We start from the raw sequence: 144179 nt of genomic DNA on the forward strand, positions 1-144179 counted from the left end.
TCAACAGAAGTTAGAAATAACACCATAAATATTCACTTACCTTTGATGATCTTCATTATAAGACACCAGGAATCCCAGGTCGACAATAAATGACTGATTCGTTCCATAAAGTCCATCATTTATGTCCAAATAGCCACTTGTTGTTAGTGTGTTCAGCCAAGTAATCCATCTTCATGAGGCGCAGGCACTTCGTCTAGACAAAAACTCGAAAAGTTCCGTTACAGTCCTTTAGAAACATGTCAAAAGATGTACGAAATCAATTTTTAGGATGTTTTTAACATAAAACATCCATAATGTTCCAACCGGAGAATTCCTATGTCTGAAGAAAAGCACTGGATCGAGAGCTAACTCTATCGGGAGCGCGCTTCATGAGACCAAGGCACTATGCCAGACCACTGACTTAGAGGTCTCATGAGCCCCTCCTTTATAGTAGAATCCTCATTCAAGTTTCTAAAGAAGGTTGACATCTAGTGGAAGCCGTAGGAAGTGCAACTTGACTCCATAGACACTCTGTATTCGGTAGGCCAAGCTTTGAAAAACTACAAACCTCAGATGTTCCACTTCCTGTTTGGATTTTTCTCAGGTTTTCGCCTGCCATATGAGTTCTGTTATACTCACAGACATCATTCAAACAGTTTTAGAAACTTCAGAGTGATTTCTATTCAATACTACTAATAATATGCATATATTAGCATCTGGGACAGAGTAGGAGGCAGTTTACTCTGGGCACGCTATTCATCCAAAAGTGAAAATGCTGCCCCCTATCACAAAATAGTTAATCCAGCCGCTTTGTCAGAAATAGCGCTAAAATTAATCACTTACCTTTGAAGATCTTCCTCTGTTTGCAATCCAAAGAGTCGCAGCTACATCACAAATGGTCGTTTTGTTCGATAAAGTGCTTCTTTATATCCCCAAAAAGTCTGTTTATTTGGCAGACTTCATTCAATATTCCACCGGTTTCCCATCGTTCAAAATGCGTACAAAATGAATCCCAAACGTTACCAATAAACTTTGTCCATAGAAGTTAAACATAATTTCTAATCAATCCTCAGGTATCCTAATATGTAAATAAACAATCAAATGTAAGACGGTGAATAGTATGTTCATTTCCGGACATAAATAACGACGTCCGCGCTCTCATCCACGAGCGTCAAAACACAATAGCCAAAATGGGTGCCACTTCGAAAAACTACAAATTCTAGCTAATTAAAAAAAAACAAGCCTGAAACTCTTTCTAAAGACTGTTGACATCTACTGGGAGCCCTAGGAACTGCAATCTGGGAGGTATCCCATTGATTTCCCAATAGACAGGCATTTTAAATAATGTCACCTCACCCCAAAAAATTCCAGGATGGATTCTTCTCGGGTTTTCACCGGCTATATCAGTTCTGTTATACTCACAGACATAATTCTAACAGTTTTGGAAACTTTAGAGTGTTTTCTATCCAATACTACCAGTTATATGCATATCTTAGATTCTGGGCCTGAGTAACAGGAAGATTATTTTGGGTACCTCATTCATCCAAACTTCCGAAAACTGCCCCCTTGCCCGGAGAAGATATCTCCGTGCATTCAAATCGCTAAATGCAATTGTGTTTGTTGTCCGTAGCTTGTGCCTGCCAATACTATATACCCACCACCACCATGTGGCACTCTGTTCACGACATTGACGTCAATGTGAGCATTTCTCCACTGAAGTTGGTTACGACACCGAACTGCAGTCAGGTCAAAACCCTGATGAGGACAACGAGAATACAGATGAGCTTCCCTAAAACGGCTTCTGACAGTTTAAGAATAAATTATTCAGTTGTGCAAACCCACAGATTCATCAGCTGTCTGGGTGACTGGTCTCTGATGAACCCGCAGGTAAAAAAAAACGGATGTGGAGGTCCTGGGCTTGTGTGGTTACATGTGGTCTGCTGTTGTGAGGCCGGTTGGACATACTGCCAAATTCTCTAAAACGGCATTGGAGGCAGCTTATGGTAGAGAAATTAACATTCAATTATCTGGCAAAAGCTCTCGTGGACATTCCTTCGGTCAGCATGCCAATTGTACGCTCTCTCAAACTTGAGACGTGTGGCATTGTGTTGTGTGACAAAACTGCACATTTTAGAATGGCCTTTTCTGGTCCCCAGCATAAGGTGCACCTGTTTAATGATCATGCTGTTTCATAAGCATCTTGATATGCCACACCTGTCACGTGGATGGATTATCTTGGCGAAGGAGATTACGCTCACTAACAGGGATGGAAACAAATTTGTGTACAAAATATGAGAAAAATAAGCTTAAGCAGCTCTAGCAGGGCAGAAACTTAACTAACTGACTTGTTAGAAAGGTGGCATCCTATGACAGTGCCATGTTGAAAGTCACTGAGCTCTTCAGTAAAGCCATTTTACTGCCAATGTTTGTCTATGGATATAGCATGGCTGTGTGCGTTATTTACACACTTGTCAGCAACGGGTGTGGCTGAAATAGCTGAATCCACTAATTTGAAGGGTTGTCCACCTACATTTCTATATATAGTGCATATTTTTTTGGTAGTGCATATTTAAACATGTTAACCCTCGCAAGGCTGCCGGCCCAGACGGCATCCCTAGCCGCGTCCCCAGAGCATGCGCAGAACAGCTGGCTGGTGTGTTTACGGACATATTCAATCAATCCCTATCCAAGTTTGCTGTTCCCATATAAATCTCTAGCCACTTTATAATAAAAAATGGATGAAATAAATGTATCACCTGTTAAGCAATGCCACTTTATATAATGTTTACATACCCTACATTACTCATCTCATATGTATATACTGTACTCTATACCATCTACTGCATCTTGCCTATGCTGTTCGGCCATCGCTCATCCATATATTTTTATGTACATATTCTTATTCATTCCTTTACACTTGTGTGTATAAGGTAATTGTTGTTACTTGTTAGATATCAGTGCATTTCGCTACACTCGCATTAACATCTGCTAACCATGTGTGAGACAAATAAAATTGTATTTGATTTTATCAACCACTGTATGTATGTAGGTTACAAATGTTTACTGAGGAACATGACAATATGGCAATGACCAATAGACTACCAAGCTAGATGCAAAATAATCTGGTAGCTATTTCTGCATTTGCATTTTATGAGCAATTCACAGAATAAAGATGATTTGATGGAAAAATGTCAAGCTAGCTGATTAGATAGATGATTAGGTTTAGAATACCCAAGCAAATGCTGGCCACGGAGCAAGCCAACTACATAGAGGCTAATATACATTGCCTGTTGCCTACTGTACATGATTAAGAAATATATTGCCTTTAGCCTACTGTACATGATTAAGGAATATATTGCCTGTTGCCTACTGTACATGGAGGAGGAACGTATTGCCTGTAGCCTACTGTACATGATTAAGGAATATATTGCCTGTTGCCTACTGTACATGGAGGAGGAACGTATTGCCAGTAGTCTACTGAACATGATTAAGGAATATATTGCCTGTTGCCTACTATACATGGAGGAGGAACGTATTGCCTGTAGTCTACTGTACATGGAGGAGGAACGTATTGCCTGTAGCCTACTGTACATGATTAAGGAATATATTGCCTGTAGTCTACTGTACATGATTAAGGAATATATTGCCTGTAGTCTACTGTACATGGAGGAGGAACGTATTGCCTGTAGTCTACTATACATGGAGGAGGAACGTATTACCTGTAGTCTACTGTACATGGAGGAGGAACATATTGCCTGTATTCTACTGTACATGGAGGAGGATCGTATTGCCTGTAGTCTACTATATATACATGGAGGAGGAACGTATTGCCTGTAGTCTACTGTACATGGAGGAGGAACGTATTGTCTGTAGCCTACTGTACATGGAGGAGGAACGTATTGTCTGTAGCCTACTGTACATGGAGGAGGAACGTATTACCTGTAGTCTACTATACATGGAGGAGGAACGTATTACCTGTAGCCTACTGTACATGGAGGAGGAACGTATTACCTGTAGTCTACTGTACATGGAGGAGGAACGTATTACCTGTAGTCTACTGTACATGGAGGAGGAATATATTACCTGTAGTCTACTGTACATGGAGGAGGAACGTATTGCCTGTAGTCTACTGTACATGGAGGAGGAACGTATTACCTGTAGTCTACTGTACATGCAGGAGGAACGTATTGCCTGTAGTCTACTGTACATGGAGGAGGAACGTATTACCTGTAGCCTACTGTACATGGAGGAGGAACGTATTGTCTGTAGTCTACTATACATCGAGGAGGAACGTATTACCTGTAGCGTACTGTACATGGAGGAGGAACGTATTACCTGTAGTCTACTGTACATGGAGGAGGAACGTATTGCCTGTAGTCTACTGTACATGGAGGAGGAACGTATTACCTGTAGCCTACTGTACATGGAGGAGGAACATATTGTCTGTAGTCTACTGTACCTGGAGGATGAACAGGCCTGCATCTGTTAAACCCAATGTCACCCTCAGAATAGGAGAGAATTTCCTCTTGGTCAAATGCAGGGTTTCTTAAACTTTAGGCCTGGACCCAAAGTGGGCCCTGGGCATGTCAGAGGTGGGTCACAAGTTATGAAAATATACTGTATTTATAATCACATTTCTTAACTTGGGTACTTGGAGGACGAATTGGGTCATGGGAGTAGGGTCAATTACTCATTTGAGTCTCGAGCTGAAAAGTTTAAGAAATGGTCTCGAGAGTGGTTTCCTGAGCAGTCCCCTGGTTACTACCTGTTTACCCTGGCACTTGAGATCTTTAAGAAAATCAACCGAGTCTACATAAATGATCCCAGACCCCTTTGATACATGACCTCACAGAACCCCTTAACAAAAATATCCTAAGGACGATGTCCATGCCCTCGCGGAAATCTAATTAACTCAATAAAAATGTTCCCATAAAAATGTGTCAATTTAAGCTAGAGATTTATGTTTTTTTGTACTGAATGCATCTCAATCCACCGCATCCACCTATGCAATACTTCAGCATCTACAGTGAAAGGTGACAGAGCTACAGCAGTGTTTGTCAGACCATGAGACATCCCGCAAATTCGTCTTCTCACATAATTGTCTGTAGCATCCAAACGGTTTGGCCTATATTAACTATTATGAAATGATGAGATTCTCACAAACACTATGGTGTTCTCCGTTTTGCTCTATGACCCCCACAAGCATCTTGGGACTTGTCTGAAGTCAGTACAGCCGATCTGACAACTTCTGTCTGTAGTTTGGGCTACATACTGGTTTGACCCCTCTGTTTAAAGATGAGACTCTCACGAACTCATACAATTCAGTTGTTTTGCTATAGGAGGCCTACAGGCCTCACAAGACTTGTCTGAAGCTCCCCCGGTACCATTTGAAAAAATGTATGGAACTATATATTGAGACCAGTGGAGGCTGCTGAGCGAGGACGGCTCATTTAAATAGCTGGAATGGAGCGACTGGAATGGCATCAGACACGTGTTTGATATATTTGATACCATTCCACTGCTTCCTCTCCACGAGTCCATCTTCCCCAGTTAAGGAGCCACCAACCTCCTGTGATGGAGACTGTTTATGGACAAGAACAAGGGGTAAAATCAATGTATAAAGCGTTCTTATATCTCTCAGATGTAGGATAGACACCTTTCAATGCATTTGTATGGGCTAATAGCAGAGGCCAAAAATACATTTTCATCAAATATATATATATATTTTTTGCATATTTTGGGATACTTCAAAGGGTCTTAAAAATATGCCATAAGGCTTGGTACTACTTAGCCCCACTCCACAGTTTAGGTAGAGCTTAGACTCGTAAGGTTAACAAAAACGTAATGTTAAAGTCTAAGTGCATTTTCAGTGAGATCTTTTCATGGCAAAAATAATTCAATGAAACAGGACAAGTAAACAGGACAGGCAAAATATAGCAATTGTACTGTGCAGACAGAAATGCATTGATATAGTTAGTTAAACAAATGTATTTGTGTCTATCCACAATAATACAATAATGCACAATTCAGATTTTGCAAATCACATTGAGACCACATTTGAGATACTAAAAACAATCATGGTCAAACATGGTACAAGCAACATCTATAGCACATTACGGCATCTATCCATACAACAACAAAAAGTACAGTGGATAAAAGGACAATTAAACAGTCAAAACATACAACATATGAGGCACTGTAGTACACAGTAACATGAAAGCTAAGGTTGTGACCTTATGACATAACAGGCATGTCAGGTTCACAGAAGAAATGGGTCACGGGTTGGAGCATTTTACAGGAAGTATTGAACACTATGTTCCAGCCAATGAGGTATGTTTTCAAGTTTGAATACTTGGTCTTGGGTTCTCATTTAAGCACAGACCAAATCAACACTACCAGTCTAGAGGCTACATACCATGATGGTCAGATTAGGGGTTGCTGTGATTATTCTCAGTGCAGTGTGTAAGTACAATTTCATCACTTCATCATAATACATTAAAAATATTGTTTTTCCTGTGCTGTGCAATTCAATATAGTTCAAGGTTCTTGAAGGGTAGGATAAATTGACATTTAGAACGTTCAACCAACCCACATACCATCTAAAAATAAATAATAAACAAAGTAAGCAGAAGAAAAGTAAAACATCTGGAATGATTTTCACAACTTGATTTTCAATTATTTGAAATGTTTTTACAGACTATTGTTTTCTCTTAACATTTGTCCTTGTCTGTGTGATAAATACAGTAGGCTTGTGTTTCTGTTTCCATTTGATTTAGATGTAGACCATGTTAACCTGCTAAGTCCAGTGACCACTGTTCAACTTGGTGATCCTGTAACCCTGCTATGTGTTTTCCCAGAAGAGGAATTCAACGATGAGCAAATGCACTGGTACAAGCAAACTGTGGGAGGAATTCCACAACTTGTCTCATCGATGCATAAATATTTAAAAGAGCCTGTGTTTCACTCTGGATTTAAAAATTCACACTTCAGCGTAACTTTGGCTCAAAGGATGTTTCGCCTTACTATCATGAAGTCGATCCCAGAAGATGAAGCCATGTACTATTGTGCAATTGGAAGAGTGATGACTGTGAACTTTAGAGATGGCACATTTCTGTCTTTAAAAGGTAAAATAATTGTACTTTCTATTTTGAAGTTATGTCAATCGGACAATAACTTTTTAATAAGTAATAAGACAAAAAAATTGCTGGGCACTTTTGTGATTTCTCAGCTAACAGAAAGATTGCAGAAAAATATGTTAATCTGAAATTATTTGAATGTCTGATAATTACTCTATGTTCTGATTAATTTAGGAAACGGTCAGAGGTCTGACAACCAGACAGTGGAACAGCAGCCAGAGTCTGACCCAGTCCATCCAGGAGACTCTGTGACTCTGCAGTGTACTGTACTCTCTGAGACCTGTACAGGAGAACACAATGTGTACTGGTTCAGAGCTGGATCAGGAGAATCCCATTCAGGAGTAATTTACACCCCTGGGAACAGGAGTGATGATTGCGAGAAGAGCCTTGAGACTCCCTCTACTACACAGAGCTGTGTCTACAGCCTCTCCAAGAACAACCTCAGTCTCTCTGATGCTGGAACTTACTACTGTGCTGTGGCCACATGCGGGGAGATCCTGTTTGGCGACAGAACAAAACTTAACATCATTAAAGGTACAACTTCTTGTTAAATTGATAAAGCACCTTACACTTCTTTATCTAAACATTTAAGCATATTTTAATGATACGATTATTTAGTAGTTAAAATGGGTCAAAGTGAGAAAAAAATTGTGTTGTCAGCTATGCATCCTTAACATAAAACATAAAAAGCATGTTAAATGTATTTTCGTACCAGGAAACACAGTGGATCCCATTGTCCTCAGCTTGGGAGCAGCAGTGGCTGTGTGTGTGATTGTCATTTTTATTCTCGCTTGTACCAAAAACAAGAGACAAACATGTGATCATTGTAAAGGTAAGTCATTTTAGACATGCAGAACATATCTATTGTTTTGTGTCAAATGTGTTTGCAATGAGAATTTAAAAGTAAAATCTCACCTCATGGGCTGACACCGTTGAATGGTATACTGTATATTCCGTCTCCATTTTCATGCTTGAATTTCTATCTGTTGATACAGCAAGTGTCTCTCAGCATACTCACCATGATGATAACCTCTCATCAGAGCAGTCAAGTGGTCAGGTATGTAACATCTATATTATCCAATGTGTGAAACAAGAGGTACATTGCCTGTTACACAGGAGTGTGTATATTAGTGTATATGTGTATATTTGTGAATAAATCACTAAGTACAGCAGTAACCCATGAGATGTTGCGTCAGAGTTGTTTGTCATAGAGAAAACCTGTTTTTAAATATAGTTCATTATAACCTGCAGCTATAATTTGGCAAGCTCTCAGTTGATCAAAAATGTTGTTGATAGTTTTATTAAAATGTTTAGTTACATTTTAGATGTGGGGCTTTAAGATGTTAAATTACCCTCATATCCGCTAGCTTATTTATTGTTCAGAAATCTGTAGCGTAAATCTGTAGTGTAAATATTATATTTAACAATGTCAACATGCTTTGAACATCAGTTTAGGTTTTGGTTATTACAAAGTAAATGATTTAGAAATGTTTTTGTTTCATTTGTCTTTAATGCCCGTAGCCTGTAATTAACTAGTATGAAAAAATATGACACTAAGACCAGGATTCAACGTGATCCAAGTTAGATCCGTGTTATAGCTTGAAATGAAAAAACAATACTTTCTGAGCTGACATCTGGAGTGTTTACCATGAATGCGATATCCTTAAATGTCAGAGAAAATGACTTTAAAAGCTGCATTGTTGGCAGTCCTGCGCCCTCTGCTAAGATTTGAATCCTAGCTTCCGCATGAACATTCCCCTTACCGTATTAATGTTCATGTTATTATTTGACTTTTCTGTTATTGTGCACAGTGGAGTTATTATTTACTGTACTCTATTCCTTAGGTGCCAAACACAGATATTTTGAATTATGCTGCATTGCATTTCTCTGAGAAGAAAACTAAAAGAGGAAGAAAGAAGAGAGACACACCACAGGAGAGTGTGTACTCTGATGTCAGGTACTCAGACTGGGACTGATCTTTGTTTCAGATACAGCACTGACAAAATTATGTCAGTCAAGTGTCTCTATTTAGACACAATTTAAGGGTTTTGGTAAACCAATCGCAGGACAATGCTTTCGGATTAACTTTCACAATAGTACAATACAATATCCAAATACAATACCATAGACAATGGAATTACAACCATGTTTCTGCTCAAAATATCTTCTGGAGTGGTCAACTTATTCTGAGCTAGCTGGGTTTTCATCTTTAAATGTCTATGTACACTTTTGGTAAAAAGTTTTAGAACACTTACTCATTCAAGGGTATTTCTTTATTTGTATTTTTCTTTACATTGTAGAATAATAGTGAAGACATCAAAACTGTGAAATAACGCATATGGAATGATGTAGTAAACAAAAAAGTGTTAAACAAATCAAAATATATTTGAGATTTGAGATTCTTCAAATAGCCACCCTTTGCTTTGATGAAACCTTTGCACATATGTTCGTAACATTGTGTAAAATGTTGTCATGGAACAATATCATATTGGGTTGATATGTGCAGAATAGTTTTTGTTCCATACATTATCACGTATCTAATTATAGCAATAAATGAATGTTGTAGGATTATCATTGTCATTTAATATCACTGAATATTTCTAGTATAGTGTCTTTGGTTTGTTATTCATTTCACAAGAGGTCAAATTCTTACTGTCTGTCATAGTTAAATTATGGACATAACCATTTCATTCATGATTATTCAAGTTTTTTATGTCATAAGAAGCATTTTTGTACCATCATGTACATTCATATTTTTGTATAATATCTCTTTAAGGTAATCATTTAACTTTATGAAGTCAATTTACATTATGCTAAGATTATGCTAAGATCTTACTGTGGAGAGGCAACTAGGATGAGTGGGCTACTCCTCATAGAGGTTGACCTAGTAAACCATGTAAAGGGCATTATGGTCAAATAGAGATATGTATCGGTCGAATAGAGTATGGTATCAATTAGTAGGCCTAAAGCATTCAACCAACAGACTGGGAAACATTATAGAACTGTTGGCCCAGATACACATCACTGGTCTTTTGATTGCGCTAACTGCTTATTAGTTGGAAATGGAATAGGACATGTTAAACTTTTTCCACAGAGATCCTGTTTGGCAAAGTAAAAAAAATGGATATTGGTTGTTTCTGAATATTATATTGTGAGTTGTTATATTCAAATAATGATGTCTCATGTAGGAGAGTGCTTATAGCATACATAAACACATTGTGTTAAAGGGGACAGTCTGGAATTCAATTAAAGTTAATGATATATATAAATGGATTATGAAATAACATTTTGTAGCTTATAGAAGTCACATGAGCTTGTTTTACTCCATTGTTTGTAAATCATGTTATTGTAAACACACACTGTTTAGACTCAAAATATGGTGTTGTGACTTTACTTTCATTATTCTTATGACTGTATTTATTTAATCCACTAACTATGTTCAATTGTTACCCGATAAAAGTGCCTTCCTCACCATCTTAAATAAGCATGCCCCATTCAAAAACTGTAGAACCAGGAACAGATATAGCTCTTGATTCTCTCCAGACCTGACTGCCCTTATCCAGCACAAAAACATCCTGTGGCGTTCTGCATTAGCATTGAACAGCCCCCGTGATATGCAACTTTTCAGGGAAGTTAGGAACAAATATTCACAGGCAGTTAGGAAAGCAAAAGCTAACTTTTTCAAGCAGAAATTTGCATCCAGTATCACAAACTCAAAAAAGTTCTGGGACACTGTAAAGTCCATGGAGAATAAGAGCACCTCCTCCCAGCTGCCCACTGCACTGAGGCTGGGCAACACAGTCACCACCAATAAATCCACTACAATTGAGAATTTCAATAATCATTTTTCTACGGCTGGCCATGCTTTCCACCTGGCTACCCCTACCCCGATCAAAAGCCCTTCACCCGCCACAGCAACTCGCCTAAGCCTCTCCCACTTCTCCTTCACCCAAATCCAGACAGCTGATGCTCTGAAAGAGCTGCAAAATATTGACCCCCACAAATCAGCCGGGCTAGACAATCTGGACCCACTCTTTCTTAAAAATATCTGCCGAAATTGTTGCAGCCCCTATTACTAAAATGTTCAACCTCTCTTTCGTATAATCTGTGGTTCCCACAGACTGTAAAGCTGCCGCGGTCATCCCCTTCTTTAAAGGGGCAGACACTCTATACCCAAACGGCTACAGACCTATATCTATTCTACCCTGCCTTTCAAAGATCTTTGAAAGCCAAGTTAACATACAGATTACCGACCATTTAGAATCCCACCATACCTTCTCCGCTATACAGCCACTCCTCAGTAAAAGGCACAAGACAGCCCTCTTGGAGTTTGCCAAAAGGCACCTAAAGACTCTCAGATCATGAGAAACAAGATTCTCTGGTCTGATGAAACCAAGACTGAACTCTTTGGCCTGAATGCCAATTGTCACGTCTGGAGGAAACCTGGCACCATCCCTACAATGAAGCACGGTGGTAGCACCATCGTGCTGTGGTGATGTTTTTCAGCAGCAGGGACTGATAGACTGGTCAGGTTTGAGGTAAAGATGAAAGGAGCAAAGTAAAGAGAGATCCTTGATGAAAACCTGCTCCAGAGCCCTCAGGATCTCAGACTGGGGTTAAGGTTTACCTTCCAACAGGACAACGACCCTAAGCACACAGCCAAGACAACGCAGGAGTGGCTTCGTGACAAGTCTCTGAATGTCCTTGAATGGCCCAGCCAGGACCAAGACTTGAACCTGATGGAACATCTCTGGAGAGACCTGAAAATAGCTATGCAGCAACGCTCGTCATCCAACCTGACAACGCTTGGGAGGATATGTAGAGAAGAGTGGGAGAAACTCCCCAAATACAGGTGTGACAAGGTTGTAGCGTCGTACCAAGAAGACTAAAGGCTGTAATCGCTGCAAAAGGTGCTTCTACAAAGTACTGAGTACAAGGTCTGAATACTTTTACATATTTTATACATCTGCAAAAATGTCGGAAAACCTGTTTTTGCTTTGTCATTATGGGGTATTGTGTGTAGATTGATGAGGGGAAAAAAAACAATTTAATCCATTTTAGAATGGAATAAAAGTCCAGGGGTCTGAATAGTTTCCGAATGTAGATTAAGCCTAGTCATGGACTAAGCTCTTTCTGTCACGTCTACTCCTGTGTTCGCCTTCACAGGTGTACATAAAACCGGTCCTGGGATCCATTATTACACACACCTGGCATCAATCATTAAGCGCACCTGTACGTCTATCATGAGGCACACAAGTACCTCTCCTATACCTTGCACTCCCTTAGGTTCCTTCCCCAGTCTGTATTGTTCCTGTGTTCATGCGTAGATGCTACTGTTATGTTGTTTCGTTCCATGTTTGTTGTTTTATTAAACGTTTCACCTGCACCTGTTTCTCAACTCACAGTGTCTTCATTACACATTCAATGTAAAAACTCTACTGAGAATGTTTTGAATTGTGATCTTGGCTTAATCTGAGTCTTGGATATATTGCATCACTGAGCAATATCTCATTGTAATGTAGGCCAACAAATTAGTGCACACCATAAATCTTTAGATTGCCTACAGTACATGGCTGAAAACGGATGGAAACGTTCAACAGGAAGTGATGCATGTCTTTCCCCTAACCAATCAAGTCATTCTTAGATTTTAAACATCCCACAATTATTTTCATTTTGTCAGTCAGTCATTCATAGTAACAAAGAAAAACAGTTGTTAAAGCGCTATAGTCAGTCCATATCAAGATGATCAGAATCTGCCTTCTTTGGGGACTTCTCTCTCAAGTGTGTAAGTGCATGTCCTAATCTCACATAGTACTTTACTGAACAGTAAAATTGAAAATCGAAAAGAATAAGACTATCATATTGGAAAGTCATATCTAAAGATAATGAAATATATTCAGTTTGGACAGCAATGTGACCGATATATCTTCAGACATTTTAAATTGCAGTAGTTTGATGACTTAATTAAGAAAAAAACCTGTTACTCAAAGGTTGAACAATGTCCATTTTCATTTCAAATTGACATCTAATTACATTCACATTTTGGCAGACCTGATTCAGACTGAAGATGCTCCTCAACCAATACCAGTGACTACTCGTCTATTTGGAGACAATATATCTTTGCCATGTCCTAAAGCAGAATCTCAACAATTGCTGTACTGGTACAGACAAACTGTTGGCCAACTGCCCCATCTTGTCGCATCTGTGTCCTATGCATCAGAACCTGTACTTAATGGAGAGTTTAAGAACCCACGTTTCAAAGTGAAGGAATCTGAATATGGGTATAATCTCATTATCAGAAATATCAGCACATTAGATGAGGCAACATACTTTTGTGGAATTGGGACAATGTATGGGATGGACTATGGACATGCAACATTTTTGGCTGTGAAGGGTAATTTAATTTAAATTGTGCATTTCAATGTTCACCAAGTGTTTTTGTGTATTGTTATACATACAGTAGATGTACACAGCCATGTACAGTAGATGTTCAGAAAGTATTAACAATCTTGCTGCAGTATGCTTAGAAAGTGGATATTCATGGATGCGTGTCATAATGGTCAAATGTAAAGACACTTGTAATTTTTGACAGGTTTTTGAAATGACATCGTTACGGTATAGCTAGCAAAAGAGTGTAGAAACGGTAGCTAACTAACTTTTACTGTAAAGAACTCTTAAGATGCCTAGCTAAGCATCTTGGCTGACTGTGGGGTGAATACATTTGAATAATTACTGACAAATAGAAACTGCACCTCTCTTTTATAGCAAGCAAAACGCTGTTTCCAAAACTGCCATGTGCCTAAAGGAATGTTTTCTATTTAAAACTCTATGACCTCTCCACTTTACAAGCTAATGAATAATTATGTTCTCAATACAATGACACAATATAGGACACAATCACCCTACATTGGTGCAGCAACCAGTTTCTGATCCAGTCCATCCAGGAGACTCTGTGACTCTACAGTGTACAGTACTCTCTCAGACCTGTACAGGAGAACACAGTGTGTACTGGTTCAGAGCCGTATCAGGAGAATCCCAGCCTGGAGTCATTTACACCCCTGGGAACTTGAGTGATGCGTGTAAGAAGAACCCTGAGACTACACAGAGCTGTGTCTACAGCCTCTCCAAGAACAACCTCAGTCTCTCTGATGCTGGGACTTACTACTGTGCTGTGGCCACATGTGGGGAGATCCTGTTTGGCAACGGAACAAACCTAAATATTGGTAAGTAATGAATATTATGTGTTATAATGTTGAAAATACAGAAGAAAGTTTAGTCATATTAAAAGTGGTGCATGTACATTGAGTGTGCAAAACATTAAGAACATCTTCCTAATATTGAGTTGCACACCCTTTTGCCCTCAATTTTTTGGGGCATGGACTCTACACGTTGTCGAAAGTGTTCCACAGGGATGCTGGCACATGTTGACTCCAATGCTTCCCACAGTTGTGTCATTTTGGCTGGATGTCCTTTGGGTGGTGGACCATTTTTGATCCACACGTGACCTATCTTCTCCCCTTCATATACACCGATTGAAGTGGATTTAACAAGTGACATCAATAAGGGATCATACCTTTCACCTGGATTCACCTGGTCAGTCTGTCAAGGAAAGAACATCTTCTCATAATGTTTTATACAGTCAGTGTACAGCACAGTGGTTGAGGTCAATGTGCCTTTTGCTATAACAATATTCTCACCATTGACCAGAAATGAATGTTCAGCTGAAAATTCTTAGATGCTGTAAACAAAATACAACCTGCTAATAACTTATTTAAAGAAATACAAAATTCATATTTTGACAAATCTCTCCTTCAAAATGTGGCTACAATCAATCCACATCTTTCATATGATAATAATACCAATTTTATGGAATGTGTATAGTGCTTTTCATTACAAAATTCATCTCAAAGCGTTAAAAAGCTAAATAAAATGACAAACACAACAAATATAAATTGAGACGATGGAGATAGAATGTCCTTAGGTAGATTAGGATGACGGAGATGGAGATTGAATTTCCGTTGTCACATTTGAATGATGGAGATGGAGATTGAATGTCCTTAGGCAGATTAGGATGTTGGAGATTGAATGTCCTTAGGCAGATTAGGATGATGCAGTTGGAGATTGAATGTCCTTAGGCAGATTAGGATGTTGGAGATTGAACATCCTTAGGCAGATTAGGATGATGCAGTTGGAGATTGAATGTCCTCAGTCATACTAGGAAAAGGGTGTTGAGGAAGTTTGGGCTGGAAAGGAAGGATAGAGACAAAAGACAGAGCCCCTCATCAGAACATCACACATACTTCTCCTGCATTCAGTTCCTCCATGGAAGCCGCTCCTTTCTGTAGGTACTGGTCGTCCATTACCAAAAATGTGCCACTGTTGCTGAAAGTGCAGGGAAAGTCACCAGAAATCAATAGTTGTTAGGAACATACACTGATCCTCCTCTGCCATCTTCAGAAACATTTTTATTTTAATATAAGGGTGGTATCTATATATATCTTATTATTTTTTTAGTCATATAAATGGTGTTATATATTTCTTACTATTTTATTTTAATGTAATGGTGGTATGTATTTCTATTGTTATTTTATCTTACTATATGGTTGGTATATATGCCTCTATCTATATTATTTGAATATATGGGTGAAATAGATCTCTCATACGGCATGGGGCGGCAGGGTAGCCTAGTGGTTAGAGCATTGGACTAGTAACCGGAAGGTTGCGAGTTCAAACCCCCGAGCTGACAAGGTACAAATCTGTCGTTCTGCCCCTGAACAGGCAGTTAACCCACTGTTCCCAGGCCGTCATTGAAAATAAGAATTTGTTCTTAACTGACTTGCCTGGCTAAATAAAGGTAAAAAAAAAAAAAAAAAAATACTATTTTATTTTAAAATAAGGGTGGTATATATTTATTTTACTATTTTGTTTTAACATAAGGGTGAAATGTATCTCTCCTACTATTTTATTTTAATTTAACGGTGGCATATATCTCTTTTATTATTATATTTTAATATAAGGGTGGTAAATATATATTTATATATATCTCTTACTGTTTTATTTTTATATAAGTTCGGTATTTTTCTCTTACTATTTTATTATAATTCAAGGGTAGTTATATCTCTCTTCCTATTTGATATTAATATAACGGTGGTGTACATGTATATCGACTCTCATTATTACGTTTTTTATTCCTTTTAGAAAGATCACTGGATCATGTAGTCATTGGACTGGGAGTGACATCAGTTTTCTGTGTGATTGTGATGATTATACTCGTCTTCAGCAGAAATAAAATGACAATTTGTGAACATTATAAAGGTGAGCTCTCTGGTATTACAAACTGTAGATGAACACCTAATACATTTTACACAATACTTGTTATCAAGTAAAATATCTCTGTCTATTACCTTTCTTGACTTTTGTCATGTTCATGCTTGTTTTTATTCATGTTAGCAGTGAGTGTTGCTCAGCATATTGGACATGACAACTCAACCACTGAATGTGATCAGGTAAATAAATACAATTGTTATAGTACTGGCCTGTTGGTAGGTGATATCCAATATGATACTAGATACTCTAATTATCTGGCTATTATTATGACTACATTTGTATCAAAAACCAACAACACAATGATTATTCACAGGAACAAGACCCAGAGACTCTGAATTATGCTGCATTGCATTTCTCTGAGAGGAAAACTAAAAGAGGAACAAAGAAGAGAGAGACACAACAGGAGAGTGTGTACTCTAATGTCAGGTACTCAGATTGAGACTGAACATTGTTTATGTGCAGAGGAATGGATGTAGTTTGGTAATAAACTGTTCTTAAAATACTGTACAATGTGTTTAAACAGTCATGACATTTTAGCCTTACTGATTAAGTGATATTTTCTATCAAGTAAGACAGTGTGAAAATTTTCCCTATACCCATCATGAGGTTGCCACAACCTAGCCTATGAATGAAAGTTTACAATATAGGTGCACACAGGTCGGGAGAAAGATTTGAGGTGACACATGGACAGACAGGGACACATTGCACACTTTTGCCTATCATCTAGCTGATCAGAGCAACACGGTTATGGGACGGCTTGTCCTGTCAGGTAGAGGGCCAAATACCATTGAGGTCTTTAAATCACTCCTGAAAAGTTTGACCTTTAATCTGTGTATTGTTATTTTAGACTTCCTTAGTGATTCTAAGTCCTCCTCTTGTATCGTATCTCTTGTATCTCAGCCCATTGTTTAGACATACTGTTTAACCGTGAGACAACTCATTGGCCTTGTGCTAGTGTCCTCCCTGAGATAAGATGGTTGAGGGTTTGATCCTTGGTTGAGTCACACCAATTACTCTAAATATGGGACTGGATGCCTCTCTGCCTTGCACTCAGTATAAAGGAGATGAATTGGGTTAAGTGTCCTATCCATCTCAGCCCATTGTTTAGACATACTGTTTAACTGTGAGACAACTCATTTTCGACGACACATTCCAGGCAAATAACCCACACAGAACGTGTCTTTTCCAGTCATGATTGGTTTCACTGCAATCAACTGGTTTGTTTGTAACACAATCCAGTTGATTGCAGTGAAACCACACATTTTTATGTTTGTAACACAATCAAACCTGATGGGCCATTTCGCGGGACGTATTGACTGAAAGAAATCGATTTGAAGACAACAAGTCATGACATCATTGTGCACCAATGATTTGCCCGCTGTTTCGTTGATTGACTGTCTTTTAACCCAATGACCACTGATCGTCTTAAAATCTAGCTGGGTAGATAGCCAATGAGCTGAGCTAAACGGCAATACGCCATGTTTATGTGTTGCAAGACCAACCCATGTAGTAAGCTCCAGCATAATGTGAGTCATTCGCTATTGAAGTTTCATACCGGAAGGAGAAGCACATATTACGCACTGCATTGTTTGGTAAACGCGCAGATTCAGCTGTTTATATATCAATCATTATGGCGACTAAGTCAGGGAAAGCTAAATCTATGTCTAGATATACAGATGTAGACACAATTTTAGAATAAAATGATTGGGAAGGTGAGACAGAGATTGTTGTAGGATGCTTGATTTAGCGATTGTGGAGGAATATTTTTTGAACGGGAGAGGACATCGTTTTGGACTGGTAAGTTCTTATCATGCTAATGCCCTTGTTTGAAATTAATAATATAAAATATTATTTGTGATTTTATTCTAATTTTAGAAGCAATATATAAACATGTAATGTCATGCAATGTGAGATGCGTGTGTCTGCAACCCCACCCCAACCCACATGAAATAGCCTATTTGAGGCTGTTGAGGAGAGGGCAGGACCACATCAATGGCCAAAGTGAAATGGAGACAGTAGATACAGCTGGTCTGTTGTAATATAATAAAGACAGTAGATCTAGCTGGTCTGTCATAATATAATAGAGACAGTAGATCTAGCAGCTAATAATAATATAATAATATATTCAACCTAATATACTCAACCTTCAACTCTCTATATACAGTGCCTTGCGAAAGTATTCGGCCCCCTTGAACTTTGTGACCTTTTGCCACATTTCAGGCCTCAAACATAAAGTTATAAAACTGTATTTTTTTGTGAAGAATCAACAACAAGTGGGACACAATCATGAAGTGGAACGACATCTATTGGATATTTCAAACTTTTTTAACAAATCAAAAACTGAAAAATTGCAAAATTATTCAGCCCCCTTAAGTTAATACTTTGTAGCGCCACCTTTTGCTGCGATTACAGCTGTAAGTTGCTTGGGGTATGTCTCTATCAGTTTTGCACATCGAGAGATGTGTTGATACAGGGCTCATATGTGAAACTAATCTCTCCTCTACAACCACTGTCATCTCCACCTGGCACAGCCAGAAGAGGACTGGCCACCCCTCATAGCCTGGTTCTTCTCTAGGTTTCTTCCTTGCCTTTCTAGGGAGTTTTTCCTAGCCACCGTGCTTCTACACCTGCATTGCTTGCTGCTTGGGGTTTTAGGCTGGGGCTATATAAATATATTTGATTTGATAGAGGACTGAGGGTCTTCCAAATATTGAAAGTGTGTAAATAGTTGCCCATGTTATTTTGTAAATGTATATATATATATTTTTTTCATATATTTTTTAATCAATAATATATTTTTTTCCATTATTGTTTTTCCATGTATTTTTCTAATTTTTTATTTTTATTTTTTTTTTTGGGGGGGGGGGGGGGTGTTAGAATACTATTTTGTTATTTTGTATATACTTATTTGTTTCAAAATGTATACCTTCACCAATTTGGCCACTTGGGTACATTTGGCTACTTGTGTGGGACACCTGGGTGACTTCATGATAAATGTCATGTAGCACACTCATTTTGGAAGTTATCATTCTGAAACTTTGCACAAGTACTGTTGCCCTCTTACATTTTTCACTGGAAATGTCCCCATCATCCTATCTGAATGTTTGTTTTATCTTGTTCATTTTAAAGATGATGATACAAAATACAAATAAAAAACGTATGTTTTTTTCCCATTGTTTTATCGATACCAGATCAATTGTGTTATATTCTCCTACATTCAATTCACATGTACACAAACTTCAGAATGTTGTCTTTCAAATGGTACCAAGAATATGCATATCCTTGGTTCTGTGCCTGAGCTACAGGCTGTTAGATTTGGGTATGTCTTCAGGCGGAAATAGGCGGAAGTAGGGGGGGAGCTGTAAGAGGTTTTTAATCCACCTGTCGTCTCAGATTTTTAAATGATACTTAACAGCAAAAGCAATCCAAGCGTTTGTGTAAGTTTATCGATAGCATGACAAAACATTATGTACACTAAGAATTAAGTAGCTAGGTCCCGAAAATCAGAAAAGCAATCAGATTAATTGTTTACCTTTGATGATCTTTTTGATGTTTTCACTCACGAGACTCCCAGTTACACAATAAATGTTCCTTTTGTTCCATAAATATTATTTTTATATCCAAAATACCTCTGTTTGTTTGTCGCGTTATGTTCAGAAATCCACAGGAAAGAGCGGTCACGACAACGCAGACAAAATTTCTAAATAATATCCATAATGTCCACAGAAACATGTCAAACGTTTTTTATAATCAATCCTCAGGTTGTTTTTAAAATATATATTTGATAATATATCAACCGGGAGCGTAGGTTTTTCAATAGGACATGGAGAAAAAATGGTTGCTTTACTCTGTTGTGCAAAATTCACTCTGAGAGCCCCCACCTATCCACTTAGGCAATGTGATCTTTCTCGCTAATTTCTTCAAAATAAAAGCCTGAAACTATGTCTAAAGACTGTTGACACCTTAGGGAAGCAATAGAAAAAGGAATCTGGTTGATATCCCTTTAAATGGAGGATAGGCATAGGAACAGAGAGGTTTCAAAATAAGTGGCACTTCCTGATTGGATTTTCCTCAGGTTTTCGCCTGCAATATCAGTTCTGTTATACTCACAGACAATATTTTGACAGTTTTTGAAACTTTAGACTGTTTTCTATCCTAATCTGATTATATGCATATTGTATTTTTTGGGGCTGAGAAATAGACCTTTGTGCTTTTTGCATCTCCAACAGAGATGTGACATTTCTGGGTGCATTACATTCATTCTGGCAGGAGTGTAGCAAGTCCTATGAATTGTCTTAAAATGCAGTAGTTTATGTCTTAGGTTGTAGGAGCAGGTATGAACTAATAAATAAAGTGTGCACATTTTCCCAACAGAGGTGTGTTTCCACCAAATGTACTTTTTGCTGATTAAAACCAGTTCTTGATGACGTAGTGCACACAACATGTACTTTTTCGCTTAAGTTCAATGTGTTTCCATCGCATTTTAAAATCAACCAATAATTTTGTCCCAAAAACTGTAAATAGCAAATATGCCTTCTCTGGTCATGGCACATAGGCTCTAGCCAACAGCTAGTAGATACAGTGCATGTAGGCCACATATGTCAAACTCATTACATGGAGGGCTCAGTGTCTGCGGGTTTTCGCTCCACACTTGTACTTGATTGATGAATTACAATTAAAAAATATATAAATACAACATCCAACAATTTCAAAGATTTGACTGAGTTACAGTTCATATAAGGAAATCAGTCAATTGACACCCATTCATTAGGCACTAATCTATGTATTTCAAATGACTGGGAATACAGATACGCATCTGTCGGTCACAGATACCTTAAAAAAAGGTAGGGGCATGGATCAGAAAACCAGTCAGTATCTGGTGTGACCACCATTTGCCTCACACAGCGTGACACATCTCCTTTGCATAGAGTTCATTAGGCTGTTGATTGTGGCCTGTGAAATGTTGTCCCACTCCTTTTCAATGGCTTTGCGAAGTTTCTGGATATTGGGGGGAACTGGAACACACTGTCGTACACGTTGACCTATAACATCCCAAATATGATCAATGGGTGACATGTCTGATGAGTATACAGGACATGGAAGAATTGGGACATTTTCAGTTTCCAGGAATTGTGTACAGATCCTTACGACATGGGGCCGTGCATTATCATGCTGAAACACGAGGTGATGGCGGCAGATGAATGGCAAGACAATGGGCCTCAGGATCTTGTCACAATATCCTCTTTGGGAAAAGCGTACCGCTAGCGCCCGGCCTCGACAACATCCGGTGAAATTGCGAAATTTAAAATACAAAATCAGTAATATTAAACATTCATGAAAATACAAGTGTTATACATTGGTTAAAAGCTTAACTTCTTGTTAACCTTTCTAGGGCAGGTGTTCTGCTGAAAAGGCAGTGGGCGAAATTCAAAAATATTTTTTTGAAATATGTTAACTTTCACACATTATCAAGTCCAATACAGAAAATGAAAGACAAACATCTTGTTACTCTACCCATCATGTCCGATTTCAAAAATGCTTTACAGCTAAAGCACAACATATGATTATGTTAGATCACCGCCAAGTCGAAAAAACACACAGCCACTTTTCCAGCTAAAGATAGGAGTCACAAAAAGCAGAAATATCGATCAAATGATTCACTAACCTTTGATGATCTTCATCAGATGACACTCACAGGTCATCATGTTACACAATACATGTATGTTTTGTTCAATAATGTGTATATCAGTTTACATTGGCGCGTTACGTGCAGTAATGTTTTGATTCTAAAACATCTGGGGATTTTGCAGAAATACTCATAATAAACATTGATAAAAGATACAAGTGTTATTCACAGAAGTAAAGAGACTTCTCCTTAATGCAACCGCTGTGTCAGATTTCTAAAAAACTTTATGGAAAAAGCATAATCTGAGAACGGCGCTCAGAGCCCAAAACAGACAGAGAAATATCCGCCATTTTGGAGTCAACAGAAGTTAGAAATAACACCATAAATATTCTCTTACCTTTGATGATCTTGATTATAAGACACCAGGAGTCCCAGGTCGACAATAAATGACTGATTTGTTCCATAAAGTCCATCATTTATGTCCAAATAGCCACTTGTTGTTAGTGTGTTCAGCCAAGTAATCCATCTTCATGAGGCGCAGGCACTTCATCTAGACAAAAAGTCGAAAAGTTCCGTTACAGTCCTTTAGAAACATGTCAAAAGATGTACGAAATCTAACTCTGTCGGGAGCGCGCTTCATGAGACCAAGGCACTATGCCAGACCACTGATTTAGAGGTCTCATGAGCCCCTCCTTTATAGTAGAATCCTCATTCAAGTTTCCAAAGAAGGTTGACATCTAGTGGAAGCCGTAGGAAGTGCAACTTGACTCCATAGACACTATGTATTCGTTAGGCCAAGCTTTGAAAAACTACAAACCTCAGATATCCCACTTCCTGTTTGGATTTTTCTCAGGTTTTCGCCTGCCATATGAGTTCTGTTATACTCACAGACATCATTCAAACAGTTTTAGAAACTTCAGAGTGATTTCTATTCAATACTACTAATAATATGCATATGTTAGCATGTGGGACAGAGTAGGAGGCAGTTTACTCTGGGCACGCTATTCATCCAAAAGTGAAAATGCTGCCCCCTATCCCAAAAGAGTAATCCAGGCGCTTTGTCAGAAATAGCGCAAAAATTAATCACTTACCTTTGAAGATCTTCCTCTGTTTGCAATCCAAAGAGTCGCAGCTACATCACAAATGGTCGTTTTGGTCGATAAAGTGCTTCTTTATATCCCCAAAAAGTCAGTTTATTTGGCGCACTTCATTCAATAATCCACCGGTTTCCCCTCGTTCAAAATGCGTACAAAATGAATCCCAAACGTTACCAATAAACTTTGTCCAAAGAAGTCAAACATAATTTCTAATCAATCCTCAGGTATCCTAATATATAAATATACAATCAAATTTAAGACGGAGAATAGTATGTTCATTTCCGGAGATAAATAACGACGTGCGCGCTCTCATCCACGCGCGTCAAAACACAACAGCCAAAATGGGTGCCACTTCGACAAACTACAAATTCTAGCTAATTTTAAAAAAACAAGCCTGAAACTCTTTCTAAAGACTGTTGACATCTACTGGGAGCCTTAGGAACTGCAATCTGGGAGGTATTCCATTGATTTCCCCATAGACAGGCATTTTAAATGATGTCACCTCACCCCCAAAAATTCCAGGATGGATTCTCCTCAGGTTTTCACCGGCTATATCAGTTCTGTTATACTCACATACATTTTAACCGTTTTGGAAACTTTAGAGTGTTTTCTACCCAATACTACCAATTATATGCATATCCTAGATTCTGGGCCTGAGTAACAGGAAGATTATTTTGGGTACCTCATTCATCCAAACTTCCGAAAACTGCCCCCTAGCCCGGAGAAGATATCTCTGTGTATTCAAATCGCTAAATGCAATTGTGTTCGTTGTCCGTAGCTTGTGCCTGCCAATACTATATACCCACCACCACCATGTGGCACTCTGTTCACGACATTGACGTCAATGTGAGCATTTCACCACTGAAGTTGGTTACGACACCGAACTGCAGTCAGGTCAAAACCCTGATGAGGACAACGAGAATACAGATGAGCTTCTCTAGAATCTAGAATCTAGAATGTCATTGTATGCAGTAATGTTAAGACTTCCTATCACTAGAACTAAGGGGCTCAGCCCAAGCCATGAAAAACAGCCCCAGACCATTATTCCTCTTCCACCAAACTTTACAGTTGGCACTACGCATTGGGGCAGGTAGCATTCTCCTGCTATCCCCCAAACCCAGATTTGTCAGTCGGACTGCAAGATGGCGAAGCGTGATTCATCACTTCATAGAACATGTTTCCACTGTGCTAGAGTCCAATTGTGGTGAGATTTACACCACTCCAGCCGACGCTTGGCTTTGCGCATGGTGATCTTAGGCTTGTGTGTGACTGCTCGGCCATAGAAACCCATTTCATGAAACTCCCGACTAACAGTACTGACATTGCTTCCAGATGCAGTTTGGAACTTGGTAGTCAGTGTTGCAACCGAGGACAGACGATTTTTACGCTATGCACTTCAGCACTGGGCGCCCCTGCGACCTTGTGTAGCCTACCATTTCGCAGGCTAAGCCGTTGTTCTTTGACGTTTCCACTTTAAAATGACAGCACTTACAGTTTCCCGGGGCAGCTCTAGCAGGACAGAAACTTAACTAACTGACTTGTTAGAAAGGTGGCATCCTATGACAGTGCCATGTTGAAAGTCACTGAGCTCTTCAGTAAAGCCATTTTACTGCCAATGTTTGTCTATGGAGATAGCATGGCTGTGTGCGTTATTTACACACTTGTCAGCAACGGATGTGGCTGAAATAGCTGAATCCACTAATTTGAAGGGTTGTCCACCTACATTTTTATATATAGTGCATATTTTGGTAGTGCATATTTAAACATGTTAACCCTCGCAAGGCTGCCGGCCCAGACGGCATCCCTAGCCGCGTCCCCAGAGCATGCGCAGAGCAGCTGGCTGGTGTGTTTACGGACATATTCAATCAATCCCTATCCAAGTTTGCTGTTCCCATATGCTTCAAGAGTGCCACCATTGTCCCTGTTCCCAAGAAAGCTAAGGACACTGAGCTAAATTACTATCGCCCCGTAGCACTCTCTTCCGTCATCATGAAGTGCTTTGAGAAACTAGTCAAGGACCATATCACCTCCACCCTACCTGACACCCTAAACCCACTCCCATTTGCTTACCGCTCTAATAGGTCCACAGACGACGCAATCGCAATCACACTGCACACTGCCCTAACCCATCTGGACAAGAGGAATACCTATGTAAGAATACTGTTCATCGACTACAGCTCAGCATTTAACACCATAGTACCCTCCAAACTCATCATTAAGCTTGAGACCCTGGGTCTCGACCTCACCCTGTGCAACTGGGTCCTGGACTTCCTGACGGGCTGCCCCCAGGTGGTGAGGGTAGGAAACAACATCTCCACCCCGCTGATCCTCAACACTGGGCCCCACAAGGGTGCATTCTCAGCCCTCTCCTGTACTCTCTGTTCACCCTTGACTGCGTGGCAATGCACGCCTCCAACTCAATCATCAAGTTTGCAGACGACACTACAGTGGGAGGCTTGATTACCAACAATGACGAGAAGGACTACAGGGAGGAGGTGAGGGCCCTCGGAGTGTGGTGTCAGGAAAATAACCTCACACCCAACGTCAACAAAACAAAGGAGATGATCTTGGACTTCAGGAAAGAGCAGAGGGAGCAGTCCCCTATCCACATCGACGGGACAGTAGTGGAGAAGGTGGAAAGTTTTAAGTTCCTCGGCGTACACTTCACGGTCAAACTGAAATGGTCCACCCACACAGACAGCGTGGCGAACAGCGCCTCTTCTACCTCAGGAGGCTGAAGAAATTCGGCTTGTCACCACAAACACTCACAAACTTTTACAGATGCACAATCGAGAGCATCCTTCCTGTTGGACTGTATCACCGCCTGGTACGGTAACTGCTCCGCACACAACCATAAGGCTCTCCAGAGGGTAGCATCACCGGGGGCAAACTACCTGCCCTCCAGGACACCTACTCCACCCGTTGTCACAGGAAGGCCAAAAAGATCATCAAGGACAACAACCACCCGAGCCACTGCCTGATCACCCCGCTATCATCCAGAAGGCGAGGTCAGTACAGGTGCAGACTGGGACCGAGAGACTGAAAAACAGCTTCTATCTCAAGGCCATCAGACTTAAACAGCCATCACTAACCATGAGTGGTTGCTGCCATCATACTGACTCAAATCTCTAGCCACTTTATAATAAAAAATGGATGTAATAAATGCATCACCTGTTAAGCAATGCCACTTTATATAATGTTTACATACCCTACATTACTCATCTCATATGTATATACTGTACTCTATACCATCTACTGCATCTTGCCTATGCTGTTCGGCCATCGCTCATCCATATATTTTTATGTACATATTCTTATTCATTCCTTTACACTTGTGTGTATAAGGTAATTGTTGTGAAATTGTTAGATTACTTGTTAGATATCACTGCATGGGCGGAACTAGAAGCACAAGCATTTCGCTACACTCGCTTTAACATCTGCTAACCATGTGTGAGACAAATACATTTTTATTTGATTTTATCAACTACTGTATGTAGGTTACAAATGTTTATTGAGGAACATGACAATATGGCAATGACCAATAGACTACCAAGCTAGATGCAAAATAATCTGGTAGCTATTTCTGCATTTGCATTTTATGAGCAATTCACAGAATAAAGATGATTTGATGGAAAAATTTCAAGCTAGCTGATTAGATAGATGATTAGGTTTAGAATACCCAAGCAAATGCTGGCCACGGAGCAAGCCAACTACATAGAGGCTAATATACATTGCCTGTTGCCTACTGTACATGATTAAGAAATATATTGCCTGTAGCCTACTGTACACGATTAAGGAATATATTGCCTGTTGCCTACTGTACATGGAGGAGGAATGTATTGCCTGAAGCCTACTGTACATGATTAAGGAATATATTGCCTGTATTCTACTGTAAATGGAGGAGGAACGTATTGCCTGTAGTCTACTATACATGGAGGAGGAACGTATTGCCTGTAGTCTACTGTACATGGAGGAGGAACGTATTGCCTGTAGCCTACTGTACATGGAGGAGGAACGTATTGTCTGTAGTCTACTATACATGGAGGAGGAACGTATTTCCTGTAGTCTACTGTACATGGAGGAGGAACGTATTGCCTGTAGCCTACTGTACATGGAGGAGGAACGTATTACCTGTAGCCTACTGTACATGGAGGAGGAACGTATTACCTGTAGCCTACTGTACATGGAGGAGGAACGTATTGTCTGTAGTCTACTGTACATGGAAGAGGAACGTATCACCTGTAGTCTACTGTACATGACTAAGGAATATATTAACTGTAGTCTACTGTACATGGAGGAGGAACGTATTACCTGTAGTCTACTGTACATGATTAAGGAATATTTTACCTGTAGTCTACTGTACATGGAGGAGGAACGTATTGCCTGTAGTCTACTCTACTTGATTAAGGAATATATTACCTGTAGTCTACTGTACATGGAGGAGGAACGTATTGCCTGTAGTCTACTATACATGATTAAGGAATATTTTACCTGTAGTCTACTATACATGATTAAGGAATATTTTACCTGTAGTCTACTATACATGATTAAGGAAAATTTTACCTGTAGTCTACTATACATGATTAAGGAATATTTTACCTGTAGTCTACTATACATGATTAAGGAATATTTTACCTGTAGTCTACTGTACATGGAGGAGGAACGTATTGCCTGTAGTCTACTCTACTTGATTAAGGAATATATTACCTGTAGTCTACTGTACATGGAGGAGGAACGTATTGCCTGTAGTCTACTCTACTTGATTAAGGAATATATTACCTGTAGTCTACTGTACATGGAGGAGGAACGTATTGCCTGTAGTCTACTGTACATGATTAAGGAATATTTTACCTGTAGTCTACTATACATGGAGGAGGAACGTATTGCCTGTAGTCTACTGTACATGATTAAGGAATACATGTACAGTAGGCTACAGGTAAGGAATATACTATTAACTTCCGGCGCTGACAGAGATGGCCGCCTCGCTTCGCGTTCCTAGGAAACTATGCAGTTTTTTGTTTTTTTACGTGTTATTTCTTACATTAGTACCCCAGGTCATCTTAGGTTTCATCACATACAGTCGAGAAGAACTACTGAATATAAGATCAGCGTCAACTCACCATCAGTACGACCAAGAATACGCTTTTCGCGACGCGGATCCTGTGCTCTGCCTTACAAACAGGACAACGGAGTGGATCCCATGCAGCGACCCAAAAAAACGACTCCGAAAAAGAGGGAAACGAGGCGGTCTTCTGGTCAGACTCCGGAGACGGGCACATCGTGCACCATTCCCTAGCATTCTTCTTGCCAATGTCCAGTCTCTTGACAACAAGGTTGATGAAATCCGAGCAAGGGTAGCATTCCAGAGGGACATCAGAGACTGTAACGTTCTTTGCTTCACGGAAACGTGGCTTACTGGAGAGACGCTATCCGAAGCGGTGCAGCCAACAGGTTTCTCCACGCATCGCGCAGACAGGAAAAAACATCTTTCTGGTAAAAAGAGGGGCGGGGGCGTATGCCTTATGACTAACGTGACATGGTGTGATGAAAGAAACATACAGGAACTCAAATCCTTCTGTTCACCTGATTTAGAATTCCTCACACTCAAATGTAGACCGCATTATCTACCAAGAGAATTCTCTTAGATTATAATCACAGCCGTATATATCCCCCCCCAAGCAGACACATCGTTGGCTCTGAATGAACTTTATTTGACTCTTTGCAAACTGGAAACCATTTATCCGGAGGCTGCATTCATTGTAGCTGGGGATTTTAACAAGGCTAATCTGAAAACAAGACTCCCCAAATTTTATCAGCATATCGATTGCGCAACCAGGGGTGGAAAGACCTTGGATCATTGTTACTCTAACTTCCGCGACGCATATAAGGCCCTGCCCCGCCCCCCTTTCGGAAAAGCTGACCACGACTCCATTTTGTTGATCCCTGCCTACAGACAGAAACTAAAACAAGAGGCTCCCACGCTGAGGTCTGTCCAACGCTGGTCCGACCAAGCTGACTCCACACTCCAAGACTGCTTCCATCACGTGGGCTGGGACATGTTTCGTATTGCGTCAGACAACAACATTGACGAATACGCTGATTCGGTGTGCGAGTTCATTAGAACGTGCGTTGAAGATGTCGTTCCCATAGCAACGATTAAAACATTCCCTAACCAGAAACCGTGGATTGATGGCAGCATTCGTGTGAAACTGAAAGCGCGAACCACTGCTTTTAATCAGGGCAAGGTGTCTGGTAACATGACCGAATACAAACAGTGCAGCTATTCCCTCCGCAAGGCTATCAAACAAGCTAAGCGTCAGTACAGAGACAAAGTAGAATCTCAATTCAACGGCTCAGACACAAGAGGCATGTGGCAGGGTCTACAGTCAATCACGGACTACAGGAAGAAATCCAGCCCAGTCACGGACCAGGATGTCCTGCTCCCAGGCAGACTAAATAACTTTTTTGCCCGCTTTGAGGACAATACAGTGCCACTGACACGGCCTGCAACGAAAACTTGCGGTCTCTCCTTCACTGCAGCCGAGGTGAGTAAGACATTTAAACGTGTTAACCCTCGCAAGGCTGCAGGCCCAGACGGCATCCCCAGCCGCGCCCTCAGAGCATGCGCAGACCAGCTGGCCGGTGTGTTTACGGACATATTCAATCAATCCCTATACCAGTCTGCTGTTCCCACATGCTTCAAGAGGGCCACCATTGTTCCTGTTCCCAAGAAAGCTAAGGTAACTGAGCTAAACGACTACCGCCCCGTAGCACTCACTTCCGTCATCATGAAGTGCTTTGAGAGACTAGTCAAGGACCATATCACCTCCACCCTACCTGACACCCTAGACCCACTCCAATTTGCTTACCGCCCAAATAGGTCCACAGACGATGCAATCTCAACCACACTGCACACTGCCCTAACCCATCTGGACAAGAGGAATACCTATGTGAGAATGCTGTTCATTGACTACAGCTCGGCATTCAACACCATAGTACCCTCCAAGCTCGTCATCAAGCTCGAGACCCTGGGTCTCGACCCCACCCTGTGCAACTGGGTACTGGACTTCCTGACGGGCCGCCCCCAGGTGGTGAGGGTAGGCAACAACATCTCCACCCCGCTGATCCTCAACACTGGGGCCCCACAAGGGTGCGTTCTGAGCCCTCTCCTGTACTCCCTGTTCACCCACGACTGCGTGGCCACGCACGCCTCCAACTCAATCATCAAGTTTGCGGACGACACAACAGTGGTAGGCTTGATTACCAACAACGACGAGACGGCCTACAGGGAGGAGGTGAGGGCCCTCGGAGTGTGGTGTCAGGAAAATAACCTCACACTCAACGTCAACAAAACTAAGGAGATGATTGTGGACTTCAGGAAACAGCAGAGGGAACACCCCCCTATCCACATCGATGGAACAGTAGTGGAGAGGGTAGCAAGTTTTAAGTTCCTCGGCATACACATCACAGACAAACTGAATTGGTCCACTCACACAGACAGCATTGTGAAGAAGGCGCAGCAGCGCCTCTTCAACCTCAGGAGGCTGAAGAAATTCGGCTTGTCACCAAAAGCACTCACAAACTTCTACAGATGCACAATCGAGAGCATCCTGGCGGGCTGTATCACCGCCTGGTACGGCAACTGCTCCGCCCTCAACCGTAAGGCTCTCCAGAGGGTAGTGAGGTCTGCACAACGCATCACCGGGGGCAAACTACCTGCCCTCCAGGACACCTACACCACCCGATGTCACAGGAAGGCCATAAAGATCATCAAGGACATCAACCACCCGAGCCACTGCCTGTTCACCCCGCTATCATCCAGAAGGCGAGGTCAGTACAGGTGCATCAAAGCTGGGACCGAGAGACTGAAAAACAGCTTCTATCTCAAGGCTATCAGACTGTTAAACAGCCACCACTAACATTGAGTGGCTGCTGCCAACACACTGACACTGACTCAACTCCAGCCACTTTAATAATGGGAATTGATGGGAAATTATGTAAATATATCACTAGCCACTTTAAACAATGCTACCTTATATAATGTTACTTACCCTACATTATTCATCTCATAGGCATACGTATATACTGTACTCTATATCATCGACTGTATCCTTATGTAATACATGTATCACTAGCCACTTTAACTATGCCACTTTGTTTACATACTCATCTCATATGTATATACTGTACTCGATACAATCTACTGTATCTGCCTATGCTGCTCTGTACCATCACTCATTCATATATCCTTATGTACATATTCTTTATCCCCTCACACTGTGTACAAGACAGTAGTTTTGGAATTGTTAGTTAGATTACTTGTTGGTTATTACAACATTGTCGGAACTAGAAGCACAAGCATTTCGCTACACTCGCATTAACATCTGCTAACCATGTGTATGTGACAAATAAAATTTGATTTGATTTGATTTGATTTATTACCTGTAGTCTACTGTACATGGAGGAGGAACGTATTGCCTGTAGTCTACTATACATGGAGGAGGAACATATTGCCTGTATTCTACTGTACATGGAGGAGGATCGTATTGCCTGTAGTCTACTATATATACATGGAGGAGGAACGTATTGCCTGTAGTCTACTGTACATGGAGGAGGAACGTATTGCCTGTAGCCTACTGTACATGGAGGAGGAACGTATTGTCTGTAGTCTACTGTACATGGAGGAGGAACGTATTACCTGTAGTCTACTATACATGGAGGAGGAACGTATTACCTGTAGCCTACTGTACATGGAGGAGGAACGTATTACCTGTAGTCTACTGTACATGGAGGAGGAACGTATTACCTGCAGGCTACTGTACATGGAGGAGGAATATATTACCTGTAGTCTACTGTACATGGAGGAGGAACGTATTGCCTGTAGTCTACTATACATGGAGGAGGAACGTATTACCTGTAGTCTACTGTACATGGAGGAGGAACATATTGCCTGTATTCTACTGTACATGGAGGAGGATCGTATTGCCTGTAGTCTACTATATATACATGGAGGAGGAACGTATTGCCTGTAGTCTACTGTACATGGAGGAGGAACGTATTGTCTGTAGCCTACTGTACATGGAGGAGGAACGTATTGTCTGTAGCCTACTGTACATGGAGGAGGAACGTATTACCTGTAGTCTACTATACATGGAGGAGGAACGTATTACCTGTAGTCTACTGTACATGGAGGAGGAACGTATTACCTGTAGTCTACTGTACATGGAGGAGGAATATATTACCTGTAGTCTACTGTACATGGAGGAGGAACGTATTGCCTGTAGTCTACTGTACATGGAGGAGGAACGTATTACCTGTAGTCTACTGTACATGCAGGAGGAACGTATTGCCTGTAGTCTACTGTACATGGAGGAGGAACGTATTACCTGTAGCCTACTGTACATGGAGGAGGAACGTATTGTCTGTAGTCTACTATACATCGAGGAGGAACGTATTACCTGTAGCGTACTGTACATGGAGGAGGAACGTATTACCTGTAGTCTACTGTACGTGGAGGAGGAACGTATTACCTGTAGTCTACTGTACATGGAGGAGGAACGTATTGCCTGTAGTCTACTGTACATGGAGGAGGAACATATTGTCTGTAGTCTACTGTACCTGGAGGATGAACAGGCCTGCATCTGTTAAACCCAATGTCACCCTCAGAATAGGAGAGAATTTCCTCTTGGTCAAATGCAGGGTTTCTTAAACTTTAGGCCTGGACCCAAAGTGGGCCCTGGGCATGTCAGAGGTGGGTCACAAGTTATGAAAATATACTGTATTTATAATCACATTTCTTAACCTGGGTACTTGGAGGACGAATTGGGTCATGGGAGTAGGGTCAATTACTCATTTGAGTCTCGAGCTGAAAAGTTTAAGAAATGGTCTCGAGAGTGGTTTCCTGAGCAGTCCCCTGGTTACTACCTGTTTACCCTGGCACTTGAGATCTTTAAGAAAATCAACCGAGTCTACATAAATGATCCCAGACCCCTTTGATACATGACCTCACTGTCACGACTTCTGCCGAAGTCGTTGCCTCTCCTTGTTCGGGCGGTGCTCGGCGTTCGACGTCACCGGTCTTCTAGCCATCATTGATCCTTTTTTTCATTTTCCATTGGTTTTGTCTTGTCTTCCCATACACCTGTTTTCAATCCCATTCATTACCTGTTGTGTATTTAACCCTCTGTTTCCCCTCATGTCTTTGTCAGAGATTGTTTTATTTGTCAGTGTAGTGTGATTGTTGAATAGGTGTGCGTCGGGTCCTCGTACCCATGTTTATGTACATTTAGTGTTATGGAGCATACTCCGTGGACTTTATTAAAAGACTCCATTTTACACTCCATTTGACTCTCCTGCGCCTGACTTCCCTGCCACCTATTACACCTACGCATGACACTCACAGAACCCCTTAACAAAAATATCCTAAGGACGATGTCCATGCCCTCGCGGAAATCTAATTAACTCAATAAAAATATTCCCATAAAAATGTGTCAATTTAAGCTAGAGATTTATGTTTATTTGTACTGAATGCATCTCAATCCACCGCATCCACCTATGCAATACTTCAGCATCTACAGTGAAAGGTGACAGAGCTACAGCAGTGTTTGTCAGACCATGAGACATCCCGCAAATTCGTCTTCTCGCATAATTGTCTGTAGCATCCAAACGGTTTGGCCTATATTAACTATTATGAAATGATGAGATTCTCACAAACACTATGGTGTTCTCCGTTTTGCTCTATGACCCCCACAAGCATCTTGGGACTTGTCTGAAGTCAGTACAGCCGATCTGACAACTTCTGTCTGTAGTTTGGGCTACATACTGGTTTGACCCCTCTGTTTAAAGATGAGACTCTCACGAACTCATACAATTCAGTTGTTTTGCTATAGGAGGCCTACAGGCCTCACAAGACTTGTCTGAAGCTCCCCCGGTACCATTTGAAAAAATGTATGGAACTATATATTGAGACCAGTGGAGGCTGCTGAGCGAGGACGGCTCATTTAAATGGCTGGAATGGAACGACTGGAATGGCATCAGACACGTGTTTGATATATTTGATACCTTTCCACTGCTTCCTCTCCACGAGTCCATCTTCCCCAGTTAAGGAGCCACCAACCTCCTGTGATGGAGACTGTTTATGGACAAGAACAAGGGGTAAAATCAATGTATAAAGCGTTCTTATATCTCTCAGATGTAGGATAGACACCTTTCAATGCATTTGTATGGGCTAATAGCAGAGGCCAAAAATACATTTTCATCAAATATATATATATATTTTTTGCATATTTTGGGATACTTCAAAGGGTCTTAAAAATATGCCATAAGGCTTGGTACTACTTAGCCCCCCTCCACAGTTTAGGTAGAGCTTAGACTCGTAAGGTTAACAAAAACGTAATGTTAAAGTCTAAGTGCATTTTCAGTGAGATCTTTTCATGCCAAAAAAAATTCAATGAAACAGGACAAGTAAACAGGACAGGCAAAATATAGCAATTGTACTGTGCAGACAGAAATGCATTGATATAGTTAGTTAAACAAATGTATTTGTGTCTATCCACAATAATACAATAATGCACAATTCAGATTTTGCAAATCACATTGAGACCACATTTGAGATACTAAAAACAATCATGGTCAAACATGGTACAAGCAACATCTATAGCACATTACGGCATCTATACACATGTATCCATATAACAACAAAAAGTACAGTGGATAAAAGGACAATTAAACAGTCAAAACATACAACATATGAGGCACTGTAGTACACAGTAACATGAAAGCTAAGGTTGTGACCTTATGACATAACAGGCATGTCAGGTTCACAGAAGAAATGGGTCACGGGTTGGAGCATTTTACAGGAAGTATTGAACACTATGTTCCAGCCAATGAGGTATGTTTTCAAGTTTGAATACTTGGTCTTGGGTTCTCATTTAAGCACAGACCAAATCAACACTACCAGTCTAGAGGCTACATACCATGATGGTCAGATTAGGGGTTGCTGTGATTATTCTCAGTGCAGTGTGTAAGTACAATTTCATCACTTCATCATAATACATTAAAAATATTGTTTTTCCTGTGCTGTGCAATTCAATATAGTTCAAGGTTCTTGAAGGGTAGGATAAATTGACATTTAGAACGTTCAACCAACCCACATACCATCTAAAAATAAATAATAAACAAAGTAAGCAGAAGAAAAGTAAAACATCTGGAATGATTTTCACAACTTGATTTTCAATTATTTGAAATGTTTTTACAGACTATTGTTTTCTCTTAACATTTGTCCTTGTCTGTGTGATAAATACAGTATGCTTGTGTTTCTGTTTCCATTTGATTTAGATGTAGACCATGTTAACCTGCTAAGTCCAGTGACCACTGTTCAACTTGGTGATCCTGTAACACTGCTATGTGTTTTCCCAGTAGAAGAATTCAGCGATGAGCAAATGCACTGGTACAAGCAAACTGTGGGAGGAATTCCACAACTTGTCTCATCGATGCATAAATATTTAACAGAGCCTGTGTTTCACTCTGGATTTAAAAATTCACACTTCAGCGTAACTTTGGCTCAAAGGATGTTTCGCCTTACTATCATGAAGTCGATCCCAGAAGATGAAGCCATGTACTATTGTGCAATTGGAAGAGTGATGACTGTGAACTTTAGAGATGGCACATTTCTGTCTTTAAAAGGTAAAATAATTGTACTTTCTATTTTGAAGTTATGTCAATCGGACAATAACTTTTTAATAAGTAATAAGACAAAAAAATTGCTGGGCACTTTTGTGATTTCTCAGCTAACAGAAAGATTGCAGAAAAATATGTTAATCTGAAATTATTTGAATGTCTGATAATTACTCTATGTTCTGATTAATTTAGGAAACGAGGTCTGACAACCAGACAGTGGAACAGCAGCCAGAGTCTGACCCAGTCCATCCAGGAGACTCTGTGACTCTGCAGTGTACAGTACTCTCTGAGACCTGTACAGGAGAACACAATGTGTACTGGTTCAGAGCTGGATCAGGAGAATCCCATTCAGGAGTAATTTACACCCCTGGGAACAGGAGTGATGATTGCGAGAAGAGCCCTGAGACTCCCTCTACTACACAGAGCTGTGTCTACAGCCTCTCCAAGAACAACCTCAGTCTCTCTGATGCTGGAACTTACTACTGTGCTGTGGCCACATGCGGGGAGATCCTGTTTGGCGACAGAACAAAACTTAACATCATTAAAGGTACAACTTCTTGTTAAATTGATAAAGCACCTTACACTTCTTTATCTAAACATTTAAGCATATTTTAATGATACGATTATTTAGTAGTTAAAATGGGTCAAAGTGAGAAAAAAATTGTGTTGTCAGCTATGCATCCTTAACATAAAACATAGCAAGCATGTTGAATGTATTTTAATACCAGGAAACACAGTGGATCCCATTGTCCTCAGCTTGGGAGCAGCAGTGGCTGTGTGTGTGATTGTCATTTTTATTCTCGCTTGTACCAAAAACAAGAGACAAACATGTGATCATTGTAAAGGTAAGTCATTTTAGACATGCAGAACATATCTATTGTTTTGTGTCAAATGTGTTTGCAATGAGAATTTAAAAGTAAAATCTCACCTCATGGGCTGACACCGTTGAATGGTATACTGTATATTCCGTCTCCATTTTCATGCTTGAATTTCTATCTGTTGATACAGCAAGTGTCTCTCAGCATATTCACCATGATGATAACCTCTCATCAGAGCAGTCAAGTGGTCAGGTATGTAACATCTATATTATCCAATGTGTGAAACAAGAGGTACATTGCCTGTTACACAGGAGTGTGTATATTAGTGTATATGTGTATATTTGTGAATAAATCACTAAGTACAGCAGTAACCCATGAGATGTTGCGTCAGAGTTGTTTGTCATAGAGAAAACCTGTTTTTAAAAATAGTTCATTATAACCTGCAGCTATAATTTGGCAAGCTCTCAGTTGATCAAAAATGTTGTTGATAGTTTTATTAAAATGTTTAGTTACATTTTAGATGTCGGGCTTTAAGATGTTAAATTACCCTCATATCCGCTAGCTTATTTATTGTTCAGAAATCTGTAGCGTAAATCTGTAGTATAAATATTATATTTAACAATGTCAACATGCTTTGAACATCAGTTTAGGTTTTGGTTATTACAAAGTAAATGATTTAGAAATGTTTTTGTTTCATTTGTCTTTAATGCCCGTAGCCTGTAATTAACTAGTATGAAAAAATATGACACTAAGACCAGGATTCAACGTGATCCAAGTTAGATCCGTGTTATAGCTTGAAATGAAAAAATAATACTTTCTGAGCTGACATCTGGAGTGTTTACCATGAATGCATATCCTTAAATGTCAGAGAAAATGACTTTAAAAGCTGCATTGTTGGCAGTCCTGCGCCCTCTGCTAAGATTTGAATCCTAGCTTCCGCATGAACATTCCCCTTACCGTATTAATGTTAATGTTATTATTTGACTTTTCTGTTATTGTGCACAGTGGAGTTATTATTTACTGTGCTCTATTCCTTAGGTGCCAAACACAGATATTTTGAATTATGCTGCATTGCATTTCTCTGAGAAGAAAACTAAAAGAGGAAGAAAGAAGAGAGACACACCACAGGAGAGTGTGTACTCTGATGTCAGGTACTCAGACTGGGACTGATCTTTGTTTCAGATACAGCACTGACAAAATTATGCCAGTCAAGTGTCTCTATTTAGACACAATTTAAGGGTTTTGGTAAACCAATCGCAGGACAATGCTTTCGAATTAACTTTCACAATAGTACAATACAATATCCAAATACAATACCATAGACAATGGAATTACAACCATGTTTCTGCTCAAAATATCTTCTGGAGTGGTCAACTTATTCTGAGCTAGCTGGGTTTTCATCTTTAAATGTCTATGTACACTTTTGGTAAAACATTTTTGAACACCTACTCATTCAAGGGTTTTTCTTTATTTGTATTTTTCTTTACATTGTAGAATAATAGTGAAGACATCAAAACTGTGAAATAACGCATATGGAATGATGTAGTAAACAAAAAAGTGTTAAACAAATCAAAATATATTTGAGATTTGAGATTATTCAAATAGCCACCCTTTGCTTTGATGAAACCTTTGCACATATGTTCGTAACATTGTGTAAAATGTTGTCATGGAACAATATCATATTGGGTTGATATGTGCAGAATAGTTTTTGTTCCATACATTATCACGTATCTAATTATAGCAATAAATTAATGTTGTAGGATTATCATTGTCATTTAATATCACTGAATATTTCTAGTATAGTGTCTTTGGTTTGTTATTCATTTCACAAGAGGTCAAATTCTTACTGTCTGTCATAGTTAAATTATGGACATTGTAATGACGTTCGTCTGTACGAGAGGCGGACCAAAGCGCAGCGTGGTTGTTTTGATTCATGTTTTAATAAATAACTTCACATGAACAAACTAACAAAAACAAGAAATGTGAAATTGCAAAACAGTCCTATCCTGTGACAACAAACACAGTGACAGGAACAATCACCCACCAACACAGTGAAACCCAGGCTACCTAAGTATGATTCTCAATCAGAGACAACTAATGACACCTGCCTCTGATTGAGAACCATACTAGGCCGAAACATAGAAATACCCAAATCATAGAAAAACAAACATAGACTGCCCACCCAACTCACGCCCTGACCATACTAACTACATACAAAACAAAGGAAATAGAGGTCAGAACGTGACAGTACCCCCCCCAAAGGTGCGGACTCCGGCCGCAAAACCTTGACCTATAGGGGAGGGTCTGGGTGGGCGTCTGTCCGCGGTGGCGGCTCTGGCGCGGGACGCGGACCCCACTTCACCATTGTCTTAGTCCGCCTTATTGTCCGCCTCCGTGGCTTTCTCACCATGGCCACCCTTCTCAATGACCCCACTGGACAGAGGGGCTGTCTGGGACAGAGGGGCAGCTCGGGACAGAGGTGGGGCAGCTGCTCGGGACAGAGGGGCAGCTGCTCGGGGCAGAGGGGCAGCTGCTCGGGGCAGAGGGGCAGCTGCTCGGGGCAGAGGGGCAGCTGCTCGGGGCAGAGGGGCAGCTGCTCGGAACAGAGGGGCAGCTGCTCGGAACAGAGGGGCAGCTGCTCGGGGCAGAGGGGCTCCGGCAGCGGCGCCGGACAGGCGGGAGGCTCCGGCAGCGGCGCCGGACAGGCGGGAGGCTCCGGCAGCGGCGCCGGACAGGCGGGAGGCTCCGGCAGCGGCACCGGACAGGCGGGAGGCTCCGGCAGCGGCGCCGGACAGGCGGGAGGCTCCGGCAGCGGCGCCGGACAGGCGGGAGGCTCCGGCAGCGGCGCCGGACAGGCGGGAGGCTCCGGCAGCGGCGCCGGACAGGCGGGAGGCTCCGGCAGCGGCGCCGGACAGGCGGGAGGCTCCGGCAGCGGCGCCGGACAGGCGGGAGGCTCCGGCAGAGGCGCCGGACAGGCGGGAGGCTCCGGCAGAGGCGCCGGACAGGCGCGAGGCTCCGGCAGAGGCGCCGGACAGGCGCGAGGCTCCGGCAGAGCTGGACAGGAGGAAGGCTCTGGTAGCGCCGGAGAGGCGGGAGACTCCGGCAGCGCTGGAGAGGAGGGAGCCCCTGTAAGGATGGGCCGGAGAGACAGCCTGGTACGGGGGGCTGCCACCGGAGGGCTGGTGCGTGGAGGTGGTGACGGATAGACCGGGCCGTGCAGGCGCACTGGAGCTCTTGAGCACCGAGCCTGCCCAACCTTACCCGGTTGAATGTTCCCGGTCGCCCTGCCAGTGCGGCGAGGTGGAATAGCCCGCACTGGGCTATGCAGGCGAACCGGGGACACCGTGCGCAAGGCTGGTGCCATGTAAGCCGGCCCAAGGAGACGCACTGGAGACCAGATGCGTAGAGCCGGCTTCATGGCACTTGGCTCGATGCCCACTCTAGCCCGGCAGATACACGGAGCTGGAATGTACCGCACCGGGCTGTGCACCCGCACTGGGGACACCGTGCGCTCCACAGCATAACACGGTGCCTGCCCGGTCTCTCTAGCCCCCCGGTAACCACAGAAAGTTGGCTCAGGTCTCCTACCTGGCGTAGCCATACTCCCTGTTATCCCCCCCCCAAGAAATTTTTGGGGTTGACTCTCAGGCTTCCATCCACGACGCCGCGCTGCCTCCTCATACCAGCGCCTCTCCGCTTTCGCCGCCTCCCGTTCTTCCTTGGGGCGGCAATATTCTCCTGGCTGAGCCCAAGGTCCTTTACCATCCAAATCCTCCTCCCATGTCCATTTCTCCAAATAGTGCCGCCTCTCCCACTGCTGCTGCTGCTCCTGTTGCTGCTGCCTCTGTTGCTTCTCCTGCTGCTCCTCTTGCCGTTGCCCGTTACCACGCCGCTTGGTCCTGTTGGGGTGGGTGATTCTGTAATGACGTTTGTCTGTACGAGAGGCGGACCAAAGCGCAGCGTGGTTGTTTTGATTCATGTTTTAATAAATAACTTCACATGAACAAACTAACAAAAACAAGAAATGTGAAAACGCAAAACAGTCCTATCCTGTGACAACAAACACAGTGACAGGAACAATCACCCACCAACACACAGTGAAACCCAGGCTACCTAAGTATGATTCTCAATCAGAGACAACTAATGACACCTGCCTCTGATTGAGAACCATACTAGGCCGAAACATAGAAATACCCAAATCATAGAAAAACAAACATAGACTGCCCACCCAACTCACGCCCTGACCATACTAACTACATACAAAACAAAGGAAATAGAGGTCAGAACGTGACAGACATAACCATTTCATTCATGATTATTCAAGTTTTTCATGTCATAAGAAGCATTTTTGTACCATCATGTACATTCATATTTTTGTGTAATATCTCTTTAAGGTAATAATTTAACTTTATGAAGTCAATTTACATTATGCTAAGATTATGCTAAGATCTTACTGTGGAGAGGCAACTAGGATGAGTGGGCTACTCCTCATAGAGATTGACCTAGTAAACCATGTAAAGGGCATTATGGTCAAATAGAGATATGTATCGGTCAAATAGAGTATGGTATCAATTAGTAGGCCTAAAGCATTCAACCAACAGACTGGGAAACATTATAGAACTGTTGGCCCAGATACACATCACTGGTCTTTTGATTGCGCTAACTGCTTATTAGTTGGAAATGGAATAGGACATGTTAAACTTTTTCCACAGAGATCCTGTTTGGCAAACTTAAAAAAATGGATATTGGTCGTTTCTGAATATGATATTGTGAGTTGTTATATTCAAATAATGATGTCTCATGTAGGAGAGTGCTTACAGAAACACATTGTGTTAAAGGGGACAGTCTGGAATTCAATTAAAGTTAATGATATATAGAAATGGATTATGAAATAACATTTTGTAGCTTATAGAAGTCACATGAGCTTGTTTTACTCCATTGTTTGTAAATAATGTTATTGTAAACACACACTGTTTAGACTCAAAATATGGTGTTGTGACTTTACTTTCATTATTCTTATGACTGTATTTATTTAATCCACTAACTATGTTCAATTGTTACCCGATAAAAGTGCCTTCCTCACCATCTTAAATAAGCATGCCCCATTCAAAAACTGTAGAACCAGGAACAGATATAGCTCTTGATTCTCTCCAGACCTGACTGCCCTTATCCAGCACAAAAACATCCTGTGGCGTTCTGCATTAGCATTGAACAGCCCCCGTGATATGCAACTTTTCAGGGAAGTTAGGAACAAATATTCACAGGCAGTTAGGAAAGCAAAAGCTAACTTTTTCAAGCAGAAATTTGCATCCAGTATCACAAACTCAAAAAAGTTCTGGGACACTGTAAAGTCCATGGAGAATAAGAGCACCTCCTCCCAGCTGCCCACTGCACTGAGGCTGGGCAACACAGTCACCACCAATAAATCCACTACAATTGAGAATTTCAATAATCATTTTTCTACGGCTGGCCATGCTTTCCACCTGGCTACCCCTACCCTGATCAAAAGCCCTTCACCCGCCACAGCAACTCAACTAAGCCTCTCCCACTTCTCCTTCACCCAAATCCAGACAGCTGATGCTCTGAAAGAGCTGCAAAATATTGACCCCTACAAATCAGCCGGGCTAGACAATCTGGACCCACTCTTTCTTAAAAATATCTGCCGAAATTGTTGCAGCCCCTATTACTAAAATGTTCAACCTCTCTTTCGTATAATCTGTGGTTCCCACAGACTGTAAAGCTGCCGCGGTCATCCCCTTCTTTAAAGGGGCAGACACTCTATACCCAAACGGCTACAGACCTATATCTATTCTACCCTGCCTTTCAAAGATCTTTGAAAGCCAAGTTAACATACAGATTACCGACCATTTAGAATCCCACCATACCTTCTCCGCTATGCAGCCACTCCTCAGTAAAAGGCACAAGACAGCCCTCTTGGAGTTTGCCAAAAGGCACCTAAAGACTCTCAGATCATGAGAAACAAGATTCTCTGGTCTGATGAAACCAAGACTGAACTCTTTGGCCTGAATGCCAATTGTCACGTCTGGAGGAAACCTGGCACCATCCCTACAATGAAGCACGGTGGTAGCACCATCGTGCTGTGGTGATGTTTTTCAGCAGCAGGGACTGATAGACTGGTCAGGTTTGAGGTAAAGATGAAAGGAGCAAAGTAAAGAGAGATCCTTGATGAAAACCTGCTCCAGAGCCCTCAGGATCTCAGACTGGGGTTAAGGTTTACCTTCCAACAGGACAACGACCCTAAGCACACAGCCAAGACAACGCAGGAGTGGCTTCGTGACAAGTCTCTGAATGGCCCAGCCAGGACCAAGACTTGAACCTGATGGAACATCTCTGGAGAGACCTGAAAATAGCTATGCAGCAACGCTCGTCATCCAACCTGACAACGCTTGGGAGGATATGTAGAGAAGAGTGGGAGAAACTCCCCAAATACAGGTGTGACAAGGTTGTAGCGTCGTACCAAGAAGACTCAAGGCTGTAATCGCTGCAAAAGGTGCTTCTACAAAGTACTGAGTACAAGGTCTGAATACTTTTACATTTTTTATACATCTGCAAAAATGTCGGAAAACCTGTTTTTGCTTTGTCATTATGGGGTATTGTGTGTAGATTGATGAGGGGGAAAAAACAATTTAATCCATTTTAGAATGGAATAAAAGTCCAGGGGTCTGAATAGTTTCCGAATGTAGATTAAGCCTAGTCATGGACTAAGCTCTTTCTGTCACGTCTACTCCTGTGTTCGCCTTCACAGGTGTACATAACACCGGTCCTGGGATCCATTATTACGCACACCTGGCATCAATCATTAAGCGCACCTGTACGTCTATCATGAGGCACACAAGTACCTCTCCTATACCTTGCACTCCCTTAGGTTCCTTCCCCAGTCTGTATTGTTCCTGTGTTCATGCGTAGATGCTACTGTTATGTTGTTTCGTTCCATGTTTGTTGTTTTATTAAACGTTTCACCTGCACCTGTTTCTCAACTCACAGTGTCTTCATTACACATTCAATGTAAAAACTCTACTGAGAATGTTTTGAATTGTGATCTTGGCTTAATCTGAGTCTTGGATATATTGCATCACTGAGCAATATCTCATTGTAATGTAGGCCAACAAATTAGTGCACACCATAAATCTTTAGATTGCCTACAGTACATGGCTGAAAACGGATGGAAACGTTCAACAGGAAGTGATGCATGTCTTTCCCCTAACCAATCAAGTCATTCTTAGATTTTAAACAGCCCACAATTCTTTTCATTTTGTCAGTCAGTCATTCATAGTAACAAAGAAAAACAGTTGTTAAAGCGCTATAGTCAGTCCATATCAAGATGATCAGAATCTGCCTTCTTTGGGGACTTCTCTCTCAAGTGTGTAAGTGCATGTCCTAATCTCACATAGTACTTTACTGAACAGTAAAATTGAAAATCGAAAAGAATAAGACTATCATATTGGAAAGTCATATCTAAAGATAATGAAATATATTCAGTTTGGACAGCAATGTGACCGATATATCTTCAGACATTTTAAATTGCAGTAGTTTGATGACTTAATTAAGAAAAAAACCTGTTACTCAAAGGTTGAACAATGTCCATTTTCATTTCAAATTGACATCTAATTACATTCACATTTTGGCAGACCTGATTCAGACTGAAGATGCTCCTCAACCAATACCAGTGACTACTCGTCTATTTGGAGACAATATATCTTTGCCATGTCCTAAAGCAGAATCTCAACAATTGCTGTACTGGTACAGACAAACTGTTGGCCAACTGCCCCATCTTGTCGCATCTGTGTCCTATGCATCAGAACCTGTACTTAAAGGAGAATTTAAGAACCCACGTTTCAAAGTGGAGACATCTGAATATGTGTATAATCTCATTATCAGAAATATCAGCACATTAGATGAGGCAACATACTTTTGTGGAATTGGGACAATGTATGGGATGGACTATGGACATGCAACATTTTTGGCTGTGAAGGGTAATTTAATTTAAATTGTGCATTTCAATGTTCACCAAGTGTTTTTGTGTATTGTTATACATACAGTAGATGTACACAGCCATGTACAGTAGATGTTCAGAAAGTATTAACAATCTTGCTGCAGTATGCTTAGAAAGTGGATATTCATGGATGCGTGTCATAATGGTCAAATGTAAAGACACTTGTCATTTTTGACAGGTTTTTGAAATGACATTGTTACGGTATAGCTAGCAAAAGAGTGTAGAAACGGTAGCTAACTAACTTTTACTGTAAAGAACTCTTAAGATGCCTAGCTAAGCATCTTGGCTGACTGTGGGGTGAATACATTTGAATAATTACTGACAAATAGAAACTGCACCTCTCTTTTATAGCAAGCAAAACGCTGTTTCCAAAACTGCCATGTGCCTAAAGGAATGTTTTCTATTTAAAACTCTATGACCTCTCCACTTTACAAGCTAATGAATAATTATGTTCTCAATACAATGACACAATATAGGACACAATCACCCTACATTGGTGCAGCAACCAGTTTCTGATCCAGTCCATCCAGGAGACTCTGTGACTCTACAGTGTACAGTACTCTCTGAGACCTGTACAGGAGAACACAGTGTGTACTGGTTCAGAGCCGGAACAGGAGAATCCCAGCCTGGAGTCATTTACACCCCTGGGAACTTGAGTGATGCGTGTAAGAAGAACCCTGAGACTCCGTCTCCTACACAGAGCTGTGTCTACAGCCTCTCCAAGAACAACCTCAGTCTCTCTGATGCTGGGACTTACTACTGTGCTGTGGCCACATGTGGGGAGATCCTGTTTGGCAACGGAACAAACCTAAATATTGGTAAGTAATGAATATTATGTGTTATAATGTTGAAAATACAGAAGAAAGTTTAGTCATATTAAAAGTGGTGCATGTACATTGAGTGTACAAAACATTAAGAACATCTTCCTAATATTGAGTTGCACCCCCTTTTGCCCTCAATTTTTTGGGGCATGGACTCTACACGTTGTCGAAAGTGTTCCACAGGGATGCTGGCACATGTTGACTCCAATGCTTCCCACAGTTGTGTCATTTTGTCTGGATGTCCTTTGGGTGGTGGACCATTTTTGATCCACACGTGAAACTGTTGAGCGTGAAAAACCCAGCAGCATTGCAGTTCTTGACACACTCAAACCAGTACGCCTGGCACCTACTACCATAACCCGTTCAAAGGCACTTAAATATTTTGCCTTGCCCATTCGCCCTCTGAATGGCACACGTACTGTACACAATCCAATTGTCTCAAGGCTTAAAAATCATTCGGTAACCTATCTCCTCCCCTTCATATACACCGATTGAAGTGGATTTAACAAGTGACATCAATAAGGGATCATACCTTTCACCTGGATTCACCTGGTCAGTCTGTCAAGGAAAGAACATCTTCTCATAATGTTTTATACAGTCAGTGTACAGCACAGTGGTTGAGGTCAATGTGCCTTTTGCTATAACAATATTCTCATCATTGACCAGAAATGAATGTTCAGCTGAAAATTCTTAGATGCTGTAAACAAAATACAACCTGCTAATAACTTATTTAAAGAAATACAAAATTAATATTTTGACAAATCTCTCCTTCAAAATGTGGCTACAATCAATCCACATCTTTCATATGATAATAATACCAATTTTATGGAATGTGTATAGTGCTTTTCATTACAAAATTAATCTCAAAGCGTTAAAAAGCTAAATAAAATGACAAACACAACAAATATAAATTGAGACGATGGAGATAGAATGTCCTTAGGTAGATTAGGATGACGGAGATGGAGATTGAATTTCCGTTGTCACATTTGAATGATGGAGATGGAGATTGAATGTCCTTAGGCAGATTAGGATGATGCAGTTGGAGATTGAATGTCCTTAGGCAGATTAGGATGTTGGAGATTGAACATCCTTAAACAGATTAGGATGATGCAGTTGGAGATTGAATGTCCTCAGTCATACTAGGAAAAGGGTGTTGAGGAAGTTTGGGCTGGAAAGGCAGGATAGAGACAAAAGACAGAGCCCCTCATCAGAACATCACACATACTTCTCCTGCATTCAGTTCCTCGATGGAAGCCGCTCCTTTCTGTAGGTACTGGTCGTCCATTACCAAAAATGTGCCACTGTTTCTGAAAGTGCAGGGAAAGTCACCAGAAATCAACAGTTGTTAGGAACAGACACTGATCCTCCTCTGCCATCTTCAGAAACATTTTTATTTTAATATAAGGGTGGTATCTATATATATATTCATATAAATGGTGTTATATATTTCTTACTATTTCATTTTAATGTAATGGTGGTATGTATTTCTATTATTATTTTATCTTACTATATGGTTGGTATATATGCCTCTATCTATATTATTTGAATATATGGGTGAAATAGATCTCTCATACTATTTTATTTTAAAATAAGGGTGGCATATATCTCTTTTATTATTATATTTTAATATAAGGGTGGTAAATATATATTTATATATATCTCTTACTGTTTTATTTTTATATAAGGGCGGTATTTTTCTCTTACTATTTTATTATAATTCAAGGGTAGTTAAATCTCTCTTCCTATTTGATATTAATATAACGGTGGTATACATGTATATCGACTCTCATTATTACGTTTTTTATTCCTTTTAGAAAGATCACTGGATCATGTAATCATTGGACTGGGAGTGACATCAGTTTTCTGTGTGATTGTGATCATTATACTCGTCTTCAGCAGAAATACAAAGCCAATTTGTGAACATTATAAAGGTGAGTCCTCTGGTATTACAAACTGTCGATGAACACCTAATACATTTTACGGTTAATGCACAATACTTGTCATCAAGTATAATACCTCTGTCTTTACCTTTTGTCATGTTGATGCTTGTTTTTATTCACGTTAACAGTGAGTGTTGCTCAGCATATTAGACATGACAACTCAACCACTGAATATGATCAGGTAATAAATGCAAGTGTTATAATATTGGCCTGTTGGTAGATAATTTGTGATATGATACTGGATACTCCAATTTTCTGACTATTATTATGACTACATTTTTTAAACCAACAACATTATTTACAGGATCAAGACCCAGATACCCTGAATTATGCTGCATTGCATTTCTCTGAGAGGAAAAGTAAAAGAGGAAGAAATAAGAGAGAGACACCACAGGAGAGTGTGTACTCTGATGTCAGAGTAGACTGGGACTGAACGTTGTTTTTATGTGCAGAGGAATGGATGTAGTTTGGTCAATAAACTTTTCTTAATATATAATGTATTTAAACAGTCATGATATTTTACCCTTAATGATACAGTGACATTTTCTGTCAAGCAAGACAGTGGCAGAATTTTCCCTATACCCATCATGAGGTTATTACAACCTAGCCTATGAATGAAAGTTTACAAAATAGGTGCACACAAGTCCAGATAAAGATTTGAGGTGACAGACACTGACACATGGACAGAAAGGGACACATTCAATACCGCCTTGCACACTTTTGCCTGCATCTAGCTGATCTAGTGTGTCATCATTAGTCCAACAGTTACAAACTGGAAAAATTCAGGTATATTATTACCTGAATTTATTATAGTTTCGTTCCATTTGCTTCCGTTGAAGATTTTTTTTAACAGAATCTGAGGAATGAATACACCACTGTTCACACTCAAACAGCTCACTTTCATAACCACATACAAACAGCTTGTTGGACTATGAACTTCAATGCACAACACATCAGCTGTCTGTGACCAGGTGAAAAAACCTTTCCAAACCGATCATTCATGTCATAACCGCTACATACAGCACACATCGTTGTCATCATATTAGTTAAAGTAACGTCATAGTCAGCATAGCTAATAGAACTAACAAGATATTTAACCCGCTACAATGATGCAGTACAATGTACAGTCAGTAAGCAGATTAGCACTTACTCCAAATTAGTAAAACCAAAAGCTTACCTTTACTTGAAAGAGTTCCAATTTTGCATAGTTAAAGCCAGCTAACTAACATAGCATCCCTCAGTTTGATCTGGGTGTTTGAGTAGGCAAAACTAGCTAGCTGCATTTGCTAGCTAAGTAAATGAAAGTGAAAGTGAAAAAAATACCAAATATATATCTCTCTCTCCCAATCCTCATTAATTTTTTTTTAGAAAGTAATTTGTTTAAAACTGTTAAACTATTGTCTTTCTCTCTCTTTGAGTCAGCTACTCACCACATGTTATGCAGTGCAGTGCTAGCTAGCTGTAGCTTACGCTTTCAGTAATAGATTAATTATCTTATCCGTTGGTTGGGTGGACAAAATTTAAGTTAATGCTACAAGACCTCTGATGAGTTGGAAGATGTCCTCCGGAAGTTGTCACAATTACTATGTAATTGAACATGAGACTCCTACGTTTGTATTGAAGTCAATGTACCCAGAGGAAGACGGAAGCTAGCTGTCCTCCAGCTACACAATCATGCATTCCCCAGAGAGTGCTGTTGAGGCTACTGTAGACCTTCATTAAAAAACAGTGTGTTTTAATCAATTACTTGGTGACGTGAATATATTTTGTATCGTTTAATCTAAAAAGCACAACTTTTTAAAAGTTTCACTATTACATTTTTTATGAAATTCACTGAGAACTGTCCTCCCCTTCCTCCTCTGAGGTGCCTCCACTGATGTAGGAAGCTAATTCTTCTAGGAGCGTTCTCTGTCAGAGTAACACTGTAATGGAACGGCTTGTCCTGTCAGGTAGAAGGCCAGAAACCATTGAGGACTTTAAATCACTCCTGAGAAACCCAGTTTTTTTAGTTTGGCCTTTAATCTGTGATTGTATTGTTATTTTAGACTTCCTTAGTGATTCTATGTCATCCTCTTGTATTGTATCTCTTGTATATCAGCCCTTTGCTTAGACATACTGTTTAACTGTGAGCTAACTCGGTGGCAGTGTGCTTAGTGTCCTCCCTGAGATAAGAAGGTTGAGGGTTTGATCCCCGATCGAGTCACACCAATTACTCAAAAAATAGGACCGGATGCCTCTGTTTGGCAATCAGCATAAAGGAGATGGATTGGGTTACGTGTCCTGTCCAGGAGGTGTACTTGTACATCAAGCTGCATTCCGCTATAGAATCGGGAGATAGGCTCCTGCCGCTATGAGGCATTCTGTCTCGAACAAGGATTAATTACTTACCTAATGTTATATTGTAAAGTTTGATGCAATTTAAATGTGTTTCAAATCAAATTAGAGTTGATCAGCCCCCATTTGAAGTCATTTTTCTCTATTTGCAATAATGTATCATTCATTGTATTATGGTTCTATTTTTATTGTTTTAATAATTTTTGCTAAATGTATGATTGTTTTGGTATTTACTGTAACCCACTAAAAACATTGAGGCATTATATTATTATATTATATTATTGTATATAATGTAGGTTAATTACGTTCTACAGTATTTATTGAGTTCACACAGCTTACTGTAATTATAGCTATAATGTACCAGCATGTACCAGTAGTGCTGTGTCGAATTGTTAAACCAATTTATCATTAAACATTGCCTGATGTATCATATTATTTAAAATTGAGCTTTAATAATGGTACAAAGAGTGACTGTCCTCAAAGGTGTAAACTTTGAAATTGACAACAAATAAAACATACTGCACATGTATTAATACTTGATTCTAAAATAATCAAAGAAACAAAACAGTACAAGCCAGATACTGTATACAAACAAATCAACCCTCAAAACATAAAGCAACATTATTTTAGCATTATTAACAGCTACATTTTAAATAATATGACAAATCAGACAGTATTTAATGATACATTGGTTTAATGATTCTACACAGTGCTAATGGTACATTGTTTAAAAAACATAATTGTCCAACTGTTAATAGCCTCCAAACATGATGCGTTGGATAAATAGAATTACATTAATTAATTGTTTAAAATTCAATTTGTCACTAACCCATCAGAGGGGCTGAGGATGTTCTTGGAGAGGGTGTAGACACAGCTCTGTGTAAGAGAGCGAGTCTCAGGGCTCTTCTCACACTTATCACTCCAGTTCCAAGAGGTGTAAATGACTCCTGGATGGGATTCTCCTGATCCGGCTCTGAACCAGTACACACTGTGTTCTCCTGTACAGGTCTCAGAGAGTACTGTACACTGCAGAGTCATAGAGTCTCCTGGATAGACTGGGTCAGACACTGGCTGCTGGTACAGAGTTATCTTGGTAAACCTCCTTCCACTGGAACCTAAATTGTTTATTTTGTTGGATGAAGGATATTCTCAAGTTTAAATGAAGTAGGATCTGGAGCACATCTTTGAGACAGTGTGCATTTAGAACAATGAACATAGTTGATATTTATCATATCCGCTGAGGACTATAATGTACACTGAAAATAATATACTGATGAACAATAACATGTACAATTCAAAATAAATTACAATTTGCAGCCAAAAAGGTTCAATTTCTACAATCCGTTTGATACTTAGGTTGCCTCATCTGATGTGTTGATTTTGCTGATAACAAGATGAGATACAGTTGAAGTCGGGAGTTTAAATACACTGAGGTTGGAGTCATTAAAAGTAGTTTATTAACCACTCCACAAATGTCTTGTTAACAAACTATAGTTTTGGCAAGTCGGTTAGGACATCTACCTTCTCCATGACACAAGTCATTTTTCCAACAATTGTTTACAGACAGATTATTTCACTTATAATTCACTGTATCACAATTCCAGAGGGTCAGAAGTTTACATACACTAAGTTGACTGTGCATTTAAACAGCTTGGAAAATTCCAGAAAATTATGTCATGGCTATAGAAGCTACTAATAGGCTAATTAACATCATTTGAGTCAATTGGAGGTGTACATGTAGATGTATTTCAAGACCTACCTTAAAACTCAATTCCTCTTTGCTTGACATCATGGGAAAATCAAAAGAAATCAGCCAAGACCTCAGAAAAAAAATTGTAGACATACACAAGTCTGGTTTCCTTCTTGGGAGAAGTATCTATATCCACAGTAAAACAAGTCCTATATCGACATAACCTGAAAGGCCGCTCATCAAGGAAGAAGCCGCTGCTCAAAAACCGCCATAAAAAAAGCCAGACTACGGTTTGCAACTGCACATGAGGAGATAGATCATACTTTTTGGAGAAATTTCCTCTGGTCTGATGAAACAAAGAAAGAACTGTTTGGCCATAATGACCATCGTTATGTTTAGAGGAAAAAGGGAGAGGTTTGCAAGCCGAAGAACACCATCCCAACCATGAAGCACGGGGGTGGCCGCAGCATGTTGTGAGGGTGCTGTGCTGCAGGAGGGACTGGTGCAAGTCAGAAAATAGATGGCATCATGAGGTTGGGAAATTATGTGGATATACTGAAGCAACATCTCAAGATATCTGTCAGGAGGTTAAAGCTTGGTCACAAATGGGTCTTCCAAATGGAATATGACCCTAAGCATACTACCAAAGTTGTGGCAAAATGGCTTAAGGACAACAAAGTCAAGGTATTGGAGTTGCCATCACAAAGCCCTGACCTCAATCCCTTAGAAAATGTGTGGGCAGAACTGAAAAGGCGTGTGCGAGCAAGGAGGCCTAGAAACCTGACTTAAATACACCAGGAATGGGCCAAAATTCACCCAACTTATTGTGGGAAGCTTGTGGAAGACTACATGAAGCGTTTGTCTCAAGTTAAACAATTTTAAAACAATGCTAGCAAATACTAATTGAGTGAATGTAAACTTCTGACCCACTGGGAATTTGATGAAAGAAATTAAAGCTGAAATAAATAATTCTCTCTATTATTATTTTGACATTTCACATTCTTAAAATATAGTGGTGATCCTATAATTTTTACTTGGATTAAATGTCAGGAATTGTGAAAAACGGAGTTTAAATATATTTGGCTAAGGTGTATGTAATCTTCCGACTTCAACTGTATAAAGATCCAGTCCATTAAAAAAATTACACTCTTACACTTCAGTGTTTTGATGCAAAAATTCCAACTAAAAACTTGGCGCATAGAATTAAAAAGGTATTTTCAAATATTATTAATCCTAATCAGACAGGTACTTTAGCTGGACGATACATAGGAGATCATATAAGACAAGTACTGGAAACAGTAGAATACTGTGAAATATCGGGGATACCAGGCCTGGTTTTCATATCTGATTTTGAAGGCTTTTGAAAAAGTGTGACTGGAGTTCATATAGAAATGCCTAGAATATTTCATTTATAAAATGAGTTAAAGTTATGTATAGTAACCCTAGGTTTAAAATATTAAATAATGGCTACATCTCAGAAAGCTTTGAACTGTCAAGAGGAGTAAAACAAGCTTGTCCTATATCGGCATAACTATTGCCATCGAAATGTTAGTTGTTAAAATTAGATCCAACAACTATATTAAGGGATTAGAAATCCGTGGCTTAAAAACAAAGGTTTCATTGTACGCTGATGATTCATGTTTTCTTTTAAAACCACAATCCCTCCTCCAATATTCTAGCTGATCCACCCCTTAAAAGAAAAATAAGAAAAAGTAAAAAATAAAAATAAAATAAAAAAATAAATATATATATATATATATATATATATATATATATATATATAAACATGCTAAATTGCTGACATGTCTAGTGAGTATGCAGGCCATGGAAGAAGTGGGACATTTTCAGTTTGCAGGAATTGTGTACAGATCCTTGCGACATGGGGCCATGATTTATTATGCTGAAACATGAGGTGATGGCAGCGGATGAATGGCACGACAATGGGCATCAGGATCTCCCCACGTTATCTCTGTGCATTCAAATTTCCATCGATGAAATTCAATTGTGTTCGATGTCTGTAGCTTATGCCTGCCCATACCATAACTTCATCACCACCATCAGCACTCTTTCCACACTCTTTCTGCCATTTGCCCAGTACTGTTGAAACCGGGATTCATCGTGAAGAGCACACTTCTCAAGCATGCCAGTGGCCATTGAAGTTGATGCCGAACTGCAGTCAGGTCAAGACCCTGGTGAGGAACATGAGCATGCAGATGAGCTTCCCTTAGAAGGTTTCTGACAGAGGAATTTGCGCACAGGATTTGAGAGAAATAAGCTTTTTGTGCATGTTGAACATTTCTGGGATATTTTATTTCAGCTCATGAAACATGGGACCAGCACTTGTTGTGTTAATATTGTTGTTCAGTATAATTAGTAAGGAACTCCCCTCACCTGGTTGTCTTAACCCATAGACACTCGGCCCTCCGAGGAATGAGTTTGACACCCATGGACTTACATGATAAGATCATTTTGGATATTTTTATTTGTCAAATGGCAGTCAAGCATTGATCCTCATGTCACCAGAATAAGGATGTCAATATTTATTGGAAAGTAGCATCGAGCTCATCACCTTAACTTATTTCATCTATAGCCTAATAAACTGCGTGAGTCGAAGTTTGGTCGTAGCGGAAGGAGGACCACACAACATATCATCACGTGTCTTCAAGTTTACTACAATATATATGATGGTTATTATATCAACATTTACGCATTAAGGCATATCCACCACCATTTCTCGCATAATACATTTTACCGACTCAAAAATATCCCACCATGTCGAACGAACAAATGATCAGTTGGCATTTATAAAATTGGACCGAAACTTCCTGTTTCCATCATACTGTAGCTGTCATGATGTTTTTTATACGGTATGACTTTACTCATTAAAACTGTCGATGGATACATGGTTACACTTTCTTTTCCACTTTTTTTCTACATTTCTCATTTTCTGTATCCCTCATCTCTCTCTCTCTTTTCCAGCCTCTCTCGCTTTTCACTCTGAAGGTGAGGGCGAGAAGGACAGTGGAATGGGTGGTGGAGGTGAGAGGTACAGTCATGAATGGCCCTACTCCCCTCCCCACATAAGCCCTCAACCCCCATCAAGCCACCCTCGGGTCTGAGACCAAACCGGATCGAAGTGGAACAAGGAACGGTTCAGCTCAGCAGTCAGCCTGCCAGCCATCTTCTCTCTGGCAGTTTTGTTTTGGTTATCAGTTATGGTCACTGTCATTCCAATGTGGAGATAGCCAATTACTGCAGCCTGAAGATCAGGGTCATGATCATTATGGCAAATGTTTTAAAGGTCGACTTTGGGATAAATTGAATATTTGGCTACAGAAGTACAATTTCTTATCAATTTCTACAGCTTTCATCCAAAAACTATCCTGTGAAATGACATCAACACACACTAGAGGAGTTACTGGCTAGCTAAAGTGGCTAGCTTAGCTAATGAACTAGCTACGTTGGTCAAGGTGCGCATGACCAGAATGACACATCAACGAACCACAAAAGGCACACCCCATTTCTGTTTGAAAAGGGGAGGAGTTTGTTCATTTTCGGGCCCAAATTTGACCTTTAAAACATTTTGAAATGGAGAACAAAAGCATTTGTTACTGGATACCTCCAGGTATTCGTATTGAACATGAACCAGCTGAGGTTGGTTGTGGGTTGAGCAAAGATGTAGTGTTCCTATTTGATCATCATCACAATGACAGTGGATGTGTTTGGTTATTCCAGAAGAGAAAGAGAGAAATGTAATCCTACATGTGGTTGAAATCAGAAATAAATACAAGCATAAGAGAAGTCACATTTTCTATGATTAGCTATCCCATATCAAAGTCCTTGCATATTGTCCAATCACAATCAACCCAGCAGGACCACCAACCCCTCAGATCCCAAAAGTCATGCCCACAAGTCCTGAACTTTTGTTTTATATAACATCATAAACATGATTTAATAAAAAATATATTTCATGTCAGTGCCATTACAGCGTCCCAACTGATGACTACATATTTTACATAATGTTCAATGTTAAAACGTATACACATATTTTAGTCAGATATGGATGGTATAACAGAACTTGTAGGGATTGAAAAGGTCAACAGTAAGGCCAGGGTCTTACTATGAATGTATTTGGAGCAGACCACCATTTTGTGGATGTGATTGTTCATTTATGGATGCCTTCAATGTATTTGTATTTTTTGGTATTATTTAATTGTATTTATTGATATAAGTGTTGTTTTATGTCGATGCGGGAATTGATTGGAAGTGTTAGGGGCAGTATTTCCCCCAAATCCTGGTCCTGGAGGTCTCCTATATCTGCTGGTTTCTATGGAATGTGCATCTCAGATGACAACCTCCTTGTAACATTGGGATTTTGTAAAGTTAATGTCCATTTCATTTTTCATCGGTCGACCAGTTCATTGTTGAATTATTTGCTTATCATCAGTTTAGGGCTCCTTCAAACCAGACAAACTGATGCGTAAAAAACACTGAAAGAGAGTGAATGTTTTTGCCAGAAAGCTTACATGTCCTTGAAACAATTGAAAAAGTAGAATAGCATTTTAACTGAATCATTTCTCTTTACCACACCACTATATTGGACATGCTTTTCATGTATCTTCGTTTGAAGGCGAGATATTATCCATTGGTATTAATCAGAGATATTAACCAGGGGTATTAACCAGAGATATTATCCAGGGATATTAACCAGAGATATTATCCAGGGATATTAACCAGAGATATTATCCAGGGATATTAACCAGAGATATTATCCAGGGGTATTAACCAGAGATATTATCCAGGGATATTAACCAGAGATATTATCCAGGGGTATTAATCAGAGATATTATCCATTGGTATTAATCAGAGATATTATCCAGGGGTATTAACCAGAGATATTATCCAGGGATATTAACCAGAGATATTATCCAGGGATATTAACCAGAGATATTATCCAGGGATATTAACCAGAGATATTATCCAGGGATATTAACCAGAGATATTATCCAGGGGTATTAATCAGAGATATTATCCAGGGATATTAACCAGAGATATTATCCAGGGATATTAACCAGAGATATTATCCAGGGATATTATCCAGAGATATTATCCAGGGATATTAACCAGAGATATTATCCAGGGATATTAACCAGAGATATTATCCAGGGATATTAACCAGAGAAATTATCCAGGGGTATTAACCAGAGATATTATCCAGGGATATTAACCAGAGATATTATCCAGGGATATTTGAGAACCACTGGACCAGTCTTTGACATCTCCTGTGGAAAGATTGTTCCTGGGACTCTTGATAGTTTGGGAGCAGCATGTGTGTGTAGTTTGTATCGTTTGAGTAAGGCTTAGTAAAAAAAGGAATGGAATGAGGTGTTGATAGGAGTGGTTTCAAAATTGTGCTTTTACAGTCCTTAAAGTTGTGTATTTACTTTTCTGAAAAGAAACAAAATCCCAATTCTAAATAAAATTTTAAAAAATTGACAGCTTGGTTAAATTAGCTCTGAATAGAGCGATACAAAGCACACTTTACTATTGTAAGACAGAGTGGTGTAACATGAACACGGTCACAGTTCTGTCAATGACATTACAATTGATACTTCATCAGGAAGGAACATTTTACATGACGGTACTCTGGTAGTCTTTCACCAGATGGCGTTGTTTCACTAGTTTAGGACATAATTATTTTACCAGTCTCACCGTCTGACCATAGGTCAATGTGGTGTTGCATACAATTATGAACCACGTCAATGTTTTCTCTCAGATGTAATCTCTTCATACTGCTAAAATGCACTTTGTGACATCAGCTGATGTAAGAAGGGCTTTATAAATACAATACATTGATTGATTGATTGATTGATTGATCGATTGATTGATTGACTGTACTTGCGTGTTTGTATGAGGCATAACACAACTTCATGTCATTCAGATATTCTGTAGAGTAGCAGCAATACTTTTGGAACCAATTGGGGAATTTATTGGTGCTCAACAAAGACATTCAAGTTCCCCCACTGGGTCAGTTCAACGAGTACTTTTGATTTACATTTGGTTGAGTTGTCAACTAACCGTGAATTCAACTTGAAATCAACAACAAATGTCACCATGTCATTGGATTTAGGTATATTAGCATAAACTATGAGAGTCTTGATTTCAGAAAATAACGTTCTGAATGTGATCATCATCATTATCATCACTATCATCATCGTCATTATTATCACCTTTATTATCATCATCATCATTATTATCATCATCAATATCATCATCATTATCATTATCATCATCATCATCATCATAATAAATATCATCATCATTGTCATCACCATTATTATCACCATCATCATTATCATCACCATTATTATGATCATCATCATCATCATCATCATTATTATTATCATCATCAAAATCATCAGTATCATCAATATCATCATGATCCTCATCATCATCATCATTATTATTATCATCATCAAAATCATCAGTATCATCAATATCATCATGATCCTCATCATCATCATCATTATTATTATCATCATCAAAATCATCAGTATCATCAATATCATCATGATCCTCATCATCATCAATATCATCATGATCATCTAAAAACCCTTTGCTCTGTGCTTCAATATTTTCAACATGAGGATGAACCATAATCCAGAAATAATTGAAGACATCAAATATAAAAAATACCATTTGTTATAAGACTATCCAATAATAATTGTAGAGATGATGTTAAAAATTGGGGCTATGCTCAAGTCACTCATTTTATATATAGACTGTGGGCTAATTTGAATGGGTCTAACTTCATCTGCCAGTGTGATTTTAGCCCATTTAAAAACAGATGTGTCAAATGTCACCCTTTTCCATATATAGTGCTCTATTTTTGACCTGAGCCCATGGCCCTTCTCAAATGTAGTGCACCGCATACAGTAGGGAATAGGGTGCAATTTTGGACACGGCTTGTCTGGCACTTTGGAAAGAGTTTTGTTGTACAGGGAGCCTGTCTCTACATCCGGTAAGTCATAGAAACAGCTCTGTCTGAAAATAGGTCACATCAATGTGGTGAGTCTCAGAGAGTTACTGATTAACCAAATCACACTCCCTTAGCAGACATGTCATCCTGGCCAAGCAGCTGAAGCTGAGGGGGGCTTTTCAGTGTTCAGTGTTTCTGTAACAGCCTCCCTGTGTAAATGTTCCATACTTAGGCCAAGCACACTGCAGATATCAGTTGAAAGCACATCTTGAGTGTAAGACATGTCATGACAATGTCATATACATCAACGAACATGTATGTATAGGAACCTCATGACCAGTTTTTCATATGTTGCATTGAACACTGCATTATTAACAACATGTTTTAGATGGACTCCTAGAGGACTTTTACTAACTGTCAGTAAAAGTATGCCTTCAAGTAAAAACATACTTACATCAGATCAGGACTTGTTGAGGGTAAAAGTTTGATATGTACTAAGTGAGAACAAGGCTCACTCCAAGCTTTATTCTATGTCTGTGAAGCTGGCCCTACAACTCTCAAGTTGACAGGTTTGCTAAAATTAGCTTGTTTGTCAAAGTCTCTCACAGCCATAACATAGCTGTGCATCTTGTGGCTACACACACAGGCAGCGAAGACAGGCCTGTAGTGAGTAAACAGCTCAGAGGTCTGTCCAAAGTGCAGAGATGTCCCACCACAACCTACGCCTACGAGCTAAACCACTGTGAACCGGCTCACCACTTGACAAGCGTGGGCGTGCAAAACATGCCAGCAACACTGCTGCAAAACAAAAGAGCAAAAGTATATTGAAATGGCCAGCAAGGTTTGACTCATATCGACTGGCCCTCATGACTGTTGATGCACATGCATGCATGCACAGACACACATATGCAGGTATACACACATTCGTACAAATGCAAACATTCTTTTATTTAGATAAATAACAAAGGAAATGTTACGAAGCCCTACAGATCATTACAGATGCTTGGTCATACAGTCCACATGAGTCATGTTCATGTACTCTTCTGTACAGGGTTGGGGAGTAACTGATTACATGTCAAAACGGGTAAATGTAACTGATTACATGTAATCTGGTTATAAAAACGGGTAACTATAATCAGTGACGTTACCTTAAAAAATAATGTAATCAGATTACAGATACTTTTATAGAGCAAGATGATTACTTGTTGGATTAATGAAAAATTCTGAAAGGATGTTTGCGAGAATTTTTTTTAGTTAAACCTTTCTGTTTTCTCAATGACGTTCAATTTAGCTTTGAAAAAAGTTTACATTTATTCCAGCTGAGCGAGTCTGAACGCAGGTGGTAAGAGACCAATATGATGACACACTAAATACCTTTGAAGGATCCTTTAGTTTTCTTCTAATGCCTCTTAATAAAGGGAAAGTGATCCAAAAGTAACGGAAAGTAATCAGATTAAATGACTGAGATTAGAAATTTAATTAATACAATATTTAAGCCGTTTTCTTCCGCAAATGAAGGGGCTGATGAAGCAATATTTGCAAGAGGGAGGGAATCTGATTTCATTGGTCCTCAACTCGCAGCTCAGTCATTTCATTTAGAGTAAGTGGAGTTCACCGTGAGTTAGACTGACCCCGAGCATGTTAGTTCTGAAGGATTCGTTGCGTTAGAAATTTACCTGGATAAAAGGTGAGCAATTTCATTTCACTGGCTATCCTGAGATGAACTCAGAGTTGACCAAAGTTACCTCGCTAACTCCTCAAACCTGCTTTGTAGGATACACCTCAGTGGTGGAGTGACCACTTTGTAATTCTTTGAACTGCATATTTACACTTTAAACAAAACTTACAACCTTGGAACATGCTTGACATGCACACACGCCTACACACCAACACACACTTCTACACACCAACAGCAAACATACAGGGACACACACATGCATGATCAGTCTCACTGATACCAATGTGGTACCTACTAACACAAATATGGGTACACACACAGAAAGCTACTTATTTCCATCCTGCAAACTCCATCACCTACTCACACACAGTCTCACAAACAGCCTGAGACATGATAGTGACATGATTGTGAGATCTACTGCTCTCTACTGGGGAGGTCTAACAGGCCTGGTTAATAGATCTGCTGCTTTTAAACTATATCAAATGTTTATTATGCAAAGTTGACTTATTTATATCAGGGTTATGTTGGCACATTACCAAAATAACCTAAAGAACTTTAATGAATGGATTGCTGTAAACGTTTGAATAACTTGCCACACTTGTCATCAGGTGACCAAGTGTTAGGGTTTTGGTTCAACAAAGCCTAAATCAGTTAAAGCTTAGTTAATTAAGGCTAATTTAGTTACTAAGGGGAGATGTTTGATGTAAAATCATTTTTGAGAATTGGCTCATTTTTAAACATGGTCCTTTTTTGAGCTGAACGCGTTACATTTTCACACCTTGACTGGCTTTTCTGTGGGGTTCACACCTTTGCTTTGAAGTGGTAAGTCCCTCTGCAGGCTCAGCATGGAGGGTGTGTCTGCATGTTCTTTTAAATGAGACCTCAACTTCAGGTCAGTCATCCTGTGTGGGTCTTGCTCGGTCGAACCCGAGTGGAAAATTACAGGGTGATTATCGTCACACACGAAACTGGTCACAAACAAACAACAGCCCCTCACCTCTACAAATTAACACTGTCCTTATATGGTAAACTGAAGCTAGTGGTGATACAGTGGAGTCACTGAAGGTACTGACATGAGATGCTAAATAGGATAATCAGCTTAACACACTAGTCAGTATTTACTACTTAAAGGGTGCTACATACAGCATCAATATCAAATCAAACCTTTGAATTGTTTTAGTGTAGTGGTGATGTTGCCATAATCCTCATAGAAACTGTGACCAGTCAGCATGTATTGAAACCCCTAGTTAAACAGGGCACACAGTACCACCTAGTTATGTACAGGGCATAAGGTACCACCGGAGGTTGGTGGCAACTTAATTGGGGAGGACTGGCTCGTGGTAGAATGAGTGGAATTGTATCAAATACAATTAATGTCATTCCATTTACTCTGCTCCAGACATTATTATTAGCCATCCTCCCCTCAGCAGCCTCATGTGGAAACAATGCATGTGATGTTGTCTTTGTTGCCTCAGATACGAACTCTTTAAACAACGTATTCACACTTGAATTTTATTTGACTCAATATTGTAGGCTACCTATGTGCATTACCAGATAAGTACAAAGCATATCTGAAGTACAGCAGAAGAGTTTAATACTAGATTGTAACAAACACCCACTCCATCATGTTGAGACTAATACTACTTGTTCTACTGAATACAACAAACCATTTTATGTTTTAGCTGTTCAAATGTTTAATGCTCATGCACATTAGGTAATTATGTTGAGATGAATCCTGAGAATAATCTCTCTGTACGGCAGATGACTGACAAGTCTATTTTTTGCTGCACTAGTTTGGAGCATAAGTGGTACCTCCCACTAATGGGCGGAGATAAAGGCTATGACAGCATTAACACTTTGCTATCTTCATGTAGGTGTGAGTCAAGACTCTCTCACTCTGTTTGTGACTGACTATCGTTATGCATTCTTTCTATACTGTAACCCTTTTCCATTCCCCTACGCTGAAGGGAGGGGCTTGAGTTGAGGCTAATTCGGGATTGAGACTCTGTGAAATAAAGTCGGGGCTTTAGTGTTTTGACCTACCTGAAATTGAGAAATAAATATATAAATACTTTGTTTTGATAAATATATCAATATATTCCCTTCTTTGGACCTCTTTTATACATATTGTGTTAATATACCAATTGTGTTTCATATTGGGTTAATACCAGTTGTGTTTCATATTGGGTTAATACAAGTTTTGTTTCATTGTGGAAGTGTTCAGAGTTAGTTAACTAACACTCTCACCATTTCTATACATGCTGAACCATACTGTGCTGGCTCAGATACATTATTTTCAAATTATCCTTTGCAGCACAGTTCTAGAAACATTGGTGGATGCATAAACAGGCCAGCCCAGTACAGCCTTGTTTGTCTTGGCTCTATAGTGTGAAAAGGGAATGTGTTTGATACAGCATCAGTCTAATCTATGTATCTGGGAAGGCTCTTTTGATGTTGTCAACAGGATGCCCTAATAATGAAAGGGCTGTGCTTTTACACTGGTTGCTTCTCCTCCACACGTTTCACTCAAACAGCCACCCACACAGCCCTAGAGCACCGCCCCTTAGCTGTACAACCATTTATTTTCTCATCCAAACAGCAAGAATGAAAAAAGAGCTTCAGCAGAACACAATATGTTTGTCTTGTACCACGTGGTCTGAATCCCAGGGTACCTGTATCTAGTCTTAAATCATGAGTTTAACAAGAGTAGAGCACTTTCAGTACAAAGCTAAACGTGTGATGATGATGATTCATCATGTGATTCAAAACAAACCATCAAAAAACTTTAACAAGTTTACTGAAACTGCACTGACTTACAAATGTAACTTTTCTTAATGTTACATTGTAGAATGTTTAAGCTAAGTTCAGTCCCAGTCTGAACACCTGACATCAGAGTACACACTCTCCTGTGGTGTCTCTCTCTTCTTTCTTCCTCTTTTAGTTTTCTTCTCAGAGAAATTCAATGCAGCATAATTCAACGTAACTCCATCTTGATCCTAAGGAGGAACAATAAATTACATAGAAATGCTTTTCAGTTACATGTTGATCATGTTACGTTTTAAAGGGTATGTTCACAGAAATACAAACAGTAGGCCACGTATTGTTTGGAAAATATATAATTACTGGATCATTATTCATCACAGAGTAGTTTTCAAGGGTTATCATGAGCCATTGAGGAATTTCACCCTCAAATTGGAATTGATCCATTTCACAATGTTAATATACCTGTTCTCCTTTTAATCTGTCATGTCTTCCTCCCCGACAGGCACCTACTGCTTCGAGTGAAAACTCAAAATAAAATATTGAAATTAATTAAGCGTTGCTGTCTGATGACAACATCTTATCTCCAAAACAGAAACTTTTCAGGAAACGGTTAACATGACCATATTTCAATAAATGTTTAAAAAAAATGTTTTTACAAATTGGGGGGCAGAAGTGAAGATACAAGGTTTATCAGACAGGAAATAAAGACAAGATAAATGTCCATAGCAATTCAAAAATACTGTAACTTCAGGGCAGCAAAGGTTATCTAGGAAATGTTCTAAATTGTATCGCTTACCTTGACAATTTTCACAGACTTTTTTTTACTTCTGTTGCAGGCAAGGACGATGATCCCAATCCCACACAACACAAACGCCATTGCCAAACCAACAACAACCACTACCAGAGACTTTTCTGAAACAAACATAAAAATGAATGTCATGAAGTATCTTTCACAAGTTTTACCCAAGAAAATGTATAAATAGGTTGGCAGATTTAGGTTGGCACTAGAGAAAAACCATGTACTATAAAACATTGGGCCTACAGATGTAAGATCTGAATTTGACCACTCTTATGATATCAACCCCTCCAAAAATGTCCATTAATTATAATCCACATAATGAATCACATTTTCCTGCTGTAGCAAACTGACTCAAATGTAGATCCTACATCTGTACACTTCAATTACACTGATTCTACCTGACTCATTGCATTTCGTGTCAGTGGCCAGGTCCAAATTTGTTCCATTGCCAAACAGGATCTCCCCACATGTGGCCACAGCACAGTAATAAGTCCCAGCAGCAGAGAGATTGAGGTTGTTCTTGGAGAGGCTGTAGACACAGCTCTGTGTAGGAGAGAGAGTCTCAGGGCTCTTCTCACCCTCATCAGTCCTGTTCCCATGCATGTAAATAACTCCTGGATGGGATTCTCCTGATCTCGCTCTGAACCAGTACACACTGTGCTCTTCTGTAGAGGTCTCAGAGAGTACTGTACACTGCAGTCACCTTTTCTCCTGGGTGGAATGGGTCAGACATTGGCCGTGCTAACACAGTCTTGTAATCAGACCTCTGGTGATTCTTACCTAAATGGTACATTTATTGTTTCATGTAAATCAATCTGAAACAACACTTTCTAAAATGCACGTGAATGTATAAAAACACACAGATGTCACGTATACTACCTTTCCGGCTTCTAGGTCATCAGGCTGCTGATTATCATACCTGTCACCATCATCTTGCGCACCTCCGCCACATGACACTCACCTCCATCACCTCCCTGATTATCTTCCCTACATCTGTCACTCCCCTTGGTTCTTTCCTCAGGTGTTATTGACTCTGTTTTCATGCCGGTGCAATGTTTGCATTTCATGTTTATTGGCAACTGCTTTGCATCCGACTGTAAGGCGCTATGGAAGCTAATGCGTATGGCCCAGTATATCACTGGGGCCTAGCTCCCTGCCATCCAGGACCTCTATACCAGGCGCTGTCAGAGGAAGGCCCTGAAAATTGTCAAAGACTCCAGCCACCCAAGTCATAGACTGTCCGCTCTGCGACAGCATGGCAAGCAGTACCAATGCACCAAGTCTTGAACCAACAGGACCCAAGCCGTAAGAGTGCTAAATAGTTCACCTAATAGCTACCCTGGCTATCTGTTTGATCCCATTTGCACTAACTCTTTTGACTCATCACATACGCTGCTGCTACTGTTAATTATCTAACTTGTTGCCTAGTCACTTCACCCATGCCTATATGTGCATACCTACCCCTGCACATCGACTCAGTACTCGGTACTGGTTCCCTGTGTATATAGCCAAGTTATCGTTACTCGTTGTGTATTTTTTCCTTGTGTTATTATCGTTCCATTATTTTTTACATTTTTCATATGTGGGAAGGGCCCATAAGTAAGCATTTCACTGTTAGTCAACATCTGTTATTTACAAAGCATGTGAATACTTTTTTTTTTTAAGTTTTAAATTACGATCCTACATCTTTATGCTTTCTCTGCAACCAGGCAGTGCAGTAAAGCTCAGTTCAGCAGTGTGAACATAGTATATATGAAACTGCAGTGTGGTTATCTTGCATGAATTGTAAGACGGGTACCATGTGGATATACAGTATGTACATGGGTGAAAAGGGTGCCCAGATTACTTTGTGGAAGCAGTATGGGCTATGGTGGTTTTCATGTGTCACACTCTGCTCTGTTTCACCTCCACCAGGTGTCTCCCATCTTCCCCCATTATCCCCTGTGTATTTACACCTGCAATATCTGTGTGTCTGTTGCCAGTTCGTCTTGTCTCGTCAAGCTTATCCGTGTGCTTTTCCTTACTTCTGTTTTCTCCAGTCCCTGTTTTCTGGTCCTCCCAGTTCTGACCATTTCTGCCTTCCTTGACCTTGAGCCCGCCTGTCATACTATCCTGCCTGCCCTGACACCGAGACTGCCTGTTGTCCTTTACCTACCTGACTCTGACCTGGTTTATGAACTTCTGCCTGCCCTGACCCTTAGTCTCCCTGCCGCCCTGTACCTGTCGACTCAGACCTGGTTATGAACCTCTGCCTGTCCTCGACCTGCCCTTTGCCCTCCTCCTGTGGTTTAATAAACTACTATGTGTATTGAACCTTCTTTCTCCCGTGTCAGCATCTGGGTCATATCCTGAGTGGTGTTAGTATGAACTGGCCATGACTGACCCAGCAGACTCGGACCAGCACCGCAACGCTGTCTCCTCCAAAGGAGCCACCATTGGAAGACACAGGGAATGACATGACCACGCTTTCATGGTATTGATGGAGCAATTTTGCAGATATTCCACTAGGCAGTAAGGCTCTACAGTAACCCCTCTGACTATCCCGGCTTCCCGAGAACCCTGCTTACCTCCTCCGGATCACTATGCTGGAAATCCAGGAACCTGCCGAGCATTTTCCTCCCAGTGCTCCCTCATCTTCGAGCTGCAGCCATTGGATTGCTCAAAGATAGTGTATCTTATAACGCTGATGTCTGGGAGGGCTCGCGCCTGGGCGACAGCGGTTAGGAGCAACAGTCCATCGTTTGATACAGTCCGGAGGAGTTTGTGGCGGAAGTTAGGAAGGTATTAGATTCTCCTTTATCCGGGAGAGAGGCTACCCGGAAGCTACTACAACTGCATCAAAACTCCCATAGTACTCCCATTGGTGTAATACGCAGATTGAGCACCAGGAGCTGTCTGTATTGCGGGACTTCAGGAGATTATATTTCCGCCTGTCCATTAAAAAGACCAGGCTCATCAGAAGGTATGAGTACTCTGGTAAGCAGTACAGAGATTTTCTCAATGACTCTGGGGCCGATGAGAGCTTTATCGACGCGACTTTGGTGTCGGGAGCTCGGAATCCACTTAACCCCTCTCCATTCCTATGGACGTCAGAGCGCTGGATGGGTGCTCTATTGGCAACTTATCAACTTACGTGTATCAGGAAATCACAGTGAGTGTTCCTTTTGGATATCAGCTACGTACTTCCCTGAGAAAGAAGAGAGAAAGAAGAAGATGTCAGCATACCCTCTGCCCAGATGTTTGTCCGCCGCTGTCACCGTCCCTAGAAGAGAGCCCGGGCCACACTTTTGAAGTCCACATCCAGGTATCGGCGACAGGTGGATCGCCACCGGACCCCTGCTCCCCGCTATCGACTTGGGCAGAGGGGATGGCTTTCCACTCGGGACCTGCCCCTCCGGGTGGAGTTCCGTAAATCCCCCCCCATTTCATCTGCCTTTTCCCCATCTCTAAAATCCTTTGCCCCTCTGTTGCCCCGCACCCTCCGTATACATCCCACTTTTCATGTGTTTACGATTAAACCTCTATCTCACAGCCATTTTTCTCCTGTTATCATGATTTTATTATGACATTATTCATGCACCTTTGAGAGACTGGACTGAGTTCGCATGGAAACAATAATGTATTGGTTTAATGTGTTTTAATATGCAATGGTACATTTTGTAATGTAATAAAGCAAAATATACTGTACATCAAAAGATTTTGGAATTGCATATTGACCTCAAGAAATGCAACAGTATGCAATGACAATATCTATTGTAAATTAAAATGACATTTATTTCAAAAGGTTAATTTAACATTACAACCTGAATTGGGATTAATACTTGAATTACCTGAAAACATGAACAATAAAATACAGGATAAAAAAACATGTTCTACTCACAGTAGTCTGTAAAGGATATTTCGTTCTGGGTTGCAGAGATTATAAAAACCCTGTTGCACTATGATACAAAAACAGTCTTGTTTGTTTGCCTTGAATATTACAGTATATAGTAGCAATTGAAAAATGTATTCTTGCACTGTAGTTCAGTCCCAGTCTGAATACCCTACATTTGTCTAAAAGGAGACACTTCACTGAGATAATTTAGTCTATGCTGTATCTGAAACAAAGTTCACTCCCAGTCTGAGTACCTGACATCAGAGTACACAGTCTCCTGTGGTGTCTCCCTCTTCTTTCTTCCTCTTTTAGTTTTCCTCTCAGAGAAATTATGGCAAGACACAAACTCTAATGTTTTCTTTTGTCAGAAATTACACCTAGTTAAAGGTAAAGATATCTATATATTAACCTACATAGACAGGTAGAGTGTAAGTACAACATGTTATAGAGAGCCTACCCTACAAACAGGACAGCATAGGCCAGTGCTATTATAGAATTACAGAATATTTATCAATTGCTTCCAATGGTCCAGAATATACTAAAGATATGGTGGCCTAACAAAATAACAAACCAAGACATGTGAAGGAAGAAGAAAGAAACAAGAGGTCATCATCAGTCTGAGGAGGAGAAAATGGAGATCAGGCAGGATCACTCAGCAAAGACACAATACACATAACAAGACAAGCACTGGGCTACAACCCACAAGGAGAAATATAGTGCCCTGCGAAAGTATTCGGCCCCCTTGAACTTTGCGACCTTTTGCCACTTTTCAGGCTTCAAACATAAAGATATAAAACTGTATTTTTTTGGGATGCTTAAAGCTTGGGAAATCTTTTTGTATCCAAATCCGGCTTTAAACTTCTTCACAACAGTATCTCGGACCTGCCTGGTGTGTTCCTTGTTCTTCATGATGCTCTCTGCGCTTTTAACGGACCTCTGAGACTATCACAGTGCAGGTGCATTTATACGGAGACTTGATTACACACAGGTGGATTGTATTTATCATCATTAGTCATTTAGGTCAACATTGGATCATTCAGAGATCCTCACTGAACTTCTGGAGAGAGTTTGCTGCACTAAAAGTAAAGGGGCTGAATAATTTTGCACGCCCAATTTTTCAGTTTTTGATTTGTTAAAAAAGTTTGAAATATCCAATAAATGTCGTTCCACTTCATGATTGTGTCCCACTTGTTGTTGATTCTTCACAAAAAAATACAGTTTTATATCTTTATGTTTGAAGCCTGAAATGTGGCAAAAGGTCGCAAAGTTCAAGGGGGCCGAATACTTTCGCAAGGCACTGTAAAGCAGACGAAAAACTAACTGGAGACTCTCCTCTCTACAGGACCTAAGTAAAGCAGGGATAACCTGGCAAGAGACAAAAGCACTCGCACAGAAAAGTGGGAGGTGGAGAGCCATAGGGATGCCTTACAACTCCTCCGCCACCCTCAACACGGGTGCCCCACAGGAGTGTGTGCTTAGTGTTCCCCTGTGCTCCCTGTACACCCAAGACTGCATGGACACTCACGACTCCAACACCATCATCAAGTTTGCTGACGACACGACTGTGGTAGATCTGATTACCGACGACGATGTGGCAGCCTATAAGGAGGAGGTTAGAGACCTGGCTGTGTGGTGCCAGGACAACAACCTATCCCTCAACGTCAACCAGACAGAGGAGCTCACTGTGGACTACAGGAAACAGGGGGCCGAGCATGCCCTCATCCACATCGTCAGGGCTGTAGTGGAGCGGTTCGAGTTCCTCTGTGTCCACATCACTAAGAAATTAACATAGTCCACACACACCAACCTAGTCGTGAAGAAGGCACGACAACTCCTCTTCCTCCTCAGGAGGCTGAAAATATTTAGCATGGGGCCTCAGATCCTCAAAAAGTTATACAGCTGCACCATTGAGAGCATTTTGACTGGCTGCATCACTGCTTGGAATGGCAACTGTTTGGCATCTGACCGTAAGGTGCTACAGAAGGTAGTGCGTACGGCCCAGTACATCACTGGGGCCTAGCTCCCTGCCATCCCGGACCTCTATACCAGACGCTGTCAGAGGAAGGCCCTAAAAATTGTCTAAGACTGCAGCCACTCAAGTCATAGACTGTTCTCTCTGCTACCGAATAGGAAGCGGTACAAAAGCGCCAAGTCTAGGTCCAAGAGGCTTCTTAATAACAGCTTCTACCCAAAGCCATAAGACTCCTGAACATCTAATCAAATGGCTAACCAGACTATTTGCATTGCCTCCTCCCCATGCCCTGTTCTAAGCTGCTGCTACTCTCGGTTATTATCTAAAAATAGTCGCTTTAAATCTACCTACATGTACATATTACCTCAATGACCTCGACACCAGTGCCCCCCCTACATTGACTCTGTACCAGTACCCCCTGTATATAGCCCCGCTATTGTTATTTTACTGCTGCAGTTTAATTTTATTGGTTATTCTTACTTTTTATGTATTTTCTTAAAACTGCATTGTTGTTTAAGGTTTTGTAAGTAAGCATTTCACTGTAAGGTCTACCACATCTGTTGTATTCGTCGCATGTGTCAATTTCAATTTGATTTGATTTGAAAGAAAATATTGTCTGTAGTCTACTGTACATTGTTGAGAAACATATTGTCTGTAGTCTGCTGTACATGGTAAACTGTAAGTCACGCTTTTTAGAATGAACAACAGCTGTGAGGATTGTTTTACAATATTCACAACATATTGACACAATTACAATCTTTATAAAATAACAATCTCCTTTAATCAATTACAAGTGGAAATACATATTTGAGTGATGATTAGCAAGCCAGCAACAGACAAAACAGAAGATGAATTCTCTCCTCCCTCTCTCCCCTGTTTTAGCTTGCCATCTATCTTCATACCAGTGACAAACTTAGCTATGTTATCGACATATGGCAGACCATAAACAAAATCTAGCTCACTTATTTTGCTAGCTAGAAATAAATAGCTAGCTGTAGAAAGGATAGCTAGCTATAGCAAGCTAATATTAGCACCTGCCTCAACAAGAAGCAACTGTGACAACATTGATCCTAATATATATACTGTATATAAAAAATTCCCATTTAGTAAAATCCACAATCGACCACTCCAAAGAAAGCATGGTTCTGTGGCTTCTCCAAAAGGCCAGCAGCTCTACAGTTGGATCCATGGTCGAAGCATTGCATTTCAGTTTAGCCCGCACTCAAGATGGCAAGATGTATAGAATACTCCCCCAGAGCCACATAATGACTGAATTACATTTGCTTAGTTTAATCAGTGTTATTTAGATGGAAGACATGAGGTAATTATAGAATAGATAGCTAACGTTAGCATAGAGGTAGCAAGCTAGCTCTTTCAATTACCCGGTTGGCCTCTATCCTCACTGAATCAAATCAAATCACATCAAATGTATTTATATAGCCCTTCTATAGCCCTTCTTACATCAGCTGATATCTCAAAGTGCTGTACAGAAACCCGGCCTAAAACCGCAAACCCCATCTATGATGATGCTCGGTCTCTACTGTTGCTGCTGGCTGTTTTAGATTCTTTAGAGAGCACATTGATGGTAGGGACAGCATCCACTTTGAGAAACAACTTTTTGCTGAAGCACTCCTTCTATTGTTTATAGCCATTGAAGTTCTCAGTTATGAAATGTGCTCTGCAGAATGCCCAATTCGCCTGGTTTCCACAGTTTACCAGTTTACCACAGCCACAAATACAAAATTGTGACAATTGTGACACTGACCGCAACTTTCAGAGCAACATAATATATGACAATTGATTTTAGAGTTTGTAAATTGGGAATGTTTTCTTGGGGTGCTCTAAGTTGCTATTATATCATTTTGTTATTTATTTATTTAACCAGGTAGGCCAGTTGAGAACACGTTTTCATTTTCAAGTTCTCATTTACAACTGAGACCTGGCCAAGATAAAGCAAAGCAGTGCGACAAAAACAACACAGACTTACACATGGGATAAACAAATGTCCAGTCAATAACACAATAGACAAAAATCTATATATAGTGTGTGCAAATGTAGATTAGGGAGGTAAGGCAATAAATAGGCCATGGTGGCAAAATAATTACAATTTCCCATTAACACCGGAGTGATAGATGTACAGATGATGATGTGCAAGTAGAGATACTGGGGTGCAAAAGAGCAAAAATAAATAAAAATATGGGGATGAGGTAGTTGGGTGGGCTATTTACAGATGGGCTGTGTACAGATGCAATGATCGGTAAGCTGCTCTGACAGTTGATGCTTAAATTTAATGAGGGAGATATGAGTCTCCAGATTTTGCAATTCGTTCCAGTCATTGGCAGCTGAGAACTGGAAGAAAAGTTGGCCAAAGGAGGAGATGGCTTTCGGGATGACCAGTGAAATATACCTGCTGGAACGTGTGCTACGGGTGGGTGTTGCTATTTTGACCAGTGAGCTGAGATAATGCAGGGCTTTACCTAGCAAAGACTTATAGATGACCTGGAGCCAGTGGGTTTGGCAACGAAAATGTAGCGGGGGCCAGCCAACGATAGCATACAGGTCGCAGTGATGGGTAGTATATGGGGCTTTGGTGACAAAACGGATGGCACTGTGATAGACTGCATCCAATTTGCTGAGAATAGTGTTGGAGGCTATTTTGTAAATGACATCGGCGAAGTCAAGGATCGGTAGTATAGTCCATTTTATGAGGGTATGTTTGGCAGCATGAGTGAAGGATGCTTTGTTGGGAAATAGGAAGCCGATTCTAGGTTTAATTTTGGATTGGAGATGCTTAATGTGAGTCTGGAAGGAGAGTTTACAGTCTAACCAGACACCTAGGTATTTGTAGTTGTCCAAATATTCTAAGTCAGAACCGTCCAGAGTAGTAGCTCATCGGTCAGGCATCGGTCAGTTGAAGAGCATGCATTTAGTTTTACTTGCATTTAAGAACAGTTGGAGCCCACGGAAAGAGTGTTGTATGACATTGAAGCTCATCTGGAGGTTTGTTAACACAGTGTCCAAAGAAGGGCCAGAAGTATACAGAATGGTGTCGTCTGCATAGAGGTGGATCAGAGAATCAGCAGCAGCAAGAGCGACATCATTGATATATACAGAGAAAAGAGTTGGCCTGAGAATTGAATCCTGTGGCACCCCCATAGAGACAGCCATAGGTCTAAACAACAGGCCCTCCGATTTGACACTAAACTCTATCTGAGAAGTAGTTGGTGAACCAGGCTAAAAATGACTATTTGAAAAACCAAGGCTATAGAGTCTGCCGATAAGAATGCGGTGACTGACAGAGTCGAAAGCCTTGGCCAGCTCGATGAAGACGACTACACAGTACTGTCTTTTATCAATGGCGGTTATGATATCATTTAGGACCTTGAGCATGGCTGAGGTGCATCCATGACTAACTTGGAAACCAGAATGCATAGCGGAGAAGGTACGGTGGGATTCGAAATGGTCGGTGATCTGTTTGTTAACTTGGCTTTCGAGACGTTAGAAAGGTAGGGCAGGATAGCTATAGGTCGGGCAGTTTGCTGTGGGGTGTGTGGAGCTGTTGGCCGGAGTAGGGGAAGCCAGGTGGAAAGCTTGGCCAGCCGTAGAAAAATGATTTATGAAATTCTCAATTATCATAGATTTATCAGTGGTGACAGTGTTTCCTAGCCTCAGTGCAGTGGGCTGCTGGGAGGAGGTGCTCTTATTCTCCATGTACTTTACAGTGTCCCAAAACGTTTTGGAGTTTGTGCTACAGGATGCAAATTTCTGTTTGAAAAAGCTAGCCTTTGCTTTCCTAACTGACTGTGTATATTGGTTCCTAACTTCTCTGAAAAGTTGCATTCCGCGGGGGCTATTCGATGCTAATGTAGTTCACCACAGGAAGTTTTTTGTGCTGGTCAAGGGCAGTCAAGTCTGGAGTGAACCAAGGGCTATATCTGTTCTTAGTTCTACATTTTTTGAATGGGGCATGCATATTTAAAACCTTTTACGACTAGGGGGAGATATTTTAATTTTTGGATGAAAAACGTTCCCGTTTTAAACACGATATTTTGTCACGAAAAGATGCTCGACTATGCATATAATTGACAGCTTTGGATAGAAAACACTGACGTTTCCAAAACTGCAAAGATATTGTCTGTGAGTGCAACAGAACTGATGTTACAGGCGAAACCCAGATAAAAATCCAATCAGGAAGTGCCGCATTTTTTTAAACCTTCTCATGCCAATGACTCCTTATAAGGCTGTGAATGAGCTACGAATGAGCTTATGAGCGTTTTCTACGTATTCCCCAAGGTGTCTACAGCATTGTGACGTCTTTTTACACATTTCTGTTGAAGAATAGCCGTAAGGGACCACATTTAGCAAGTGGTCACCTGATGTCTCCCGCAGAAAATCTTGCGTAAAATACTGGGGTAGCCATTTTTCCAATCGCTTCTTATGAGAAACCAATTGTCTCGACGGATATATTATCAAATATATATGTTAAAAACACCTTGAGGATTGATTCTAAACGTTTGCCATGTTTCTGTAAATATTATGGAACTTTTTTTACAAAGTTTGGCGTTGTAGTGATAGCATTTTCCGGTAAATTTCTCAGCCAAGCATGATGAACAAACGGGAGCTATTTCGCCTACAAAAATAATATTTTTGGAAAAAAGGAACATTTGCTATCTAACTGGGAGTCTCCTGAGTGAAAACATCCGGAGTTCTTGAAAGGTAAATTATTTAATTTGATTGTTTTTCTTATTTTCGTGAAAATGTTGCCTGCTTCCATGATAAACTTTCACAAATGCTTGTCTTGGCTGTAATGCATATTTTGAAAATCTGAGATGACAGTGTGATTAACAAAAGGCTAAGCTGTGTCTTAAATTATATTTAATTTGTGATTTTTATGAATAGGAACATTTTCTAGGGGTATTTATGTCCGCTGCGTTATGCTAATTTGTTTGAGGCTATGATTACGCTCCCGGATCCGGGATTGCTAGTCACAAGAAGTGAATTAAGATGGTGAGGAAAGCACTTTTAAAGAACAACCAGGCATCCTCTACTGACGGGATGAGGTCAATATCCTTCCAGGATATCCGGGGCCATGTCGATTAGAAAGGTGATGTGTTTTAGGGAGTGTTTGACAGTGATGAGAGGTGGTCGTTTGACAGCGGAGCCATTATGGACGCAGGCAATGAGGCAGTGATTGCTGAGATCATGGTTGACAACAGCAACATTTTCTTTAGAGGGCAGGTTGGTCAGAATGATATCTATGAGGTTTCCCGTGTTAACCGATTTAGGGTTGTACCTGATAGGTTCCTTCATAACTTGTGTGAGATTGAGGGCATCTAGCTTAGATTGTAGGATGGCCGGGATGTTAAGCATATCCAATATTAGGTGACCTAACAGTGTGAACTCTGAAGATAAATGGGGGGCAATCAATTCACATATGGGGTCCAGGGCACAACTGGGGCCTGAGGGGGTCTATCACAAACAGCAACAGTGAGAGACTTATTTCAGGAAAGGTGTATTTTTAAAAGTAGAAGCTCAAACTGTTTGGGCACAGATCTGGATAGCATGACAGAACTCTGCAGACTATCTCTGCAGTAGATTGCAACTCCACCCCCTTTAGCAGTTAAATCTTGATGGAAAATGTTGTAGTTGGGGATGGATATTTCAGCATTTTTGGTGGCCTTCCTAAGCCAGGATTAAGACACGGCTTGGACATCAGAGTTGGTGGAGTGTGCTAAAGCATTGAATAAACCAAACGTAGGGAGGAGGCTTCTGATGTTAATTAACATTAACATGTGTGAAACCAAGGCTTTTACGGTTACAGAAGTCAACAAATGATAGCGCCTGGAGAATAGGAGTGGAACTGGGGGCTACAGTGCCTGGGTTAATCTCTACATCACCAGAGGAGCCGTAGGATAAGGGTATGACTAAATGCTATAAGAACTGGTCGTCTAGTGCGTTGGGAACTGAGAATAAAAGGAGCAGATTTCTGGGCGTGGTAGATTAGATTCAGGGCACAATGTACAGACACGGGTATAGTAGGATGGGAGTACAGTGAAGGGAAACCTAGGCATTGAGTGACGATGAGAGAGGTTTCATCTCTGGGGGCACCAGTTTAGCCAGGTGAGGTCTCCACATGTGTGTGGGGTGGGACAAAAGAGCTATCTAAGGTATGTTGAGCAGGACTGAGGGCTCTACAGTGAAATAAAACAATAAGAACTAGCCGAGACAGCAGTAGGCAAGACATATTGATATTAGAGAGAGGCATAAAGCAATCACAGGTGTTAATCGGGAGAGCTAAGACAACAACGGGTAAATGGCGATGAATGGCAGAACGGGTCAGTTGGGTACATACAGGGAATGAGTTCGAGGCTGGGGCTGATCGACAAACAAAATGAGGAACCGTGTTATTGAAACAGCCCAGGGGGCATCAACTTCGTAGCCGAGTGATCATAGGGTTCAATGAACAGCAATAGGTGAGTCAGAGGGACATTCGGTAATTACTACTACGCTAGGCGAGCGGGGGACACGGCGTTCAGGAAGCTAGCGGCCCGGGGCTTACAGATGGTTCTTCGGCGACATCATACCGGAATAGCCTGTTGAGACCACATCGGGTGATTACGTCGGCAGACCAGTCGTGATGGATTGGCGGGGCTCCATGTCAACAAAAAAGGATCCAGGCCAATTGGCAAAAGAGGTTTTGTAGCCCTAGAATTAGCTGGTATATGGGCCTAGCTCAAGGCTAACTGGTGCTTGCTTTTGGACAGAGGCGTTAGCTAACAGTAGCCCCTCGTTTGCAGCTAGCTAGCTGAGATGATCCGGTGTAATAATCCAGAGCAGCAGGAATCCGGTGATGTGGTAGAGAGAAGCAGTCAGATATGCTCTGGGTTGATATCGCGCTGTGCAGACTGGCAGGTATTGTCCGGGCTAAGGCTGGCTGGTGTCTGCGCTAAAGGTGAAGACCGCTACCTGTGGCTAACAAAGACAAGTAGATAGTTAGCTGGCTAGCTCCTGATGGAGTTTCCGGTTTTAAGGAATAAAAATAGCAGATCCCTACCACATTGGGTGAGGCGGGTTGCAGGATAGTTTTTTTAGTTCGTAGATTTATTTCGTAGATAGAAAGTGAGATTAAAATATATATAAAAAAATGTCTATAAACACGGGATAAGACACGAGATAAGACAAAGACAAACACATGTCCGACGGCATTGACAAATAAGTGCTACTCTCCCTTTAATAAGATGATTAAGGTAAAATATCTTCCAAAATATATATATTATTTGTATTAAGTCTTTAATGGGTGTTCAAATAAGCAAAATGATCAGTCAATGACCTTAGATCATTTAGTTTGGTAACCAAAAACAAGCAAAAACAACAATTTTAAGTGAATTATCAATGTAAGGTATTTAGCCTTGCTAAATTGTACTCTTTGGAGTGTTGCTTCTGATCTTACTTACTTAAATGGAAATTCCACCATTATTACAATTCACCATACATTTCAAAATGTTCAACTTCATATTCTTCATAACCAGCACCACCCCAAAATATACATATGTGAAATTGGAGCGTTTCTATGTTTTGCAGTAAAAAAAATAGAGGAAGATAATTCTTTCCAATTTCATCATCTATGAATTTGTAGGCAATTAGCAGGCAATGCCTATTCAACCTTTGTTAAAAATCACACAATGCACAGTGATGATGTCATTGGAAACACTTATCTTCCTCTATAGTTTTTTCTACAAAACATAGAAACTCACGAATTTCACATATGTTGATGTTGGGGTGGTGCTGTATATGAAGAATATGAAGTTGAACATTTTGAAATGTCAAGTATTTTACAGTAACATAGTTACAGTTCATATAAGGAAATCAGTCAAATAAAATAAATTATTCAGGCCCTCATCCATGGATTTCACAAGACTAGGAACACAGATATGCAACCGTTGGTCACAGATAACTTTTTAAAAAAGGGGTATGGATCAGAAAACCAGTCAGTATCTGGAGTGACCAACATTTGCCTCATGCAGCAATACATATATTTTTTGCATAGAGTTGAGCAGGCTGCTGATTGTGGCCTGTGGAATGTTCTGCTACTCCTCTTCAATGACTGTGTGAATTTGCTGAATAATGGGGGCACCTAGAACACGCTGTCATAGACGTCATTCAGGGCAGGTGACATTTGCCTGTTTTGGATGTTATTTTGGCATCAACACCTGTCACATAACAGTTTGCAAACAATGTAAAAAAAATATGTAAATAACTGAGTTAATAAAGCCGTATACAAACATGGTCTCTTTTTTGTATTCTTGAGTAAGGCATCTCCAAAATGCAGGTGTTTCAGGAGCATTGCACCGTGATTGGCTCAGTGCTCTTTCACTCATGTGGACACTACGTCACCGCCAAATCTAAGTCCTTAGTAAGGGTAAACATTGACAATTCTAGCCCTTTGGGTCCTGCAATAGAGTTACATTTGAAGTGCCCTTCCAAGAAGGCTCAAGGTCGTTGGCCACAGATACAATGACATCAAATCACGTTATATTTACAGTAGCTTATGTTGGACTGACCATATCAACAACTTACTTTCAAAATCTTAGCTAGCAGTCATCATCATGAATCAATTTAACAATCTACTGGCAAATCCTTTTTAATCCTTGTCATGTGAAGAGAAATGATGAAGATAAAATGTATCGGTGCTCATCGGCCAGTGGACATTAACATTACACAGCAAGTTGGAAAGCGCAAATTCAACAATGAGTGGTTTGGAAGGAATTGGTGACAGTGACTAACTGCAAGCATTGCAACTGGGAAGTCGGGAATTAATGAACTCAGACTGGGAAAATAAGTTTTGAACGGTCATCCAAATCGGAATTGTAAATCTGGCATCTCTCTTTCGTTGATGACAAAATTTGACCACGAAGGACCGCCAGGCCACATTCCTGTTCAAGTGAGTACATCGCAACAAAGGGGGATCCAAATATGTATTATATGCTGCTGCTTAAATGATGTAATATGCCAGGGAGATATGTATACTGAAGCTAAGAAAGTAATACTCTGTATGTTGTGTAGTAAGCTGTTAGTAGCCCATGTGCCTCACCCTAATTATTTAGTCTATTTTCACCTCTTAATTTCGCCGAATATTCTTACTTTGTGGTGCACATGTAGCGTATAACATGTTTTTGAGAAATGTAATCAAATATTGTAGTAGCTTTCATTGTCTGCTTGTACGCCATTTTTTTATCCTACGGTTCTGACTTGGTGTACAGGGAGAACACTGTAAGAACGGCCCATGTTCTGAATTCTATCGCTGTACATTTCAAAAGTGCTGCACAAATAGTTATATTGACTACGTCCATCCTAGCTTGCTCATTAATGTTTTAATAGAAATGACGGATTGCCTCTTATTCGCTGCCATAGTTTGTCTCAATTGTCAGTAGAAACCACATTTGTTTAAGCAGGTCAGCCATATCAGCTATGTTTTTTACAAGGCAGTAAATGAGGCTAAATTAACTGTTTTTCTGCCAGCAAGGCTCCACAGGTAGCCAGGTGTAGCAGTGGTAAGGTCTTGGGACTGCTCTTGGGACTCTGCTGTTTGGACAGCTTTATGTAGGCCCTAACAGTTTGTGGGCACCGCTTGTCACCGTTATAGTTCAATTAATGTATTGTTTAGTGTTGTGTTACGTAGTGGCTTTGCTGGCATGCATCCCACATTTTATTTTTTTTGCCCCACCAAGATGTACATGCTAAAATTGCCACTGACAGGTAGTTTTCACCTGGTGATAAGTTGGGCAGACCACACCACCCTCTGGAGAGCCCTGCAGTTGCGGGCAGTGCAGTTTCCGTACCAGGCGATGATACAGCCTGACAGGATGCTCTCAATTGTGCATCTGTAAACGTTTGTGAGGGTTTTAGGTGCCAAGACAAATTTCCTCAGCCTCCTGAGGTTGAAGAGGCGCCCCTTCTTCACCACACTGTCTGTGTGGGTGGACCATTTCAGATCATCAGTGATGTGTATGCTGAGGAACTTGAAACTATCCACCTGCTCCACTGCGGTCTCGTTGATGTGGATAGGGGTGTGCTCCCTCCTCTGTTTCCTGAAGTTCACGATCAATTCCTTTGTTTTGTTCACATTGAGTGAGTGGTTATTTTCCTGGCCCAACACTCCAAGGGCCCTCACCTCTTCTCTGTAGGATCTTGTCACAGTATCTCTATGCATTCAAATTTCCAATGATACTTGCAATTGTGTTCCTTGTCCGTAGCTTATGACTGCCCATACCATAATCCCACCATGTGGCCCTCTGTTCACAGTGTTGACATCAGCAAACCGCTTGCCCACACTGCCATTTGCCTGGTACAGTTTAAACTGGGATTCATCTGTGAAGAGCCCACTTGCCAGTGGCTGTGGAAAGTGAGCATTATCCCACTGAAGTCGGTTACAACGCCGAACTGCAGTCAGGTCAAAACCCTGGTGAGGACAACAAGCATACAGATGTAGCTGCCCTGAGATGGTTTCTGACAGTTTTTGAAAAAATTATTTCCTTGTGCAAACCAACAGTTTCATCAACTGTCTGGGGGGCAGGTCTCAGATGATCCCGCAGGTGAAGAAGCCCGGATGTGGAGGTCCTGAGCTGACGTGGAGGTCCTGGGTTACACATGCTCTGTGGCTGTGAGGCCGGTTGGACGTAGTGCCAAATTCTCAAAAACTACGTTGGAGGTGGCTTACGGTAGAGCAATTCTCTGGAAAAGCTCTGGTGGACATGGCTGCCAATTGCATGCTCCCTCAAAACTTGAGACATCTGTGGAATTGTGTTGTGTGACAAAACTGCACATTTTAGAGAGGCCTTTTATTGTCCCTAGCACAAGGTTCACCTGTGGATTGATCATGCTGTTTAATCAGCTTCTCAATATGTCACACCTGTCAGGTGGATGGATTAGCTTGGCAAAGGAGAAATGCTCACTACAGGGATGTAAACAAATATGTGCACAAAATTTGGGAGAAAAAAGTTTTTTGTGCGTGTGAAACATTTGTGGGATATTTTATTTCAGCTCATGAAACATAGGACCAACATTTTACATGTTGTGTTTAAATTTTTGTTCAATGTATTTACATCATATTAAAACAAAATAAGTGTCTTTAATAGAGAACTTTAAAATGGAATTCAGGTATAGCGGAGATGATTGGAGTCATGTCACCATGGTGTCACCATGATGAGGTAACCCTGCCTGAGACTTGTAAGCCTAACTGTCTCCCTTGGAGCAAGAGAGTGTAATGGTTAAGATGTTGGGTTCCAGAGCAAGACATCCACGTTAAGAATCAGATCAGTTACATTGTTGCCCAACTGCAGGCTGGTCTCTTGTGGAGTAGGAGGTCAAAGGGGGTTGAATGTAGCAGAGGTGATTTGGAATCACACTCTCATGATGAGATAGAACCAATGTCATCCTCAGACCAGGAGGGAATTTCCTCTTGGTTAAATGCAGGTTTCTTAAACTGTAAGTCGGGACCAAAAGTGGGCCCCGGGCATAGGAGAGGTGGGTCGAAGGTCATGAGAATACATCTATAAACACACACTATTTTTTCTTAATTTGGGTCATTGGAGGACGATTTGGGTCACGATAGTACGGTCAATTTCTAATTTGGGTCTTGAGCTGAAAAAGTTTAAGAAATTATCTAGATGTTGGTTTCCTGAGCAGTCCTCTGGTTACTGCCTGATTAGTCTGGCACTTGAGAGCTTTAAGGAAATCAACCCAGTCTATGTAAATGATCACAGACCCCTTTGATATAGGACCTCAGTTATATCCTCTATGATTTACAGCATTTGGTCTGAACTCCGTAACAAAAACCTCCTAAGGTCAATGTCTGGAAATCGAATTAACCTAATACAAACATTCCCATAAAAATCTGTCAGTTTAAGATAGAGATATCCACCGCATCTGCCTATGTAACACTTATGCATCTGCGGTGAAAACTGACAGAGCTAGAGCGGTGCTTGTCAGACCATGAGACATCTGGAAAATGTGTCTTCTCACAAAATCGTCTGTAGCATTCTCACGCTTTGGCCTACATTAAATAATATGACCCCTCTATCGAATGATGAGACTCACAAAAAAATGTGTGTTACTATTGTTTTGCTCTAGGATGCCCATAGGACTCACAAGATTTGTCTGAAGGTACCAGTCTGAACACTTGATGGAAGTATATATGGAGACCAGTGGAGGCTGCTTAGGGGAAGATGGCTCATATAAATGGCTGGAAATGAGCGAAAGGAATGGCATCAAACACAACTATGTGTTTGATATATTTGATACCATTCCACTCATTCCTTTCCATCAATTTATATGAGCCATCCTCTCCTAAGCATCCTCCATTTTTTTTGGGGGGGGGGGGAATCCTTGGCATGGTATGGTACCTTCTTAAAAACATTCCATATAGCTTACATTTTACAGGAAGTATTAAACACTATGTTCCAGCCAATGAGGTATGTTTTCAAGTTTGAATACTTGATCTTGGGTTCTCATTTAAGCACAGGCCAAATAAACACTACCTCCCCAGAGGTTACATACCATGATGGTCAGATTAGGGGTTGCTGTGATTATTCTCAGTGCAGTGTGTAAGTACAATTTCATCACTGGTAGTATATCAAAAATATTGTTGTTGGGGTGCCGTGCAATTCAAAATAGTTCAAGCTTCTTGAAGGATAGGATAAATAGACATTTAGAATGTTCAGCCAACACACATACAATCTAAAAAGAAATAATAACTTGAGTCAGTTGTCACGCCCTGATCTGTTTCTCCTGTTCCTGTGATTGTCTCCACCCCCTCCAGGTGTCGCTTATTTTCCCCAGTGTATTTATCCCTGTGTTTCCTGTCACTCTGTGCCAGTTCATCTTGTATGTTTAGCCAAGTCAACCACTGTGTTTTTCCCGTACTCCTTTTCTATTCTCTTTTTCTAGTTCTCCTGGTTTTGACCCTTGCCTGTTTCTGGACTCTGTCCCTGCCTGCCTGACCTTGCCTGACCTTTCTGCCTACCTTGACCACGAGCCTGTCTGCCACTCTATACCTCCTGGACTCTGATCTGGTTTTGACCTTTTTGCCTGTCCACGACCATTCTCTTTCCTACCCATTTGGATTATTAAACACTGTACGACTCCAACCATCTGCCTCTTGTGTCTGCATCTGGGTCTCGGCTTGTATCTTGATATCAGTGTTAATAAACAAAGTAAGAAAAATACATCTTAAACATCTGGAATGATTTTCACATCTTGATTTTCGATTATTTGAAAAGTTCAGACTATTGTTCTGTCTTGTTTAGCATAAATACAGTATCCTTGTGTTTCTGTTTCCATTTGATTTGATTTAGATGTAGACCGTGTTAACCTGCTAAGTCCAGTGATCACTGTTCAACTTGGTGATCCTGTAACACTGCTATGTGTTTTCCCAGTAGAAAAATTCAGCGATGAGCAAATACACTGGTACAAGCAAACTGTGGGAGGAATTCCACAACTTGTCTCATCGATGAATAAATATTTAACAGAGCCTGTGTTTCACTCTGGATTTAATAATTCACACTCCAATGTAAAATTGGCTCAACCGATGTTTCGCCTTACTATCATGAAGATGATCCCAGAAAAAGAAGTCATGTACTATTGTGCAATTGGAAGAGAGATGACTGTGAAGTTTAGAGATGGCACATTTCTGTTATTAAAAAGTAAAATAATTGTACTTTCTATTTATTGGACAATTTGTTAAGTAAAAAGACAAAACAAATGCCTGCCACTTTTGTGATTTCTCAGCTAACAAAAAGACTGCAGTAAAATATGTTTATCTTATATTATCTGAACGTCTGAAAATTACTCTGTTCTGAGTAATTAGGGAACGGTCAGAGGTCTGACTCAACCAGCAGCCAGAGGCTAACCTAGTCCATCCAGGAGACTCTGTGCGTACAGTACTCTCTGAGCTGAATCAGGAGACTCCCATCCAGGAGTCATTTACACACCTGGGAACAGGAGTGATGATTGTGAGAAGAGCCCTGAGACTCCATCTCCTACACAGAGGTGTGTCTACAGCCTATCCAAGAACAACCGCAGCCCTTCTGATGCTGGGACTTACTACTGTGCTGTGGCCACATGTGGAGAGATCCTGTTTGGTGACAGAACCAAACATATCACTATTAAAGGTACAAATTATTGTTAAATTGATAAGGCACCTTACACTTGAATCTTAACGCAAACATGCAAGCTTATTTTTAAGGTACCATTATTTAGTTTAAATGGGTCAAAGCGAAATAAATGGTGTTATCACTTAACATAAAACATAAAAAGCATGTTAAATGTATTTTCGTACCAGGAAACACAGTGGATCCCATTGTCCTCAGCTTGGGAGCAGCAGTCGCTGTGTGTGTGATTGTCATTTTTATTCTCGCTTGTACCAACAACAAGAGTCAAACATGTGATCATTGTAAAGGTAAGTCATTTTAGAGATACATATATATTGGTTTGTGTCAAATGTGTTAGCTATGTTCATTTAAAAGTAAAATATCACTTTATGTTCTGATTGAGTGCTTAATGTTATACTGTATATTTAATCTCCATTTTAGTGCTTTGGTTTCTATCTGTTGATACAGCAAGTGTCTCTCAGCATATTCACCATGATGATAACCTCTCATCAGAGCAGTCAAGTGGTCAGGTATGTAACATCTGTATTATCCAGTGTGTGAAAACAAGAGGTACATTGACTGTTACACGAGTGTGTATATTAGTGTATATGTGTATATTTGTGAATAAATCACTAAGTGCAGCAGTAACCCATGAGATATTGCAGCAGTGTTGTGTGTCATAAAGAAAATCTTTAAATATATTGTTAATTATAACCTGCAGCTATAATTTGGCTGGCTCAGTTGATCAAAAAGTGGTTGATAGTTTTATTTCAACGTATAGGTACATTTTAGTCCTGGGTTTTTAAGATGTTAATGTTATTATTTGACTTTTCTGTTATTATGCACAAGGGAGTTATTATCTACTGTACTCTATTGCTTAGGTGCCAAACACAGATATGTTAAACTGCATTGCATTTCTCTGAGAGGATAACTAAATGAGGAAGAAAGACAGACACCACAGGAGACTGTGTACTCTGATGTCAGGTGCTCAGGCTGGGAGTGAACTTTGTTTCAGTTACAGCATGGACAAAATTATATATTTCAAGCATCTCTATTTAGACTAAATGTTTTAACCAAAACTCATACAATCTTAGTACATTGCTCTTGGATTAACTTTTCCAATATTATAATACAATAGCCTAATAAAATTAGAACCATGTTGCTGCTCAAAATGCCTTCTGGAGTGGTCCACTTACTCTGAGCTGGAGGAAATGCATCTTTATATCTCCTTGTACAGTAAATGCCCAAAAGTATGTGAACACCTGCTCGTCAATCATCTCATTCCAAAATCATGGGGATTAATATGGAGTTGGTCCCCCATTTGCTTGTATAACAGCCTCCACTCTTCTGGGAAGGCTTTCCACTAGATGTTGGAACACTGCTGCGGGGACTTGCTTCCATTCAGCCTCAACAGCATTAGGGAGGTTGGGCACTGATGTTGAGTGATTAGGCTCGATTCACAGTCGGCTTTCCAAATCATCCCAAAGGCGTTGAGGGCAGGGCTCAGTGGAGGCCAGTTAAGTTCTTCCACACCGATCTCGAGAAAGCTTTTCTGTATGCATCTTTCTTTGTGTATGGGGTGTTGTCATGATGAAAAAGGAAAGGGACTTCCGCAAACTGTTGCCACAAAGTTGATGTACAGAATCGCCTAGAATGTAATTGCAAGGGTAATGTTAAGATTTCCATTCACTGGAACTAAGGGGCCAAGTGAGTACCATGAAAAACAACCCAAGACCATTACTTGTCCTCCACCAAACTTTACACTTGACAGTATGCATTGGGGCAGTTAGCGTTCTCCTGGCATCTGCCAAACTCAGATTAGTCCGTCTGACATCAATATGGTGAAGTGTGATTCATCACTCCAGAGAATGTGTTTACACTGCTCTAGAGTCCAACGGTGGCAAGCTTTACACCACTCTAGCCGAGGCTTGATATTGCCCATGGTGATCTTAGGTTTCTATGGCTTCTCAGCCATAGAAGCCCATTTCATTAAGCTCCCGACGAACAGTTCTTGTGCTGACATTTCTTCCAGAGGCAGTTTGGAACTCGGTAGTGAGTGTTGCAAACAAGCACAGACAATTTGTATGCTTTTCAGCACTCTGTATTCCTGTTCAGTGACCTTCCACTTTGCAGGCTGAGCCGTTGTTGCTCCTACAAGTTTCCACTTCACAATAACAGCAATTGCACTTGACCGTGGCAGCTCTGGCAGGGCAGAAACTTGACTAACTGACTTGTTGGAAGGTGGCATCCAATGACGGTGCCACTTTGAAAGTCACTGAGCTCTTCAGTAGGGCCATTCTACTGCCAATGTTTGTCTATGCATGGCTGTGTGCTCGATATTATACACCTGTCAGCAACGGGGTGTGGCTGAAATAGCCAAATCCACTCATTTGAAGGGGTGTCCACATACGTTCATAAATATAGTGTACATATTGGTAACATTGTGTAAAATGTTGAATGGAACCATAGTATATGGGGTTGATATGTGCAACATTATTTTTTGTTCCATACATTATCACACATCTAATTATAGCAATAAATAAATGTTAAAGTATTATCTTTATAATTTGATATCACTGAATATTTCCAGTATAGTGTCTTCGGTTTGTTATTGAAGTTTAAATAAAACAAATTGTTCATGATTCAGATCATAAGAATTCCCTCACGCTGCCAAACATACCCTCGTAAAACTTACTATGCTACCGATCCTTGACTTCGGTTATGTAATTTACAAAATAGCCTCCAACACTTTACTCAGCAAACTGGATGCAGTCTATCACAGTGCCATCTGTTTTGTCACCAAAGCCCCGTATACTACCCACCACTGCAAACTGTATTCTCTGATTGGCTCACTACATATTTGTTGCCAAACCCACTGGCTCCAGGTCATCTCTAAGCCTATGCTAGGTAAAGCCCCGCCTTATCTCAGCTCACTGGTCACCATAGCAACACACTACAGCTGGTATGTTTCACTGGTCACCCCCAAAGCCACCATTTCTTTTGGCCGACTTTCCTTCCAGTTCTTTACTGAATGGAACGGATTGCAAAAAAAAATCACTGAAACTGGAGTCTTCTGTCCCTCTAACTTTAAGCATCAGCTGTCAGAGCAGCTTGCCGATTACTGTACCTGTACACTGCCAATCTGTAAATGGCATACCCAACTACTTCATCCCCATTTTGTTACTTATCTTCTTGCACTTTTGCACCCCAGTATCTCTACTTGCACATCGTCATCTGTACATCTATCACTCCAGTGTTAATGGTAAATTGTAATTATTTCAACACAAAACTCTTTTTATTGCCTTTACCTCCCTACTCTTCTACACAGTACATAGATATTTATATTGTGTTATTGACTGTACGTTTGTTTATGAGTAACTGTGTTGTTTTTTGTCGCACTGCTTTGCTTTATCTTGGCCAGGTCATATTGGCAAATGATAACTTGTTCTCAACTGGCCTAACTGGTTAAATAAAGGTGAAATTCAAAAATGTTTAAATTAAAAAACTTTTATGGCATCAAATAAATTCATATTTTGTATAATATCTCTTAAACACAATAATGTAACTTTATGAAGTTAATTTACATAGAAGATTATGCTAAGATCTTACTGAGGAGAGGCAAACTAAGATGAGTGGGCTTCTCCTCATATAGGTAGGCCAAGCAAACCATGCAAAAGGCATTATGATCAAAATGACATATGACATAAGTATGGTATCAATTAGTAAGCCTAAAGCATTCAGCCAACAGATTACAGTAAGAGAAGCATTATCGCTGGTCTTCTGATTACGCTAACTGCTTATTGGTTGGAAATGGAACAGGAAATGTTGAACTTGAGTTTTTTCCAACCAATCAGGTAATTCTTAGAATTCAAATCAGCCTACATGTATATGTCTGCTCTCACCAGTAATTTCATTTGGGGACTGTAGACCAACTGTTGTTACAACACATCAAGATGATCAGAATCAACCTTGTTTGGATGTTAGTCAGTCAAATCTGTAAGTACCAGTTTTTAACCAACGGTTCCATACTGTACTGTCTTACTGGAGAGAAACATTTAAAACGGATCATATAATGATATCTGATTGAAAAGTTATATCTTCAGATTCAATATGATGCAATTAAGATGGCAATATATTTGTGGGAAATTCAAGTGCAAATAATTAATGACAGTAATTGTCATTTATATCATATATATATATATATATATATATATATATATATATATATATATTTATATATATATATATATATATATATACACACACACACACACATATACAGCTGATATCAGAGGTTTACCTACACCTTAGCCAATTACATTTAAACTCAGTTTTTCACAATTCCTGATATTTAATCCAAGTAAAAATTCCTGTTTTAGGTCAGTTAGGATCATCATTTTATTTGAAGAATGTGAAATGTCAGAATGATAGTAGAGTGATTTATTTCAGCTTGTATTTCTTTCATCACATTCCCAGTGGGTCAGAAGTTTACATACACTCAATTAGTATTTGGTAGAATTGTCTTTAAATGGTTTAACTTGGTTCAAATGTTTCGGGTAGCCTTCCACAAGCTTCCCACAATATGTTGGGGGAATTTTGGCCCATTCCTCCTGACAAAGCTGGTGTAACTGAGTCAGGTTTGTAGGCCTCCTTGCTCGCACACACTTTTTCAGTTCTGCCCCTAAATGTTCTATAGGATTGAGGTAACGATGGACATTATAGCAAGACAGTTTTATTTTTGTTTAATCAGACCAGGTGATATTTCTCCAAAAAGTAAGATCTTTGTCCTCATGTGCAGTTGCAAACTGTAGTCTGGCTTTTTTACGGCGGTTTGGAGCAGCGGCTTCTTCCTTGAAGAGCGGCCTTTCAGGTTATGTCGATATAGGACTCATTTTACTGTGGATACAGATACTTTTGTACCCGTTTTCTCCAGCATCTTCACAAGGTCCTTTGCTGTTGTTCTAGGATTGATTTGCATTTTTTCACCAAAGTACGTTCATCTCTAGCAGACAGAACACTGAGCACGTTCTTCCTGAGCGCTATGATGGCTGCATGGTCCCATGGTGTTTATGCATACTACTGTTTGCAAAGATGAACATAGTGTCTTCAGGCATTTGGAAATTGCTCTCAAGGATCAACCAGACTTGTGGAGGTCTACAATTTTTTTCTGAGGTCTTGGCAAATTTCTTTTGATTTTCCCATGATGTCTAGCAAAGAGACATTGAGTTTGAAGGTAGACCTTGAAATACATCCAGAGGTACACTTCCAACTGACTCAAATTATGTCAATTATGTGATCAGAAGCTTCTAAAGCCATGACATCCTTTTCTGGAATTTTCCAAGCTGTTTAAAGGCACAGTCAATTTAGTGTATGTAAACTTCTGACCAACTGGAATTGTGAAACAGTGAATTATAAGTGAAATAATCTGTCTGTAAACAATTGTTGGAAACATTACTTGTGTCATGCACAACGTAGATGTCCTAACCGACTTGCCAAAACTATAGTTTGTTAACAAGAAACTTGTGGGGTGATTGAAAAACTCGTTTTAATGACTTCAACCTAAGTGTATGTACAGTGCCTTGCGAAAGTATTCGGCCCCCTTGAACTTTGCGACCTTTTGCCACATTCCAGGCTTCAAACATAAAGATATAAAACTGTATTTTTTTGTGAAGAATCAACAACAAGTGGGACACAATCATGAAGTGGAACGACATTTATTGGATATTTCAAACTTATTTAACAAATCAAAAACTGAAAAATTGGGCGTGCAAAATTATTCAGCCCCCTTAAGTTAATACTTTGTAGCGCCACCTTTTGCTGCGATTACAGCTGTAAGTCGCTTGGGGTATGTCTCTATCAGTTTTGCACATCGAGAGACTGAAATGTTTTCCCATTCCTCCTTGCAAAACAGCTCGAGCTCAGTGAGGTTGGATGGAGAGCATTTGTGAACAGCAGTTTTCAGTTCTTTCCACAGATTCTCGATTGGATTCAGGTCTGGACTTTGACTTGGCCATTCTAACACCTGGATATGTTTATTTTTGAACCATTCCATTGTAGATTTTGCTTTATGTTTTGGATCATTGTCTTGTTGGAAGACAAATCTCCATCCCAGTCTCAGGTCTTTTGCAGACTCCATCAGGGTTTCTTCCAGAATGGTCCTGTATTTGGCTCCATCCGTCTTCCCATCAATTTTAACCATCTTCCCTGTCCCTGCTGAAGAAAAGCAGGCCCAAACCATGATGCTGCCACCACCATGTTTGACAGTGGGGATGGTGTGATGAGCTGTGTTGCTTTTACGCCAAACATAACGTTTTGCATTGTTGCCAAAAAGTTCAATTTTGGTTTCATCTGAACAGAGCACCTTCTTCCACATGTTTGGTGTGTCTCCCAGGTGGCTTGTGGCAAACTTTAAACAACACTTTTTATGGATATCTTTAAGAAATGGCTTTCTTCTTGCCACTCTTCCATAAAGGCCAGATTTGTGCAATATACGACTGATTGTTGTCCTATGGACAGAGTCTCCCACCTCAGCTGTAGATCTCTGCAGTTCATCCAGAGTGATCATGGGCCTCTTGGCTGCATCTCTGATCAGTCTTCTCCTTGTATGAGCTGAAAGTTTAGAGGAACGGCCAGGTCTTGGTAGATTTGCAGTGGTCTGATACTCCTTCCATTTCAATATTATCGCTTGCACAGTGCTCCTTGGGATGTTTAAAGCTTGGGAAATCTTTTTGTGTCCAAATCCGGCTTTAAACTTCTTCACAACAGTATCTCGGACCTGCCTGGTGTGTTCCTTGTTCTTCATGATGCTCTCTGCGCTTTTAACGGACCTCTGAGACTATCACAGTGCAGGTGCATTTATACGGAGACTTGATTACACACAGGTGGATTGTATTTATCATCATTAGTCATTTAGGTCAACATTGGATCATTCAGAGATCCTCACTGAACTTCTGGAGAGAGTTTGCTGCACTGAAAGTAAAGGGGCTGAATAATTTTGCACGCCCAACTTTTCAGTTTTTGATTTGTTAAAAAAGTTTTAAATATCCAATAAATGTCGTTCCACTTCATGATTGTGTCCCACTTGTTGTTGATTCTTCACAAAAAAATACAGTTTTATATATTTATGTTTGAAGCTTGAAATGTGGCAAAAGGTCGCAAAGTTCAAAGGGGGCGAATACTTTCGCAAGGCACTGTAAACTTCCGATTTCAACTTTGTATATATTTTTCTTCATTGTTTGATGGAATGGATAACATAGCTGACAAACTGATTTCATTCTATTTTTGTGTAGTCTTGATTCACTCTGAAGAAGTTCCTCTGCAAATTCCACTGACCACAGCTCAGCTCGGAGAGTCTGTATCTCTTCCATGTTTTTTCTCAGAGACAATTGATTATTTCCAATGGCTGTACTGGTACAAGCAAACTGCTGGTCAAATGCCCCAAGTTGTGGCAACTGTGGAAAAGAAAAAATCTGCACATTTTGTTCTTAATGGGGAGTTTAACAACATACGTTTCACAATGGAGAAAGCAAAAGTTGGATATCTTCTCATCATCAACAATATCAGCAGATCAGATGAGGCAGCATACTTCTGTGGAATAGGAACAGTGTATGAAATTAAGTTTAGAAATGGAACATTTTTGTCTGTAAAAGGTAATTTATTTCAGAAATATGATTTATCTCAATGTTTATCACAACAGTTTTGTTAAGTTATCCATAGTTATTGATGCTGCGTGTGTTGCATACATATGATTCTAAAAAGCCAAACTGCAATAAGTGTGTATTCACGTGACACGTACATTTCTTCCATAAAAACAACATAAATTAGGTGTCAGTCAGAAGAGGTCACACTACCAGACTGTAGAACAACAGCCAGTGTCTGACCCAGTCCATCCAGGAGACTCTGTGACTCTACAGTGTACAGTACTCTCTGAGACCTGTGCAGGAGAACACAGTGTGTACTGGTTCAGAGCTGGATTAGGAGAATCCCATCCAGGAGTAATTTACACCCCTGAAAACAGGAGTGATGAGTGTGAGAAGAGCCCTGAGACTCCCTCTCCTACAAAAAGCTGTGTCTACAGCTTCTCCAAGAACAACCTCAGTCTCTCTGATGCTGGGACTTACTACTGTGCTGTGGTCACATGCGGGGAGATCCTGTTTGGCGACGGAACCAAACTTAACACCATTAAAGGTACAACTTCTTGTTAAATTGAAAAAATACCTTACACTTGAAAATTTGTATGCAAACATTCAAGCATATTTTATAGATACCATTATTTAGTTTAAATGGGTCAAAGCAAAATAAATTGTGTTATCAACTATGCAAGCTTAACATCAATCAAAAAAGCTTGTTAAATCTATTTTTGTACCAGGAAGCACAGTGGATCCCATTGTCCTCAGCTTGGGAGCAGCAGTGGCTGTGTGTGTGATTGTCATTTTTATTCTTTCTTGTACCAAAAACAAGAGACAAACATGTGATCATTGTAAAGGTAAGTCATTTTATACATACATATACATTGTTTTGTGTCAAATGTGTTAGCTATGTTCATTTAAAAGTAAAATATCACGTTATGTTCTGATTGCGTGCTTAATGTTATGCTGTATATTTAATCTCCATGTTCATGCTTGGGTTTCTATCTGTTGATACAGCAAGTGTCTCTCAGCATATTCACCATGATGATAACCTCTCATCAGAGCAGTCAAGTGGTCAGGTATGTAACATTTGTTATCCAATGTGTGAAAACAAGAGTTACATTGCCTGTTACAGGAGTGTGTATATTAGTGTGTATGTGAACAATTTGTGAATAAATCACTAAGTACAGCAGAAACTCATGAGATATTGCGACACTGTTGTTTGTCATAAAGAAAACCTGTATTTAAATATGTTGTTAATTTTAACCTGCCTCTATTATTTAGCCAACTCTCAGTTGATCCAAAAAGTGGTTGATATTTTTAATTTTTTTTATATTTTAGATGTTTGTCTTAAAATGTTAAATTACTTCCATATTCACTAGCTTATGTATTGTCAAGAAATCTGTAGTGTAACTTCAAATATTATATTGAACAATGTCAACACGCTGAAAAAATATTTTTAGATATTGGTCATTAAAACGTAAATACTTTAGAAATGTTTTGTTTTATTAAAACTTTGGTTTTGCATAGCCAAAGCCTTTCATTAATTAACAAGTAGGAAAAAAACATGACATTAAAATATGATCCACGTTAGATCTGTGTTAAATCACGCTTCACAAAAAAGCTGCATTGTCAGCGGTCCAGGGCCCTGTACTTTAAATTGAATCCTAGCCTCTGAATGCACATTTCCCTTGAACATATGATGTTATTATTTCGATTTTTCTGTTATTGTGTACAATATTCATTATTTACTGTACTCTATTCCTTAGGTGCCAAACACAGATTTGTTAAATTATGCTGCATTGCATTTCTCTGAGAAGAAAACTAAAAGAGGAAGAAAGAAGAGAGACACACCACAGGAGAGTGTGTACTCTGATGTCAGATACTCAAACTGGGATTGAACTGTTTCAGATACAGCATAGACTAAATGATCTCAGTCAAGCGTCTCCATTTAGACAAAATGTAAGAGTTTTGGTTAAGAAAATCTCAGGACATTGCTCTTGTATGAAATTTTACAAATATAAGATACAATTTCCCAATACAATACCATACACAATGGAATTACAACCATTTTTTTCTGCTCAAATAGTGTTCCACTTACTCTGAGCTAGCTGATGTCAACTGGTAGCAGGAGGGACTTCATCTTTAAATATCTATGTATATGTTGGTAACATTGAGCAAAAGGTTGAATGGAACCTTATCGTATGGGGTTTATACGTGCTAAATCATTTTTGTTCCTTCATTAACACGCATCAAATTATAACTATAAATGAATGTTGTGGTATTATCATTAGAATTGTATATCACTGAATATTTCTAGAATAGTGTCTTTTGTTTGTTATTAATTTGACAAGAGGTCAAATTCTTACTGTCCGTCATCGTCTATTTGTTGATTAAACCATTTTATTCATGATTCAAGTCATAAGAAGCATTTTTATACCATTTTGTAAATTCCTCTTTTTATATAATATCTCTAAGGTAATCATTTAACTTTATGAAGTCACTTTACATTGGAGATTATGCTAAGATCTTACTGAGGAGAGGCAAACTAGGATGGGTGGGTTACTCCTCAAAGAGGTTGACCTAGTAAACCATGCAAAAGGCATTATGGTCAAATAGAAGTATATGACATAAGTATGGTATCAATTAGTAAGCCAAAAGCATTCAGACAACAGATTACAGTAAGAGAAGCATTATAGAACTATCGTCCCAGATACATATCACCAGTCTTTTGATTACACTAACTGCTTATTGGTTGGAAATGGAACAGGAATTGTTTAACTTTTCCACTGTTTGGTAAAGGAATGGACATTGGTAGTGTCTGAATATTATGTTGTAAGTTGTTATTTTCAAATCATGGTGGCTCATGTAGGAGAGTGCATTGTGTTAAAGGTGACAGTCTGAGATTCAATTCAAGTTAATTAAATTCAATTCAAGTTAAGTTCAAGTTAATAGAAAATTACTCTTAAATAAAATACTGTAGCTTTTTGATATCACATGAGCTTGTTTTACTCTTTGTTTCTAAACAATGTTATTGTAAACAAATACTGTATAACTTCAAAAGGTGATGTCGTGACTTTACTTTCATTAATCTGATGACTGTTGAGCTAACATGGGCTAATGCGATTAGCATGAGGTTATAAGTAACAAGTTGTAAGTAACAAGTAAGTCCTTCTTCCAAGATGGCGTAGCAGTGCAGACGTTCGTCCTCTCGTGTACTTTTGTATATTTTTCGTCTTTTTTTGTATATGTTTCAATTTTATTTTCAATCTCTTCTCCATTTAAATTAAATTATACCTTCCGGTAACCTGCCTCACCCAATGTGATACGGAACCGCTATTATTTTTAATTTCTAGACCTTACAGCAAAAACCACCTAGCCATCAGAAGCTAACCAGCTAATTAGCTACAAGCTATTTAGTCATTGTTAGCCACTGCTAGTGGCCTTTACCTTCTGCACAGGTACCAGCCCTTTTTTAGCTTGGATAATACTCGCCAGCCTACCAGTAACGGACTGTCTCTCCACTACAACGTCGTATTCCTGCCGTAATCCCTGCCGTAATCTCCTGATCTTCACAACCTTGGCACTGGATCACCGCTGCTACCGGGTGGCTATAGTGGCTAACGCCCCTGCCCCGAAGCTAGCACCGGTTAGCCGTGATCCAGGCGCATCTCCCGAATAGAAAACTAAATTGCTACAACTACAATACCTCTTTGGCCATCTGGCTTGGGTCCTTAGTTGACACGGCGCCCCGCCGCACCACCAAAACAGGTCTGAATACGAATACTCCATCCGCTGTGCCTTCAACCGGCCTGCTTCGGACGTCGGAGCAGACGCTTCTACTATCCCCGGGCTATTAACTTTAACTGTGTCGGCCGCGTGCTAGCGTAGTAGCGAATACTCTGCGGCTTCCCTGTTCCATCTATTGCTGCCCCCTGGACCCTATGATCACTTGGCTACATAGCTGATGCCCGCTAGACTGTCCATTAATCACGGTACTCCATTCTGTTTATTTATTTTATTGATTAATTTATATATAAATGTATATATATTTTAATCTGCCAGCCCCAGCCGCAAACTCAGGCTCTGTGTGTAGTTAACTGACCCTTTCTGCCCATTCATCGCCATTTTACCTGTTTTAGGTCAAACTCAGGCTCTGTGTGTAGTTAACCGTCCCTCTCTGCCCATTCATCGCCATTTTACCTGTTTTAGCTGATTAGCTGCTGTCTCACCCATTGTTGTCTTAGCTAGCTCTCCAAAATCAACACCTGTGGTTACTTTATGCCTCGCTGTATGTCTCTCTCATATGTTAATATGCCTTCTATACTGTTGTTTAGGTTAGTTATCATTTTTTTAGCTGTACCCGCACACCAGCATACCCCTGTCTGCACATTATGCCCTGAATCTATTCTACCATGCCCAGAAATCTGCTCCTTTTATTCTTTGTCTCCAACGCTCTAGGCGACCAGTTTTGATAGCCTTTAGCCGTACCCTCATCCTACTCCTCCTCTGTTTCTCGGGTGATGTGGAGGTAAACCCAGGCCCTGCGTGTCCCCAGGCACCCTCATTTGTTGACTTCTGTGATCGAAAAAACCCTGGTTTCATGCATGTCAACATTAGAAGCCTCCTCCATAAGTTTGTTTTACCCACTGGTTCCAGGCTATCTATAAGTCTATGCTAGATAAAGGCGGAGGCCTTATCTCAGTTCACTGGTCACGATAACAACACCCATCCGTAGCACACGTTCCAGCAGGTATATCTCACCCAAAGCCAACACCTCATTTGGCCGCCGTTCCCTCCAGTTCTCTGCTGCCAGTGACTGGAACGAATTGCAAAAATCACTGAAGTTGGAGACTTTTATTTCCCTCACCAACTTTAAACATCAACTATCTGAGCAGCTAACCGATCGCTGCAGCTGCACATAGTCCATCTGTAAATAGCTCACCCAATCTACCTACCTCATCCCCATACTGTTTTTGTTTTATTTACTTTTCTGGTCTTTTGCACACCAGTATCTCTACTTGCACATAATCATCTGCTCATTTATCACTCCAGTGTTAATCTGCTAAATTGTAATTATTCGCTCCTATGGCCTATTTATTGCTTACCTCCTCATGCCTTTTGCACACACTATATATATAGACTTTCTTTTTTCTACTCTGTCAATTACTTGTTTACTGTGTTATTGGCTTGTTTATTGTTTACTCCATGTGTAACTCTGTGTTGTTGTCTGTGTCACACTGCTTTGCTTTATCTTGGCCAGGTCGCAGTTGCAAATGAGAACGTGTTCTCAACTAGCCTACCTGGTTAAATAAAGGTGAAATAAATAAAAAACAAGAACATTTCCCAGGACATAGACATATCTGATACGGCCAGAAAGCTTAAATGTTTATTAATCTAACTGCACTGGCCAATTTACAGTAGCTATTACAGTGAAAGAATGCCATGCTATTGTTTTAGGAGAGTGCACAGTTTTGAACATGAAATTAGGCACATTTGGGCAGTCTTGATAAAACATTTTGAACAGAAATGCAATGGTTCATTGGGTCAGTCTAAAACGTTGCACATACATTGGTGCCATCTAGTGGCCAAAATATAAATTGCACCTGGGATGGAATCATACATTTTGGCCTTTTTTTTCATTGTATTATCTTTTTCCAGATCTAATGTGTTATATTCTCCTACATTCCAATCACATTTCCACAAAGTGTTTCCTTTTAAATGCTACCAAGAAAATGCAAATCCTTGCTTCAGGGCCTGAGCTACAGGCAGTTCGATTTGGGTGTGTCATTTTAGGCGAAAATTTAAGAAAAGGGGCGTATCCTTAGTTGTTACCCAATTAGATCAATCATGTAACAATTAACTTATGAGGATTTGGGGCACCACAGAAGAAGTTGTTTAAAGAGTTACCATCTCCCGAATTAAACTCTACAGTCGTGGCCAAAGGTTTTGAGAATGACACAAATGTAAATTTTCACAAAGTCTGCTGTCTCAGTTTGTATGATGGCAATTTGCATATACTCCAAAATGTTATGAAGAGGGATCGGGTGAATTGCAATGAATTGCAAAGTCCCTCTTTGCCATGCAAATTAACTGAATCTCCAAAAAACATTTCCACTGCATTTCAGCCCTGCCACAAAAGGACCAGCTGACATCATGTCAGTGGTTCTCTCGTTAACACAGATGTGAGTGTTGACGAGGACAAGGCTGGAGATCACTCTGTCATGATGATTGAGTTTGAATAACAGTCTGGAAGCTTCAAAAGGAGGGTGGTGCTTGGAATCATTGTTCTTCCTCTGTCAAACATGGTTACCTGCATGGAAACGCGTGCCGTCATCATTGCTTTGCACAACTGGGGCTTCACAGGCAGGGATATTGCTGCCAGTAAGATTGTACCTAAATAAACCATTTATCAGATCATCAAGAACTTCAAGGAGAGCGGTTAAATTGTTGTGAACAAGACTTTTGGAGGATGGCCTGGTGCAGCAAAGAAGCCACTTCTCTCCAGGAAAAACATCATGGACAGACTGATATTCTGCAAAAGGTACAGGGTTTGGACTGCTGAGGACTGGGGTAAAGTCATTTTTTCGGATGAATCCCCTTTCCGATTGTTTGGGGCATCCGGAAAAAAGCTTGTCTGGAGAAGACAAGGTGAGCGCTACCATCAGTCTTGTGTCATGCCAACAGTAAAGCATCCTGAGACCATTCATGTGTGGGGTTGCTTCTCAGCCAAGGGAGTAGGCTCACTCACAATTTTGCCTAACAACACAGCCATGAATAAAGATAGGTACTTCTCCCATGAACAATGCCTTTTCCAGCATGATGGAGCACCTTGCCATAAGGCAAAAGTGATTACTAAGTGGCTCAGGGAACAAAACATCGATATTTTGGGTCCATGGCCAGGAAACTCCCCAGACCTTAATCCCATTGAGAACTTGTGGTCAATCGGGTGGACAAACAAAAACCCACAAATTCTGACAAACTCCAAGCATTGATTATGCAAGAATGGGCTACCATCGTCAGGATGTGGCCCAGAAGTTAATTGACAGCATGCCAGAGTGGATTACAGAGGTCTAGAAAAAGAAGGGTCAACACTGAAATATTGTCTCTTTGCATCAACTTCATGTAGTTGTCAATAAAAGCCTTTGACACTTAAGAAATGCTTGTAATTATACTTCAGTATTCCATAGTAACATCTGACAAAAATATCTAAAGACACTGAAGCAGCAGACTTTGTGAAAATTATTATTTGGGTCATTCTCAAAACTTTTGGCCACGACTGTATAAGGTCTTTACCTACAGTATAACATCCATAAAACAGTCAACTTATTAATCACAACCTCTTATCATATCATCATTTTGACGAGTCGTAACCTTCTTGGATCTGCAAAAACCACAGCCTTGCTCATAATTTTGTACTACACAGCATTAATTATTTATTTTCTAGCTAACTAAGTAATAACACAGAATAAACATACACACATACATGAGACAACGGTCCCTAGTGGTCTGACAAAATATGACGGCTTTTTGCCAAAAGAGGGAGGGGTAGAGAGAGGGAGGGGTAGAGAGAGGGAAAGAGACACTTATCGTTGACCATTTGGAAACTACCCTCACAGCAATCATAATACTTTACTCACAAACCCTTTGGTGTAAGAAATCATGAATGCATTTACGCGTGAATGCCTTCATTCGCCGTTTATCTCTGTTGGCACCAAGTCTTCTTGGAAAGGGTTTGGTTGGGCCTTTCCATGGCCCACTTGTATATGCTCTGATTGTCCACCAGAGGTCACAACGTCCTTCTTAGTTGTCCGGTCTCCAATGGGGTGTTTCCTCAGAACAGCTACTTAGCTGTATTAGTGATTGTCTGAGAGGGGAGTTTTCTTCTGCCGCCCTTGTGTTGGTATTCAAAGTTCCAAAACACTTTACATGCACAGCTGCAGACTGTCGACGACCTAGGTGAGGTTATCTTCTTCACATGTTGAGGTTCCAAGTTTCAACCATATCAAAAGTGTAGCTCTCCGACTCACGTTTCCTGGTCTATTAGTTGGGTTAATTTTCTTCCCATCGTTTTGAGGTGCAAAGTTCCAACCATTTCACTTGTAGCGACCGCTTCGTGCCTTTCTGGTCTAATGTTAATTTCATTACCAAGGCTTTTTATGCACTCTGAGTTAAATTTCCTCAACCCTATTCCTTAACTGTTCATCAACATAGGTGGCGGGGTAGTCGCTTTATTGTTTTTTCTAATCCTGGATTTCCCCATTAAAACTACATTATCAATATTTAATAGTTTCATTTTGTATTATATAAAGCAGGGCTGCCCAACCCTCCTCCTGGAGATCTACTGTACTGTAAGTTTTCAGTCCAGCCTTAAATTAGCATATCTGATTCAGCTGGTTAAGGTCTTGTTTAGCAGCAAATTAGTATAATCAGGTGTGTTAAAATAGAGTTGGACTGAAAACCCACAGGAAGGTAGATTTCCAGGAAGAGGGTTGGGCAGCCCTGATATAAAGCAACAGTGCCGGCACTTCCTGGTGTCATTGCACTGGGAGTAACATCAGTTTGTGCTTCTGTGATCATTATCATCTGTTACAGAAATACAAAGTCAGAATGTGAACAATGTCAAGGTGAGCTCTATAATATTGCCAATTGTTGGGCACCAAATTTCTGATTCATGTGGTGTATATGAATATATTTCTAGTCCATCATCTTGTATCTATGCGAGATCTGCTTCATTTGACTTTTGTTATTTTAATCCATGGAAACAGTGAGTGCCTCTCAGAGAATCAGGTGTGACTCCACTAGAGAACAGTCAAGTGGTCAGGTAAGTACAGCTAATACAACTGTCAACCCTGGCACGTGGTTCAACTTATTTGTGAAAGTATTCAGACCCTTTGCTATGAGACTCGAAATTGAGCTCAGGTGCATCTTGTTTCCATTGATCATCCTTGAGATGTTTCTACAATTTGATTGGAGTCCACCTTTGGTCAATTCAATTGATTGGACATGATTTCAAAAGGCACACACCTGTCTATATAAGATCCCACAGTTTACAGTGCATAACAGAGCAAAAACAAATCCATGAGGTCGAAGGAACTGTCCCTAGAGCTCCTAGACAGGATTGTGTCGAGGCACAGATCTGGGGAAGGGTACCAAAACATTTTTGAAGCATTGAATGTCCCCAAGAACACAGTGGCCTCTATCCTTCTTAAATTGAAGAAGTTTGGAACCACCAGGACTCTTCCTAGAGCTGGCCGCTCGGCCAAACTGAACAATCGGGGGAGAAGGGCCTTGGTCAGGGAGGTGACCAAGAACCTGATGGTCAATCTAACAGAGCTCTAGAGTTCCTCTGTGGAGATGGGAGAACCTTCCAAAATGACAACCATCTCTGCAGCACTCTCACAATCAGGCCTTTATGGTAGAGTTGCCTGACAGAAGCCATTCCTCTGTAAAAGGCACATGACAGCCCGCTTGGAGTTTGCCAAATGCACCTAAAGGCTCTCAGACCATAAGAAGCAAGATTCGTTGGTCTGATCAAACCAATATTGATCTCGTTGGCCTGAATGCCAAACGTCACGTCTGGAGTAAACCTGGCACCATCCCTACGGTGAAGCATGGTGGTGGCAGCATCATGCTGTGGGGATGTTTTTCAGTGGCAGTGACTGGGAGACTAGTCAGGATTGAGGGAAAGATGAACAGAGCAAAGTACAGATTGATCTTTGATTAAAACCTGCTCTAGAGCCCTCAGGACCTCAGACTGGGGTTAAGGTTTATCTTCCACCAGAACAATGACCCTTAGCAGACAGCCAAGACAATGCAGGAGTGGCTAGGACAAGTCTCTGAATGGCCCAGCCAGAATCCGGACTTGAACCAGATCAAACATTTCTGGATAGACCTGAAAATAGCTGTGCAGCAACACTCCTCATCTAACCTGACAGAGCTTGGGAGGATCTTTATAGAAGAATGGGAGAAACTCCCCAAATACAGGTGTGACAAGGTTGTAGCGTCGTACCAAGAAGACTCAAGGCATTAATCGCTGCTTCAACAAAGTACTGAGTGAAAGGTTTGAATACTTATGTAAATTTGATATTTCTGATTTATTTTTAATACATTTGCACAAATTTCAGAATCTGTTTTTGCTTTTTCGTTATGGGGTGTTGTGTGTTGATTGATGAGGGGAAAACTGTTTTATCCATTTTAGAATAAGACTGTAACGTAAAAAAATGCGGAAAAAGTCAAGGGGTCTGAATATTTCCAAATGCAGAATAAGCCTAATCATGGACTAAATAGCTCTTCCTGTCATGTCTACTGTTTTCGACGTCGCCGGTATACATAACAATGGTCGTGTGATCCATTATTACGCACACCTGGCATCAATCATTAAGCGCACCTGTACGTCTATCATGAGGCACACAAGTACCTCTCCTATACCTGGCACTCCCTTAGGTTCCTTCCCCAGTCTGTATTGTTCCTGTGTTCATGCGTAGATGCTACTGTTATGTTGTTTTGTTCCATGTTTGTTTTATTAAACGTTTCACCTGCTTCTCGACTCACAGCGTTTTTGTTACATATTCAATGTAACATCTCTATTGGGAATGTTTTTAATCGTGGTCTATGTTTAATCTGAGTCTGGGATATATTGCATCATTAAGCAAAATCTTGCTCCAATGTAGGGAAACAAATTAGTGCACTCCATAAATCTTTAGATTGCATAAAATACATGGCTGAAAACGAGGTAAAAACGTTCAACAGGAAGGGATACATTACTTTCCCCTAACCAATCAAGTCATTCTTAGCTTTTAAACAGCCCACAATTTTTTTATTTTTTTTTGTCATTCATAGTAACAAAGAAAAACAGTTGATAAAGCGCTATAGTCAGTCCATATCAAGATGATCAGAATCTGCCTTCTTTGGGGACTTCTCTCTCAAGTGTGTAAGTGCATGTCCTAATCTCACATAGTACTTTACTGAACAGTAGAATTTAAAATCTAAAAGAATAACAATATCATATTGGAAAGTCATATCTAAAGGTAATGAAATATATTCCATTTGGACAGCAATGTGACCTCTATATCTTCAGACATTTTAAATTGCAGTAGTTTGATGACTTAATTAAGAAAACACTGTTATGCTAAGGTTGAACAATGTCCATTTTCATTTCAAATTGACATCTGATTACATTCACATTTTGGCAGACCTGATTCAGACTGAAGATGCTCCTCAACCAATACCAGTGACTGCTCATCTATTTGGAGACACTGTATCTTTGCCATGTCCTAAAGCAGAATCTCAACAATTCCTGTACTGGTACAGCCAAACTGTTGGCCAACTGCCCCATCTTGTCGCATCTGTGTCCTATGCATCAGAACCTGTACTTAAAGGAGAATTTATGAATCCACGTTTCAAAGTGGAGGAATCTCAATATGGGTATAATCTCATTATCAGAAGTATCAGCACATTAGATGAGGCAACATACTTTTGTGGAATGGGGACAATATTTTTGGGCTGTGAAGGGTAATTTAATTTTAACTGTATTTCAATGTTCACCAAGTGTTTTTGTGTATTGTTATACACACAGTAGATGTTCAAAAAGTATTAACCATCTTGCTGCAGTATGCATAGAAAGTGGATATTCATGGATGCGTGTCATAATGGTCAAATGTAAAGACAACTCGTAATTTTTGGAGACAGGTTTTTGAAATGACAATGTTACGGTATAGCTAGCAAAGGAGTGTAGAAACGTTATCTAACTAACTTTTAACAACTCTCAAAATGTCTAACTAAGCTTCTTGGCTGACTGTGGGGTGAATAAATTAGAATAATTACTGACAATTAAATAAAATGTTTACATTTAATTAGCCACTGCACCACTCTTTTTTAGCAAACAAAACGCTGTTTCCAAGACTGCCATGTGCCTAAAAGAATGATTACTATTTAAAATTCTATGATGTCTCCACTTTACAAGCTTCTGAATAATTATGTTCTCAATACAATGACACAATATAGGACACAATCCCCCTACATTGGTGTAGCAACCAGTTTCTGATCCAGTCCATCCAGGACACACTGTGACTCTACAGTGTACCGTATTCTCTGAGACCTGTACAGGAGAACGCAGTGTGTACTGGTTCAGAGCCGTATCAGGAGAATCCCATCCAGGAGTTACTTACACCGCTGGGAACAGGAGTGATGAGTGTAAGAAGAGCCCTGAGACTCCCTCTCCTACAAAGAGTTGTGTCTACAGCCTCTCCAACAACAACCTCAGTCTCTGATGCTGGGATTTACTACCATGTTGTGGCCACGTGGGGAGATCCTGTTTGGCAACAAAACTAACCTAAATTTTGGGTAGGTAATTAATATTATGTGTTAGTGTCGAAATTATAGAAGAAGTTTGAGTAATATTTAAGTGGTGCATATACAACAATAAGAACATCTTCCTAATATTGACTCTACAAGGTGTCAGAAGCGTTCCATGCCGGCACATGTTGACTCCAATGCTTCCCACAGTTGTGTCATGTTGGCTGGATGTCCTTTGGGTGGTGGACCATTCTTGATACACATGTGAAACTGTTGAGCGTGAATACCCAGCAGAGTTGCAGTTCTTGACACACTCAAACCGGTGCGCCTGGCACCTACTACCATAACCCACACAATCCAATTGTCTCAAAACTCGGTAACCTGTCTCATCCCCTTCAAAAACACTGCTTGAAGTGGATTTAACAAGTGACATCAATAAGGGATCATACCTTTCACCTGGTCAGTCTGTCATGGAAAGAGCAGGTGTTCATAAGGTTTCGCAAAGTCAGTGTTCAGCACAGTGGTTGAGGTCAATGTGGCTTTTGCTTTAACAATATTCTCATCATTGACCTGAAATGAATGTTCATCTGTAAATTCTTAGATACTGTGAACAAAATACAACCTGCTGATAACTTATTTAAAGAAATCCAAACTTAATTTTTTAACAAATCTCTCATTCAAAATGTGTAAATGTGTAAAGCGATTTTCATTCCAAAATAATCTCAAAGCGTTAAAAAGCTAAACAAATTGCCCAACGCAACAAATATAATTTGAGATGATGGAGGTTGAATGTCCTTAGGTAGATTAGGATGTTGGAGATGGAGATTGAATGTCCTTAGGCAGATTAGGATGTTGGAGATTGAATGTCCTTAGGCAGATTAGGATGTTGGAGATGGAGATTGAATGTCCTTAGTCATACTAGGAAAAGGGTGTTGAGGAAGGTAGGGCTGGAAAGGCAGGATAGAGACAAAAGACAGAGCCCCTCATCAGAACATCACACACACTTCTCCTGCATTCAGTTCCTTCATGGAAGCCGCTCCTTTCTGTGGGTACTGGTCATCCATTACAAAATATGTAGCAACCACTTGCCACTGTTGCTGAAAGTGCAAGAAAAGTCACCAGAAATCAACAGTTAGAAAGAGTCCAAAATTCTCTCCTGCCGTCTCCAGAAACGTTTAAAATGTTAATATAATTTTAATATACATACATACATACATACATACATAATGTCCTTGTTATTGAAAGAAAAGCACATGTTTTGCCCATTAAAAGAAAATCTAATGTATCAGAAATACAGTGTTGGCATTGTTAATAATGTTGTAAATGACTAATGTAGCCTGAAACGGCTGATTTGTTATGGAATATCTACATAGGCATACAGAGGCCGCTATCAGAAACCATAACTTCTGTGTTCCAATGGCACGTTGTGTCATTGCTAATCCAAGTTTAGCATTTTAAAAAGAAAAAAACATGGAGAAAAAAACTACAATTCCTAAGATGAATGAATTGTTACAGAATACTAGAGTGGCATAGCAGGTATCTCCAATTGCTGGTCTCAGTAAAAAAACATATCATTGATGTTGATCATTAAGTAAGTAGTAGTAGTACTCACATACTGTTTTGTAAGATAGTACTTGTACCTGTTGACCCAACTGGTCACCATTGAGAATGCCATCACAGATTTGTAGAGATGTGTCATCTGTTTCCATAGCAGAATGAATTTAAATGAGAAAATCATAAGACAATAATCTACCTTCATAACATAAAGCAAAAACAACATAGTGTGATTTATCCAGAGACAGCTGGATTAGTAAAAGTTCACACAAGACTGAAAAGTATCAAGAATGGTGCCTGCATGACAGTATATATATCTATTTTTTTTAATTCACCTTTATTTGACCAGATAGGCTAGTTGAGAACAAGTTCTCATTTACAACTGCGATCTGGCCAAGATAAAGCAAAGCAGTGTGACAACACAGAGTTACACATGGAAAAAACAAACATGCAGTCAATAATACAATAGAAAAAAGTATATATACAGTGTGTGCAAATGAGGTAGGATAAGGGAGGTAAGGCAATAAACAGGCCATAGTGGCGAAATAATTACAATATAGCAATTATACACTGGAGTGATAGATGTGCAGAAGATGAGTGTGCAAGTAGAGATACTGGGGAGCAAAGGAGCAAAATAAATAAAATATATAACAGTATGGGGATGAGGTAGTTGGATGGGCTATTTACAGATGGGCTATGTACAGGTGCAGTGATCTGTGAGCTGCTCTGACAGCTGGTGCTTAAAGCTGGTGATGTGGGGGTGTGAGTCTCCAGCTTCAGTTATTTTTGCAGTTCGTTCCAGTCGTTGGCAGCAGAGAACTGGAAGGAAAGGCAGCCGAAAGAGGAATTGGCTTTGTGGGTGACCAATAAAATATTCCTGCTGGAGCGTGTGCTACGGGTGGGTGCTGCTATGGTGACCAGTGAGCTGAGATAAGGCAGGGCTTTACCTAGCAAAGACTTACAGATGACCTGGAGCCAGGGAGTTTGGTGACAAATATGGTGCCTGCATAACAGTATGGTGGTTGCATAACAGCAAGTTGACACTGTGACACAATGTCAGAAAGAAATAAAGATAAAGAAACAGGAAATTAGAGCACCTGACTTGTAACCAGCTCACAATATTTCAATAGCTGCTCTGAGCTAATTGTCTCTAGACTGGTTGCTGAGTACACTAATAAATCACACAAAAATTTACTAGACTAAAGGATAATTTTCAAACAAGTAAGTCATTTTTCTAACGAAACTGTGTACAAAAGAACAACAGTATTTACGTAAAAAAACAAAATGGTTCAACTGTGAATAGCCTCCAAACATGATGCATTGGATAAATGTAATTACATTAATTCATTGTTTAAAATTCAATATGTCATGTAGTAAAGAAACTGTCGAATTATAGCACCAGCTTTTAAATTACAGCACTGGTTTTAATGCACACCATTTGTTTTCTTTTGACTTGAGTGGATAAAGAACAGTAAAACAGCATTCAACATCAATGCTCCACACAGACCAATACCAACTGGAACCAGCACAATAAAGTCCATCCCAACTACAAATACATGGGGAACATAATAACAATAGAATGAAAACCGCTTTTTATGATCTAAAAACAAAATAATAATAATGAACAACAGGAACTTCTCTGTCCAACCTTTTAAAAGGCTGCATTGTAAGTTCCATATAAATGCGCAAATATCGTAGTAGGCATTTTAATTCATTGTTGACCTCTATTTGTGATTATGCTGCAGTATAATTCAGTTTTAAGGTTACTAGGCTTCTTCCCATCTCATTAAAAGTACCTTTGACATCCAGTTTTGTTCCCTTGCCAAACAGGATCTCCCCACATGTGGCCACAGCACAGTAGTAAGTCCCAGCATCAGAGAGACTGAGGTTGTTCTTGGAGAGGCTGTAGACACAGCTCTGTGTTGGAGAGGGAGTCTCAGGGCTCTTCTTACACTCATCACTCCTGTTCCCAGGGGTGTAAATGACTCCTGGATGAGATTCTCCTGATCCGGCTCTGAACCAGTACACACTGTGTTCTCCTGTACAGGTCTCAGAGAGTACTGTACACTGCAGAGTCATAGAGTCTCCTGGATAGACTGGGTCAGACACTGGCTGCTGGTACAGAGTTATCTTGGTAAACCTCCTTCCACTGGAACCTAAATTGTTTATTTTGTTGGATGAAGGATATTCTCAAGTTTAAATGAAGCAGGATCTGTAACATTAATAGCACATCTTTAAGACAGTGTGCATTAAGAACAATGTACCAAGATTAACTTTATAATATCCGCTGTTGACTATACTGTACACTGATGATAATATACTGAAATATACAATTCAGATGAAATTACCATTGTTAGCCAAACAGGTTCCACTTCGATAATCCATTTAATACTTTGTTCCCACAGCACAGTAGTAGGTTGCCTCATCTGATGTGCTGAATATGGCTGATAACGAGTTGAGAGACATCTTCAGCTTTGACCACTTTAAAACATGGGTTGTTAAACTTTCCAAAAAGAACAGCTTTTAAAGAATCAGTAATAGCTGCCACAACGTGGGGCATTTGACCAATAGTTTGCTTGTACCAGTAGAGCACTTGAAAATGTTTGTTATCAGCGAATAGGCATGATAGAGGTATGGAGTCTCCGAGCTGAACAGTGGTTAGTGGAACTGGCTGATGAAATTCTTCATTTTGAATAAGGTCTGCAATAGAACATTTTGCAAATACATTAACTTTGCCAATTCAGACATCAATTTGTGGAATAATTGCTAAAGTGGTCAGAGCTATCTGGGAATGGGCTAGGACAAAGCCTAACCAATGTCCTTAAAACATACAGATATGGTGATGTTTCCTGTCACAGCTGTCAAAACTACTTTGATATCGCTACAGTATTCCATCCTCTTTCTGCACTACTGCACTACTTTCCAATAGTCTAAGACGTAGAATACACGTTCAGTTTTAAATTCTGCAGTTCAGTAAGATAATTGGTTAGGCATGCACTTACAAAGTTGAGTGAGAAGTACCAAAATAAAGCTGGTTCTGATCATCTTGCTACATTCTTTCCCTTAACCATGAAACATGTAATGACTGATGTGACAAAAGGAGAACTATTAATTTTGCTTGGTGCAATGTAAGAATGACCTGATTGGTTGTGCAACACTTCCTGTAGATGGTTTTCCACCAACAAGGGTCTGGACATGGTATCACTTTAAATTATACTTTAAATATAGTGCGATTTTTTTGGCCTTATATATTGATCGTTGATGACAATTGTAAATGTTGATTTTGAACCAGTCAACTGATTTTGAACCAGTCACAACCCGTCTAATTGATCAGTGGTGGAAAAAGTACTCAATTGTCATACTTGAATAAAAGTAATGATACCTTAATAACAAACTACTCAAGTAAAAGTAGAAGTCACCCAATAAAATACTACTTGAGTAAAAGTCTAAAAGTTTTTGGTTTTAAATATACAGTACAAGTCAACATTTTTGACACACCTACTCATTCCAGGGTTATTTATTTTTAACTATTTTCTACATTGTAGAATCATAGTGATGACGTCAAAACTATAAAATAACACATGAAATCATTTAGTAAGCAAAAAGTGTTAAATAAAAATATATTTTGTATTTGAGATACTTCAAAGTAGCCTGTAATGAACACGATGGGAGACAGATAGCTGGTTTCAAACGCAGGGTGCGGCAGGTGTTAATTGTGAAGGACCACAGGAGAAGGCAGGTAGCTGGGTCCAGGGGCAGGCAGAAGGTCATACATAGGGGGTCCAAAAAGGCAACAGTACAGGCAGGGAAAAGGCTACAAACGTAGGCAAAAGGCGCCATTAGTAAGTCAGGTAAAAACTATCATACACAGGAGGAGTAAATTATGGGAAACCCAACGCTCCGATTTGATGAGTGTCACAAAACAAACAATACCTCACAGTGATGGGGTGCAAAGAATTGAACTAAATTAGTGTGTGATAATGACATACAGGTGTGTGATCAGAATTCAGGTGATTGGGATCTGGAGTGTGAGCTGCGTTCAGGAGATCTAGGTGTTTGAGAGTGTGAGCTGGAAAGTGGGCTGGAAAGGTAGCTGCGTTCAGGGGATCTACGTGTTTGAGAGTGTGAGTTGGAAGCTGACGTTACATAGCCACCCTTTGCCTTGTTGACATCTTTGAACACTCTTGGCATTCTCTCAACCATGTTCATGATGTAGTCACATGTAATGCATTTCAATTAACAGGTGTGCCTAGTTAAAAGTTCATTTGTGGAATATCTTTCTTTCTAAATGCATTTGAGCCAATCATTTGTATTGTGACAAGGTAGGAGTGGTATGCAGAAGATAGCCCTATTTGGTAAAAGACAAAGTCCATGTTGTGGCAAGAACATCTGAAATAAGCAAAGAGAATTGACAGTCCATCATTACTTTAAGACATGAAGGTCAGTCAATCTGGAAAATTTCACAAACTGCACAAAGTGCAGTTCCAAAAAACCATCAAGCTCCATGATGAAACTGGCTCTCATGAGGACCGTCACAGGAAAGGATGACCCAGAGTTACCTGGATTTATTTAGAATTCATGGCACACTTAACCAGCATGGTCAACACAGCATTCTGTAGCAACACGCCATCCCGTCTGGTTTGCTCATAGTGGAACTACCATTTGTTTTTCAACAGGACAATGACCCAACATACCTCCAGGCTGTGTAAGGGCTATTTGACCAAGAAGGAGAGTGATGGAGTGCTGCATAAGTTGACCTGGTCTCTACAATCACCCTACCTCAACCCAATTGAGATGGCTTGGGATGAGTTGGACCTGGGAGTGACGGAAAAGCAGCCAACAAGTGCTCAGCATATGTGGGAACTCCTTCAAGACTGTTGGAAAAGCATTCCAGGTGAAGCTGGTTGAGAGAATGCCAAGAATGTACAAAGCTGTCATCAAGGCAATGGGTGGCTACTTTGAAGAATCTGAAATTAAACATGTCTTTTGATTTGTTTAACAGTTTCTTTGGTTTCTACATGATTCCATGTGTTATTTCATAGTTTGATGTCTTCACTCATATTCTACAATGTAGAAAATAGTAAAAATAATGACTTTTGACTGGTACTGTATACATATTACAGCCTACAGTAGACTACTAAATACCATTGACAGGGGCACACTGACTGGCGCGTCGGGGCAATCTCAAGATGAGCTACTTGAAAAACAGTGCTGCACTTTCGCTACAAAGTGTGCGTTGTTGAGATTTTGTCCCTTCTATTTGTTCTACAGACAGGTTAGTCTTCTCTTTTCAGAAGTAGCATATGCATTCCAAACTGCTGTCTTTCTTTTGTTCTGGGCAGAACTCAGGAGAGACATCAGTTGTATCTCTGATGTTTGATCTTTGACTTCTGTCTACAGCTGTATTTTGATTCAAATTGTTATGATTTATAAGTGCACATTTGGACTGTTCCTTATTTGTTAAGTAAATAACAGAGCCCAGAAATGTCGAACCAACAGCCGCAACCAACCATAGAAATGTAATCCAGCTGTGCTGTACTGGCCCATGGAGAGCCAGGAGAAGAGCTTCCCGAGCTGTACCTGAGGCGGAAGCTGTTGCCCAGGGAAACCAGGTAATCTACAATCGAGAAGGAGTGCCTGGCCATAAAGTGTGCCCTAGATAGTCCCGTTACTACCTTCTTGGGAGGGAATTTGACCTGCACACGGACCACAGAGCACTGACCTGGATCCAGACCATGAAGGACCGGAATTCTCGTGTGAGAATTGGAGCTCCAGCCCTTCAGGTTCTGTGTCCGTCACAAGGCAGGAAAAGGAAACATCACGGCGAACCTAGTCGCTTCAGGAGAGGAAGAAGGTAATGTGACGTTGAAGTCCGTCACTGGCCGCGGGCAGCATTTGGTCTTAGCTACTGCCAAAATTGTAAAATGTCTGTTGAATAGTTGTGATGATTGCATGGCCAGTAGTTAATTACAATTCAGATAAAATAATTTCATACCTGATCACTTTGCTGATCGGAACTGGGAACTTCACCACCGGATTGAAGTGGAATGGCTCCTGCTTCAGGAAGAATACATCAAATTACTAGCTTTGTTCTGTTAACTACCATTTCTGATTTATTCCATTTAAGGCAGGGTGAACAAAACCTACAGAAAATAACTACAGAAGTATGCCAAATTACAGGAAACACATTAATATAATGTGATTTAATTCATTTTACCCATGCCTATGTCCAAATACTTACAGCCATTAATCTGATTATTTAAACCAAACAATGTTGTATATTTTTTTATATCACATTTATTTAACCAAGTAGGTCAGTTGAGAACAAGTTCTCATTTACAACTGTGACCTGGCCAAGATAAATCAAAGCAGTGTGACAAAACCAACAAAACAGAGTTACACATGGGATAAACAAAAGTACAGTCAATAACACAATAGAACAATCTATATACAGTCTGTGCAAATGAAGTAAGGAAGTAACAAGGCCAATAGTAGCGCAGTAATTAGAATTTAGCAAATTAACTCAGGAGTGAACGATGTGCAGATGATGTGCCAGTAGAAATACTGGAGTGCAAAAGCGCAAAAAAAGTAAATAAAAACAGTATGGGGATGAGGTAGGTAGTTGGATAGGCTATTTACAGATGGGCTGTGTACAGCTGCAGCGATTGGTAAGCTGCTTAGATAGCTGATACTTAAAGTTAGTGAGGGAGATTTAAGTCTTTGTTGTGAAATAGGAAGCCGATTCCAGATTTCATATGAGCCTGGAAGGATAGTTTACAGTCTAGCCAGACATCTGGGTATTTGTAGTTGTCCACATATTCTAAGTCAGAATCGTCCAGAGTAGTGATGCTAGTCGGGCGGGCGGGTACGGGCAACGACATGCATTTAGTTTTACTAGCGTTTAAGAGCAGTTGGAGGCCACGGAAGGAGTGTTTTATGGCATTGAAGCTTGTTTGGAGGTTTGTTAACCTCTCTAGGGTATGTGGGACGCTAGCATACCATCTGGCCAACATGCAGTGAGGTTGCAGAGCGCCAAATTCAATTACAGAAATGCTCATTATAAACATTCAGAAAACCAAACATATTTTACATAGGTTTAAAGATGAACTTCTTGTTAAACCAACCACAGTGTCATATTTATAAAATGCTTTCGGCGAAAGCATACCTAGCCCAGAACATACCTAGCCCAGAACATACCTAGCCCAGAACATAGCCCAATTGACAAATTATTACAGTAACCAGCCAAGCAGAAGCCTTACAAAACTCAGAAATAGAGATCAAATTAACCCCTTACCTTTGATCTTCATATGCTGGCAATCAGAAGACATTAATTTACTCAATAAATGTTCCTTTTATTCGATGAAGTCTCTTTATATCCAAAAACCTTAGTTTAGTTAGCGCGTTTTCTTCAGTAATCCACAGGCTCAAACTCAGTCAAGAAAATCAGACAAAAAAATCCAAATTGTATCCGTAAAGTTCATAGAAACATGTCAAAGGTTGTTTTCTAGCCTAAATGATCTATAATATTTCAACCGGACAATAACGTTGTCAATATAAAAGGTAAACAAGAAATGCACATGCGCCTGAAAAAACTCTGCGTCATGTTAGGGTCCACTCGTTCAGACTGGTCTTACTCCCTCATTTATAAGAATACAAGCCTGAAACATATTCTAAAGACTGTTGACATCTAGTGGAAGGCATATGAACTGCAAATGGAGTCCTATGTCAATGGATAATGTAATGGCATTGAATAGAAAACTACAAAATAAAAAAAAACTATTTCCTGGAGCTTTCTCAGGTTTTCGCCTTCTAAATCAGTTCTGTTATACTCATAGACACTATATTAACGGTTTTGGAAACGTTAGTGTGTTTATTATCCAAATCTACCAGTTATATGCATATCATATCTTCCGGGTCCGAGGAGCAGGCCATTTAATTTGGGCATGCAAAATTCCGAATGCTGCCCCCTACCCTAGCGAGGTTAACACAGTGTCCAAAGAAGGGCTAGAGGTGTACAGAATAGTGTTGTCTGCGTAGAGGTGGATCAAGGAATCACCCACAGCAAGAGCGACATCATTGATATATACAGAGAAAAGAGTCGGCCCGAGAATTTAACAGTGTGGTACCCCTATAGAGGTTCAGACAACAGGTCACCCGATTTGACACACTGAACTCTATCTGAGGTGAAAGAGGCAAGGCAATCATTTGAAAAACCAAGGCTAAAATCTGCTTCTCAGAAAAAATAATTATAATCACAATTGACTTACCATTACAACAGTCACAGATCTTTATATTCTTCCTTGCGTATATGAGGTAGATTATCAGAACGATACACATTAATACTGCTTCCCCGAGGATGACTATTACTGAAACACGACATTCCTTCGGGGGTTTTCTGTTAACTTCTTGGATATAGGGGGCGCTATTTTATTTTTTGGATGAAAAACGTTCCCGTTTTAAACAAGATATTTTGTCACGAAAAGATGCTCGACTGTGCATATAATTGACAGCTTTGGAAAGAAAACACTCTGACGTTTCCAAAACTGCAAAGATATTGTCTGTGAGTGCCACAGAACTGATGTTACAGAAAAAACCCAGATAAAAATCCAATCAGGAAGTGCCGCATTTTTTGAAATCGCCTCATGCCAATGACTCCTTATATGGCTGTGAAGGAGCTAGGAGACAGCTTACGTTTTCCACGTTTTCACCAAGGTGTCAGCAGCATTGTGACGTATTTGTAGGCATATCATTGGAAGATTGACCATAAGAGACTACATCTACCAGGTCTCCTCCGTCGCAATTATTGCGTAATCTCCAGCTGCAGTATTTTTCCGTTTGCTTCTGATGAGAAGCCAACTGCCACCACTGATAGATTATCGAATAGATATGTGAAAAACACCTTGAGGATTGATTCTAAACACCGTTTGCCATGTTTCTGTCGATATTATGGAGCTAATTTTGAAAAAAGTTTGCCGTTGTAAGTGACTGCATTTTCCGGTCTTTTTCTTGGCCAAACGTGATGAACAAAACGGAGCTATTTCGTCTACACAAATAATATTTTTGGAAAAAATGAACATTTGCTCTCTAACTTAGAGTCTCGTCATTGAAAACATCCGAAGTTCTTCAAAGGTAAATGATTTTATTTGAATGCTTTTCTTGTTTTTGTGAAAATATTGCCTGCTGAATGCTAGGCTTAATGCTATGCTAGGCTATCAATACTCTTACACAAATGCTTGTGTAGCTTTGGTTGAAAAGCATATTTTGAAAATCTGAGATGACAGTGTTGTTAACAAAAGGCTAAGCTTGTGTTTGAATATATTTATTTCATTTCATTTGCGATTTTCATGAATAGGAAACGTTGCGTTATGGTAATGAGTTTGAGGCTATGATTACGCTCCCGGATACGGGATTGCTCGACGCTAGAAATTAACGGAAGGAAGACAAGAAAGCAGTCAGAAGTAAACTCCATCTTCATATTGAATGCAAAATCCTCAATACTGAAAATCTAGTGTTCTTCACAATAATTTCATAATGTACTATCAAGACAGTGAATGACTGTTAAACAGGGCCAAACACAGAAGTTTAAAAATAAATATGTATCATTTATACTTCATCACCTACCAATATCACATTTTGTTCCATTTCCCAACAGGATCTCCCCACATGTAGCTACAGCACAGTAGTAAGTCCAAGCATCAGAGTCTCAGGGCTCTTCTCACACTCATCACTCCTGTTCCCAGGGGTGTAAATGACTCCTGGATGGGAGTCTCCTGATCCAGCTCTGAACCAGTAGACACTGTGTTCTCCTGTAGAGGTCTCAGAGAGTACTGTACACTGTAGAGTCACAGAGTCTCCTGAATGGACTGGGTCAGACTCTGCCTGTTGCTCCACAGTCTTGGAGTTGGACTGTGAGCCTACCATATACATTTGTTTTTCATTTATCCCAAATGTAACACTATTTCAACCCAATATCTTCCTATCAACAATGTTTTTTGTGAAGTGGGAAAAAAGCAATAAAGTAAAAAAGTTTGAATTATTGTTATTATAGACAGGATGCAAGAGTATTACCACATGCTTATTAAGAAAACTTAAAGAACACCAGTTGAAGTCATAAAATCAAATTAGTTAACTAACGGTTATTAATTAGTGAAAAGATCATTCATAATTACTGTGGACGATAACAAGGGATGTATTTCCAAATGTCACTTTATCGGTTTATATGGCTGCACAATAATATCGAACTGAATAAATGAGCTTTTCCTCTGAAATTAGCAAGTTAAAACATTTTCTCTCATGTATTACATAGCTATGCAGAGGATCTGTAAACCCCTCCTTGTATGTCACATTACTTGAACTTGAATTGTACATTGAATGACTTCAGGGTACTTTCCAATAACATGTTTAAACCAGGTGGTTGGACACCTTCAAGGGTCAAACGTTCCTCAAGCTTAACAGTCACTGTATTGAGATGGTCACTGACAGAATCTGTTGAAGAAACATAAAATGCTACACATGTTGAACTAAACTGAAAATGGGTCAATTATTTATTAACCCACCTATAATGAAAATGATAAATAGTATAATCAAGCATTGGGTCATACTTACAGACTGTATTGACCAAGAGGAGAAATACACATGGTTCGGATCATCTTTGCAGCTTCAGACTACCAAAGAAACCAATACACAAACCTGTCTCAGGTTAGATGGTCTTTGGAAGGCCAACGTCATCTGGAAGACAGATTGCTACATGGGGCTCAGAAATATTATGCAAGTCGGTTGATATGAAACCTTTTATAGGCCCAGTTTATGGTTAATGAAGTGAACAATCCATGGAAAACGTAAAACATGACAAAGAAGGAGCCATGCAGATGTACAAGTGATGCTAGGTATAGGTCTGTCTTATTTCATTTCATTTCATTATCAACTACAGTTTGTCACATTCACATAGTTGGCAAATGGCTTTTTGTCTTAATTTAAGGTTAGGCATAAGGTTAGCAGTCTGTTTAAGATTATGGTTAAGGTTAAGGTTAGGTTTAAAATCAGATTTTATGGAGATAACTTGTAGAAATGGGCGGAGTTTATAACTTTGTGTCTGTCGTAACTAGTGATGACTCAGAAAATGGGTTCAAGAGTAACAGAAATGACATTGTCCTGCAATCAAAGCAACCACTGTAAATGAATACAAATGTTGTATAAAATATCTTCTATCAAAGGAACTAGAGTTTGAGGATGAGGTCATGGGTGGGGGCACCACACAATGCCTCTACAAACAACAACACACATCCAGGTATACACAATGGGATTTCCTCTGGATGAACTGGTGGAACGGTTTGATTTGATTGTTTGGATGATAAAAATGTTGTCTTCTGTTTTTACTGAATTTAATAGTAATTTAAAAAAAACTTTATCTTATTTGCAAGAGTGTTTTCTATTCAGGGGATTTGGTGGAAAACCTTTGTCAATCAAGCATAACGCTAATTGTAACATGTGGAAGTTCCGTTTGCAGTAAGGTAGGACTAACACACATGTACTTTTGTTTTGAATTAAATGCAAGTTTGTTTACCGCTAGTTTAACATTACAGTGAAGAGTTTTCAGCCTATGAATAGTAGCAAAGTGGTAGTCGTAGTAGTAATATATTTGACTGCTTATTTGCAGTCATAGACTGAATTTCACACCAATTTACAATCACATAATATCATCAAAAGTAAAATCCTAAACTATCACGATACTTTAAATATAATACAATGTTCAAATATGTTATAAATACAAACAAATCATTTTACAACAACGTGTGGGGTGGCAGCTTTAAAAAAGTCATCACTGGGGTTCTTAGGTAGGCATTTCTTAGGCACCTGGACTATATGGTGAATGCATTGATCCGTTTAGTGAAGTATTGGATGAGAGAGTTCTAATAGCGGCCTGACAGATATCATACAATATCAAGGCAGCTCAGTTAGTAGAGTATGGTGCTTGCACACCAGGATAGTGAGTTCAATTCCGAGGACAAACCGTGCGTATAATGTGTGCAAGCATGACTGTAAGTCACTTTGGATAGAAGCATCTGCTAAACCCACACTGTCCTAACACAGTTTTTGAATAAAGTGCCATCCCGTCTATTCAAAATCTTACATTTACTTTAGAGGCCCAGTGCAGTCAAAAATGTGATTTTCATGTGTTTTATATATAAAGTAGTATATATTTCCACAATATGAGGTTGGAACAATACTGTGAAATTGTTAAGAATTATGACAATTCCCTTTTAATGAAAAGCCTGCCTGAAATGTCTGCCTGTTTCAGTGGGATGGAGCAAAATTCTTGCTTGAGAAATTGCCCTTTGCTAAGAAGCAATTTTTTTTTTCTGACCATTTTAATTGATAACAATCAGAGTAAGATACTTGTCAACCAGAAATTATTTCATATTGAGATAAAAACTGCTACATTGGACCTTTAAGCACTTTGAGGTTAGGCTTCTATTAGATGGCAAAGTGTCAGTTAGAGACATTTGGTAATAAGATGCTTATAATTTAATCCACAAATATCAATATAATATCTTAAATGAACACGTTTTATGAATTTGACGAAATAATCTTGAAGCCCATTCTAAAACAGTATGGGACTTGATCCAGGAAATAGGAAGGTCTTTCCCAGAGATGTCCATGGTTGCAGCTCATGTAAAGTTATTGAAACAGTACGATTGGTCCAAAATCCCCATACCGAAAAACAAAAACAGGACACAACAATTTGAGTGACAACTTTGTTATTTTATTTCACAAAGCAGTTTAGTTGAGTTACGCTTGGAAAGTAGACATTACAGGAGACATGCAGTTTTGGAGACAGTGTTGCAATTGTTAGCAGAGATCTAGTTGTGAGCAAACACTCCTACACTAATTTGCTAGCCACAGTAGCGCTGCCCTGTCAATAACATGTCTCCAGTTGTGCTTACATTTAGCGGTGACACACCTTTCATATGTATTCACTTTCCATCCGTAGTGCCAATATCAACATCACCATCATAGTGCACTGGCAATTTTCTTTCACATGCAATGATTACATTCTTAGTGGCCGAAGATCCCTTGTATGTACAATTGGGATGGGAATCCCCACCTGTACGTGTACATATGACTATAAAGAAGGCATTGTTGCTTTGAACCAGATTGTTTCCCTGCGGTGTGCCACCACCAGTGCAGATTTGTATGACCTGCTTTGGATTGGCCACAATGAAGGTGTTCTTCACTTTGCATTTTCCATCAGGCCCGTTCAACTTCAATAATCTCATCTGACTCTCACACGCCTGGGTTTTCATTTCCCCATTGACGTGTTGTTTTAGGAAGTGGTTATGTTGTTGGTTGACGTCGGCCATCACTGTAGCACACAGCAACACCAGGAACAGGAAAGCCTTCTGGAACGTCATGACTAGATCTTAATGGAGAAACAGGAGAGATGAGTCAGACAGGGTGGTAGATGAATGCATACAGTATAATACTATGTTAGCCATCTTCCAGTAAATGCGGTATGCATACCAGCAACGTTCCATCGTAAATGTAGCACCCACCCCTTCCCCTCAAATTGAGGTTCTGTATATTTTCTTAAAAACTGTGAAACACTTTTCTGTAAGGGGAGAGTTAAAACTGCTTTGTGTCCCAAACAATTCATTTATACCGAAAACAAGATACAATGTGATTTACAGCAATGCACTGTGTTAAAAACAGTTACATACTAAGATAAAGTAGAGCCATCATAATCCAAATTATATATACTGTAAATTACACAAACATGATCTACATTATATCTTTGAAATCATATTTTGGTTACAAAGATGTGGCAATATTTTACTTGAGAGAGAAGGCATTTACCTCTGACAACTGGTTTCAATGGCCTTTGATGTGACTGGTTAGTTGTTTTCTGTCCTCTCAAGTATCTCTACAGATACAATACAGCATTAATCAAAGACAACAATCTTCAGATACAGAGCTATTCTTTAATGCTCTAGCACTGTAATGCTCAGGCAATTACATTTGACTTGTTTGTGATGAATGATGACTTAGATGTTGGTCACCCTGACACCTATGGTAAAACATTGCATGGATTAAAAGGGTTTTAAATGAACTATTAGCTTTTTAACTATTAACAGTCAAGTCTTCCCCAAATATCTGCCACAGTCAATCAAGAGAGACTTCATATTAGGGTGCCTTCAAATCAAAACTCATAAAATACATGTCTGACAGCGGTGGGGTGGGGAGAAATGATTTGGAAGAAATGCTGTTCTACATTTTCAGGTGGTTGACCGATATGTCTTTACAGCTTTTCTTACGGACAGCGCAACACAACCCTAGAAACAATCAAGTCAATCTTACCTGTCTGCAGTGAGCCTTCTTGTGTGGTCTTGTCTTGATGATTATAGTCTCTTTCTCCCAGAGTATGGTAGAAGGTACTAAACCTGCTTGATTTATATACATATGCTGAAGAGGGACGTTCTCATTTCAAATAGTAAAATCAATATTTAAAAAAATATTGTAAATACAACAGACACTGTTCCCAGTGGCGATTTGAACATGATAATGTTGGTGAGGCAAACAAAAAAGCTGATATGCATCAAAACCACTATACTACACTACACATCGAATGCAGCATAATAAACAATGGCAGAAAAAGTTGAGCCACACAGTAAATACTTTCCTTTCAAATGGTACCAAGAATATGCATATCCTTCCTTCAGGGCCTACGCTACAGGCAGTTAGATTTGGGTATGTCATTTTAGGTGAAACTTTTTAAAAAGGGGGCTATCCCTAAGAAGTTAAATGGATTTCCATTCAGTTCCAGGGAATTGGCAACATGTCCTAAAAAATAGAACCAGTTTCAGAGAAGTGACATCATCGCAAACAACATATAGAGGACAGAGTTCTAGAGAATTAGAATCATTGTACTGTTCTGTTCTGACTTTTAAACTTGAAAATATGAAATATCCTTTTTCATGTCACTGAATGAGAGAGAAGAATGTAGAACGTTTACATTCTACCAGGATACGTTATTTTCAGACTTCAGTGTTCCTATGGGAGGAGAAGAGACACAGATTAGTATGAATCAACATGACAGCCGCGAACTGGGGAGGAGTGAGCAATTTGGGCAGAGGTCAGGTTAGATGAAGTGAGGAACAACATATATCACTAATCTACTGGATAGCAACAGAGGTGTATTGGCTGTTCAGATGTGTAAGAAGGGGCTCAGCATAGGATAAAGGGTTAAATACCAGTGCTGGTGTGAATTTGTTGCTTGGTTGTGCAGCAATATGACCCAATGAGTGAATAAACCTGGTGTGAGTTTTACTAATTGTCCATGAAATGTTAAAAGGTTCATTTAGAACCTAACAGTACATAAAATATAGCAGAACCAGTTTCAGAGAATTTGCATCATCACAAACATACTGTATAGCGGACACACTTCCAAAGAATTGGCATTATAATATGGATATTGATGTGCCAAGAGGAATTCTAGATAAAACGAGAATACGCTGGGACAGCGTGACAGAATTTGAATATCCAGAATCAACGGTTTTTCATTGACTTCAAAATGACATCATCCAATTCACCAAATTGTAGATAAATTTAGGATGTGAAACATAAATCGTAATTTTTTTTTATTTAAAATTTGTTCAAATTGACACATTTTTTATATATATTCACACAGCATGCCACAAACAGAGCAACACAAAAACGAAACACATTTTCCCACCAGTGGTGTGTTTCCACCAAATGTACTTTCTGCAGATAAAAAAGTGGTTGATGACGTAGTGCACACATAATGTACTTTTTCCCTTAAGTTCAATGTGTTTCCATTGCATTTTAAACTCTGACGATAGTTTTGTAACAAAAACTGTTGCTTTAAATACAAATATTCCTGGTCATGGCACATAGGCTCTAGCCAGCAGCTCGTAGATACAGTGAGTGTAGGCCACATATGGCAAACTCATTCCATGGAGGGCCGAGTGTCTGCGGGTTTTTGCTCCACCCTTGTACGTGATTGATGGATTACACTGAAAAATATATATAAATCCAACAATTTCAAAGATTCTACTGAGTTACAATTCATGTAAGGAAATCAGGCAATTGAAATACATTCATTAGGCCCTAATCTATGGATTTCAAATGACTGGGAATTGTCACGTTTGTTGAATGGAGGAGACCAAGGCGCAGTGTGATGTGAATACATTCTTCTATTTATTAACAAAGAAACACTAAACAAACTATACAAAATGACCGTGAAGCTAAATATAGTGTTGAAACAGGCAACTAACACAGGCAATAACCCACGAATTACCCAAATAATATGGCTGCCTAAATAACGATAAACAGCTGCCTCTGATTGAGAACCAATCTAGGCAACCATAGACATACAAAACACCTAGGTAGTAAACAACCCCATAAACATACAAAACCCCTAGACGGTACAAAAACACATACATCACCCATGTCACACCCTGACCTAACCAAAGTAATAAAGAAAACAAAGAATACTAAGGTGACAGGAATACAGATAAGAATCTGTTGGTCACAGATACCTTAAAAAAGGAAGGGGCGTGGATCAGAAAACCAGTGTAACCACCATTTGCCTCAAGCAGTTCAACACATCTCCTTTGCATTGAGTTGATCAGGCAGTTGATTGTGGCCTGGGGAATGTTGTCCCACTATTTTTCAATGGCTGTGCGAAGTGGATATTGGTGGGAACTGGAACACGCTGTCATACACGTCGATCGAGAACCTCCCAAACATGCTCAATGGGTGACATGTCTGGTGAGTATGCAGGCCATGGAAGAACTGGGACATTTTCAGCTTTCAGGAATTGTGTACAGCTCCTTGCGATATGGGGCCATGCATTAATATGCTGAAACATTAGGTGATGGCGGCGGATGAATGGCACGACAATGGGCATTTCCTTTGATAAAATGCAATCGTGTCTGTTGTCCGTAGCTTGTGCCTGGCCATACCATAACCCCCCCCACCCACCCCCCACCTCCACCATGGGGCACTCTGCTCACCCGCACAACTGCCCGGTACAATTGAAACCGGGATTCATCGTGAAGATCACACTTCTCAATCATGCCAGTGGCCATCGAAGGTGACACAGAACTGCAGTCAGGTCAAGACCCTGGTGAGGAAAATGAGCACACAGATGAGCATCAATGAGACGATTTCTGATAGAGAAATTTGTGCACAGAATTTCAGAGAATTACGCTTTTTGTGCATATGGAACATTTCTAGTATCTTTTATTTCAGCTCATGGAGCATGGGACCAACACGTGTTGTGTTAATATTTTTGGTCAGTATAATTAGTAAGGAACTCCCCTCACTTGGTTGTCATAATTTAAAGTAAAATCTCAAATCCCGCTGACACTCGGCCCACCGTGGAATGAGTTTGACACCCATGGGTTGTGAGTGTATGCTAGGTTACATGATGAGATTATTATGGATAAGAGAGCATTTTTTTATTTGTCAAATGGCAGTCAAGCATTAATCATCATGTCACCAGAATTAGGCCGTCAATTTTTATTGGAAAGTAGCATCAAGCTCATCACCTTAATTGATTTAATCTATAGCCTAATAAACTGCATGGTTTCTCGAGTCGAAGTTGGGTCGTAGTGGAAGGAGGACCACACAATTTATCATTCTGTGTCTCCAATTTTACTTCAATTTGATGGATATGATATCAATATTTACGCATGAAGGCATTTCCACCACCATTTCTCACATAATTAATTTTACTCACTCAAAAAGATCCCACCATGTCGAACGAACAAATTATCTGCTGCCATTTTTAAATTGGCCTTGAAACTTCCTGTTTCAAACATAGCTGTCATTATTTATTTAAATGGTTACACACTTTCTTTCCCATTTCCTTATCTACTTCTCTCATTTTCTGTATACCCCATCTCAATTCTATTCAATTCAATGGGCTTTATTGGCATGGAAGAAACACATGTTAGCATTACCAAAGCAAGTAAGGTAGATAATATACAAAAGTGAAATAAACAATAAAAAAACAGTAAACATTACACTCACAGAAGTTCCAAAAGAAGAAAGACATTACAAATGCCATAGTATGTATTTATACAGTGTTGTAACGATGTACAAATGGTTAATGTACAAAAGGGAAAATAAATAAGCATAAAGAAAACGCACTAGACGACCAGTTCTTATAGTTTTAAGCCATACCCTTACCCTACTCCTCCTCTATTCCTCTGGTGATGTAGAGGTTAATCCAGGCCCTGCAGTGCCTAGCTCCACTCCCATTCCCCAGGCGCTCTCATTTGTTGACTTCTATAACTGTAAAAGCCTTGGTATCATTCATGTTAACATTAGATGCCTCCTCCCTAAGTTTGTTTAATTCACTACTTTAGCACATTCTGCCATCCCGGATGTCCTAGCCTTGTCTGAATTTTGGTTTAGGATGGCCACCAATAATCCTAAAATTTCCATCCCTAACTTTAACATTTTCTCACAAGGTAGACCTGCCAAAGGGGGCGGAGTTGCAATCTACTATCCAGATCTATCCAGGTCTGTGCCCAAACAATTCGAGCTTCTATTTCAAAAAATCCACCTTTCCAGAAACAAGTCTCTCACAGTTGCTGCTCATTATAGACCACCTTCAGCCCCCAGCTGTGCCCTGGACACCATATGTGAATTGATTGCCCCTCATCTATCTTCAGAGCTCGTAATGTTAGGAGACCTAACCTGGGACACACCGGCCGTCCTACAATCTAAGCTTGATGCCCTCAATCTCATACAAATTATCAATGAATCTACCAGGTACAACCCCAAATCCGTGAACACGGGCACCCTCATAGATACCATTCTGACGAACCTGCCCTCTAAATACACCTCTGCTGTCTTCAACCATGATCTCAGGAATCACTACCTCATTGCATGTGTCCATAATGGGTCTGCCGTGAAACAACCACACCTCATCACTGTCAAACGCTCCCTGAAACAATTCTCAATTATCATGGATTTATCTAAGGTCTCGAAAGCCAAGTTATCAAACAGATCACCGACCATTTTGAATCCCACCGTACCTTCTCCGCTATGTAATCTGGTTTACGAGCTGGTCATGGAAGCACCTCAGCCACGCTCAAGGTCCTAAACGATATCATATCCACCATCGGTAATAGACAGTACTGTGCAGCCGTCTTCATCGACCTGGCCAAGGCTTTCGACTTTGTCAGTCACCACATTCTCATCTGCAGACTTAACAGCCTTGGTTTCTCAATTGACTGCCTTGCCTGATTCACCAACTACTTCTCAGACAGAGTTCATTGTCTCTAATTGGAGGGCCTGTTGTCCGGACCTCTGGCAGTCTCTATGGGGGTGCCACAGGGTTCAATTCTCGGACCGACTCTTTTCTCTATATACATAAATGATGTCGCTCTTGCTGCTGGTGACTCTCTGATCCACCTCTACGCAGACGACACCATTCTGTATACTTCTGGCCCTTCTTTGGACACTGTGTTAACTAACCTCCAGACGAGTTTCAATACCATACAACTCTCCTTCCGTGGCCTCCAACTGCTCTAAAATGCAAGAAAAACTAAATGCATGCTCTTCAACCGATCGTTGCCCGCTCCAGCCCGCCCGTCCAGCATCACTACTCTGGATGGTTCTGACTTAGAATATGTGGACAACTACAAATACCTAGGTGTGTGGTTGGACTGAAAATCTCCTTCCAGACTCACATTAAGCATCTCCAATCCAAAATTAAATCTAGAATCGGCTTCCTATTTCGCAACAAAGCATACTTCACTCATGCTGCCAAACATACCCTCGTAAAACTGACTATCCTACCGATCCTTGGCGATGTCATTTACAAAATAGCCCTCAGCAGTCTATTACAGTGTCATCCATTTTGTCACCAAAGCCACATATACCACCACCACTGCGACCTGTATGCTCTCATTGGCTGGCCCTCGCCTCATATTCGTCGACAGACCCACTGGCTCCAGGTCATCTATAAGTCTTTGCGTGAAGAGAAGGCGGAGTAAAAGGTTCTGGAGGACGGGCTGCCTTCTGAGAATTTGTTAGGCAATCGAACAAGCCCCCACTGCCTTCCATTCTGCTAGCAAATGTACAATCTTTGGAAAATTAAATAGATGACCTTCGCAGAAGATTAAACTACCAACGGTATATTAAAAACTGCAATTTATTTTGCTTCACAGAGTGGTGGCTGAACGACGACATTATCAACATAGAGCTTGCTGGTTCTACGCTGTAATGGCAGGATAGAACAGAGGTGTCTGGTAAGACAAGGGGCGACGGACTACATATTTTTGTAAATAACAGCTGGTGCACAATATCTAATGAAGTGTCAAGGTTGTGCTCGCCTGATCAAGAGTATCTCATGATAAGCTGTAGACCACATTGTCTACCTAGAGTGTTTACATCTGTATTTTTCATAGCGGTCTACATACCACCACAGACTGATGCTGGTACTAAGACCGCACTTTGAAGGAGCTCTATCTGCCATCAGCAAACAGGAAAATGCTCACCCAGACGTGGCTCTCCTAGTGGAGGGGACTTTAATGCAGGGAAACTTAAATCCGTCTTTCCAAATTTCTATCAGCATGTTAAATGTGCAACTAGAGGGAAAAAACTCTGGACCACCTTTACTCCACACACAGAGACGCATACAAAGCTCTCCCTCACTCTCACCTTCCATTTTGCAAATCCGATCATAATTCTATCCTCCTGATTCCTGCTTACAAGCTAAAGTTAAAGCAGGACGCACCAGTGACTAAATAAAAAGTGGTCAGATGAAACAGGACTGTTTTGCGAGCACAGACTGGAATATGCTCCGGGACTCCTCCTATGGCATTGAGGAGTACACCACATCAGTCATTGATTTCATCAATAAGTGCATAAATGACATTGTCCGAAGAGTGACCGTACGTACATACCCAAAACTGAAGCCATGGATTACAGGTAACATCCGCACTGAGCTAAAGGCTAGAGCTTCCGCTTTCAAGGAGCGGGACTCTAACCTGGAAGCTTATAAGAAATCCCGCTATGCCCTCCGACGAACCAACAAACAGGCAAAGGGTCAATACAGGACTAAGATCGAATTGTACTACACCGGCTCTGACGCTCGTCGGATGTGGCAGGGCTTGCAAACAGTTACAGATGACAAAGGGAAGCACAACGGAGAGCTGCCCAGTGACACGAGCCTACCAGATGAGCTAAACTACTTCTTTGCTCGCTTCGAGGCAAATAACACTGAAAAATGCATGTTGTGGAAGACTGTGATCACGCTCTCCGCAGCCGATGTGAGTACGACCTTTAAACAGGTCAACATTCACTAGACTGCAGGGCCGGACGGATTACCAGGACCTGTATTGTGAGCATACGCTGACCAACTGGAAAGTTTCTTCATTGACATTTTCAACCTCTCCCTGTCTGAGTCTGTATTCCCAACATGTTTTAAGCAGACCACCATAGTCCCTGTGCCAAAGAGCACTAAGGCTGGTCATGGCTCACATCAACACCATTATTCCAGAAACCCTCAACCCACTCCAATTTGCATACCGCCCTAACAGATCCACAGATGATGCAATCTCTATTGCACTCCACACTGCCCTTCCCACCTGGACAAAAGCAACACCTATGTGAGAATGCTATTCCTTTACTACAGCTCAGCGTTCAACACCATAGTGCCCTCAAAGCTCATCAATAAGCTGAGGATCCTGGGACTAAACACCTCCCTCCGGAACTGGATCCTGGACTTCCTGACGGGCCGCCCCAGGTGGTAAGCGTAGGTAACAACACATCCACCACGCTTATCGTCATCACAGGGGCCACTGAGGGGTGCGTGCTCAGTCCCCTCCTGTAGTCCCTGTTCACTCATGAGTGCACGGCCAGGCAAGCCTCCAACACCTTCATTAAGTTCGCCAATGACACAACAGTGGTAGGCCTGATCACCTACAACAACGAAACAGCCTATAGGGAGGAGGTCAGAGACCTGGCCATGTGGTGTCAGGACAAGGGAGATGATCGTGGACTACTGGAAAAAGAGGACAGAGCACGCCCCCATTCTCATCGACGGGGCTGTGTCCACATCACCAACAAACTAACATGGTCCAAACACACCAATACATTCGTGAAGAGGGCACGATAAAACCTATTCCCCCTCAGGAGACTGAAAAGATTTGCCATATGCCAAGCTGATCTGGAGCCTTTTGATCCTCACCCAGGAAAGAGAGTCATGACACTGCCTTGACCTGCCTTGACATGTGATTCCTCATAAAAGGATTCCTTCAATGTATTTGTATTTTTTTGTATAATTTAATTGTATTTATTGACATAAGTGTTGAATGTCGATGCAGGAATTGATTGGAAGTGTTAGGGGCAGTATTTCCCCAAATCCTGGTCCTGGAGGTCCCCTATGTCTGCTGGTTTCTATGGAATGTGCATCTCAGATGACAACCTCCTTGTAACATTGGCATTTTGTAAAGTTAATGTCCATTTCATTGTTCATCAGTCGCCAGTTCATTGTGGAATCGTTTGCTTATCATCAGTTTAGGGCTCCTTCAAACCAGACAAACTGATGCGTAAAAAACACTGAAGGAAAGTTTTTTTTATTTTTTTATGGGAACAGTGCATTAGGGGGAGGATTGTGTTGAGCTGTCTGTCAGAAAGCTTACAATAACATGTCCTTGAAACAATTGAACAAGTAGAATAGCATTTTTACTGAATAATTTATCCTCACCACTCCTCTGCATTGGACATGCATTTCATGCTTCTTCGTTTGAAGGCAGAGATATGAACCAGGGATATTTGAGAACCACTGGATCAGCCTTCGTACAAAGTTTCCCTTGAGATCTCCCGTGGAAAGATAGTTCCTGGGACTCATGATAGGTTCGCAGAAGCGTGTGTGGTTTTGTATCGTTTGAGAAAGGCTTAGTAAAAAAAAATGTAGCGGGGTGTTGAAAGGTGAGGATCCAAAACATTCTTTAAACTTTTGTATTTACGTTTCTTAAAAGCAACAAAATCCCAATGGTAGATTGGTTGAATGAGATAGAATAGAGGAGGATGAGTGTTAAAGAAATGTGAAAGAGTGAAAATAGAGGTGTGGTGAGTGTTGTCTTAACGCCACCTTAAATGTAGCTCTCATACAGGTTTGAGTGGGTTACTTTCTAAATGTAATCCGTAACAGTTGATAGTTATCTGTCAGAAATTGTAATCAGTAACGTACCTTTTGGATTACCCAAACTCAGTGACACACTCTGATTACTTTCAGTTACTTTTAGATTGTTTTCCTCTTAAGAGGTGCAGGTCAACGTTTTTTGTCATGTATCTTTTCTGTAGGCAGCTTTACAGAGTGGTCATTATAGCTGGCACAGCCACAAAGTCATAAAATCTTAACCTTAACCACACTGCTAACTCTAATGCCTAACCCTAAATTTGACAATTTTCATAAATATTTACAATATAGACACTTTTGACTTTACATCTATACCATCTAGTGGAAATCACTCATCCACAATAAATGTCAACCTGCTTAAGAGGCATTAGAAGAAGACAAAGATGAATATTACCAATTGAATGGCATCTGTTGCAGGATAAATCCATGTTAGAGTTTACATAGTTAAATGACTTTTGGGATCTGAGGTGTTGGTGGTCTTGCTGGGTTGATTATGATTGGACAATATGTAAGGACTTATGGGATAGCCAATCATGGAAAATGTGACTTCCCTTATGCTTGAATACATTTTTAACAACAAGATTATTTAGGGCGTTTTGTGCTGATTTCAAACACATTTATGATTACATTTCTCTCTTTCTCCTCTAGAATAACCAAACACATCCACTGTCATTCTGCTGATGATCAAATAGGAAACTAAATCCTTCCTCAACCCAACCATAACGACCAACCTCAGCTGGTTCATATTCAATACAATTACCTGTTATCCAATAAGAAATGCATTTTTGTTCCGTTTCAAAATGTTTTGGAGGTCAACTAAGGGCAAGAAAAACAATCGAACTCTGCCCCTTTCTAAATTTTCAAACAGAAATGGGGTGTGCCTTTGGTGGTTTGTTGAAGTGTCATTCTGGTCATGCGCACCTCGACCAACGTAGCTAGTTCGTTAGCTAAGCTAGCCACTTTAGCAAGCCAGTAACTCCTCCAATATGTGTTGACATCATTTCACAGAATTTGTTTTTGGATGGAAACTGTAGAGATCGATAAACAATTGCACTTCTGTATTACACATGAGTGGAAGCATGAGTGGAAGCAAACAAACCATCTTTGTGGAGCTTGACACGCTCACAGCTCTTAGAATCAGTGGTGAGCTCACACTTGTAGATTCCACCTGTAACTTCAGCTTTGGGCAATGACTTGGCACATGGTGCGCCAACCAGCAATCTAGGAAAAATACAATAATAATAATACAATAAAATATTCAAACTAGGAACAACTTTGTCACTGCTGGTCTGAGTTGTATCAATCAATCAACCAAACAATCAATATTACTTTATAAAACCCTTTTTACAACAGCAGTTGTCACAAAGTGCTTTACAGTTACCTGGCCTAGACCCCAAAGAGCAAGCAAAGCAGACGTGAAAACAGAGAAGCCATGAGAAACTCCCTAGAAGAATGGAACGGAGGAAGAAACCTAGAAAGGAGGTTGCCTGTTCTCTTCTGGCTGTACCAGGCAGAGATTCAGAGTAGCCGTTAAGGCCAGATAATAGTATGTATGGACACTGTTAATCATTTCTTATAAGAGGTAAAATGACAGTTTCTTATTGAGAGGATTCAGTTGTTGATGCAGTGCCAGGGAGAATCCAAACAGGCTTCCTGGATCACCATTTTTCCTCAGAACATGCTTTGTGTCCGTGTCCAGATTGAAAGCTGAAATGTAAAATGGTAGGCAGGACAAAAGAAACCACAGGTCCACTAGGAGGCCCAACCATTGAATTGACATGTTGGTGTTGTTGGTAAAACTCTCTGTCCTAGCTAACCCAATAGCTTTTTCTGTGGTGTCCTTGTGAAACCGAATGGGAAGGCAACACTACAGAAATGGAATGTGACTCAGCACTGTCTGCGGTATACAGTGTTTGCTGCAGAAGATGACAGACAGGTGGTTCAAGGGGAATTTATCTCAATGGACTTGAGCACATGTTTATGGTTTGATTGCTTTTGTTAATATTCCATTCCAAGAACATGAGGAACTTCACACCCTTGGATCAAAAGTCTGGTGTTTGTGTTCATAGCAGCAAACCAGTAATACTGTACTGTACAGTGTTGATCACTTGATAATACTAAAGGGAAAGGTGTGAAAGTCCATGAGAAATGGCTAAAAGGAGAACATGTACAGTATGTACAGTAGCTGCTCACTTTCATGATCACTGTCATGATAACAGCTGTTATTTGTCTAAAGTAGTGAAACTTGACAGTAGATGTGAGAAAGGAGTAAGAAACGATACCAACCACACTTTACTATTGTAAGACATAACAGAGTGGTGTAACATGAACATGGTCACATTTCTGTCAATGACATTACAATTGATACAGCATCAGGAAGGAACATTTTACATGATGATGTAGTCTTTCACCAGATGGCAATGTTGCACTAGGACAGAATTCTCTCTTCAGTCTCAAAGTCTGACCTTATGTCAATGTGGTGACGATTACAATTATGAAACATGTTGATGTTCCTTCTCAGTTGTAATATATCTATACTGCTAAAGCGCCGTACTCTGTTGCTCGTGGTTTATGCAACACATTTTAATGATTTTGTAAGCATTCACTGTTGTTTTTAGAAAAATGAAATCATCAAACATACCCTCCCCTCTGTATTTATTTGAACAGTGAAGCAAAAATGTTGTAAATGTGGCTCTATACTCCAGCATTTTGGATTTGAAAGCAAATGTTTCATATGAGTCTCTAGTACAGAATGTGACCTTTTATTTGAGGGTATTTTCAAAAATATCTGTTTTACCATTTATAAAGGAAAGCACTTTATGTATGTCGTTCCCCCATTTCTTGTTTTTTGTGTTAGTATTTTGAACACATTATTCACATGTAATATATTAAAGTAATGTTTAGTATTTGGTTCCTTATTCCTAGCATGCAATGACTACATAAAGCTTGTGACTCGACAAAACTTGGAGGATGCATTTGCTGTTTGTTTTGGTTGTGTTTCAGATTAATTGTGCCCAATAAGAACTGAATGATGAATAATGCATAGTGTCAGTTTGGAGTCTCTTTATTGTAAATAAGTTTACAATAAATAAGAATATGTTGCTGAAAACGTCTAAATGAATGTGAATGCCACCATGATAATATCACGACTTCTTCCGAAGTCGATGCCTCTCCTTGTTCGGGCGGTGTTCGGCAGTCGACGTCGCCGATCTTCTAGCCATCGCCGATTCATTTCTCATTTTCCATTTGTTTTGTCTCGTTTTCCCACACACCTGGTCCTCATTTTCCTCATTATGTCAGTCCTTCCTAGGGTATCGCATTTCCACCTCAGGGGTGGAGATGGAGAGTGACTGCATTGCAGCCGTGTGTAATAGGCCGACTCCCACCACGGTAAAGGAGGTGCAGCAGTTCTTAGGGTTTGCCAACTACTACCGGAGGTTTATCCAAGGTTTTGACCAGGTAGCGGCTACCATTACCTCACTGCTGAAGGGGGGAAGGGGGGACCGGTGCACTTGCAGTGGACAGCTGAGGCGGACAGGGCTTTTAGTCACCTGAGGGCTCTGTTTACCTCGGCTCCTGTTCTGGCTCATCCGGATCCCTCTTTGGTGTTCATAGTGGAAGTGGACGCGTCCGAGGCTGGGATAGGAGCTGTGCTCTCTCAGCGCTCGGTACGCCACCGAAGCTCCGCCCCTGTGCTTTCTTCTCGAGGAAGCTCTGCCCGGTGGAGCCAGGGGTCTGGGAGTCGTTGGCTGTCGTCAAGGCTTTGTAGGCGTGGAGACATTGGCTTGAGGGGGCTAAACACCCTTTTCTCATCTGGACTGACCACCGCAATCTGGAGTACATCCGGGCGGTGAGGAGGTGGGCCATGTTTTTCAACCGTTTTGTTTTCACCCTTTCTTACAGACTAGGTTCCCAGAATGTGAAGGCAGACGCACTGTCCCGGCTGTGTGACACAGAGGAGCGACCCATGGATCCCACTCCCATACTCCCGGCCTCCTGCCTGGTGGCGCCGGTAGTGTGGGAGCTGGACGCGGACATTGAGTGGGCGTCGCGTGCAGAGCCCGCTCCCCTCCAGTGTCCAGCTGGGCGTCTGTACGCTCCGTCTGTTGTGCGTGACCGGCTGATCTATTAGGCCCACACGTCACCCTCCACTGGTCATCCAGGAATCAGTCGGACGGTGCGCTGTCTGAGTGGGAAGTACTGGTGGCCCACTTTGGCTAAGGACGTAAGGGTTTCCTCCTGCTCGGTGTGCGCCCAGTGTAAGGCTCCTAGTAATCTGCCCAGAGGTAAGTTACACCCCTTACCCGTCCCAGAAAGATGGCGCAGACCGTCACCGTAGTGAGACCCCGGTGTTCGCACTGGGTCTGGCTCTCGACCAGAAACCTGCCCCTCTGCCTGCCCTGCCAGAAGTTGGGTCCGCAGTTTGTGGGGCCATTTAAAGTCCTGAGGAGAGTGAACGAGGTTTGTTACAGGTTACAGCTTCCCCCCGATTACTGCATTAACCCCTCGTTCCATGTGTCTCTCCTCAGGGCGGTGGTGGCTGGCCTGCTCCAGGAGTCTGAGGTGCGGGAGATTCCTCCACCCCCTCTGGACATCGAGGGGGCCCCGGCGTACTCCGTTCATTCCATACTGGATTCGAGACGTCGGGCGAGGGGCCTTCAGTACCTCGTGGACTGGGAGGGGTATGGTCCGGAGGAGAAATGCTGAGTTCTGGTTGAGGACGTGTTGGATCCTTCTCTGCTGTGAGAGTTCCACCGTCTCCGTCCGGATCGCCCTGCGCCTCACCCTCCGGGTCGTCCCCGAGGCCTGTGTCAGCGCGCTGCTGGAGCCACGAGTCAGGGGGGTGTACTATCACGACTTCTGCCGAAGTCGATGCCTCTCCTTGTTCGGGTGGTGTTCGGCGGTCGACATCGCCGGTCTTTTTGCCATCGCCGATCCATTTTTCATTTTCCATTTGTTTTATCTTGTTTTCCCACACACCTGGTTCTCATTTCCCTCATTATGTGTTATGTATTTAACCCTCTGTTTACCCCGTCTTTGTGTGGTATTGTTTATCTGTTTGCATGTATGCACACGTTAGGCTGGTTGCGCTGGGTTATGTTAAACCCATATTTGTATTTTCGTGTTTGTTTGTGCCGTGTGCTTTTGGTTCGCCAAATAAAAGGCTCCGCTTTGCCATCAAATATCTGCTCTCTTGCGTCTGACTTCCTACAGCCTTTCACGCATACCTTGACAGATAATGGATAATCGTGAATGAGTCATGAATAATAATCAGTGAGAAAGTTACAGAGGAGCAAAGATCATATCCCCAAATATGCTATTTTATGCTACTATTGGTAAGGGTGAGAGCTTAGCATGTTTTGCAGGCATGATCTTTGTGCATCTGTTATATCTATTGACCTTGTAGTCAAATATAATATATCCTACTGTTTGAGAACAACAGCAGGGAAATATAGAGTGATAGTGAAGTGATTCTTCATAATCGGTAGAAGTTGCTACATCAGTGTATATGGCGAACATGGTAAGGGGGTCATATTCAGGGGAATACGACCCAGGGGTTCCATCTGTGTTTGGCTTGAATAAGGAGGGAGGGCTTCCAGAACGAGAGAGCTGTGACATTTTCCAATGCGGTCTTTAAGCCAGCCACAATTAAAAAAAAAAAAACATGCCCAGAGACAAACAATGATGCCTGGAAACTTGAACATCAGTTTGGTTTTGGTGTTAGAGGTGTGAATTCTACAGAGGCTACTCTTCCTGTAACAGACTCGCTCTCACACGAAGAGAAAATAAGAGATTATCACATTCTCATGAGTTTGAGTCCAGGTAACAAACAATTATGTGCCATTGTATATAATTTGCTAGATTTCTAATTTGTTGAGAGCACCACGTGATGTTGACTGTACTTGTGTGTTTGTATGAGGCTTATCACAAGTCCATGTCATTCAGATATTCTATAGAGTAGCAGCAAGACTTTTGGAACCTATTGGTGGAATCAACAAGTAGTTTTGATTTACGTTTGGTTGAGTTGTCAGCTAACCATGAGTTCAAAGTGAAATCAACAGCAAATGGCAGCATGTCATTGGATTTAGGTTAAAGTTGGTTGAAAAAAAGACAAAATGCACTTACACTAATGACTTTTTGCAAATCCAATCAGTTTTCCATGTTGATTTAACATCATCACATTGATTGTTTTGGTTGAAATGATGTGGAAACAATGTTGCTACAACAAGTTTTTGCATAGTGGGCAGTTTCACAGACCCAGATTAAATCAATTCACCAGAATGCTTGAAAAGACCGGTCATTCACGAACAAAACTACTTGTTGAGTCCACCAATAGGTTCCAAAAGTCTTGCTGCTACTCTATAGAATATCTGACATGTACAGTGGTATTACCCCATAAACTATGAGTGTCTTTAAAGGTGTTTGCAATAATGACTTGATGTCAGACAATTAAGCTCTCTTTCACAGCCTATATCATCATCATTGTTATCATATCATCATCATCAATTTAATCACCATCATTATTATCATTATTATCATCATCATCAGTATCATCATCATCATAATCATTATCGTCAGTATCATCAATATAGTCACAAAACTTATCCTCATCATCATCAATATCATCATCATCATCATCATTTAAATTACCTCTACTAACCTGTGCCCCTCATCATCATCAATGTCATCATCATCATCATCAACATCATCTAAATTACCTAAATTACCTCGACTAAACTCTGCCCCTGCACATTACCTCTTTACCGGTACCCCCTGTATATAGCCTCGTTACTGTTATTTTATTTTTGCTCTTCAATTATTTATATTTATTTGTTGTTTAGTTCAGTTTATTTAGTAAATACTTTCTTAACAGATTTTTTCTTAACTGCATTGTTGGTTAAGGGCTTGTAAGTAAGCATTTCACTGTTGTATTCGGTGCATGTGACAAATAAAATTTGATTCAATTTGATTTTTGATTTAAAATGCCTCTGCTTTCTGTTCTTCAATCTTTTCAACATGAAGATTAACCATAATCCAGAAGTAATTTAAGATATCAACTATCAGATATACCATATCTGACCCGTTTCAAGAAGATATGTTGCACATCACTACTTCACAGGAGAGGCATTTTAAAGTTTTTTAGGTATTTTTTTTAGCAAAATGCTTTTTTGGGCAGAAATACTTTCAGGAACATGTGAACTTTCATGTGCCTTAACAAAACAATTGTATGCCATCTGTAAATTCGAAAAAAATTGTTAAATTACGAGTCTAGTTGGTTTAACCATGAAAAAAGACAGGAACCTACCTGCTAGCAATAATTGGCTAAGATAATGGATGGGCTTGACATGCCGACTTGCTACCGCAGATTTTTTGAAAGATATAATGTTAGAAATGGAGACATGCAAAGGTTTCTTTCTGCCCATAATTTAGCAGGCGCTATCAACAAAGATCAGTGGGAAAAAGTTGTGATGGACTACTTTCTGCACACAGTCCGTGTGAACCGGAATGACTTGACAAAACAATGGGCCAAACAAGCTGTAGCAAGCTACAATCCTAACGGAAAAGACACTGTGTTGGGAAGCGCTCATCCATGTATACGGGTTAGAGTCTAGCCATATTTTCAGATATGATACATTTCTAATTTTGTCATTAAGTCGTTTTCATTGCAAGTTAAAACATACTGTTAGCTAGCTAACAAACATTAGCTTTCTGGTAGTAGTATTATTTGTATCTCAGAAACAAATGTTCATGGTTAGTTAGAGCCTAATATTAGCTTCTACCTAACATTGAACCTTATTGGTTAGCTTTAGCTACCTGCAGATTCCTACTCCAGCATTTCATGCATGGTGGATAGCTATGACAATCTGTTTGTACTGTAGCTATGGGTTAGGATTATGGTTCATTGTTTAGATAACTAGCTACATGTCGATATAAAAGACTCCATTTCACCATAGAATGATTATATGACCCATCAAGTTAGCCAGGTGTGTCTGGGGGTGATTAGGGCCATCTGTTGTATTTCATGAACATGTGAACTTGTCTAGACAACAGTGACCCATCCACTTAGCTAGGTGTGGCTGGGGGGTGGTTATAGCATTTCTTTCACATGACCTATCAATTTTGGTAAGCATCATCTAATAATTCTAAAATATTTATGCAATATTTTATCTGGACACTTTCAAAGTCAGATTAGGATATAGGCCAAGGACAAGATAAAGTGTATGTTTTACAGTAGTGCTTCCTTATTGTAGGCTGCTACTTCAAATAATTTAAGTCTTGAAATCTTTGGTTGTTTACTACACTACCTTACTCACTCAATGTTTAGCACATGGACTCACATGTGAATCCTTAAAGAGATGGGTGGGGCTAAGGCGTAAGAGGGTCTGAAAGATGCTAAATAGGTGTAGACAGAAGAGCTCTCCAGTAGGTGTGACATATTATTCAAGGGCCAGTTTCTCAAAAGTGGGGTTACAAGTTTAGCAACTTTCAATACAGTGATTTCAATACAATACTTTCAATACAATGACTTTCCCATTGTTCCTCAACTGCAGTATATGATATACAATTTCGTAGCTCTGACTCTATACTTTTATCCAATGTAAAAAACAACATTTAAAATGTTGCTGCAAAATAGTGAATCGAGGTGGTCGGACACATATGTTATAAGACTACCCAATAATAATTAAATAAAATGTTTTAATAATGTAGCCTATGCTCAAGACACTCATTTTGTAAATAGACTATGGGGTAATTTGAATGTGTCTAAACAGTTTCTTCATCTGCCAGTGTGCTTTTAGCCCATTTAAAAACAGACATCTCAAATGGCACCCTATTCCTTATATAGTGCTCTACTTTTGACCTGAGCCCTATGGCCCTTGTCAAAAGTAGTGCACCGCATACAGTAGGGAATAGGGAGCAATTTTGTACGCACAAAGGACTGCCACTTTGGAACAGAGTTTTGTTGTACAGGGAGCCTGTCTCTACTTCTGGTAAGTCATAGAAACAGCTCTTTCTGAAAATAAGTCACAATAAGGTGTTGAGTCTCAGAGAGTTACTGATTAACCCAATCACACTCCCTCAGCAGACATGTCATCTTGGCCAAGCAGCTGAAGCTGAGTGGGGCTTTTCAGTGTTCAGTGCTTCTGTAACAGCCTCCCTGTATAAATATGAGCATACTATTATCTTTGCCAAGAGATCTGAACCATAACTGCAGGGTTGCTGGTTGGAACCCTGCTCTGACAGTTCCCTCTAAATCACTACATTGATGGCAGCTTTGGGATAATACTCAATGCTTCTTGGGAGAACAGGATGCTTGTTGCCTTAATTTAGGTAAATTAATTACTGTGCTCAGTAGATTGTAGTACAGAAAAATTGGATGGAAAAACAGACTTGCCAGTACTCTTGTTTGACCTGACGTAAAGTTACAGAGCTAGTAATCTGATCTCCAAGCCAGCTGGCTGGTGGTCGAAACTACGGTACAAGTGGATTAATGAAGAGACTGTTCCGTATCTGTATCATAGCACATTGTAGATCTCAGTTGAAAAGCACATCTTGAATGTAGGACATGTCATGACAATGTCATATGCAGTGGGGCAAAAAAGTATTGAGTCAGCCACCAATTGTGCAAGTTCTCCCACTTAAAAATATGAGAGAGGCCTGTAATTTTCATCATAGGTACACTTCAACTATGACAGACAAAATTAGAAAAAAATCCAGAAAATCACATTGTAGGATTTTTAATGAATTTATTTGCAAATTGTGGTGGAAAATAAGTATGTGGTCAATAACAACAGTTTATCTCAATACTTTGTTATATACCCTTTGTTGGCAATGACAGAGGTCAAACATTTTCTGTAAGTCTTCACGAGGTTTTCACATACTGTTGCTGGTATTTTGTCCCATTCCTCCATTCCAATCTCCTCTGGAGCAGTGATGTTTTGGGGCTGTTGCTGGGCAACACAGACTTTCAACTCCCTCCAAAGATTTTCTATGGGGTTGAGATCTGGAGACTGGCTAGGCCACTCCAGGACCTTGAAATGCTTCTTATGAAGGCACTCCTTCGTTGCCCGGGCGGTGTGTTTGGGATCATTGTCATGCTGAAAGACCCAGCCACGTTTCATCTTCAATGCCCTTGCTGATGGAAGGAGGTTTTCACTCAAAATCTCACGATACATGGCCCCATTCATTCTTTCCTTTACCCGGATCAGTCGTCCTGTTCCCTTTGCAGAAAAACAGCCCCAAAGCATGATGTGTCCACCCCCATGCTTCACAGTAGGTATGGTGTTCTTTGGATGCAACTCAGCATTCTTTGTCCTCCAAAAACGATGAGTTGAGTTTTTACCAAAAAGTTATATTTTGGTTTCATCTGACCATATGACATTCTCCCAATCTTCTTCTGGATCATCCAAATGCTCTCTAGCAAACTTCAGACAGGCCTGGACATGTACTGGCTTAAGCAGGGGGACACTGCAGGTTTTGAGTCCCTGGCGGCGTAGTGTGTTACTGATGGTAGGCTTTGAACCTCTTAAGCCTACCCCCTCCTTTTTCGAACATTCTGTTAAAAATCGCGCAACTTTTCAGCGTCCTGCTACTCATGCCAGGAATATAGTATATGCATATGATTAGTATGTGTGGATAGAAAACACTCTGAAGTTTCTAAAACTGGTTAAATCACGGCTGTGACTATAACAGATTGTGTGTTTCATCGAAAAGCGCAAGAAAAACTGCTCACTGAAAGCTAAAAATAATATCCATGCGTCACTTTCATGGATTGTTAAAAGGGCACAAAATTAATTATGGACCTGCATGCAATTCCTACAGATTCCACACGATGTCGCCATTGTCGTCATTATCCGGGGAGTTTTTTGTTGGTAAATCCAACTAACTGGATTCCATTTCTTCCGGTCTCCGCCAGGATGTTTTGAAGTGCACATTTTCGGCCATTGATTTGAAGACGAGGAGCTATTGAATACACATCGCCCCGTGATCATTTTGATAGATTATAAACGTTTACTAATACCTAAAGTTGGATTACAAAAGTATTTCGAAGTGTTTTATGAAAGTTTATCGTCGACTTTTTTAATTTTAAAAAATGACGCTGCGTTTTAAAACAATGTTTTTTTCTGAATTACACAGCTTCCATCTATTTTGGGTATATATGGACCGATTTAATCGAAAAAAAGACCCAATAGTGATGTTTATGGGGCATATAGGAGTGCCAAGAAAGAAGCTCGTCAAAGGTAATGAATGTTTTATATTTTATTTCTGCGTTTTGTGTAGCGCCGGCTACGCTAAATCTTTTGTTTACGTCGCATTCAGGCATTTTGGGGTGTTGCATGCTATCAGATAATAGCTTCTCATGCTTTCGCCGAAAAGCATTTTAAAAATCTGACTTGTTGGCTAGATTCACAACGAGTGTAGCTTTAATTCTATACCCTGCATGTGTATTTTGATGAACGTTTGAGTTTTAACGAGTACATTTAGCATTTAGCGTAGCGCATTTGCATTTCCAGGTGCCTAGTTGAGACATCTGCGTCTCAAGTAGGATCAAGAAGTTAATTTGGTCCCAGCTCTCTGCAGGTCATTCACTAGGTCCCCCCATGTGGTTCTGGGATTTTTGCTCACCGTTCTTGTGATCATTTTGACCCCACGGGGTGAGATCTTGCGTGGAGCCCCAGATCGAGGGAGATTATCAGTGGTCTTGTATGTCTTCCATTTCCTAATAATTGCTCCCACAGTTGATTTCTTCAAACCAAGCTGCTTACCTATTGCAGATTCAGTCTTCCCAGCCTGGTGCAGGTCTACAATTTTGTTTCTGGTGTCCTTTGACAGCTCTTTGGTCTTGGCTATAGTGGAGTTTGGAGTGTGACTGTTTGATGTTGTGGACAGGTGTCTTTTATACTGATAACAAGTTCAAACAGGTGCCATTAATACAGGTAACGAGTGGAGGACAGAGGAGCCTCTTAAAGACAAAGTTACAGGTCTGCGAGAGCCAGAAATCTTGCTTGTTTGTAGGTGACCAAATACTTATTTTCCACCATAATTTGCAAATAAATTCATAAAAAATCCTACAATGTGATTTTCTGGATTTTTTTTCTTATTATTTTGTCTGTCATAGTTGACGTGTACCGATGGTGAAAATTACAGGCCTCTCTCATCTTTTTAAGTGGGAGAACTTGCACAATTACTTTTTTGCCCCACTGTACATCAACGAACAGGTATGTATGTACCTCATGACCAGTTTTTCATATGTTGCATTGAACACTGCATTGACAACATGTTTTAGATGTAATCCTAGAGGACTTTGTAGCTGGCCCTACAACTCTCAAGTTAACAGGTTTGCTAAAATTAGCTTGTTTGTCAAAGTCTCTCACAGTCATAACACAGCTGTGTATCTTGCGGCTACCCACACAGGCAGGGAAGGCAGGCCTGTAGTGAGCAAACAGCTCAGAGGTCTGTCCAAAGTGCAGAGATGGCCCGCCACAGCCTACTCCTACGAGCTAAAGCACTGTGGACTGGCTAACCACTTGACAAGCGTTGGCGTGCAAAGAGTGCCTGCAACACTGCTGCAAAACAAAAGAGCAAAAGTAGGTTTTATTTAACAAGGCAAGTCAGTTAAGAACAAATTCTTATTTACAATGACAGCCTACCCCAGCCAAACGACACTAGGCCAATTGTACACTACCCTACGGGAGTCCCAATCACATCCAGATGTGATACTGCCAGGAATTGAACCAGTGTCTGTAGTGACACCTTACATTGTAATGGCCAGCAATGTTAAAAAATCAAAAAATCAAAAAAATCAAATGAGGTTTGACCCATATTGGCTCATATTGGCTGTTTCTTATGAATGTTGATGCACACACATGCATGCAGAGACATGCAAGTACCATACACACATGTACACAAATGCATACATTTGCATTTTTATTTAGGTATTTAAAAAAGGGAATGTTGCAAACAGATGAGATCATTACAGATGCTTGGGCATACAAATGCTACCTGTTACAGCTGAGACCTTGGTTTCTCAAATGATTGCCTCGCCTGGTTCACCAACTACTTCTCTGATGGAGTTCAGTGTGTCAAATCGGAGGGTCTGCTGTCCGGACCTCTGGCAGTCTCTATGGGGGTGCCACAGGGTACAATTCTTGGACCGACTCTCTTCCCTGTATACATCAATGATGTCGCTCTTGCTGCTGGTGAGTCTCTGATCCACGTCTACGCAGACGACACCATTCTGTATACTTCTGGCCCTTCTTTGGACAGTGTGTTAACAACCCTCCAGGCAAGCTTCAATGCCGTACTACTCTCCTTCCGTGGCCTCCAATTGCTCTTAAATACAAGTAAAACTAAATGCATGCTCTTCAACCGATCGCTGCCTGCACCTGCCCACCTGTCCAACATCACTACTCTGGACGGCTCTGACTTAGAATACGTGGACAACTACAAATACCTAGGTGTCTGGTTAGACTGTAAACTTTCCTTCCAGACCCACATCAAACATCTGCAATCCAAAGTTAAATCTAGAATTGGCTTCCTATTTCGCAACAAAGCATCCTTCACTCATGCTGCCAAACATACCCTTGTAAAACTGACCATCCTACTTCGGCGATGTCATTTACAAAATAGCCTCCAATACCCTACTCAACAAATTGGATGCAGTCTATCACAGTGCAATCCGTTTTGTCACCAAAGCCCCATATACTACCCACCATTGCGACCTGTACGCTCTCGTTGGCTGGCCCTCGCTTCATACTCATCGCCAAAAACACTGACTCCATGTCATCTACAAGACCCTGCTAGGTAAAGTCCCCCCTTATCTCAGCTCGCTGGTCACCATAGCATCACCCACCTGTAGCACGCGCTCCAGCAGGTATATCTCTGAGGTATATATCACCCCCAAAACCAATTCTTTCTTTGGCTGTCTCTCCTTCCAGTTCTCTGCTGCCAATGACTGGAACGAACTACAAAAATCTCTGAAACTGTAAACACTTAACTCCCTCACTAGCTTTACGCACCAACTGTCAGAGCAGCTCACAGATTACTGCACCTGTACATAGCCCACCTATAATTTAGCCCAAACAACTACCTCTTTCCCTACTGTATTTATTTTATTTATTTTGCTCCTTTGCACCCCATTATTTTTATTTCTACTTTGCACATTCTTCCACTGCAAATCTACCATTCCAGTGTTTTACTTGCTATATTGTATTTACTTTGCCACCATGGCCTTTTTTTTGCCTTTACGTCCCTTATCTCACCTCATTTGCTCACATTGTATATAGACTTGTTTATACTGTATTATTGACTGTATGTTTTTTTTACTCCATGTGTAACTCTGTGTCGTTGTATGTGTCGAACTGCTTTGCTTTATCTTGGCCAGGTCGCAATTGTAAATGAGAACTTGTTCTCAACGCCTACCTGGTTAAATAAAGGTGAAATAAATAAATAAATAAAAAAGACAGCAGTAAACTCAGCTGACACAACCTGTTACAGCTGAGACAGCAGTAAACTCAGCTGATACAACCTGTTACAGCTGAGACAGCAGTAAACTCAGCTGACACAACCTGTTACAGCTGAGACAGCAGTAAACTCAGCTGACACAACCTGTTACAGCTGAGACAGCAGGAAACTCAGCTGACACAACCTGTTACAGCTGAGACAGCAGTAAACTCAGCTGACACAACTTGTTACAGCTGAGACAGCAGTAAACTCAGCTGACACAACCTGTTACAGCTGAGACAGCAGTAAACTCAGCTGATACAACCTGTTACAGCTGAGACAGCAGTAAACTCAGCTGACACAACCTGTTACAGTTGAGACAGCAGTAAACTCAGCTGACACAAACTGTTACAGCTGAGACAGCAGTAAACTCAGCTGATACAACCTGTTACAGCTGAGACAGCAGTAAATTCAGACAGCTTATATGCCCCAAGAGCAGGAACAACACAATCAAAACAACAGACAACCACAAAATGTGGGCCTTGCCATTAAAGTGCCAATCTGTGACAGGTACATACATTTTTTACTTTTAAATTAATGATATACACCCATTGACTCTTGAAGAATATATTTATAAATGCCCCATGAGCTTAGTTCAACTGTCGTACCTCATCAGAACCCAACATATACTGTATACTTATTTTACTCAATTGTTTGTAAACATTGTAATTTTAAACAGACACTATATAGCCTCAAAATATAGTTAAAACTATAATTTTATTATCATGGATGGTCAGCCCTTGCATCCATATTTCTGTCTATGAATTTCTCCAGCTCAATTGCTCAGCGGTTTACCCAAACAGTGGTGGGGTGCCCACTTATTTTTTGTTAAGCAAACAGCTGGAGGCAGGGCTTTCTCCTATAGAGCTCAATTTTTATGGAATGGTCTGCCTACCCATGTGAGAGACGCAGACTCGGTCTCAACCTTTAAGTCTTTATTGAAGACTCATCTCTTCAGTAGGTCCTATGATTGAGTGTAGTCTGGCCCAGGAGTGTGAAGGTGAACGGAAAGGCACTGGAGCCACCCTTGCTGTCTCTGCCTGGCCGGTTCCCCCTTCTCCACTGGGATTCTCTGCCTCTATCCCTATTACAGGGGCTGAGTCATTGGCTTACTGGTGCTCTTCCATGCCGTCCCTCGGAGGGGTGCGTTACTTGAGTTGGTTGAGTCACTGACGTGACCTTCCTGTCCGGGTTGGCGCCCCCCCTTGGGTTGTGCCGTGGCGGAGATCTTTGTGGGATATACTCGGCCTTGTCTCAGGATGGTAAGTTGGTGGTTGAAGATATCCTTCTAGTGGTGTGGGGGCTGTGCTTTGGCAAAGTGGGTGGGGTTATATCCTTCCTGTT

General features: G+C 40.4%; 6 protein-coding genes and 1 pseudogene across 6 annotated transcripts; 5 read left to right on the top strand and 2 right to left on the bottom strand.

The window, feature by feature from the left end:
- Nucleotides 1-6229: 6229 nt before the first annotated feature.
- Nucleotides 6230-9091, top strand: LOC139365849 (uncharacterized). Its single transcript, XM_071102911.1, has 6 exons — nt 6230-6260; nt 6756-7103; nt 7290-7649; nt 7831-7947; nt 8111-8172; nt 8960-9091. Exons 1-6 carry the CDS (start codon nt 6230-6232, stop codon nt 9089-9091), a joined length of 1050 nt encoding a protein of 349 aa, XP_070959012.1.
- Nucleotides 9092-12857: 3766 nt separating this feature from the next.
- On the top strand, nt 12858-16917 carry LOC139366039 (signal-regulatory protein beta-2-like). Its single transcript, XM_071103122.1, has 6 exons — nt 12858-12900; nt 13165-13509; nt 14006-14338; nt 16314-16430; nt 16566-16621; nt 16756-16917. Exons 1-6 carry the CDS (start codon nt 12858-12860, stop codon nt 16879-16881), a joined length of 1020 nt encoding a protein of 339 aa, XP_070959223.1. The 3' UTR covers nt 16882-16917.
- Nucleotides 16918-34975: 18058 nt separating this feature from the next.
- LOC139365850 (uncharacterized) lies at nt 34976-37831 on the top strand. Its single transcript, XM_071102912.1, has 6 exons — nt 34976-35006; nt 35583-35857; nt 36051-36402; nt 36581-36688; nt 36852-36908; nt 37713-37831. Exons 1-6 carry the CDS (start codon nt 34976-34978, stop codon nt 37829-37831), a joined length of 942 nt encoding a protein of 313 aa, XP_070959013.1.
- A 6159-nt stretch (nt 37832-43990) lies between these two features.
- Nucleotides 43991-48735, top strand: LOC139366040 (signal-regulatory protein beta-2-like). The gene is made up of 6 exons (XM_071103124.1): nt 43991-44046; nt 44311-44655; nt 45152-45493; nt 47311-47427; nt 47565-47617; nt 47741-48735. The coding sequence occupies exons 1-6, from the start codon at nt 44004-44006 to the stop codon at nt 47867-47869; spliced, it is 1029 nt and encodes a 342-aa protein (XP_070959225.1). The 5' UTR covers nt 43991-44003; the 3' UTR covers nt 47870-48735.
- Nucleotides 48736-57622: 8887 nt separating this feature from the next.
- On the bottom strand, nt 57623-108196 carry LOC139365851 (uncharacterized; annotated as a pseudogene).
- LOC139365773 (signal-regulatory protein beta-2-like) lies at nt 87607-93201 on the top strand. Its single transcript, XM_071102856.1, has 6 exons — nt 87607-87668; nt 90962-91321; nt 91497-91859; nt 92041-92157; nt 92318-92379; nt 93070-93201. Exons 1-6 carry the CDS (start codon nt 87626-87628, stop codon nt 93199-93201), a joined length of 1077 nt encoding a protein of 358 aa, XP_070958957.1. The 5' UTR covers nt 87607-87625.
- A 9696-nt stretch (nt 108197-117892) lies between the features above and the next one.
- On the bottom strand, nt 117893-119555 carry LOC139366041 (ribonuclease-like 3). The gene is made up of 3 exons (XM_071103125.1): nt 119507-119555; nt 119006-119072; nt 117893-118571 (listed from the first exon to the last, which is right to left on the bottom strand). The coding sequence occupies exon 3, from the start codon at nt 118561-118563 to the stop codon at nt 118126-118128; it is 438 nt and encodes a 145-aa protein (XP_070959226.1). The 5' UTR covers nt 118564-118571; nt 119006-119072; nt 119507-119555; the 3' UTR covers nt 117893-118125.
- Nucleotides 119556-144179: the final 24624 nt, after the last annotated feature.

The sequence above is a fragment of the Oncorhynchus clarkii genome, chromosome 14 (assembly GCF_045791955.1).
Source record: "Oncorhynchus clarkii lewisi isolate Uvic-CL-2024 chromosome 14, UVic_Ocla_1.0, whole genome shotgun sequence".
Taxonomy (NCBI): domain Eukaryota; kingdom Metazoa; phylum Chordata; class Actinopteri; order Salmoniformes; family Salmonidae; genus Oncorhynchus; species Oncorhynchus clarkii.

Coding starts and splice junctions, on each gene's coding strand:
- LOC139365849 (XM_071102911.1), top strand. CDS start 6,230: ATGTCAGGTTCACAGAAGAAATGGGTCACGG. Junction 6,261..6,755: donor ACAGAAGAAATGGGTCACGG/GTTGGAGCATTT, acceptor CATTTGATTTAG/ATGTAGACCATGTTAACCTG. Junction 7,948..8,110: donor AACATGTGATCATTGTAAAG/GTAAGTCATTTT, acceptor CTGTTGATACAG/CAAGTGTCTCTCAGCATACT.
- LOC139365773 (XM_071102856.1), top strand. CDS start 87,626: ATGATCAGAATCAACCTTGTTTGGATGTTAGTCAGTCAAATCT. Junction 91,860..92,040: donor CAAACTTAACACCATTAAAG/GTACAACTTCTT, acceptor TTTTTGTACCAG/GAAGCACAGTGGATCCCATT. Junction 92,380..93,069: donor CAGAGCAGTCAAGTGGTCAG/GTATGTAACATT, acceptor TCTATTCCTTAG/GTGCCAAACACAGATTTGTT.
- LOC139366039 (XM_071103122.1), top strand. CDS start 12,858: ATGATCAGAATCTGCCTTCTTTGGGGACTTCTCTCTCAAGTGT. Junction 13,510..14,005: donor AACATTTTTGGCTGTGAAGG/GTAATTTAATTT, acceptor GACACAATATAG/GACACAATCACCCTACATTG. Junction 14,339..16,313: donor CGGAACAAACCTAAATATTG/GTAAGTAATGAA, acceptor TATTCCTTTTAG/AAAGATCACTGGATCATGTA.
- LOC139366041 (XM_071103125.1), bottom strand. CDS start 118,563: ATGACGTTCCAGAAGGCTTTCCTGTTCCTGGTGTTGCTGTGTGCTACA.
- LOC139366040 (XM_071103124.1), top strand. CDS start 44,004: ATGATCAGAATCTGCCTTCTTTGGGGACTTCTCTCTCAAGTGT. Junction 44,656..45,151: donor AACATTTTTGGCTGTGAAGG/GTAATTTAATTT, acceptor GACACAATATAG/GACACAATCACCCTACATTG. Junction 45,494..47,310: donor CGGAACAAACCTAAATATTG/GTAAGTAATGAA, acceptor TATTCCTTTTAG/AAAGATCACTGGATCATGTA.
- LOC139365850 (XM_071102912.1), top strand. CDS start 34,976: ATGTCAGGTTCACAGAAGAAATGGGTCACGG. Junction 35,007..35,582: donor ACAGAAGAAATGGGTCACGG/GTTGGAGCATTT, acceptor GTGTTTTCCCAG/TAGAAGAATTCAGCGATGAG. Junction 36,909..37,712: donor CTCATCAGAGCAGTCAAGTG/GTCAGGTATGTA, acceptor TGCCAAACACAG/ATATTTTGAATTATGCTGCA.